The 132,188-nt window shown below is 47.7% G+C and overlaps 6 protein-coding genes and 2 long non-coding RNA genes across 23 annotated transcripts; 4 read left to right on the forward strand and 4 right to left on the reverse strand.

The window, feature by feature from the left end:
- The first annotated feature begins 2,900 nt into the window (after nucleotides 1–2,900).
- LOC144719242 (serine/threonine-protein kinase 17B-like) lies at nucleotides 2,901–34,679 on the forward strand. Of its 2 annotated transcripts, XM_078595108.1 has the most exons (8): nucleotides 2,901–3,133; nucleotides 4,287–4,592; nucleotides 12,569–12,781; nucleotides 29,057–29,201; nucleotides 30,181–30,307; nucleotides 30,445–30,493; nucleotides 30,870–31,049; nucleotides 32,051–34,679. In XM_078595108.1, exons 2-8 carry the CDS (start codon nucleotides 4,498–4,500, stop codon nucleotides 32,748–32,750), a joined length of 1,509 nt encoding a protein of 502 aa, XP_078451234.1. In that variant the 5' UTR covers nucleotides 2,901–3,133; nucleotides 4,287–4,497; the 3' UTR covers nucleotides 32,751–34,679. The 2 variants fall into 2 exon arrangements, with proteins under 2 accessions (XP_078451234.1, XP_078451235.1); XM_078595109.1 differs by lacking the exons at nucleotides 2,901–3,133; nucleotides 4,287–4,592 and adding an exon at nucleotides 4,631–6,862.
- Nucleotides 34,680–36,085: 1,406 nt separating this feature from the next.
- On the forward strand, nucleotides 36,086–43,661 carry BTD (biotinidase). 2 transcript variants are annotated; one of them, XM_078595106.1, is made up of 5 exons: nucleotides 36,086–36,620; nucleotides 38,392–38,541; nucleotides 39,690–39,911; nucleotides 41,465–42,411; nucleotides 42,992–43,661. In XM_078595106.1, exons 1-5 carry the CDS (start codon nucleotides 36,342–36,344, stop codon nucleotides 43,173–43,175), a joined length of 1,782 nt encoding a protein of 593 aa, XP_078451232.1. In that variant the 5' UTR covers nucleotides 36,086–36,341; the 3' UTR covers nucleotides 43,176–43,661. The 2 variants fall into 2 exon arrangements, with proteins under 2 accessions (XP_078451232.1, XP_078451233.1); XM_078595107.1 differs by having other exon boundaries at nucleotides 36,086–36,435.
- Nucleotides 43,546–72,064, reverse strand: PGAP1 (post-GPI attachment to proteins inositol deacylase 1). Its single transcript, XM_078595102.1, has 27 exons — nucleotides 71,787–72,064; nucleotides 63,993–64,146; nucleotides 62,804–62,982; nucleotides 62,174–62,348; nucleotides 61,521–61,681; nucleotides 60,557–60,609; nucleotides 60,084–60,150; nucleotides 59,456–59,561; nucleotides 58,827–58,882; nucleotides 58,411–58,488; nucleotides 58,105–58,154; nucleotides 57,274–57,319; nucleotides 56,937–57,017; nucleotides 56,479–56,554; nucleotides 55,608–55,681; nucleotides 55,162–55,213; nucleotides 54,987–55,047; nucleotides 54,179–54,287; nucleotides 52,819–52,857; nucleotides 52,556–52,649; nucleotides 49,493–49,583; nucleotides 48,562–48,759; nucleotides 47,996–48,131; nucleotides 47,267–47,317; nucleotides 46,235–46,626; nucleotides 45,675–45,779; nucleotides 43,546–44,990 (listed from the first exon to the last, which is right to left on the reverse strand). The coding sequence occupies exons 1-27, from the start codon at nucleotides 71,922–71,924 to the stop codon at nucleotides 44,852–44,854; spliced, it is 2,961 nt and encodes a 986-aa protein (XP_078451228.1). The 5' UTR covers nucleotides 71,925–72,064; the 3' UTR covers nucleotides 43,546–44,851.
- A 3,204-nt stretch (nucleotides 72,065–75,268) lies between these two features.
- Nucleotides 75,269–77,046, forward strand: LOC144723346 (uncharacterized). Its single transcript, XR_013586149.1, has 4 exons — nucleotides 75,269–75,374; nucleotides 75,503–75,529; nucleotides 76,307–76,329; nucleotides 76,688–77,046. It is a non-coding gene; the product is annotated as an uncharacterized LOC144723346 (long non-coding RNA).
- Nucleotides 77,047–80,321: 3,275 nt separating this feature from the next.
- Nucleotides 80,322–82,509, forward strand: LOC144723349 (uncharacterized). Its single transcript, XR_013586150.1, has 4 exons — nucleotides 80,322–80,514; nucleotides 80,664–80,690; nucleotides 81,899–81,921; nucleotides 82,270–82,509. It is a non-coding gene; the product is annotated as an uncharacterized LOC144723349 (long non-coding RNA).
- Nucleotides 82,510–83,749: 1,240 nt separating this feature from the next.
- On the reverse strand, nucleotides 83,750–99,196 carry LOC144723291 (ras-related protein Rab-5C-like). Of its 12 annotated transcripts, none has more exons than XM_078601976.1 (7): nucleotides 99,107–99,196; nucleotides 98,360–98,414; nucleotides 96,912–97,144; nucleotides 89,475–89,626; nucleotides 87,822–87,944; nucleotides 86,411–86,504; nucleotides 83,750–85,956 (listed from the first exon to the last, which is right to left on the reverse strand). In XM_078601976.1, the coding sequence occupies exons 3-7, from the start codon at nucleotides 97,117–97,119 to the stop codon at nucleotides 85,844–85,846; spliced, it is 690 nt and encodes a 229-aa protein (XP_078458102.1). In that variant the 5' UTR covers nucleotides 97,120–97,144; nucleotides 98,360–98,414; nucleotides 99,107–99,196; the 3' UTR covers nucleotides 83,750–85,843. The 12 variants fall into 12 exon arrangements, with proteins under 12 accessions (XP_078458102.1, XP_078458072.1, XP_078458124.1 ...); XM_078601946.1 differs by having other exon boundaries at nucleotides 99,020–99,134; XM_078601998.1 differs by lacking the exon at nucleotides 99,107–99,196 and adding an exon at nucleotides 98,702–98,792.
- Nucleotides 99,197–99,317: 121 nt separating this feature from the next.
- LOC144723339 (ras-related protein Rab-5C-like) lies at nucleotides 99,318–111,165 on the reverse strand. 2 transcript variants are annotated; one of them, XM_078602050.1, is made up of 6 exons: nucleotides 110,988–111,165; nucleotides 108,416–108,585; nucleotides 106,399–106,550; nucleotides 104,299–104,421; nucleotides 102,021–102,114; nucleotides 99,318–99,749 (listed from the first exon to the last, which is right to left on the reverse strand). In XM_078602050.1, the coding sequence occupies exons 2-6, from the start codon at nucleotides 108,525–108,527 to the stop codon at nucleotides 99,631–99,633; spliced, it is 600 nt and encodes a 199-aa protein (XP_078458176.1). In that variant the 5' UTR covers nucleotides 108,528–108,585; nucleotides 110,988–111,165; the 3' UTR covers nucleotides 99,318–99,630. The 2 variants fall into 2 exon arrangements, with proteins under 2 accessions (XP_078458176.1, XP_078458184.1); XM_078602058.1 differs by having other exon boundaries at nucleotides 108,416–108,580; nucleotides 110,988–111,064.
- A 3,285-nt stretch (nucleotides 111,166–114,450) lies between these two features.
- LOC144723324 (ras-related protein Rab-5A-like) lies at nucleotides 114,451–123,917 on the reverse strand. Of its 2 annotated transcripts, none has more exons than XM_078602030.1 (6): nucleotides 123,751–123,917; nucleotides 122,009–122,271; nucleotides 118,591–118,742; nucleotides 116,636–116,758; nucleotides 116,246–116,339; nucleotides 114,451–115,953 (listed from the first exon to the last, which is right to left on the reverse strand). In XM_078602030.1, exons 2-6 carry the CDS (start codon nucleotides 122,172–122,174, stop codon nucleotides 115,856–115,858), a joined length of 633 nt encoding a protein of 210 aa, XP_078458156.1. In that variant the 5' UTR covers nucleotides 122,175–122,271; nucleotides 123,751–123,917; the 3' UTR covers nucleotides 114,451–115,855. The 2 variants fall into 2 exon arrangements, with proteins under 2 accessions (XP_078458156.1, XP_078458163.1); XM_078602037.1 differs by having other exon boundaries at nucleotides 122,009–122,197; nucleotides 123,751–123,880.
- Between the last annotated feature and the right edge of the window lie 8,271 nt (nucleotides 123,918–132,188).

Below are 132,188 nucleotides of genomic sequence, written 5' to 3' on the forward strand. Positions count from 1 at the left end.
AATTGAAACGTAACATTTTAAATAACACATCACGAAGCCACTAAATAAATCGACTGTTACTGCACGATTGTTACAAGAAACCAGCGGGGATTGCCTTGTGAGGAGGAAATTGCTTTACGATCTCTTTTTGTACTGCTGCTATCAACAACAACAGCGGTGGTGTAGCACTTAGCGCCCTGCGCTACTGAACCCGGCGACCCAAGTTCGATTCCCGCTCACTTATGCTATCACTTGCGCTTGATGGCTTCTTTCCAAGCAGCACACAAGACTTGGATCCGCGTTATAAATGCACGCGAGGACACGTCACAGGATGTGCATTGTTCGCTTACCTCCGCCCTCCACCCCGACATGGTTGGTTTATAATGTAGAGATTCCAAATTCTAGCAATCCGAATGTAATGAAACATGTTGAATTAGCTCGCTCATTTACGAGTAGGATTTTAGCGAAATTCCGTATGTCGAGTTGCCGTATGTAACGAGTGATGACGGGACTTGACTGTTTTAGACTATTGTGGAACGTTACATAATGTGTATGTATATCTCGTGACACCATGCGTAAAGCATTGGGCTGTAGAAATTTATAGTTGCTGTATTTACAGCCGTTCACGGAGTGCAGCGAATGCCTTTATGCACGGATGTCAACAATGTAATATTAATACGTACACAGTGAAGCCTAAAGCGGGGCTGATATATAGCCCTTAGCAGCTGAACATCTGAACTGTACTATGTTTATAATGAGACCAACGATTGCATAGATATACCCTCATCGTTTGTCTAATTTGTAACTCAAACTACGAGGTGGTTGTTTGCATACGAAATGTCCAATTCATAAACACAACAAAAAGTTATGGTTTATGAGACGTACTAATGAATCCATGTCACATGACAGTTTTGAGAGCTGTGAACTCGCATATAGTATGCATGGTGACCACATAAATCGTTTGTCGTGGGCCCAATATTGTGTGCTATGATCAGTTCGCTCAGCAAATGCGCCAGATCTCGTAAAATATAACGAGCTAAGCAGATGTTGAGCCTGGATCGTACTTGGATAAGTGACCACCACGAATAACAAGGAGGTGCGTCTATGTTGTTGTGGATCTCCGTGGTGGGCAGTAGAAGGCACTGCGGCAAAATGAATCGTTATATTGTACTTATAAGCTTCCGTGCCTATACTCCCCGCTTTCGCCAACCAGCACTGAACCAGCATGTGGGGTGAATCCCCATCCAGCATTGAATTGACAAAAGGCAGTATGTATCCCAACGACTAACCAGCCTATTTCAGTCTTAATTCTCGCCTAAATTAAATAAACCTCTTTTCGGCGGTTGGGTCACATTTAAAAAACACACGCACACGGGAGAGTTAAGTGAAATGAATTACGCATCACATGCGCATGCCGTCAGATGGTGCTGCCCCAGGAATAGTAACACGTGTTATGATGAAATCATAGGGCGCTTATAATAACCCTCGCTGCTGTTTTCACTAATAGCAGCGTACAGCTCTCTAAAAGGACTTGCAGTTGTATAAATATCTACTACATGTCCAATAACATTTTTAATTCGTATTATTATTATTATCACGACGCTGCTCAAAAGTCACTATTATCTCCATCTCACTCGGACGCGGTATATCCAATTATGTAGCCGATTACGCTACCGAGTATTGGTTCGATTATTCGACGAATCGGATAATACGGGAAATATTTATAGGCGGGGTGTGTGCCGCTGAACGGGAGTTGATGGGTGGAGCTGAGTGGCAACTACCGGTGTCATCAGCCACGTCTTTCTGGGCGTGGCTTGTAGGGGGTTTCCCACCTTCGGGAGGCATCATATTGATGGCCATGGACGTTGTAAAGGGACCCAGATCTGCAGTCAATCACAAAAAAATACAAGTCTAGCCGGCTACCACCACGGGCGTCTTAGGCCTGTGATGTCGCATTTTGGAAGCAGGGTTGGTGGATCACAGACAGATCACAGTGTTCTGAGTTCACAGGAAGTGGGGCGGGCTTCTGTGGACTTTTTGTGCAGGCCTTTTGAGTTATCCCCTCGTATGCGTGGCGTTTTCTGCAGGTATTCTGGATGTATCCTCCTTGCAAAACAAAAGTCCGTTTGACCCCATATTCCAATGCAGAACCCGTTAAATTAATATATATATTTAAAAGTTATTTAACAGGGTCAGGTATTAATCTTGATTTGAAGCTTTTGTGACTGCAGGAATCCATACTCTTTGGTTCTTTCGGTAAAGTCACGTAGGTAAAAATTATTTTATTTTATACCTACGTGACTTTACCAACGAGTATAGGGTAAGGCATTATTTAACATTGGGAAATATTTGCGCACTTCACGTGGCAGTCGTTCTCGCTTCCATTTCTATTCGATTATTTTTATTTGTGCCAATGGCTGTTGTCATATCGATGACCAACATCAACGCTCGCAGACGAGACTCCTCAAGCAAGGCCCCTCTGTAGCCCCTGCCTAAAAAGTCCATCAACTTGACTGGAGGAGTCTCATTGTTTATAAATTTGAAGCTTTCGTGACTGCAAGGATTCATACTCTTAGGTTTTTTTCGGTAAATTCACGTAGGTTAAAAAATAATAAATTAAAAGAAATCAATTAAATCACGACGTTGTGTTGTGTTGCCTCCGAAACTTCGTGATTTAATAGATTTATTTCCATTATTTATTTATTTTACCTACATGACTTTACCGAAAAAACCGAAGAGTATGAGTCTCATTGTGTTGACGACCACCGCTCTCCAATGCTCTGCAGCTCGCGGAATGGCGCGTTCGGAAACCCCAACATCCTCTAACTCGGAGGGCGTGGCTAGAAAAGAGGGGCGTGGTTAGAAGGGAGGGGCGTGGTTAGGAGGGAGGGGCGTGGTTAGGAGGGAGGGGCAAACGCTAGGGTGCGTTCGGAAACTACAACCCATCCTAACCCCTCCGGGCAGTTTCAATCATCAGCTGATGGCTTTCCTCGCCCTGCCGCACTTCGGAGTCGTCACCTCGTCACCCACCACCACAGCTCGAGTGGCCGTGTTCTCCGCACTCCACACAACGGGACGAACCCCCCTCTGCTTGTGTCATCGAGCAGCAACAACAGCAGCAGCAGCAGCGACAGCATCGGCAAGCAACGAGGAGGTAGCAGCAGCAGGCGCCGGGTCGTGGTTTCGGGCGAGCGCGAGTTTTTTTTTTCTCCCCTTGCGAGACTTTTAAATTGTATTTATTTTATTTTATTTCCACCTACGTGACTTTACCGAAAGAACCATAGACTATTAAACAAATGTTTACTCTTAATTAAACACAACAAAATCCCCTTTTTCGTGCTACGAGTGCCGCTACACGAGACGAAAAATGTAACTCTCAGTGAAGTCCGTTTCGTGTTCAGAGGGCACCAACAGAGCCACTTCTGAGTTCCCGCGGTGAAGTTGTTCCTCTTTGTGGTCTTCACAGCTGTATTCAGACTGACAGTGCTGTCCTCTGGGGTACCTGTGTTGGCTGTCGTGGCGTTGCTTTTGTTCGGGAGTTGTGTGCATATCTCGCTTCCACGTTCACAACGCGGGCTTCACTGCTTCCAGGCGTGGACTTTGTGTACTTTGTGTGGACTTTGTGTACTTTGTGTGTACTCTGTGTACTCTGTGTAACTCCGTGCTTGTTTAAGGCTGAGTCGACCTGGGGGAGGATTCTAGAGAGAGCCTCGACTGTCGCTGCCTTCAGAGACCACCGCTATCCCAAAGACAAAGATGCCCCGGATAGCCTCAACAGAGTGTTGGGGCAAGTGCTGTTAGCGAGCAGCAGCAGCACTACCTATGAAGGGCCGGCACACGGCTCACGAGGGGGTGGGGGGTGGCCAGTACCACGCCCGACAGCCTTTGTCTCCCCAGTGGCGATGTTTACTACACATCGCACCGGGTACTCATTTGAGGCCGAGTCGACCTAGGGGGTGGGGGGGGGACCGGTTCAGATGATTCCGTGAGCGGTAATCGAACCCGTGTCTCTAACCCGCTCCACCACTACCGCTCCCCACACAGACCACACGTGACGCTAGGGAGTACCGAATTTTCATATAACCCGCGGGGTATACCACTTTTTACAAACAAAACAAGACCCTGCGGGGTATATGGAGGTGCGGGCTATCTGAAATTTGTTTTACACAAAACGCTATTGTTGCGGGGTATATGCATCTGGGGGTTGTATGTGGGCTAAATGCAAGAAAATTACGGTATTCGGGACTGCGGTGTTTTGGTCTGGGCCGTGACCTACCTCCGTCTCTCCCTCCCCTCTTCTCCCACAGACCACAGACCCAGCCCTTCTCTCCGGACTCTCCTATTCCCCTCCCCTCTTACCCTCCTGGGCTGCTCCACAATCTGCGGGACGTACACCCGAGTGAATCTCCGCCGCGGACCCGGCGTTTCTACGTGCGCGGGACTTGGCGGTGGGTGGTGGATTTGTGGAGGGGAGAAAGACGAAGACGACGAGGAGGTGGAGGGAGGCGAAGGTCGAAGATGAACCGCCTCGGCATGCTGCTCGACGTGCAGACACGCATCCGCAAGGAGCCCTTCGCCAGCTTCTACACCGTGGTGGGCAACGAGCTGGGCAGGTTGGTGTACTTGCAACGACATGGGTGACGAGTGGTGGTGGTGGTGACAGATGGGTGGTAATGGTGATGTTGATGATTCGTACGGTTGGCTACGTACGGCGCGAAAGAAGTTAAACGTATTTTATTGTCTGCGCTTGCCTACCACCACTGTCATCAACATAATTATCATTGTTGTTGTTAACGTTACGGCGACCACCACAACCGCTATCATCGTAATCGCTACTTTTACATGATCATAATCATCACTACCGCCACCACTTTATAATTACTACCATCATCATCTTCACTACCACCACTATTGTCATCACGATCATTAATTACTATGCTCATCAATAATCTCACCATCATCATAATGACTACCATTACTATACCACCATCATCATCACCACTATCCCCTCCGTCCTACTACTCATCTTCACTTTAGTCTGAACGTTCTATCAGTGTTCATGTGTTCGTACGCTATTGACAAGGTCGACACGCAGCTGCTTCGGATTTCCGTTACGTTATCCACTTTACTCGTTACCCAAAACATACTTGTTTGTTCAGTCTGCGGATGTGTGGGACTCAAATTATTGGGGTTGGTGGTTCAGCAACTCTCCAGGTGTTTGGTGTCACACCTGCAGTTGGAGACAGCCACTCACTCCACGCCTCTCCCTGCGTGTGTTTCTGTCCGACCCACTGTGTTGTCTCGATTACATGTCAAAATAAACTCACTGGAAAATAAACAGCCTGTCAGACACAGCTATCTATGTAATCGGGTGGCACGTAGCTACTACTGCCAACTTGGGAACTATGTCTCTTCCTCACGTGTACCCTCACTTCAATGACTCGTATTTCTGAGTGGAAAATTGAGCAGTCGCTTATTGGCAGCAGTGAGTCAAAAAGTTGTTTATTGCTGTCAGGAGTTCACAAGCTGCTACTGTAACAAAGCTTTAAATGTGCATGCAGGCTCCCATTTTGTAGTTTTCTTCTTGAGATCCAGTGGCAAACGTGCATCCCTGTTGCGGCTTGTATTTTTTCACTTCGACATTGCACTTGAGTACTTCTGCGAGTGTGCGTGTGCACACCCAAGCAACATTCTGCAAATCATTACAATCCAGTCACCGTGACACATTCCAACTTTGAATTTAGCTTAAACGTGATGCCTCACACAGCTAATGAAATCACTGTTTAAATGAGTTACCAATTACTAAAATTGAGACGTGCTCACGCATACATAGTAGTGAGTTGTTGCGAGGAAGCAGGAAAATTGTTTTGGTATCCATGCTGCGGGGACTCCCTTCCCCCTCCCTGTTCAAGTCTTCGCTCCGAACCATTTCTCCTCTCTTCTGCCTCTGACTGACCGACGTAATGTCAAGATGTTAACTCGATCTAGATATCACTCTCCCCGTTTGCTCGTTGGCATTTGAGTGATCGTACGTACATTTACATACAAGGGCGTTGCATTAATAATGTCCATGTGTGTTTCTTCAGAGGCCCATTTCTAATTGTCATGAAACCTATTATAGTGCATTCCCTCAAGAGTGAACTTTCTTCCATGTCTGCGAGTCGTTTGTTATAACGTGGTATATCGAACGTCGATCGTATTATCCATGTGTTACAGACAGACTGGACACCACTCGCAGTGACTGTAGAGACAGTCGTGTTTGTAAATGACCATTATCAGTAATTAAAAGGGATATTTGTGATACTGTGTGCTACTACAACTACTACGTTTTTTTTACTTTACGATTTAATACAAAACTTTGTATCTTCAGTCACTATCCTTGGTGTCACTTGTATGGAAAGTGGTGGCCTCTCCCATTTAGCAAGACCTGCAACCACAAGGAAACTGCCTGTGCCTGTAACCCCCACCATGTGGGAGGAACACTCGGATTAGGGCAAGGAAAGTTATTTTACCAGTTTACAACTTTTTACCAGTGAAAAGTGGCTGGGGACTGTTTGAGCAGGCCCCACTTGGGTCCCCTAAAAACCCATCCCCTATTCCTTAGCCCATTTCACGAGTTCATAAGAAGGTGCTGTGTTAAATGTATAGTCTGTGAGTGCCGTATGTACTGGTTGTATGGGTACATTTTTTACTGATTTTTTACTAATTTATTGAGAACTGCTTTTTGTGTTTAGTTGTCCTTACCCTGCATCTCCGATTAACACAGTTGGCTACATACGCTGCGAATGAAGTTCAACATACAAATATTTCGCCTTACTCGTTGGAGAGTATATGGATGAAATAAGAGAAATCGGCTAAAGAACCACAATCTCCTCCTCTCAGCGTGAGTAGTGGGTGGCACACATTTTGTTATTGGGGAAAGGGTGAGGTGACAGGCGAACCTGGTATTTTTGGGCCACAGCTCAGCTCCTGGAGCTGTCACGCTCGTGTGTAAAAATATGTGTTTCTTTATTTTCCTGGACAACATTTCTGGAAGCTAATGCACGTTCACTGACCCACAGGACTGCAGCGGAAAAGGTCATTGTTTAAAGAAAAAATAGGAATGGTAGGATTTGCTGAGATGGGGCAGTAGTGATGGCGATGCCATTTTCCATGTGGTGAGTGTTTGTTGGGGAGCATTGGTGCAATAGTGAGTGCACTGCACTACAAACCTATGACCTGAGTTGTTTCCCAACCATGACAAATATCGTGGGCAAGTGGTATATGAATTGGTCCTGGGCCACCCTTAGGTCAACTCGGCCTTAAATGGGTACCTGGTGCAATGCATAACAATCAAAATTGGAGAGACAAAGGTGACCGGGTCTGGTCCTGACCACACCACTCCTTTCTGTGCCAGCCTTTATAGATATTCTCTAACGGCCTGTGCCCCAACGGCAAGTGAAAATTGGCTGTTTGGATGGTTGCACACCGGACACAACTCAACATGATTCACGAACGGGTTGTAAATTTACCTTTTGTGCAGACTGGTTCCTACCCAGTGAAGTAATGGCACATGTCCCTCCCTGTATCTGATTTACAGGCTGTTGTGGGTGGCAAACGAAATTAAGTGGATATGGGCATGATTTAATGCTGTTATGTCAAAAGTGGTATGCTGATGCCATGCGTTGAGCTTGCCACATAGTTTTCATTGTTTCTCTGGCCATTTGTCTTCAGTGGTTGTGTGTTCTCGTCAAATTAAACTCCTGACTCTTGCTAAGTGGAGATGAAAATAAGATAATTTACTGGCTCTAAAGCAACATAACGATTCATTAACCTTTGCTATTCCCCAGTAGGTGTCCTTGCCTCATTTACAATGTGCATTACAGATGTGGTGGATGTACTCGAGTTATAGAACATAAAGTTGGAGGCAACTTTAAGCAGTTCCATGTGGCATCTCCCAGAGGACTATTAATCACCTCGTGACAGCAGCGCAGTTATGTTTGCACGGTGTACATTTATGCCGCAGGCACATAAACCCAGTAAATCTGCAGTTGAGAGTAATCATAGTAAATTTTACCCTAAATGTCAATATTCATCAAGTACAACTGGAGTTTAAAGAAGGCAGGAATTTAAATAAATATGGCATGTGCAAGGCATGTGCTCATCTGCGCAATTATTCCTGAAAGTTTGAAAACAACCTAAAACAAAGGTCTTATTTTTGTGAAAGCGTGTTTTTAGAGGGTCTTGGAGACATGAGGTCCCAGGATATTACTCGGGTGTTCCTGCTTCCACCGTGCATCCTGACCCCGACTCACCCCCCTCATCAATCTGTCCCCTGTGACCACGAGCAGCGCAGACAGCCGTGCTGTGCAGCAGCAGTGCCTGTGGAAGTGACGAAAGGGGGGATTGGTGTGCAGTGCCTCTAAATGAGTGCCCCCGCTCAGCATTCTGCTCATACCCTCCTGCTCACCCATATGCCCGTCTGGCCAGCTGGCCAGCCAGCCAGCCCGACAATTCCTGCGGCCCTTGAGCCCCCACAGCTCATGACAGGACGTTGAAAACAAAACTGCTCAAATTGGCGGCAGAGGAGGAGTGGTGGCGGCGGCGGCAGCGGTGAGATAATTGCAATAATTGTGCAGGCTCATTGGGCAAAGCAAATTAGAGAGATGCGTGCCTCTGCCCTCTGTGTTTGCGTGCCTCTGCCCTCTGTGTTTGCATGGATCCTGTTGGGGGTGGGGGGGGTTAGAGTGGACAAGTGCGGGAGTGTGGATATTATTGTCGAGGCGTGTGGCAGCCTGGAAGAGGAGTTGCAGAGCTGGAGGTGCTTTTTTAGTTTCGATGGGGCATGCACACAGGCACAGTCAAGTCGAGGACCTAAGGGAAGTGGGAAAGTAATGAAGCACACGGGCAATCGGTAACCTGTTGTGTGCAGATATCAAACCCAGGTTGCGTGACTGCATTTGTGGTGGTCCACCGTGTCACTCTGCTGATAAAAGTATCAATGGAGGCGATTGATGGTGCAAAGCCTGGCTCTGTTGACACTATGAAGGCTATGAACCTAGAGGGTAAATGTAGACTTTTCTAGTCCTTTAAAGTACATTCCAAGCTCAGGTCACTTAGAATACACACTTCAATGTACACTGCCAAAAGACAAATACAGTTAACCTACAGTTAGATTTATGCTATGTAAACTGATGTTTTGAAAGGCTCCTGGTGAATTTTATACGGAAATATTGTGTGTAGAGAATGCTGGACATTTTAACACAGTAGAAAATGTAGTCTTTATCGACCAAACACGTACGTTGGATTAGAATGTGCAAATTTGCAATCCTACACTGCTTTCTTATTGTGTTTAGGCAGTGAGTTGCTCTTTTTTGTGAAGTTACATCCAGATGCAAATTCGACGATCGCAAGTTTTCCAGGTGCATTATAAGTGTGTCAGAAATTATTTTAGAACTGGTGGTGTTGCGGATTTCTGGAATGTCTGCTGCCCATGATACCCACACAAATATGCAGTTAGTGCCTGTAAATTGTGTAATTAGCCATGCTCCTCGGCTGGCCCTCTCCCTCCTATAATCGCTTAATGATGCCACTCATCACATGATGTCATCCTGACATGTGCATGGCTGGGAATGGATTGTTCCGATCTCAGGTGCACGCTGAAACATTGCCTCCTAGCGCAAGTAATAATGATGAATAATAACAATTTATAGCCCTTTGTCAGTAAACTGTTAGATGAAAGCTGCCTCATGTCTGTGTCAGTTGTGGGGGTTGCTTGACCACACGGAGCGGTTTGGTGAAGTGATGGTGGAGTGGGGGGGGAGTTGCAGAACCAGTCAAGATGTCACTCACTGACCGGGAATATATAGCACACCACCGCACGACGCCTCGCATCAGTGGTTCCACGGAAATAAAACACGACAAATGACGCAACATGCCGATGGGTGAGTGGCATGTGACGGACATGCAATGCATACTGCCACGGACACCGTGCGTACCATTCACTGTACTCGTATACGCACACCATGTATTGTATGTGTAATGACAGGGTGACACCTGCTGGCCAGGAAAGGGAATCACGGGTACGAGCACGGTTAAATTAACAACCAATCAGAGAAGGAGAGGTATCTGGGGCAAAGGTAACAGGTGGGGTTAGCCGAGATACTCCAGGAACTTGCTCGAAGGCTCTACGAGAAGGGCGTGGCTGGAGGTGGGGCCTAGCCACGGGACCGAGTCACGCCTGGGGGGATATAAGGGGGAGCGGACTCGGGGCTTGGGGTTCGTGTGTGGGTACTTGGGTCCTGGCTGCGTCGCTGCTCGCCGACATCTCTCTGTCGTCCGGCCACGTGGAAGATCTCCTGCGGGGTTTCCATCGCCATCATTGTCACGCCGCCAGACAGCGGCGTAGCCGAGTGAGGGCGGTGGGACCACGCCGAGTGATTGGCTGTGTGTAGCCAATAGAGACGTTAATATCTAAGTGTTGTACTCAGAGTGAGAAGAATAAGTGTTGGCTTGTGTTGTGCCCAGTGTGGGAAGTAAAAAGAAGTACCCTCTACACGACATGTCACGGAAGTCGGTAATTACATTATGCACACCGTGGATTGCTTTTTAGTCTGCTTGTCCTAGACAGGCTCCCTTCAGATTCCTCCGCCAAGAGGCATTTAGCCCCAGCAAGCATGTACAGTGCAATAGAAACTGCCCGTTGTCTGAACACTTAACATATATTTGTCTGTGCACCATGAAAGTGTGGTTAAACAGTTTCAGAACAACGTATTTGGGTGCTGCGGTGGCGAGATGTTTACTACCTCGCCTGGTATGCAAGGAAGTCGCGGGTTCGATCCTGACCCTAATGCTTGTAAATTTGGAGTTTCCATGTTCCCCCTGTGGTCACTAGCAGAGCCAGTGGGGGGGGGGGGGGTGGCACATGCCCCCCCAATGATCCGATCGAAATCCTTAATTTCGATCGGATCATTGGGGTTTATTATTAATAAATTGGCATTTTGCGACCCCCATTGCCACTGTGTAGCATATTATTACGTGCCAGGGACTCTATGAGATGATAGGACATAGTCTGAGTCCATAATTGGCAATAAGTAACGGCAAAGCAGTTATAAGTGACTCACAGCATTGTGCCCAGTTGCGTATACAGTGCACAATTTCCCTGAAGCGAGCGCGATGCCGATCACACACGGTTCGAATTCGACCCTCGATCGATGGCTGCGCCATCGCCGCACACACGTTGGATAAAAAGCAAGGAACAAGTCCTTATTTACTAACAACTAACATTTTTCATTGCTGAAGGGGTTGCTCCCCCTACCTGAAAATCCTGGCTCCGCCATTGCCTGTGGTTGCGTGGATTTTTCTCCAGATCCTCCGGTTTTCCCCTCCACATTTAGAAACAAGCGTTTAGAGTATTTGGCTAATATTAATTTCCACATGATAAGCCACTTCGTTGAGCTATCATTTGTAACCAGATTGCTTCTGAAAAAACTTTCGCTTAGTGAGCCTTACCTGGTAAAATAAAAGTGTAGTTTAGTACTAACCCCTCTCCCCCCTTCGACTTTTCGTGAAACCTCGTGACTTTACGCCAATTGTAGGTGCACGTTCCATTGCATGGCTTGCCAAATGTTTTTTTTTTTTGGGTGAAAATGTTTCTGTCTCCATCATCGTAAATGGGACATTGCCTGGGTGAGGTGCTTCGGCTGTTTTTACCAGATGGCGAATGCAGCTCCTAACATTATTTGATACACTAGATAAACATTGATTCCTGGAGGATACAGTTTAACAAGTGCTGTAAAACGTGCAGTTGGACTCCTTTCTCCGATGCGCGAGCAGCATGCAGCGTTTGGCCATTTACATTTCTAAATGGTCCCCAAAGCAGAGCTCTGCTACATTTAGAACTTATAAGTCCGAACACATTATTAATGTGTTGCACATGTGTGGACATTGTCACTTTTGAAAAGCTAACAATGAGATTTCGCCTGTTGGCAAATTGTCCGTCGTGGCTGACTCAGGATTTTTTTTTGTTACCACCGCTTCCCTCTCCACCCCCAGCTGGGGGATAGGTCAATTGTGTCTCAGAAATTGTACTTGCGCATCGCCCTTCCTGTCTTAGTATGCGTAGGCTTCCTCTGAGCATTCGTGTTTCAAAACATAACAACAAAAAAAAGTCAATAAATGAATTGTCCAAACCTCACAAAGTACAACCCCCCTCAAGACGTCTCTTGAAGACTTGAGGCTTTTTCACAAAAATGACGCTGATTATTTATTATTATTATTTCACAATACGTTTATTGCCCCCTAGTATTTGAATTGGCAATCATTGAAAATGGATGCTATTTTAATTAAATGCATAATACATGTATTGAATAGTGTGTAACAATCAATATTTATTTATTTATTTATGTCATGAATCCACTTCACCCTTGCAGCCATTAGGGGTGTACTATTCACCACGGTGTTCAAATATGATGACCGAATCAAACCAAAACCATAAATTTCCACAATTCATCGAACCGCCAATAATTTGTTGCAGTTGTGAAGAAATCCCCCACTACTGCCCTGTGTGACCCCGGCATTGTGCGTGTGCGGTGTTTGCCCATCTCCCCAGGGGCAAATTCGCGGTGGTGCGGCGCTGCGTCGAAGTGGCCACGGGAATCGAGTTTGCCGCCAAGTTCCTCCGCAAGCGGCGCAAGGGGCAGGACTGCCGGGCCGACGTGACCCATGAGATGGCGATACTGGAGGCGGCGCGCAGCTGCCCACACATCATCGACCTGCACGATGCCTTCGAGACGCCCACTGAGATCATCCTCGTGCTCGAGTAGTGAGTCGCTCATCCGCTGACCGCCAGCTACCGAAGCCCGTGTCCAAGCGTGGGGGCATTTGCCCATATTTCAACAGGCGTCGGCCATGCCCGCTTTGCGCAAGTCTCACGGGACGTCCCAACTCTTGGGAGATCTTGGCATAGGTTCTCACATTTTTGTGGGAAATTAAGAGGTGTTCTTCAGGAATACTTTGTACAGTATTTGTTTCCTTCAAATAAGTTACATTCTTTGGGAAACTCTTTGGGTCTTTCGTTAAAGTCACGTAGATAGAAATATAATACAATTGAAAAAAATCACGACGTTTCGATTGCAACACGAGCAATCGTCTTCAGGTGAAAAAATACAGCAGGCGGACTGCTGAGGCAGGAAGAAATATAGCGACAGAGCTACTGCAGCCAAAGGTTATATAGGTTTGAGATGGGTACAACCCAAGGGTAAGTGGGCGGGGCTAGAGATGGAATTTGCAAGTAAATGTAAGATCGCAGAGCCAGATATACCTCGGCCATTGTGTTGCTAGAGATTAGCATGTCAATCTGTTAATGTAACCCCACGGCTACGGTGTTGAAGAAGCCATTGTATTGCTCGAGATTAGAGATTAGCATGTCAATGTGAGACGGTTCCTGCAGCAGCGGCTGTGTTAATGAGATACATTCAGCATATTAAACAAAAGAGCGCCACCGCCGCATCGAGGAAAAGGGAGCAGTAGCGATGTTAGTGAGACTTTTAGCCTGTTAATGTAAAGACATTTAACAAGGTAATGTAACTCGGAGAGTCAGATATAACTGGTAATATAGGCAGGTAGGATGGAAGCATCACAGCCAGTTTTGAATTTACCTGGTTAATAACGTCCTTCCAATGATTGCTCGGATTGTATCCATCTTCTCGGTTGAAATTGTGTCTGTTTATATATCTGGACTAGCATAAGTACCCGGCGTTGCCCGGGTGAAAAATATATTTCTTAATAACCTTAGATATATACACACCCTCACCACTCACCACTCACCCTCACCATTCACCCTCACCACTCTCCCTCACCACTCTCCCTCACCACTCATCCTCACCAATCACACCATCACCAATCACCACTCACCACTCACCACTCACCCTCAACACTCACCCTCACCACTCACCACTCACCCTCACCATTCACCCTCACCACTCTCCCTCACCACTCATCCTCACCAATCACACCCTCACCACTCTCTCTCACCACTCTCCCTCACCACTCTCCCTCACCACTCTCCCTCACCACTCATCCTCACCAATCACACCCTCACCAATCACCACTCACCACTCACCCTCAACACTCACCCTCACCACTCACCACTCACCCTCACCATTCACCCTGACCACTCTCCCTCACCACTCTCCCTCACCACTCTCCCTCACCACTCATCCTCACCAATCACACCCTCACCAATCACCACTCACCACTCACCCTCAACACTCACCCTCACCACTCACCACTCACCCTCACCATTCACCCTCACCACTCTCCCTCACCACTCTCCCTCACCACTCATCCTCACCAATGACACGCTCACCAATCACCACTCACCACTCACCCTCAACACTCACCCTCACCACTCACCACTCACCCTCACCATTCACCCTCACCACTCTCCCTCACCACTCATCCTCACCAATCACACCCTCACCACTCTCTCTCACCACTCTCCCTCACCACTCTCCCTCACCACTCTCCCTCACCACTCATCCTCACCAATCACACCCTCACCAATCACCACTCACCACTCACCCTCAACACTCACCCTCACCACTCACCACTCACCCTCACCATTCACCCTCACCACTCTCCCTCACCACTCATCCTCACCAATCACACCCTCACCACTCTCTCTCACCACTCTCCCTCACCACTCTCCCTCACCACTCTCCCTCACCACTCATCCTCACCAATCACACCCTCACCAATCACCACTCACCACTCACCCTCAACACTCACCCTCACCACTCACCCTCACCATTCACCCTGACCACTCTCCCTCACCACTCTCCCTCACCACTCTCCCTCACCACTCATCCTCACCAATCACACCCTCACCAATCACCACTCACCACTCACCCTCAACACTCACCCTCACCACTCACCCTCACCATTCACCCTCACCACTCTCCCTCACCACTCTCCCTCACCACTCATCCTCACCAATGACACGCTCACCAATCACCACTCACCACTCACCCTCAACACTCACCCTCACCACTCACCACTCACCCTCACCATTAACCCTCACCACTCTCCCTCACCACTCTCCCTCACGACTCATCCTCACCAATCACACCCTCACCACTCACCACTCACCCTCAACACTCACCCTCACCACTCACCCTCACCACTCACCCTCACCACTCAACCTCCCCTCACCACTCACAATCGCCACTCACAACCGCCCTCACCATTATATTTTTGGCCCAGTCAACGCCGGATATTTCCCATTCGTAGCCGTTTATATCAACTCTATAAGCAACTTATATTAAACAGGAAGCGCGATCCTAATGTTATTTACAACCTTCGATTAGTCCTTTGAGCGATTCAAAGAATCGATTCCTGGCATGTTGGGGGTTTACATTTTGAATGATAGAGTTTCATTTTCATTGTTATTTTATTTTTTTATTTTTTCAGGAGTTTTAATTACATTTTTGCCCCGGTCAACGCCGGATATTTCCCGTTCGTAGCAGTTTATATCGACTTTAAGCAACTTATAGTAAACGGGAATCGTCCAAATCTAAAGGAATCTACAACCTTCGATTCCTTTGCGCGATTCAGAGAATTGATTCTTGGCACGTCGGCTTTAAAAGTAATTACACAGTTGTTTTTTCATTGGTATGTAATGTTTGAAAGTTTTCATAAGATTTTAAATGTATTTTCCCCCGGGCAACGCTGGGTATATCGAGTTTATACCACAAATGCGTGCGCATATTTTTAACGGGAATTAAAAATGGCGTCCACCCGGCAGCGAATGCGTCGCTACCCGTTGCCAGGGGCAACCGCCGTCCAATGAAACTGCGTATGGTCCGGCGACACACAGACACACACACAGACAGACAGACAGATTTGCGATTTTATATATATAGATGGCTTCATGAACACATCTTTTTGTTGATAGCCAGTGGGTTTGCATAGTACCTTCGTCTTGGAGAAATCTATTTCATGTGTGCCCACAGCATTAAAACAATGATCAGCCACGGCAGAGGTGTTGGTCCTACCGTGTTTCAGAACCGCCTTGTGTTCGCGAACACGGTCTGAGACATGTCGCTTAGTTTCCCCAATGTAGCTACTGCCGCAGACACAGCTTAGTTTGTAGACGTCGGGGTATTGCATATCAGGGATCCTATCCTTCACAGATGGGATCAGATCACGAATTTTATGTATTGTGTTAAATCGAGCCTGGATCTTGTGTTTGCGAAAGATTTTGGAAATCTTTTTGGTGACCCCTACTATGTATGGCAAGGTGATGGTTTTGATTGGGTCCTCAGGTGGTTCTCTCCCAACGGTTGGGGTGACAGCTTTACGGATTGTGCAATCCGAATATCCATTCATCTTGAGGGCTTGGTGTACGCGCGCCAGTTCACTGGCTAGGTGGTGATGGTCGGAAATGCAACGAACCCTATGGTGTAGAGTTTTGATGAGGGTATTTTTCTGGGCTGGATGGTGGTGGGAGTCATCTAACCTATATAATTCATTTTTTATCTGTCTGTCCGTCCGTCCGTCTGTCTGCGTACGCTCCCTTGCGGGGGATGTAACTCTCGGACCGTGGGGTTCGGCGAGATTAAATTTTGCAGGTGGGCACGCCCCCGGCCCCGCGGTAAACTTAGGCATTTCCGATTTTTCGTCTCTAAACTTTAAATCGGACCGATTATCGATTTAGTGCGATTTATCTTTATTTATTTATTTAACGCTTTATTTATTTATTTACTCTTGTCGGCCGGCGCGGACCACGGCGGTTGCCCCTGGCAACGGATAGCAACGCATTCGCTGCGGGGTGGACGCCATTTTGAATTACCATTAAAAATATGCGCACGCATTAACACGCAATTCTGAGGTAAATTCATCAAAGTTTCACGTCCTCTTCACTCCCCCCCCCACCCCAATGTGTGCAATTACTATTATAGGGTCGGTAGATAATAAAATTATAGCGATTAGACAGTATTATTGTAGCGCAGGGGGGGGGGGGGGGGGTTAACGGCCCCAGCACCCAGCCTCAGCCGGGTGGGCAATCTAGGCGAGGCCGGAGGCTCTGCACGGTACTAGGCCTCGACACGCAACTCTGTCAGGCGTCGACTTTGTGGTATAAACTCGATATACCCAGCATTGCCCGGGGGAAAAATACATTTAAAATCTTCTGAAAACTTTAAAACATAACATCCCAATGAAAATACAACTGTGTAATTAAGACTCTAAACCCGACCGCGCCAAGAATCGATTCTCTGAATCGCGAAAAGGAATCGAAGGTTGTAGATTTATTAGAATCGCCTTATTTCCGTTTAATATTAGTTGGTTATAGAGTTGATATAAACTGCTACGAATGGGAAATATCCGGCGTTGACCGGGACTAAAATATAATTAAAAACTCCTGAAAACTTTAAAACATAACATAAGAATGAAAATAAAACTCTGTAATTAAAAATGGAAACCTCCTATGCGCCAGGAATCGATTCTTTGAATCGCGCAAAGGAATCATCGAAGGTTGTAGATTCCTTTAGGATCGCCCTTAACATGTGGTGAGGGGGAGAGTGGTGAGGGGGAGAGTGGTGGTGGTGTGGGAGAGTGGTGGTGGTGTGGGAGAGTGGTGGTGGTGTGGGAGAGTGGTGGTGGTGTGGGAGAGTGGTGGTGATGTGGGAGAGTGGTGGTGGTGTGGGAGAGTGGTGGTGGTGTGGGAGAGTGGTGGTGGTGTGGGAGAGTGGTGGTGGTGTGGGAGAGTGGTGGTGGTGTGGGAGAGTGGTGGTGGTGTGGGAGAGTGGTGGTGGTGTGGGAGAGTGGTGGTGGTGTGGGAGAGTGGTGGTGGTGTGGGAGAGTGGTGGTGGTGTGGGAGAGTGGTGGTGGTGTGGGTGAGTGGTGAGGGTGAGGTTGAGTGGTGAGGGTGAGTGGGGAGGGTGAGTGGCGGTTGTTAGTGGTGATTAGTGAGGGGTGAGTGGTGAGGGTTAGTGGTGAGCATGAGTGGTGAGGGTGGGTGTTGAGCGTGAGTGGTGAGGGTGAGTGGTGATTGTTGAGGGTGTGATTGGTGAGGATGAGTGGTGAGTAGTGAGGGTGAGTGGTGAGGGTGAGTGGTGAGGGTGAGTGGCGGTTGTGAGTGGTGATTAGTGAGGGGTGAGTGGTGAGGGTGAGCGTGAGTGGTTAGGGTGAGTGGTGAGGGTGAGCAGTGAGGGTGAGCAGTGAGGGTGAGTGGTGATTGGTGAGGGTGTGATTGGTGAGGATGAGTGGTGAGTGGTCAGGGTGAGTGTTGAGGGTGAGTGGTGAGCGGTGAGGGTGAGTGTTGAGGGTGAGTGGTGAGTGGTTAGGGTGAGTAGTGAGGGTGAGTGGTGAGCGTGAGTGGTGAGTTGTGAGCGTGACTGGTGAGGGAGAGTGGTGAGGGAGAGTGGTGAGGGAGAGTGGTGAGGGAGAGTGGTGAGGGAGAGTGGTGAGGGAGAGTGGTGAGGGAGAGTGGTGAGGGAGAGTGGTGAGGGTGAGTGGTGAGGGTGAGTGGTGATTGGTGAGGGTGAGTGGTGAGGGTGAGTGGGGAGGGTGAGTGGCGGTTGTTAGTGGTGATTATTGAGGGGTGAGTGGTGAGGGTGAGCGTGAGTGGTGAGGTTGAGTGGTGAGCAGTGAGGGTGAGTGGTGATTGGTGAGGGTGTGATTGGTGAGGATGAGTGGTGAGTGGTCAGGGTGAGTGGTGAGCGGTGAGGGTGAGTGTTGAGGGTGAGTGGTGAGCGGTGAGGGTGAGTGTTGAGGGTGAGTGGTGAGTAGTGAGGGTGAGTGGTGAGTAGTGAGGGTGAGTGGTGAGTGTGACTGGTGAGTGGTGAGGGTGAGTGGTGAGGGTGAGTGGTGAGGGAAAGTGGTGAGGGTGAATGGTGAGGGTGAGTGGTGAGGGTGAATGGTGAGGGTGAATGGTGAGGGTGAGGGTGAGTGGTGATTGGTGAGGGTGAGTGGTGAGGGTGAGTGGGGAGGGTGAGTGGCAGTTGTGAGTGGTGATTAGTGAGAGGTGAGTGGTGAGGGTGAGCGTGAGTGGTGAGGGTGAGGTTGAGTGGTGAGCGGTGAGGCTGAGCAGTGAGGGTGAGTGGTGATTGGTGAGGGTGCGATTGGTGAGGATGAGTGGTGAGGGTGAGTAGTGAGGGTGAGTGGTTGTTGTTAGGGTGAGTGGTGAGGGTGAGTGATGAGGGTGAGTGGTAAGAGTGAGTGGTGAGGGTGAGTGACGGTTGTGAGAGGTGATTAGTGAGTGGTGAGGGTAAGTGGTGAGGGTTAGTGGTGAGGGTGAGTGTTGAGCGTAAGTGGTGAGGGTGAGTGGTGATTGTTGAGGGTGTGATTGGTGAGGATGAGTGGTGAGTGGTCAGGGTGAGTGGTGAGGGTGAGTGGTGAGGGTGAGTGGTGAGAGGTGAGGGTGAGTGTTGAGGGTGAGTGGTGAGTAGTGAGGGTGAGTGGTGAGCGTGACTGGTGAGTGGTGAGGGAGAGTGGTGAGGGAGAGTGGTGAGGGAGAGTGGTGAGGGAGAGTGGTGAGGGTGAGTGGTGAGGGAGAGTGGCAAGTGGTGAGGGTGAGTGGTGATTGGTGAGGGTGTGATTGGTGAGGATTAGTGGTGAGTGGTGAGGGTGAGTAGTGAGGGTGAGTGCTGAGCGGTGAGGGTGAGTGGTTGTTGTGAGGGTGAGTGGTGAGTGGTGAGAGTGAGTGGTGAGGGTGAGTTGTGAGGGTGAGTGGTGATTGTTGAGGGTGTGATTGGTGAGGATGAGTGGTGAGTAGTGAGGGTGAGTGGTGACGGTGAGTGGTGAGGGTGAGTGTTGAGGGTGAGTGGTGAGTGGTGAGGGTGAGTGGCGGTTATGAGTGGTGATTAGTGAGGGGTGAGTGGTGAGGGTGAGCGTGAGTGGTGAGGGTTGTGGGGGTCGCTAGCCCCCGAGATCCCTCCCTCGGTAATGCCAACGGCCGGGCTAACATCATCAATCGCCCCCCCGCTGCTAAGCGAACCGCTGCTAGGTTCCTCACCCATGGTGTGGGAGCCGTCGCCCGAGGATTCCCCTCCACCGCGGGTCCGTGTAGCAGGCATGGTTAATTACGTACGCGCACACCCACACACAGCTCCACACGCGATACCAACTCTTGCGCCGCTCTGCGCCGCGCTGGCCGCTCACGTTACGATCGCGCACCTGGGGTACGCCGATTACGCACGCCGAGAGCTTACGCAAGTAACGAGCACACGTAAGCGGGGCACACGCCGACACAACGACTCAAGTTGCCGCCGCCGTGCGCGTGAGACAAACCGTACAACAATGCGCAGCCGATTACGCGCTCGAGCCGCGGGGTTGGGGGTCAGGGGCCCACCACCGCGCCTCACTTTACGCAAGTAACGAGCACACGCAAGCGGGGCACACGCCGACACAACGACTCAAGCCGCCGTCGCCGTGCGCGCGAGACAAACCGTACAACAATGCGCAGCCGATTACGCGCTCGAGCCGCGGGGTTGGGGGTCAGGGGCCCACCACCGCGCCGCACTTTACGCAAGTAACGAGCACACGCAAGCGGGGCACACGCCGACACAACGACTCAAGCCGCCGCCGCCGTGCGCGCGAGACAAACCGTACAACAATGCGCAGCCGATTACGTGCTCGAGCCGCGGGGTTGGGGGTCAGGGGCCCACCACCGCGCCGCACTTTACGCAAGTAACGAGCACACGCAAGCTCGCACAAAGCTAACAGCTTCACTGCGCACCGTGGTTTCGCACACGCGAGCGGGGCGCACGCCGACACGACGACTCGTCCCCTCCCGCACTCGCGCGTGCACGTCAACACAAGTATCGTACAAGGACGATTCTCCTCTCACACGGCTGCGTAGGCACGCCAACACACAAAAGTGCTCTCCCCGGGCGTTAACACACACACCTCCGTACCCGCACAATCGTACGGAGACCACGGCCTTTACGCATACAACGACCACACACCCGCGAATGCAGTGCACGCTAATACCACGTTCAAAAACACCCAACAACACGGTTTTGTTACTACGCTCGAGATTTTATTAGCCCTTGTTAACCCACCGAGCCACCCGTGTGTGTGTGCGGGCCAGCAAGGCGCTTCTAACCCACTCTCTGGTGGCGTGCAGCCCTATTCTATGCTGCGCTCTCTGTTAAACCGCTTTCCTACTCGTCCTTACCCCGAACTAACCCTCTCCTACGGATCCTACTCTCCGCTCTGAGGTGTTGCAAGGCGTGTAATACGATACCGTCTGTTGTTCTTGGTGACCTTGCGGCGCTCAGATCGTCCTGCAGACAATCTAGCGGCTCGCCCGATGACTCCCTCGTCGCTGACTCCGTGTCAGAACTCCAGAAGAAGAGAGTTCCCTACTGCCCCTGCGTTTTCTTTTAAACTATTCACATCAAAGGCTAGGCGCCCCCGTCCCGACCGCCTTGGTCTCTCGACCAATCCTGAGCCTAGGATTTCCCGCTCTTTTGCGATCCCGCCGGCCTTTGACCTTTCGACCAATCAGTCGCCCCGGGTCCTGATCCCAGCTATCTGCCCTGCTGACCCGTGTTTGTGTTTGTATGCGTTTCTAACTGCGGGGCTCTCTGAGCTCGCCGTGGTCGTGCGATCTCAAATCCGCCCACGGCGCCGCAGTGTTACTTGGCCTGGGAAGGGTCCTGTCCAATTCCCTGGCCCTGAGAAACCGTGGGGTAACCCCCCGAGGGGGCCCTCGGGTGAAAACTCAGGGTAGGTGACCCGACCACGAGGCCCTACGTGGGTGCGGGTGCGTGCTTATGTGGGGGGGGTGATGGGGGGCAGTGCGGTGGTGGAAGCCGGGCGGCTCCCTGGCTCGGCAGAGCGGCCCCGTCGCTGTGGCATCACAGGGTGAGCAGTGCGGGTGAGTGGTGATTGGTGAGGGTGTGATTGGTGAGGATGAGTGGTGAGTGGTCAGGGTGAGTGGTGAGGGTGAGTGGTTGTTGTGAGGGTGAGTGGTGAGGATGAGTGGTGAGGGTGAGTGGCGGTTGTGAGTGGTGATGGGTGAGTGGTGAGCGGTGAGGGGTGAGGGTAAGTGGTGAGGGTGAGTGCTGAGTGGTGAGGGTGAGTGGTGAGAGATTCGTTAGTTTTGAGGGTGAGTGGTGAGGTTGAGTGGTGAGGGTTAGTGGAGAGTGGTGAGTGGTGATTGGTCAGTGGTGATTGGTGAGGATGAATGGTGAGTAGTGAGGGTGAAGTTGAGTGGTGAGGGTGAGTGGTGGTTGTGACGGTGAGTGGTGAGGGTGAGTGGTGAGGGTGAGTGGTGAGGCTGAATGGTGAGGGTGAATGGTGAGAGTGAGAGGCGAGTGGTGAGGGAGAGTGGTGAGTGAGAGTGGTGAGGGTTAGTGGTGAGGGTTAGTGGTGAGAGTGAGTGGTGAGGGTAAGTGGTGATTGGTGAGGGTGAGTGGTGAGGGTGAGTGGTGAGGGTGAGTGGTGAGGGTGAGTGGTGAGGGTGAGTGGTGAGGGTGAGTGGTGAGGGAGATTGGTGAGGGAGGTTGGTGAGTGGTGAGTTGTGAGGGTGAATGGTGAATAGTGAGTGGGAGTGGTGAGTGGTGAGGATGAGTGGTAAGGGTGAGTTGTGAGTGGTGAATGGTGAGGGTGAATGATGAGTACAGTCAATATGCACTGCTGTTATCATACCAGGTACCACCACCACAATATGTACTCCTCTCATCATAGCAGATACCACCACAGCAGTATGCACTGCTGTAATGATAGCAGGTTCCACAACAATATGCACTGCTGTCATCATAACAGGTACCAACACAGCAGTATGCACTGCTGTAGTGATAGCAGGTACGACCTCAGTCGGTATACACTGCTGTAGCGATAGTAGATACTGCTATCGAGTTGGTAGATACCGCTATAGTAAATACTAAAACAGTCAGTATATACCGCTACAGTCAGTCAATACTGCTACAGTCAGTATATACTACTATACAGTCAGTACATACTACCACGGTGAGTAGCTACTAGAGTCAGTAGATACTATTATAGAGTGAGTAGATACTGCTATAGATTTTGTAGTTACTACTATAGTCAGTGGATACAACTATAGAGTCAGCAGATACTATACAGTTAGTCGTTACGAGTATATAGTCGGTAGATACTACTGTAGGCCCAGTAAATACTACTATGGTCAGTAGTTATTACAGTCACTAAATACTACTACACAGTCAGTAGCTACTACTGGCTCAGTTGATACTACTGTACAGTCAGTAGATACTACTACAGAGTCAATAGATACCACTTCCTCTGTTGTCTGTAAGGTGTTGTTAGTATATATACCTACGAGGGGTAAAGATATTTTTTGAGGGGGGGGGGAGACCGCAATTTTCGGAAACCTTTTGACATCAACTATTTACCTCACACTTTCTACAACTTTTTGGACTTGTGAAAGCCTCTTATATATTTGTTGGTGGAGAAATGTACAAACAGCCCACCGGGCTTTGGCAATACCTTAGTATCTGTGTATACATATGTAAGGTTTTTAAGAAATATATTTTTCACCCGGGCAAAGCCGGGTACTTCCGCTAGTGTTTTATATAGGCATCCACGTGGGTGGCTTTCCTGTAAACAGTGTCCCAATGAGCCATCTGGTCTTTCTTAGATTAAAACATCCAAGAATGGTAACTTGCCATGCTTTTCCACCTCCATGGTGAATTTGATGGCTGGGTGTATGGAATTGATGTGGTTGAAGAATTGGTTCAGAGCTGGCAGGCCATGTGGCCAGATGACGAACGTGTCATCTACGTATCTCTTCCATAAGGAAGGACGTATGATGGATGTCTGAATGGCATTTGTCTCAAATTTTCCCATGAAAACATTGGCTACCACTGGAGATAAGGGAGAACCCATTGGGGTACCTTCAACTTGTATTATTTTTCTATCTACGTGACTTTACCAAAAGTCCTAAAGAGTATGAATTCCTGCAGTCACGAAAGCTTTAAGTCAGTATTCTTTGGTATTTTACAGGCTTTCCGCAGGCTCACTGCATGCGGCACAGGCATATTTGGTGTGTGGTTCCAACCACTTTTTCTGAACTACTTAACAGTCTAAGTTTCATAGGAAATAAAATGAAATGTGTTCCGTAATGAAATCTGGGTGAATTTTGTAGGCATTTAATTGGCGTCTTCCAGACCGCTCGCAAAGGCCGAGTTGGATTACACCATATGCTCGGCTCCTTAAGAATATTGTATTGAGCGGGTAAAATAGTGGCACACAGATGGCAAGTGCAGTTGGCAGGCTCATGGCTGAAATGGTCTTAAGACGTGGAAGGATTTTTTCGTTGTCCTTTTATGATTTATCAAAGCCACGTGCTGAAAAGTGGCGTGCGCACTTCTGTTTCCTTGGCTTTGGGTCTGCCGCCTACTTCAAAAATGTTTTAAAATTAAACGAGCGCACATTATATATATGTACTGCCACGGCATAAAGTCGCAAAAAAGCCATTTCCTCCAATTTTACCATAATTCAATGGCAACTGAGAAAACTCATTATATTGGCTCATGGGCACATTAAATCTCACTGGGCATGAATCATTCGAGATATTGTGGCCTCTGAGGGATTGATGGCTGTAAATGTGGTATATATTTTTATGTCCTCATCCATCTTCTGGGAAAAGGGAGTTATTATAGTGTACCTGTGCGGAACCTTCACTCAGCTCATGTGGAAAATTTTGAAGTAATATAAAACGCAGCAACAAACACACAGGAGCTTCGAATGTCAGTTGGTGCTGTTGTTAGTGCTGTTTTTTCATTACTACTACCTTCTGGTGGAACGATGATTAGCAAAATACACTGAGCTACGATCCTTGCAACCAACATTTTGGCCATTCATATCCGTAACAAATAGTATCTGATAATTTACACTTATAAAGCACCTTTCACCCAGAGGTCGCAAGGCGCTGCAGAGAGCTAAAAGCAAGTAAATAAATAACTCGCGCAATTCTAAAACCTAATAAAAGCACGCAGGCTCATGATTTAACCACAGATACAAATACCAAATTTATCAAGAGAAAGGGCCTTTAAGAAAAAAAATGTCTTAAGGCGAGATTTAAATAATCCGAGGGACTCAGCAGATCGAATATTCGATGGAAGTGAATTCCACATCTTGGGGGCAACATGGGAAAAGGGCCCCCCGGGTCACCAATTGAACGGAGGTGCGACCTTGGCACACACGATAACCAACACTCGGACTACCGAAGATCTTGCGTTGGAATAAAATTAATATCTGGGTGCAGAGTGTCACAATCAGCAATAAAGGTGGTTAGGGGCATGCATGTTACTGGTCACTAAAATGCCTTATATGGGGTCTGCTGACCTCAAAAGGTGCTCTCTAAAAGCACTAGTCCCCGCTGGAATCTATTGGATTAAACGGATAATTTTGGTCATTATTCCGCACTCGTCCATCATCACCAAACATTTGCTGGCCAAAGTCCCAAAACGCTCGCATTCGAAAGCACGCAGCTTCGCCTATGTCTCTGCCAATCGTAACAATGGGTGTCGGCGGGAGCCGACGCTGTCTGCGTTGGCGGGGTCACCTTCTCTCTCGCTCGTGAGGCGAGGCTCGTAAAGCGATCGCTAACAGCAGCAGACCCCGGCGGTGGCCCTGCTCCAGGAAGGCTTCCACGGCTGCAGGACGACCTCTCGTTTTTCCTCATAACGCTGGCCTGTGTTGTTATCTTACTCGTCTTTATTATGAATATTATTATTAACTTAGCAGCGGACAGACGTGGATAAACGTTTTATTTGTGCACCTATCCGTAATTTTATTGGATCTTAAGAGTAACGCGTACACACGCACTGTGCGTGGGTGGGCACGACGCACAAAGATAACTAACTGGCTGCCTTCAGGAAGAATGCTATTTTATACAGTCAAGTGGAAAGTGATTTGGTGCTAAAATGGGCATTGAGGTGCTGCTCATCTTCCATTTCAGCCATGAGCCAGTGGTGTAAATTCAATGTTCCCATGGCAAGGGGGATACGCTACAAAGGATAAGCACTGTTACATTTCCCATAAAGTAGTACTCATATTGTCAACCCCAAAGGGATGATGAGCCGAGTCCATCACAATTAGGGTTTAAATTCACAGCCTTCCAATTGAGGCACCTGGCCATTTTACAGTACATATTTCTAATACACTATATACAGTGTATATTTGTGTATAACATGCATACATTGCAATATATTATGTTATTTTTGCAAGATTATTAAATTAAAATACTTGCACATGCTTTTCCTCTTTTTAGAATAATTTACATGCTATTTGACATTAAGAAAATAATGTATTTATGATAATCAAATAATCAATATTTTTATTTACTGCACGTGCACACAAGGATGTGTGCCACACAACTTAATGACTGCACACATTTAGAGTGCACATACTATTTTGCTATGTCTATATACTTTAATGTATCACTTTTTTGGGGTCTTTCTCAATTGATCTCAATTTTGTTGTCAGAATCATGGCACGGGATGAAGAATCCATGTGGAAATCTCAGAGCAGCGGTGCCCCATTTGTCAAAGAACGGTGTATGGAACGATCCTTCAATTGTCCTTTTTACCATTTACATACTCCACACACCCACAAAACACAGGGTGTGCTTTGAGATGTGTTTGTTGCATGGCAGAGCTGACATTTTGCCAAAGAGAATGCAAAACTACAATTAATATTCTTGACATTTGTGCAGTCATTGGTCACGTGGCTGAGACGATCAAACTGGCCACATTTAAAGCTCTGTTTAATCAGATTTGAACCCACAATGTCAGCGGTGGTGGCTCGGCACTCTGTCCTCTGGAGCGACCCTGGCCACCGCGTGTGCCCATCTATTTAGAGAATGCACTGTGAGGCGCATGCCCTGCTGTACTACGTGAATGTGAATGAAGAGCAATACCCTTCATGCTCCAGGTTGCCCGTAGGATGCATTTCAGTATTCGCGTAGATTTTCGTTCCTGATGCCCCGTCGGGTCATTCAAATAAACACGGGCAGGAGTGATAATCCTCAGCGCCGAATCACGCAATGGCAGGAATTCTGGTCATAGGCAAGTGTATATTGCGTGCCCTGTGCATTTATATATGTACGTTGAACTTCTTTCGCACTGTATGTAGCCAACCATGCTCATCGGAGATGCATGAATGTTCTCCGTATGTGTTTCTTACTATTTCTGATTAATTCAATTTGCTCAAGAGTTTCCAAGTTCATCAAACTGAGCTGCATGCCAAGGGGGTGATATAGTCCATAAATTTAGTAATAATTTTTAATTAACTTCAGTCAAGGTCTATATATCTTGAGTTTCTTAGGTTTATCTGAAAATGGCAATGTCAGACTGAGCAGTACGAGTCAAAGACCCAAAGCAGTGCTCAGTATAACATCTGAATGTTTAACTTTTCATACAATGACAAAAAAACTATTTTTTTGTTTAAATAAATTGAATAATTATTTAAATAATAAGGCTGTGACAATGGCGTTCAGAATTTTGTAATGCAAATATAATTTCCAGCATGCTCAAGCGGTCACTGCTGAGATGATCAGGGCTTGGGTGCCTTGAGTGGCTCAAAGGCGTTCTCCCAAAAGCCTCATGACCACTATGCTGAGAAGATGGTTGAGGGGAATTTTAAGAAGAGTCATTTAAAAAAAAAACATCTTGTGCCTTTGCAAACATTTTTCCAGAGACTTGACAACGGGACACAAACAGTGAGTAGGGCCACAGGTAGGGCTGGGCTCACAAGCGGCGTCTGGACCACGACGGCGACAATGGCAGGAAAAAATCCATTGAGTGCGAGAGAAAAGCTGGCGGCAGACTTCTGTCTGCTTTCTGTTCCAGTTTTTCATTTTTGTTTTCTTCTAGTCAGAGGCCACCTGCCCCCAGCTCAACTTGTTTTGCTTCCCTCTCCCACCCGCAGTGCCGTGTTTGTGCGATTGTCTTGGCTCTGTCTCCCTGTTTACCGAGTGCGTACAACCCTCCTATTGCCAGTGAGGAATTTTGACTGACCTTTGTGTAATCCAGCTGGTTTTGTTTTGTGTTCCTTTGTTACTTTTAATCCATGATTATTTTATGTTGTACAATAGAGTTCTTGAATTGTGCCTGTCCCATCCAAGGAGTGCTCATACCAATTATTAATAAGAATGCAAAATTACAAAAAATGTGGCAGTCTTACTGTTGGCGGTAGCCACGTGTCATTCTTGTGAAAGGATAAATGTTTTCGTGCTCTCTAAGCTCTAAATGAATAGCTGTAAATTTATGACATACTTTTGAAGTTTAACTCATGGTAACATAATACAAAGCAGCACTTCAGGTCCTAGCCAAGGAAAACCATACAATATATCCTCAACGTTTGCAGCAACATAAAAAAAAACTGCTCAAAAATATTTCCTCTTCCCACATTCTATTTACAAGTTCTGCATTGTTCTTGTTGGAACTGAGGGTCTAGAGTAAATCCTCGCTAAGCGGTGTACATTTTTTTTTATAATGGAATGCACAAAACCAAAACAATGTTCATCTGCAGATGAGGCTGCATTGTTCAGCGGAGGACCTTTAAGTGTACCCATGGGGACGTTTTATGTTCGTGGTAAATTTGGCCAAAATGTCAGCACATTCCCGCATAGCTCTGAGAATATTTTTTTACAAAAAGCACTACGCATATCCTGCTCTCTTTTACGATATTATTGATTTTGCAAATATGTCTGTAAAGTGCTCAGATTTGTTGTTGGATTGTTACTACGTGTTGTTGAGAGCTAAGTCTGACATTTCATGCAAATTCCTGGAAAAGCTCCCAGCCCATGGAGCGAAACGTCGGCCATCGAGCCCAAGAACCCGCAGGGACAAACTGATGACAACCACGGCAGTCGGTGGGGCCGTACAGCACAACTACGAAAACATTTCGCAGAAGTAATATCGCTGTAAGATTCATGAAATCGGCAAAGCCCAATAAGACATCTGATCCGAGGAGTGAACTGCTCATTAGAATCCTACATATTTAAGACACCGCCTCGTAGTCCATTGGGGGCGAGGGTCTCCGTGCCGAGCGTGATGTTTAAACAGCCTCCATGTGCGTGCTGTGCCCGCCACGGTTCCAGTGCGGTTGGGGGCGAGATCTTCAACCAGTGCGTGGCCGAGGGCGAGGACGCCTTCACGGAGGGCGACGTGCGGCGCCTCATGAGGCAGATCCTGGAGGGCGTAGCCTTCCTGCACCGCAACGACGTTGTACACCTCGATCTCAAGGTGCCCCCCCAGCCCCGTCCGGCCCCCCGTCCTACTCAGCCGCGGGCCCGCCTTGTCCACAAAGAGACGCTTGTCAGTAGGGGAATGACAGCGTCGAGGTTCCAAACGATTTCGAAAATTTCACCCGGGCTGGAAATGTATGCATACAAAGAATATATAATGAAAGATTTCAACATCTCATATTCACGTCGTCTACCATGAGGACATAGTTGGAAATTAGTAGACGTGATGACACATTTTGTTATTTGTAAAACTAGCCGGGCAGGACTGGCTCGAACGCACAGCTCATGATCTTAAGAGCAGGAGTTCAAATCTCTCTATTTATTATACTATAATTAGCCAAGAATGTCTGTGTGTCCCGCGCGTGACGTCACTCCACGTCGACCAGCCCCCCTCATTAATATCATGAACAGGTTACGTCCTCCACATGGACCCCCCTCCATTAATAATAATTAGCAGGTGACGTCACTCCACATGGGGGGGCGAGGTGCCTCATCCCCCCTCCTCAGCGTCAACTTACAACCCTCACTACAAAGGCAGAACCCTCGCGTCACGCGATCTCCGTAACGCTATTGAGACATAGAAGTAAAAAGGACGTCATGATGAACAAGGGATTATAACCTTTAAATGAAATGAGTCTGTGTCACCGCGGCCTTACGAATTGCACACGAATGGATGCAATACACCCGTCCTTGGACGGGCAAAAGGCTAGTTATCAAGAAAATGACAAGTCAACCGTGATTTTCCTGTAGAGTGGCTGGCATTCGCCATTGGCGATTTTTTTTTACCGCCGACTCAATTTCCACTAATAGAGACGAGCACCGCAGCATGCTCGTTAGTGGGATATACATTGGTAATTATTGTAACGATTATCTTCCCTTCCATTCAGTCGCACATTTTACTCGCACTCACCTCTGCATTTCCCCACCACGCCTCACTGATCGACATCTATGCCCAATGCCCCTCACTGTCGCGACAGCCTCAGAATATCCTGCTGACCAGCGCATCCCCACTGGGCGACATCAAGATCGTGGACTTCGGGCTGTCGCGGCGCGTGAACTCCGCGGAGGAGCTGCGCGAGATCATGGGAACTCCAGAATATGTTGGTACGGGCACGTGGGATCTCCCCCGCTTGCGTGCAGCATGCATGATGCGAGGCTTTTCCATGGTAGCTGACCAGATGTTCATGACAGGATTGGAGATGAATGGGTGCTAACTTATTCTCTTTCTCTCTGTATTTCAGCTCCCGAAGTGCTGAATTACGAGCCCATCAGCAAGGCTACGGATATGTGGTGAGCAGTGCTGCTGGCTTATTACTGACATTTCCATAACTGCTTATTTCAAACTTCTGGTGAATGACATAGCCATGACACAAGCACCTAGAAATGTGTGCAAGCACCAATCGAAATAGGTGCTTGCGAAGAGCCATGTCTTCGGGTCCTCCAGTTTTTCCCTCCACATTGAGAATTGACATGTGTTTAGATTATTGTCATTATTTTGCTGCTATGAATTTCCATGTGCAGCGTGGATGAGTACGGCAACACACCCTATAGAGAGACTCTCTCTCAAGGCTGCCTCTCGTGGAGTCCCCTTCTGTCAGCAGCGTGCGTGAGCAGGCCATTGCAGGGCTGCACATTCACGCGTCATGCGTGGTCCGCTCATTCACAGGAGTGTCGGCGTGCTGGCATACGTCATGCTGACGGGGGAGTCGCCCTTCCTGGGCGAGGACAAGCAGGAGACTTTCCTCAACGTCTCCCAGCTTAACGTGAGCTATGAGCCGGAGGTGTTTGAGGGCGTCTCTGTGCAGGCGGTCGCCTTCATCCAGCAGCTGCTCGTCAAGGCACCCCAGTGAGTGGCACGCATCATGGGGGGATGGGGGGGGGGCGGAGGGGTGGGGGGCAGTGGAGGGGGGGGGAGAACTGGGGAGGAGCTGTCACCTGAAACACCCCCCTAGCCCCAAGGTGGCAACACTCACTTTCACCGCAAAGCTGGTGGTAGGAAAAGGAATGCGTCGGTGTGCGTTTAATTTATCAGATTTTAATTTATTACACCAAATGCTATTTTAGGCCAGACGCTTGTTCCCCACAATTAAATTCCGGTCAGTGGTCGACTCGGCCCGTCTTCCCTCTACGGTTATCAAAACAAGAACCGCTTTGGGAGAATATAAAAGTGGTTGCTTCTGATTAGACTGGCCCCCATAATTGGAATGTAGTGTTTCCAAACACGAATTCTGGGCTCCAAATTGGGATGAGCACTGCTTCAAGCTTGTTATAAGCATGAAGTCAATTTGAAATACATTTTTATTTAGATGATAAAAAATATAGATAGGCAGACAATGTCTCCGTCATATATCTGTTTCTCAACATAAAGTATAATAGTATTTATTACACGAGCCATCAGCCCCAGGGCCTTCGAGGAGTGTACAATTGCAGTGTCTCACCAGGAGAGATATATATATATGCAGAAGACATTGTCTGCTTAACAATTTTTATATTTATATTCTCCACGACGACCCTAATGGTTATTTTGAATTATGAGATAGCATTTTTTAATCTGCGGTATATGTTTATGGGGTGGCGTGAAGAACCCGGTGAACCGAGTTAAATTCCCAGCCACAGCGAACATCCGTGGCAAGTGACAGCAGAACCGGTCTTGGCCCCCCACCCCTCTTTCACCAGGCTGACTGGCCTGGTGAAATATGCTCAAATAAACCCGACCACAGATACAGCGTGGGGGGGGGCGGCCCTTCACCAATAGTGCATTGGCAAAGGGCAGTAAATAATTATATTCATAAAGTACAATTACGCTGCTGGAGACACTCTTGACATTTTTTACTTTGGCGCTCACAGTCGACGAGCCACGGCGGATCACTGCCTGAGACACCCGTGGCTGAGTGCGCCGGCGCCGGTGGGGACCTGCCTCGACGGAACCCCGTCGCGGCCCCGCGAGGACGACTCGTCCTACCTCCTCGCTGAGCCCAAGGCCGACGAGGTGGAGGACAGCGCCATCGGCTTTGACGCCGACGAGGCTATCGGCAGCGGTGTGAGCGGCGGCAGCACACCGGAGCCCCACGAGGTGCGCGTCGCCCACCACCACGACAACGACCACCGCGACCCCGGTGTTGTCCCGTGCTGCGCCTCCCCCTCGGAGCAGGAGCAGGACTCTGCGTGCGACACGGCCGCGTCTGACGCGGAAGACGACTCGGAGCTGCCGTGCGCACACGGGGTCTTGCCCGGCTGGATGGAAAATCTGGTGGATGGCGCCGGGCGAATGGTGGAGCTTGAGCAAGCGCAGGAGCAGCGGGGACACGGGCGGGAATTGGCCTGCGTTGCGGCATCCTGGGATCCGGCGTTGTTGCCACGGCCGACGTCGCCGTCAGCTGCTGGAGAGTGCAGCGTGCTCGTGCCGCCGTTCCCGTTGGGCCAGTGCCGGCAGGCGGACGTGGAGTTTGCTAAAAAGGCGACAGATGCTGTGGCCGCCACAAACTGCTTTCAAGCCGAGGAGGCATACGCCATCATCCCGGAGATGCAGAAGAAGCTGGTGTGCTGATGGTGGCCCCGTGACTATTGGTCTGTAATTCAAACTGCAGGATCGTTTGGTAGATTCTCGCGTCCCAGCTGTGTTCCAGGTGTATGCGTTTCTGAGGCAATGACAGCAGTGCTTTAGGTTTTTATTTTACATTTTTTGGCTTTGGAGGCCCAAGACAAAGGAAATGTAAACACCCTAATAGACAGACGGGAATTTACCAGCAGCTTTTCCTCCTTGCATGCAATGCTTTTGTGTTTTTTTCCACTCCATTGTGTTCCCAGACATCTGGGAGCCGGCATAAAGTTGAGGCATGCAACACAGACAGGGCTTTGCCTGCACAATCAGCCCTCAGATTCCACGGTTTTTGGCACCTCTATACGAGGTGGGGGCTTGTCCAAATTGAGACCCCGACACAGCGCTTAGCATTGAGCATTCGGTGGAGGAGTGCAGTGCGAAAAGTCGCAACGCCAGTGCTCACTCGATCCCCACCGAGACGTTAACACTGGCTCCGACAAGTGAAGCGGAGGAATGTGCACCGTGTGAGGTTATAGAAATAATGGATGTTATTGAGGCTGCCCAGGGTGGGGGGTCGACGTTATAGCATTACAAAACCCCCTTCGTGTAAAATGGAACATTCTGCATCCAATTTACTACTTATGTATAAATCTACTTTTGAGTATTCTATTTTAATCGTAGAGGTGTTTCGTATTAATCCCCTGCCTCTCCTCCCACCTTGGATGTAGTCCTGTGAAATGTTAACATCCGTTGGCTTATGGCGCATACATTTGTATTTTGTGTTTTCGTGTGTGGGTGCTGGAGCTTGTGTGTGTGTGTGTGCGCGCGTGCGTGTGCATAAATAGAATGGTGTAAACTTTATTCCCAGAGATTGCTTATAGATGGTCAACTTTGTATATAGTTACATATGCACTATATAAACCAATGTTTTTATCCTGTGTTGTGTAATCACACTTATTTAAACACTGATGGTAAGGCTTCATTGTGTGCGCGTGTGTGTGTGTGCGTGCAGGTGAGTGTAAATGATGTCTTGCTGCTGATTAGTTGCGATGTATAAAGCTGGACTGAGGTCTGTTTCCATTTTTAGGCCATTATTGACATGCCGGTATAATCTCAGTGAAATAGAGACTTTCAAACCAGGTTCTTTGTCAATAGAAACACATGGGTCGAGGTGGGCAGGCCAGGTGTGTTATTTAATTTAGAGTAGGCAAATTTCAAATGATCAGTAAAAACAACGATACCTCTTTGAAATAACTCCTCCAAAATCAGAATAACTTATATTTAAAAAATGCTTTTTATAATTTTACTATGACTTGTATCGTCTTGAATAAAAACTGTTAACAGTCACATTTATATTTTCCCCAAAGAGAGCTGATGTTTAGTGAACTCGTACATTTATTTCGTGCAATGTTAGAGCATTTGATGCATAAAGACAGCATTCATTTTTTTTATATTCTGTGCCTTCGAATACAAATACAGTAATTTATTCCTTATAACAAATTCGTGGTTTATGAAGTGATTGCTCTGTAAAAACATGTCAATTTGAAAATCAGACAAATACTGACAAACTATTTTTGGTGCCTTATATTAAAAAAAAGAGTATGAATGTACTTGGCTGAACACCTTCCCAATCACATAAGAATCTGATTGTTGCGTGTGATGAAGCTTTTGTATTCTGCGATTGGCTGTTACAGAGGTGGCTGCAATGATTCAGCCGACCTGCGTTTTATCAATCCGTTATGATGTAACAGCCACATTTCACATCGCGAGCTCCAATGACCCCAAGAGTTTTAGGAAACCTGCCGCGAGTCACGGACCCAAATTCCACTGAGCTGTCCACTTCATTTATCAAGATTGTACGTTTATTTTGCTACGTCAGGATTATTTGTGTCGTTTCATGTTACTAATAAAAGCTTAAACTTCTCTTTTATGATATTCATCCCCTTGGATCCTGAATTTATTGTGAGCTTGATGATAATGTTGATGGCAAACAAGACTTCAGATGGGTTGCAATTATTTTATACCATATGGGGCATGTACTATTTACTGTAAAAATGAATTGTCAGAACATAAAATAAATCATCAGCTTACCGGTTTATATTATGCAGTAAGTTTGTATGTTAAACTTTTTTTCGCACCGTACGTAGCCAACCGTGCTAATCTGAGGTGCGGGAGAAGGAAAGAGTACAGGCCTTGTTAGATGGACAATAATTTTAATTGGATCACTGGTTCAAGATAGGTTTTAGAAAAAACTGGATAATACAGTACAGTATTTAAATGCCTAAAGCATTTAGCCATGGTTTGGGGTGGGGGGTCTTCATCCACTAGCGGATTGATAATGGCTGATGATTATTTTGAAAAATGTAAGCTAAAGATGAATTGTCCTGATGGGAAAAACAATTAAGACCCAGACTCTCAAATGTAATTTAATTTCAATGGATAAGTTATTGGGGTCATTTCTTGCCATTGCAAGTACCGTAGATGAATTGCTGTTCATGGTGACATTGACGGGTAGAATGGCAGCAATCCAGCATTCTTTACATTATAGCTCTTTTAATTCCAGTAATTATTGTCCAGGTCATCTGTATGGGACGGGAGCCAGTATGCACAAACCTGGCTGACATAGCGGAAAGATTTTTAGAGTAATGTTCTGGAAACTGGCTCCCAACTGATAATCCCCCTGCAGAACAAACAACAGGTGAACACTCACAAAGTCACATGGAGCTCTCGATGAAACAATTCAGGATGAATTACATCTGCAAGTGAGAATCAAGCCATATCGTGAACCAAGGTTATTGACATAGATGGAGAACAGCAAGGGACCAATGGCAAAAATAGCCTCGTGGAACCCCCTTTAGTAACAGGAGTGAAAGGGGAGATGTTGCCGCTGTGCCACGATGTCTGTGTTCTATTAATACGATTTGAACCTTGGAATGTTGTGAGGAGAGAGATATTTAAGAGTTATAGTGTGATCCACAGTTGACTGCTTGGGAAAGGTCCAGGAAAACGGTCCCACAAAGCATATTTTTTTATTCAAGAGCTGAGTTGAAGTAATCGATTGGTGTTAGTAATGGCAGCATCATTACCTAAACCACGATTGGTTGTAGTTCAAAATGTTATTGGCATCGATGAAGAAGAGTCGTTGATTTTTACCAACTTTTTTTGTACTCTACAGTATTCTTGAAAGAAGGGGGTTTGGAGGATATAGGTCTGAGGTCAGTGGGATCGTCGGTGAACTAATTATCATGACAAATAAAATACAACTATTTCTATTTGCCGCGCTTCGTCACCCAACACGCGGCGACGACGACGGAGCGTGACCTTTGGCCAGACAATGACCTTCAGACACCGACCCCCGTCGCCGTCAGGAACACGTGAAACACGCCGCTAATCACCCAGCGCTGCCATAAAGATCTCTCTCTCTCTAGAAATGAGGAATAAAAGCCGGTGGCGTTGAGTCTCCCGACGCAACGCCGTCCCCCGTGGCGGTCGAGTCCCTTGCAGCGTTAAACAAGGAGTCGCGTGGAAGAGTAGGCCAAATACAACTTAGAGCGAGCAGCTATCTTGAAGCCTCCCTCCCGTGGAGGCGCGCCGGTGATGTCTTCTGGGCAGTCCCACCGCGCACTCCTCCTCCTCGTGACCGCTGCGCTCCTCGCCTTGGGACGAGGAGCTGCTCCAGACGATGCGGCAGGTAGAGGAGACGATGGAGGAGGGCCCCGAGGTGGCCGTGGGTCGTGGTTTCGCGCGGCCGTGTCGGAATTCGTGAGCGTGGTCAGCCCCTCTCCCACGGAGCCACGGAGTCGCCGGGAGGCCCTCGTCCACATGGGGATGAACGTGGCCGCGATGGCCCGGCAGGCGAAGCTCGCACGGAACAAGGTGACGGTGCCCGGGGCACGGAGGTGGTCGGTGGTGGTGGTGGGAGACAAGCTGAACCGCTTCGCGAACCGACCACTTTTGTGTGCTTTGGAGAAACTAAGAATCGGTGGACAATGACAGGGACCGGCGGTAGCTCGTTCGCCACTCGTTGTTGCAGAGGTTCGGGGTTCGATTCGGACGGGCCGCCCGGTTTATTTTTTCGGGCGTATTAACCGTAACAAAATAGAAGATTTAGGCCATTGTGTTCCGGTGTCATCGTGCAACGATGCTTAATTGGGAAGCACGGCAATTTGTCGCCCTCTATTGAGAAAACTTGTCAGGACGCGCCTGTAAAATAGTTGAGAACACTGTAGCAAAAAAAACATTTTGTTCATGAGTAGTAAGTGTTATTTCCTAATTGCTTACGCCTCAGAAGTACAGAAAATGGCTATTATTCCCCACAAACTTTGCTTTTGTAACCAAGACAGTAATAGTTTGAAATTTTCCTATTTTCAATGAGAAAACGTGTGCATTTGTATCTTTCGTTCACATAAAGTCCTGGTCACAAAAGCAAAGTTTGTGGGGAATAATAGCCATTGTCTATACTTTTTAGGCATAAGCATTTTAAAAAATAACACTTAGTACCCAGGAACAAAAATTGTGTTACATAGTGGAATCAGTCAGGCTTTCGTTAATCTAGCATAGTAATAATAAATAGTGTTTTTAACCTTGTGAAAATGAAAAATAATTAAATAGATACTAATCGTCTTTTGCGCATTTTGTATTAGTATGGAGTTGTGGTTAGAGCGCTTGGCGAACAATCATAATACAGTAAAAAAAAGTCACAATATTGGGTGAGATATAACAGCCTATCATAACCATCATCTTCCAGAATTATTAAAATGAGTACTATTTTGTGAAAAGCCAACAGCGGTCACCCTGCAGATGGAGTGGCCCACGCCATGGGAATGTGAAATTTCCACCATGTGCTTGGCTACCAGCGGAGATGTCCTTGACCCATTTGCTTGTCTGAACAACGAGGAAACGTTGACTTGAGCCTACATTCCATATTTTCTATCTCATCACGATAAAAACAAAACATGTTACAAAAGAATATAACAAGATGCAATTCCTATTTTGTGGATATTTTTTTTTAACTCAACATCATCGAATAGCGCTAGACTTAGCGGTTAGGTTGACCCAAAGTAAGAGTTGGGGGTAGGTTAATATTTTCTTCAGTATAAAATACAATTATCATATTATGAAGCATTTTTCCTGTGTTGAGTTTTCAGCAAATTATGATTAAATAGTTTTTTTCCTTCTGTATACATTGAACATTCTTTATATATAAACCCTCAAAAATGCAAAAATGTGTTCAATTTCGTATTTTAAATGTTTGAGGGGAATGTAACTGATTTAAAACATTTCATCTAGAATACAAAAAAACGTAATACAACTTTCAAAACATTTTATCCAAAAGTAACATAAATCTGAGCAACATCAGTTAAATTGAAATTATAAAAAAACAATGTGCAGTATGTTTGAGCTTTTGCACTTGTGAAGCTCTGTAAAATGTCATAGCGTGGTTGACATGAGCTCTGGTGCAAGGAACGAAATTTATCCTCCTGTCCAATGCACCCTCCTCTTTGTAGCCCAGAGCTTTGGTCCCTCCGGCTCTTGCGCCCCGGATGCTATTGCACCGCCTGCACCCCTCGACAGCTACGCCACCGCCTCTGTGGCAGCCCAACCACCCGGCAGGAGTTGTTTGTCTGACATTCACTGCTCTCGACAGGGAGCCCAAATCATCGTCTTCCCAGAATATGGACTCTTCGGGTTTGGCTTCACGAGGGATTCCATCCTGCCTTACCTGGAGCACGTGCCGGACCCCGCTGCCATAATCTGGAACCCCTGCCTCGAACCGGACCGATTCCCCAACACCGAGGTGATCTTATTAACATCGTACATTGCTATTACTGTTTGGATTTATAGAGAATCCACATGTTGCCCCTGCTCTCAAAATGCTGTACAGAAAGAGTGGGCCATATTTATTTTTAAGAAAGAGGCAATCATAGGTAGAGAGAAAGATTTAAAAAAGGAATATCTTGAGCCTGGATTCAACAGAGAAAGGGAGTCGACAGCACTGATAGCTGAGATAAGGGAGTTCCAGACGACTGGGGCAGCAAAGGAGATGAGAGGGGGCAAGTCAATGGAGGATCTTGAAGATGTTGAGTGTGTGAAATTGATCTGAGACTGGAGTATTGGGGTGGTGTGGTGTCATTTATGGGTGTGGACGAGATGTATTTCTGCTTTGGCCACTTTTACCTTACAAGACCGTGCGTGCATGTAAACAGGAGCGTCTCGTGGCTCCAGGTTTGTTGGGTCACAAAATGCCAAACTCACGCGGGTGGTTTGAGTTCATCATCCGCTGGCAGTGACCTCATGAATTAATATGCTAGACGGACGCATGAAATGTATTCGGCTGCTCACGGGAACCTGAGTCTGCGCGTGGTTTAGCAATGGCTCATGCTGTTCTCATTCTCATTACATGCATTTTCATTAACCTGCATGTGTCATCTGCAGGTGAAAACCCAGAGACGGTTAAATTTATGATCAGCGATTGTTTTTCCATTGCTGGATGATGCCTCACCACGCCGTTGCTATCCCTCATGGTCCCATGCAGCTGCATCAATCTCACTCCTGCACATTAAATTATCTCATTACTCCATCTCCACGGTTGTTGTCCTATTCTTGGATCTTTCGGTAAAGTCACATAGATAGGTTCAAAGAAAATAACAAAAAACTACGACGTTTCGATTACAACACAAGCCATCGTCAAGGTTGTTGTCGTGTTGGATGCGTTTTCCCTAGCATTTTTGCACCTCTCTCGTCCATCATCCTGTCCAGTGTTATGTCCTTCCAAATCTCATTTACTTGTCTCAGTTCTCAAAACGACCTTCTCTACTGTGCGTGCATTTTTTAAAAAGGTGTCATACAAATGGTCTTCGCTACGACAATTCCACGTAGAGAAATGCGCTTGTGTCACACCTCTGTTGCGGTCTGGCGGTGCCGATGCACGTGCGGTGTGGCCAGGTCCTTCGCAACCTGAGCTGCATCGCTCGGGATGAGGGCCTCTACGTGGTGGCCAACATGGGCGACGTGCTGCCCTGCTCGCTGGACCACAACACGGGGTGCCCGCCGGACGGTCGCTTCCAGTTCAACACCAACGTGGCGTTCAGCAGCGAAGGCACCCTGGTGGCGCGATATCGCAAGAACAATCTGTACTTCGAGCAAGCCTTCGATTTTCCACCCACGGTCAGCGGGGCTGGGAGAGGGAGTGGTACAATCAGTCAGAATGCTACTGTCGCTTGGTTTAGAGACTATTTATAAGAGCGTACGCATTGCGTATAGCAGTTGTTTGTAGAGGGTATGCGTGTAGCATCGGTGTAAGGCACTACCACTAGAATATAAGGTACGCCTATCCATAATACAACATTTTTGTACCCTATATTCTGATAGTCGTCTGAACAGGTCTATAACAATAATGTAAACAAAAAAGCTGAGATGGATGTGATGTGCCAAAATAATTCTTGTAGCGATTTGTCGATGAAAGCTATAAACATTGTTTCATTTTAGCCAGAACAGTCCAGTCCTGTGTTCAATCGCAACACTGCATGTCAAAACACTTCTCTTTCTGATTATTTCCTGCTGCTGCTCAACTTTGCTCAATTGAAGAAACAAACTAACTCTTATCCATTACGTCAGTAGCACTGTTGTCAGATTAACATGTAGGCTTTCGCGACCGATGTTATCCATTAAATTTTTTGGATTAGATTGCGTAAATGTGTTGCTAAACCCACCACAGCCGATTAGGAAGGTTTGTCACGTAAGAAAAATGTGCAAATGAGTTACTAGTTCAGCACACCGGTGTGTTGGAGAGTAAGCCCACAACATTTACAATTCGAGTACGACGTTTCGCCAGTATTTACAACCAGCCTCATTAGGCAACAGCCAGAATTGTGGAGAAATCCTCGTTTCGGTCTTAAAGAGGGATAATAAATGTGATGTCGTCACTTGTGAGCCAATCAGGTGCAAAGCCCAGAGGGAGGGGGGTCAATGAAGTCATATAAATTACCAGAGGCGTAGCTAGGGGGGGGCAGGGGGGTACATATGTCTCCGGGCGCCAAGGTAAAGGGGCGCCAAAATGAGGCTTACAACGTTACATTATAACTTATTGCGGCGGGCGCGGCAGCCTGAAACTACTGCACAAATCTACATCTCAACCTAAACCTTCAATGGGACAAGATCGTCTCAGCGATCTTGCTCTTCTTAGCGTTGAAAGAGAAACATTGGAAAAAACTGATTTTGTTTACGTGATTGACCAGTTTGCGACAGTGAAATCAAGAAAAATGTATTTTTTGTAGACTATGTCAACGAGTCTACGACAGTGACTGAGTGAGCCATGTAATATAATTTCTATAAATTTGCTTCTTTAAATACAATGTTTCATTAAAATTAAAATTGTTATTCCTTATTCGATGTAATAGGAAAATGTGATTAAACGGGGGGGGGGGGGGGCGCCAATTTTATAGTTCGTCCCCGGGCGCAAAATATCCTCGCTACGCCTCTGGAAATTACAATGGATCTCTATTATTAGTTGGGTTATTACAGTTAATCCACATACATAATGTACTTTATGTATGTACATTACCGACTTTGTTGCTTACCCGCTTTGCACTTTTGGCCTCTCAGGGTGTGCACAACAGTTGTGATTAAAAAAACAACAACCCCATCACCATTTGCTAGTTCCTTCTCGCCACAGAAAGCGTGGGTACCCATCGCTCGAATTTGATGCCACCCCTATCCAGGTCGAGTACTCGATCTTCGACACGCCCTTCGCCGGGCGCATCGGCCTCATCACCTGCTTCGACATCCTCTTCTACGAGCCGGCCGTGGCGCTGGTGGAAAAGCATGGCGTCCGGCACATCGCCTTCCCCACGGCGTGGATTGACCAGCTGCCCCTGCTCACGTCCGTGCAGATACAGAGGGCCTTCGCTTATGGCCTCAACGTCACCCTAATGGCCTCCAACCAGCACCATCCAGAGAAGGGCATGGTGGGCAGCGGTGTGTACGGCCCCGACGTGACGGTGTACAGCTACGACGCGGAGAGCAAGGAGGGCCGTCTGCTCGTGGCCGATTTGCCCGTGCTCTCCGACGTCCTGACCGATGCCCAATCAGGCGTCCCATATGGCACGAGAGAAGACGACACTTTGGCGATGCGTGGTGGAGCTTTGCAAGGAAGCAAGGCGGATGAAGTTGCGTGCGAGATGAAGAATTCTGCATCAAGAAACGTCGTGGGTGAAAGACCGGACACGCTTAACGGCAAGCCCCCACAGGGTCGACAAAAAAAAGACCGGACCTGTGACAATGAGAGCGCACCAGTGCCACTCGCGGGAGCTGACAACCGCGGGGCGTTCGTAAAGCGGGAAGGGCAGTCTGGTGGCAGCCGCATGGCCGACGAGTTTTACGCGAGCATGATGTACGACAACTACACGTTCAAGGCACTGCAGGGGCCGGCGGGCGAGGTGCAGGTTTGCCATGGTGAGCTCTGCTGCTGGCTGACTTTTCGCTGCTCGGGCGATGCCCGGGAGCTGTACGCGCTCGGCGCCTTCGACGGCTTGCACACCGTCAACGGCCGGTACTACACGCAGGTGTGCGCACTGGTGAGGTGCTCGGGCGAGGAGCGGGCAAGCTGTGGCCAGCCCGTGACGCAGGCCAGCACGCTGGTGGACTTCACACTGCGCGGAAACTTCAGGTATGTTCTGGGGCCTCTTTCAAATTGGTGCCCCAAATACCAGTGCTTAATTTCCCACTTCATAGTTTCTGGGCAATTTTTTTAACTGGAGTCGGCACCTGATTAAATCCAGATGAAATTAAACCCTGCTTAATGTCCAAAAGAAGACTGGGAGTGAGAATACAAATCTCACGTTGTGGTAGGGTACGAAAAATATCAAATTATTTGGTGCATGATTAAAATTAAGGGTGTTTTGTAATCACTAAATTAAATAGCATTGTTACTTGCGTTCAGGCTTGCATTATAAAATATACCACAATAGAGGCTATCAAAAGGTCACATATAATGCACAATCTCAAACTTAAATGAGTACCTATTATGGTTTAATAAACATCAGCGTTGGGAACATGGTAATGGCCACACAACCCCACTATAGCCCTAACAGGTGCTCACGAGTGCACTTGCCCCGATAGTCTGTTAAAGTGTACACGGGGAATGTGTGTGTGCGCCTCGCGTGCTGTTCTGGCCTTAATAGGTGCTCGCTAACAGAACTTGCCCCAACAGTCTGTTAAGGCTATACAGGGAATCTTTGTCTTGTCAGCACGCAGCACGTATACCCCTGCATTCTGGGGAGCGAAATGCGGCTTGAGGCGCCAGACTCGTTCAGACGGGACGCTGGAGGAGAACGATTCCTGACGGCGACAGCCACAGAGCACGGACTCATCACGGCTGAGATGTACGGACGCGACTACGAGCGTGACTCAACGGGTGCGGAGCCTCACTGATGCACCAGAGCCGCCTCCAACAAGCACGCACGCGAGTATGCACGTCAATTACGGTTGCCATCTCATTATATCCCATTATATCAGAAGAGGGAGATCCACATTTAAATGCATTGTTTTGATCTTGTATTATTAAACTGACAAAAACCTGGACTTTTATTGTCCTCGGAAGAACAGGTGGTAACTCTATGCACAGGTCTAAAACATAAAACTTATATTTTTAAAAATCTCAGTTGTATCTGGTGTAATTAATCATATTTGCACATAAATTCAACCCTTAAATAATGTTCCAATCACTTCAACCACAGAATGTACGTCGCGTACATTACTTGTGCGCCTTTCACATCTGCGTAATCCAATCCAAAATGCAAAGTAACATTTTACAAAATATTTTAATGAATTTGTGTGTTCATACAAACGTGTCACACGTACTTGATTTTATGCACGAAATTTTTTACGTCTGCAAATAATTAAAATCAACTTATATCATCGGCATCCTCTTTCTCTCTTGTTCAGCAATCGTTTTTTTGCACTCGACCAAAACACCCATGACACGAGTCACGCCGGTGTTCAATGCTCAAGGGCAATCGCGCAGCAAACAGGACCGGCGCACACCTTTCATTGCACATAACAATCGCGCGCACGCACAGCATTTGGTAAACATGCAAACAGTGCTAGGACCACGGAAATGCTGAGCACTGGGACTATGACCAAAGATGCAGTCACGAACTACGCAAACAGAAATGGTCACGATGACATTCAATAACCACCAATAAAAGGAATACAGTGCAAAATAAAAAAAAAACATATCCGTAACATTAATTTATGTGGCTTAAATCTCTTGTTTGTTCTTGGGGCTAGATTCCACTGTGGTTCCTTCCGACTTATGTATATATATACACACACAGCATTGAGGTGGAGCTCATCTCTTGGTTACAGTCCTGAGCCAGTGGTTTAAATTTCCACGTTCCTATGATGGGAATGAGTATCCATAGGACAACCACTGTTGATGGGCTGAGTCAACCCCACCAATTGGGATATGATCTCGCAACCTTCTAATTGCAAGCTGTTCACTCTACCTCTAAATGCTACCTGGATGTCTAAGTGTACCATTACACATCCAAATACTGAAACTGAAAAAAATGGACACACACATATAGCTGCCTCCACACAGATAACTGTACAGAACATGAATGTGCAGCCTGAGCTCGTCAATTGAGTTGGCCCAGTGCTGAATACAAAATAATAATTGAAGAACGAACTTTTTGTGCTTTGCCAGCAGTGTCAAAGTCCACCGCCTATAGCAACTGTTGACAATCAGCCATCTACAGTATGTGTGTAAGAATGCATCGATTGTGATACAATAAAACATACTAATTTAATGCAATAGCATAACATTTTGTACTTTATAAAATACAGTTGTGCGTTTTATTTGTATATATCGTATGCAATTGGTTTGTGTAAACCCTTGCAGCTAGTAAATAACTCACTCTTGAATAAAATTATGGCACTGCATCTGAACACTTAAGATGCTTGGAGGGATGGACAGATATCGTTCGTTGGCTGTTTTGAAGTGAGGCCTCATGTTACCACAGGCTGTACGGAATTAAAGGTTCCCCACCCCTGACATACACACGCGCACACGTACACCTACACGCGGGTACACGACGCTGCCGGTGTCAGTAGAAGGAGCAGGCGGCAGTGAGGAGGAGCGATGCGGCGATGAAGCCTGGTAGGCGGTGCATGTGCGCCATAGCAAACGCTGCAGCACCGATCGCCAGGGGGTGATGCAGTCGTGCCACCACCCGCAGCATCTTGCTGAAATGACAAAGATAAATATCCCCCCCGTGTAGCTTAAACAGATTGTTGGGGCAAGTATTGTTGGTGAACACCTATTAAGGCCGACGCGGCACACGTAGGCTGGAGTGGCTAGCACCATGGCTCCCGCTTTTGTCTCTCAAGTGCCAGCTACTAATATGATGCTGAGTGGACCTAGGGGAGGCCCAGCACCGTCCAGACATCACTCACCACTGATGTTAGTCTTTGTGGAATCAAGCGAGATTTATAGGAAACAATAGTTCATTCTTAGTTCCAGGTAAATCGATGAAGGCTCAAATGACAGGAGGTGGTGGTGCTAGAGCAGGGTCAGAAATCTTTTCTTTCCTTACAGCTATATAGGACTTTTAATATCTTTGGTGGGCAACCACACGGTACACACCTCAGTCACTTCTGTCACCGCAGCAGGCCCCTGCAGTGACTGAAATGACCGAGCACGATCAAATCTGAAACCTTTTCTAATTTTCTAAAATTAGCAAATTGCAAAGTCTAAAATATTCCCCATTCGCTACCTGATGCGTGCAGCTAAGACGCTCGCAGTGACGGATTATATTGTCTGCATACCGTTTTGAAGTGAAGTGGAGTTGTGGGCTATATCTGGCCCGCAGGCTGTGGGTTCCCCCAGACCCGTGCACTAAGGGTTTTGCAGTTCGTTAATTTCCCCACCTCTCTCGGAATGCCGTTGCCCGGGATTCCATGAGCAGCACGAGCACAAGGCTGATGATGGCGGAAACGGTTCGGAATGGATCCGGCTGCAGCTTCCTGTCGACGCTGTTGGCACCAAAGAGGTCATCTCAGTCAATGGCATTGGTGCCACCTCCGATGAGCACGGTTGGTTACGTACGGCGCGATAGAAGATTAATATAGATAAACCCCATCTCGTCATCACGTTTCTTCACGTTTTCCAACTACGGTTGATTATTTTATTTGTACACTTGTTTGCAATTGTATTGATTTTTTTTGTTTAACTAGATCTGCTTTTATTGCCCAGATCTCCCTTGAAAAAGACTCGCAGTCTCAATAGGCTGACCTGGTTATAAAGATGATTAATTTAGCATTTCACAGTATCGGCTTTGACAAATGGCCATGCGTTTCATGTAAACAACCGTAGAACCAGGTAATAAGCAAAAACAAAAAATTATGCGTATTAATACACTGGAAAATGTTACGGTAATCAGTCCCTTTCTTGAGACAGCAAGTGGGCAAAGTGGTGGATGCTGACTCACCGTAACTGCTTCAACCAAAAGACGAGGGAGGGTGCGGTGAGCGCTAGCGCGCACACTACCAAGGACAGCGCCGTCATCTGCAGGTGGAGCCGGTCAGAAGCCACGCGCACCAGTCTCTCCGCCAGGGAGCTCCCTCTCGATAGCCCGTCCTCATTCCCGGCTTCGCCCGCACCGGCTGCGTTATCGTAACTCCTGGGGCGCTCACGACCGCCGGGGGAAGAAGCCTCGGCTTTGCTCTCGGTGCGATCTCCCGCCGATCCGGCACCCGGCCTTTTCCGCGGTCCATCGGCCGAGTTGCCAAAAGGCTTTTCTTCTTTCTCGCTCGATTCTGCACCCTGGTCCTGCTGATCGTCCTTGCTGGGGCGGGTCTCTCCGGCACACGACGCAGGCGTCTGAGGGTGGGAAATTGCACAGCAGCGGCCGTGATGGGAAAGACTCGCTCATGGGCGAGGTTTCAAAACAAGCGATTTGTGTTGATGAGTTCGATCAAGGATTCATTTCAGCTAGACCTATCAGGGCTGGTGAGCAGGAAAATATATCCGACACAACATCCAGTATACCTCTCGTTATCACTATGGCTACCAGTCACGTTGCTCCGCCAGTCTACCAGCAACCCAGACAATATTCAGTGGGAATTTAAGCCCCGAGTTCTAGCAAATAATATTATGATTGTTAAATGAACCAATATCGTTGGGAAATGTATACGCTATCAGCAATTGTTAAATTTAACAAACATTTGTAAACTCAATGCGAGCACATGTCAAGACACTGCATACATGGGGGCATGCACAGGAATGCGGTGCAATTTGAATACGAGGAATTTATGGTTGCTGCATTTGCCTGCTTATAATGGGACATGTCGGGAATCCAAGCCTTGTTCAAGACAAAATGTATCCCATAGTGAAACAGGATTTCAGCATTTATGCTACCGATTCAGTGAGAGCAATGTATCACAAGTGATGTATCACAAGTGATACATTGTAGAAAAAAAGGGCACACGTACACACACACACACAGGTACGGTATTCTTACCAGGTTGAGGGCAGAGCGCATGGCTGCCACTTTTGCGTGCAGTCTGATGACCTGCGAGAGGCCAACGCAACGCACACCAATGATTCACGAGTTTCAAAACGCATATGTATATATAAGACTGTCAAATGATTACGAGTTATCAGCAGCAATTAAATGTGCCCTGCAAGTAAACGTGTTCCCCAATTGCAACCAGCAAACTCTGAAATGCACGATGGAATCGCAGTGCCTTTACCACCTGCACTGGTAGGCAGTGCAGGTGGTAAAGGCACTGAGCAGTGGGGTGAAAACTTCTTTGAGCGTGGGGCCAATTTGGGCATCTCCGAGCTTCCCATGGGGCTGAGAGGGTCAAGTGGACATTTTGCCAGTGACGTCGTGTACTTGGAGATGACGTCACAGTGGCCTGTTCGCGGCCAACAGCCCGTCAAGTTGTTTTAGATGTGCTTCTGCGGCTGTCTGGAACGCTCTTTCTTCTGATATTAGAAAGTCACCGGGAGCCATGCATTTTTAAATCGAGATTGAAAACTAATTTCTTTAGAACTGCTTTTTGTGTTTGGTTTGCCGTCCTTCCCCCCGCACCTTCGATGAACATGGTTGGCTACGTATGGTGCAAAAGAAGTTCAACATACATACATACATACACTGCACAGCACCCCTCAGACCCAGGGTTCCGGGTTCCCACAGACAATTGCAACGACATCGCCGCACGTCTCCACAGGTGAGCAAGCCCACCTTGGCCAAGCACAGGAGGACGGTAACAGAAAGGGCGAGAGCTCCGCAGAACAACCACGCCACCCCGAGCACCATGGCCATCACGGGCACGCAGCGCGATGACAGCAGCCCCCCCGGAATCACGTCCGCGTTTGGCCTGCAGCAACAATAACCGTGATTACGGGGTGAGGGAGGTTGAGGGTGGAGCTTGAGCGAGCAGGGTGTGCGTGGGAGGGGCAAGAGGTCACGCATACCACAAAATGTTATGCGTCCCATCTGCGTGGCGCATTACAGTTGCAAATCTCAGGGTGGCGACATTGGTAAATGCACAACCCAGATATTGTATCTTTCCTGCTATTGCTGGTAGAAGGACCTCCACTAGAGAGAGCTCTACGAAGTCCTTCTAGAGGGTATTTTTGGCCTACGCTTCCACACTGGCCAGATATCTTAGAAAGAGAGTACCCAAACTTTACCCCACCACATACGACCAGCCGATGGACTGTGGCATACCCATTTACAACTGTTGGGTGGACATTGAAGATGGCGATGCGAAGCGTCGTCACCGTTACTCTTAAAGCAGCCCATACCGCTTCACCCTGACGAGCGCGGCGGCAGAGAGTCGCACGACGCATGAGCCCAGGAGGGCGGCGGCGCGCACAGCCGCGCCGGCGAGCAGGAACATGAAGAGCGGTAGGAGGTTGTGCCACATGGCGCGGCGCTCCAGCAGCACGGCGTCCGGCTCGGGGAGAAGCAGGGCGGCCCACGCGGCATGGAACCACTCCCAGCTGCACCGCACGTCGCCAACCACGCGGCATACGCCAGGACAATTTTATTTAAAACATTTTAAATAAATAAATGGAATCTTTATTTAGACTGGAGGAATCCGATGAGCTATGAAGGTCTTTTTAAAAGATGTCCAATAGGGGCAGGTCAACACCACCAACACGACAACACAACAGCAGCGATAAAAATACCGGATTCTTTGCTGAGAACATCCGTCGTGTTTACCATGCAGTTTAATTCGCACTGATTTGGTTTCATGTATGGCACTGTTTTATGGCGACATGTAAATAAGTATGGTGCAGTGGTGGTGCAGTGGTTTGTATACTGTCCTCTTAACCCAGTAACCCAAAGTTTGATTCCTGGCCATGGCTATCATCAGGGATAGATGCTCTCAAAATGCTGCATTGAGTGGTGTGTGTGAAGATAGATTATTGCCGATTTGTGCAAATTATATGGAAACATGGTAATGTGACATTTAGGCTGTGGGGAACAACTTTATGAATGCGACTTTAAAAAGTTACACGATACAAAAATGAATCACTAATCATGAAAATGCATCCAATTACTGAGGGAGGTGAATCATGACAAGCCTATAAATGACTAATATGTAACAGACTGCGACAGATTGGAGAGACCTTCATCCAGCAGTGTATAGATCATGGCACATGAGGACTAAGAAAGCATGATAATAATATATGAACTTTAAAACAGTAAAAGCCAAAAGATGTTATTTACCCCATAAACAACTTTAAGAGGTTGACGAAGGGCTGTATGTGGAAAGGCTTGGCGGCCACTTCAATGGCAGCTTGGAATGGGGGGCACGGCTCTGAGAAGACAAAGGGGCACAGGGGTTGACGCTTGCGCAACATGGGCAGGCTCAGGGGTCACGGCAGGTCACGAGGAGAGCAGCTCAGAGCCCTCGGTTGTAAACCACAGATTGAAACAAAAATTTATCACCAAATATGTCAACACATAGCGGCAAGTGCCAAGGTCGAAAGATTCTAAAAACACTTGGCATAGAAGCGCAACATTGCAACCTTTCATATGAACCTTATGACAGGACCCCGGGGTCCCAAATAAACGCAAGTCAAAATCGTAATAAATGTATTTATTGTTGGCGACTCCGTCGCACCGCGCACATAAACACCGTGACCCACCAGAAATCAATCCTCTCGTACTTGACCAAGCACCTGTCGTTGTCAAAATCGCCGTAGTCATAAACAAAACTTGGAAAGTTTGATTAGAGCATCGTGTAGAGCTCATCGAGAGGAATAGATTGGCGTATCGTTCGCCTTCAACAAGACATAAAATGACGTCGTAACGCAGTTCGTGCGAGAGCCGGGGGTTTTTGGGACCCCGGGTTCCTGCCATAAGGTTCATATGTCCTTAATGTGACTTCATGAAACAAAGTACATTAAGATATTTTTCTTAATTTATTAAATGAAATTAAGGACTTTGGAAGATTTCTCAGTACAGTATACGACATTTAGTGTGAATCTCTTATCACTGTTCAAAAGATTTCCCTGCAGTTGGCGATCCTTGATGAACACTTTGATCCGCTGAGGATATTTAAATCTAGACAGAGCCACGTACAACTGGCCATGGGAAAAAACGGGTTCATTGAGATAAATACCCAAATTTTAAAAATTCTGACCCTGCAACTTGTTGATCGTCATCGCATTATCGGAATTTGTCGTCGTTTCAGTACGAAAGTAAGAGTGACGTCACTTGGAGCTAGGTGGATTCTCGTGATGAAGACGATTTCGCCTCGGTTGCATTGCGATACAATCTCTGCGGTGATTAAGTTATTTTGTCATGATTTGACCATCAAACGCGTTCCATTGCAAAAGCCATTCTTCGGGTTAAGATGTCGCAGCAGCATTATTATAATGCCTGTATTCAGTGCCAATGTGTGTGGCGGCATTTCTGAAGGCGTTTGATCGTGAAGAAATTCTGGAGGGTAATTCAATGTGTCCGCACGCTCTTACGACACGATCGAGACAGAGCTGTAATAATTTTGGATATCTCCGGACAGCTTTGTGATGATGTCGGTGGCTCTGGCGAGCTCTCCATCTCTGCTGTCTTTCTCTTTGCAAACGGTGTTTCTTAGCTGCAGTATCTCTGTCCTCTTTGTTTGACGTATTTAGATCTTACGACACTTAACGTGCTCCAGCAGCTGGAACACTGCGAAAAAGGTTGCCTCACACTTTTTAGACACTGTATAGGAGCGGGGTGATCTGCAGAGGGGCCAAATCTAGCTAGTTTTGAGGCAAAAAGCATTCAAATTGGTAATTTTTTTGACCAGGGATTCTTCGGTATCTTACAGAATAGGCAAAGGCAATCTATGTGGCTGTATAATTTAAAAACGCCTAACTTCACTTTAACACTGTTTTCAAATCACCTGAAGCTGTTAACTGACAAATGTATTTTCACCGATGGATGCTTGATAGCGAAGAGTGAAGAAAGTAGAGTGCTGATACTGTCTGAAGTAACTTAGCAAATAACGAAGACCAAAGGAGAAGCATTAGAGTTATGAATAAATTGATAAAAGTACAATTGTATCTTGTCTAAATGTAATAGCAGGGAATATTGAAAAAAAGAATGTAATCAAACACTTCAATGCATTTCACCGTAGCACTGTATTAATGGCAGTGAATGTTGCACAAAAGGAAGTCATAAAACACCTCACAGCATTTGACCACAGCACTGCATTAACGGCAATGGTTGTTGCATGCAAACTATGTCATAAAACACCTGATGTAATGTCACAGTAGCAATGTATTTAACGGACGTTCAATTACTTGCAATTCACTGCTCTGCTACTTACTCATCTTCCGCTTTCGCTCGCTGGGGTTGGAAACAATTGGAATTCGATACAATGTCTGCAAAGTAGCAGAGAAATGTTTATTGTAGCATAATTTGGATGCGTAAAGTAGACTCACCTTTCGTTGGACGTGCCAAAGAAATTAATAAAGGCACCAAATGCACTGTGATGCGACGTATAATTATTTATTGCCTTCACTTTCTATAAAGATACGTAAAATCGAAAGCGAATTTGCTTAATTTTTTTTTATCATAGCCGCTCGCCCTTCTGCGTTAGTCAAAAAATCCAGGCACACATGAATAATAAGGGGGGGGGTGCATGTGGAGTGATGTCACGCGCGGGACACACACTGCCTTGTTTTGCTCGTTATATTAGTTGCTGCGTTGATTTATTAGCTTTGATTTCCATAAAGAAAGGTCAAAATGAAAGCTATTTTGCGTAAACAAATTTTCGTTTCCGCTCCACTGTCTTCATGCGGAGTGACGTCACCCGTTCATGATTATTAATGACGGGGGTCCATGTGGAGGACCCTTCCTGTTCATGATTATTAAAGAGGGGCGGGTCCATGTAGACCATGTAACATGTTCATGATTATTAATGAGGGGGGCTGGTTGACGTGGAGTTACGTCACGCGCGTTACACACTGACATTCTTGGGTAAATATAGTAGTCAATAATGCTGCAGCCAAAAAGTAGCTACATGCCTATCCCTAACCTCAACCCTTACCCTATCTGTACTCTTTTGCCATTCATGGTTTTGTTGCATCTATTAACACGTCCATTATCGATTCTCACGAGCTCCAAACCCAATTCTGCAGAAATATTATTCGTAGCAGCAGTTATTTTTTTCCTTCAGTTCCCTCATCTCTTCTGAGATTTTGGGCCCCAATTTATGACCCATCGAACTATGATTACAGCCATTCGACCAGAAATTATGTTACGTGTTCCCCCCACCACCTTTCATTTACACCTCACCTTTGCTCTGCTGATCTAAGAGCTGCTTGCCAAACACGAGCAGGATGTTCGCCACAAAGTATGCAGGGAAGCACTCGGCGTGGAAACGCACGAACTGCGGGCAAATTCACGAGGTGGAAACACACGAGGTGAAACATGTGATCAAAATTTACCTTTAAAAGCTTGTCAACACGGTTACAAACTGTGCTTATAGACATCGATGGAGATGTAAAGTTAAGATGTATTTCCTGAATGTAGTTTTTTATTTAATTATGGAGCCTTACCTGTCCCATCACTTCTAAAAATGACGTCTTGATGGTGACCTATAAAAGAAGGATAAAATAAATCACTCAAATGCTCCGTTGCCTTTTCATAACTGCATTAACATTTTTCTAAGTGCACATTTCTGTTGCTTCTCAATTGGTTGAATAATTTTGCCTTTTTCCCCAAATAATTTTCCAATCGTGCGATATCGCCATCATTTCACGAGACGACACATTTCATTTACAACTCTCGCAATTAGGAACGCACCACAAACTCGTACAGAAGTCACTTCAATCGGCATCTTTATCCAGACTCGGGGCATCCTTTGTGTATGCCATGACTAGGAATGATCATAGAATGTCATTCAAAATCCAATCAAGATGTCTTTCTCTGAGCAATAATCAGCCAAATTATGTTAATTATTTTTATCTTACAGACGGATATAGTCTGCCAGCAGGGGGTGATGTTGCTATGTGTATTCCCAATCGGTAAAATGTTATAATTTTAAACAATTAGTTGCACTGCATTTCTGTATTGCTCAGATAACAGTGAGAAACTTGCAAACCTGCACATCTCTTCTGCACTTGACCAGCAAGTGCCCAGTGGCATAGCTGTCGAATGCAGGCGGTGCCAATGCACTGTGGCCCACGGACCAGATGGGCCTAGGTACAAGAAGGGAAGGCGAGCACTGGCAGTTGACTGGTGGCCTTGACAGTGTTGGCTTTCGGTGTAGGCAATGTGAATATTTTCCCAGGGTGATGGCAAAATTGTTGGGACTCGAGAGTGGCGTCAGGACCAAATTCTTTGCTCCGGTGGCTGGGACTGCCGCATGTGTGCACGTGAACTTCCCACGTGACACTAAAACGCTTCAGCCTACATCACAGAAGCGGGTGCCGTGGTGCGGAGATGTTAACTACCTCGCCTGGTATACAGATTGTGGGTTCGATTCCGACCCTGATGCCTGTATATTTGGAGTTTGCATATCTCTCTCCCCATGGTCACGTGGATTTTTCTCTAGGTCCTCTGGTTTTTCCCCTTCACATTTAGAATCAACGTGCGTTTCGAGTATTTGGCTGCTATAAATGTCCACGTGATAAGCCACTTCGTTGAGCTATCATTTGCGGCCAGGTCGCTTCTGAAAAAAAGAGCTGTATTGCCCCAATGGGCCTTACATGATAAAAAAAAAGCTTAAAAAGAAATAAAAGCACACCGAGACATGAGGTGAGAGGGGACGATGATAGAACACGGGGGGTGGGGTGGCAGGGTGGTGGGGGCATTTCATTCCTTACACCTGGGCCCTACGCCAACCACACTACACAACTACGGTTTGTCCTCATGCCCGCGGCGGGTGTTCCGTAATGCGATGCACAGGGCACGCGCCTCGTAACGGCAATCAGCGTGGCCGTGCAGCTGGAGGCTGGGCATCGCCTCGTTTCCCAGTGGCCGGCCCGTGTGCAGCTTCACAGACAGCGCTGTCACATCCGACGCACTATAACGGACACACGTGCACGCACGCACACACACACACACCAGGCAACGGCACGAACGTAATTGGTGGAGGAGTTTGAGGATCAGACAATATGCCTCTGTGCTCGGTGGGATCTTCAGAGTGCTTTTATAAATGACAGCCCGTTTTGAATCCACTGCTGGATAAAGGTCTCCCAATGCAGTGTTAGTCATAGTCGTTGTTTGACCATGCTGGTCAGTTTGGGTTGCTGAAGAGGAGGGGATGACCTAAGCTGTCGATTCTTCTAACTTCACTTGCATTAGCATTTCACAGGTATCCTTACATATGAGGACATGTCGCCCTACATCTGTTTAACGTTTCTTTGACTTGCGACTTCCTATTAGCATGGTTGGCTATGTACGGAACAGAAGATGGTCAACATAGGTACAACTTCATTTATTATTGTGCTGTGATCAGTCAATAAAATCTGACCAAACCGACTTATGGTATGATAAATGTATTATGCTCAGATTTTATTTCTGTACGTGACTTTACTGGTCTTTTGCATTCTCATCCTGGTTAAACAAAATACACTCTCAACTGTACTATCTTGGACGCGAAGCCCTCTACAACCGATGCCAGTGGACAAATAACGTAGGTGTGCAAGCGGAACAAGAAATAAGTTTGAACCACCACGATGAGCTATAGCATTTGCAAAATTCATTTGCACAAAACACTCACTTCACAGTGGTGAAGGAGTCTTCCTTGAACCAGGGCACAGTCAACCGTACCAGATGGGATGCTGCGGAAACAAGAGACATGGTCACGTGACTGGTGACGCTCCAGTGTGGCCAGAGTTTACAAATCTGTCTATTGTCTCGGATGACTAGAACTAACTGCATCGATCAACTCTCACCTGATGTGATCTCACAGGTGGGCTTGATATAAACAGTGAATGCCTGGTACACCTGCAGAGACGACAGCATGTATTAGGTGAGAGTGTCTTGCTTCAAATGTTAGTAGAAACGCAATTAACACCATGAGGTGTAAATCCAAACAATTTATATTTTTTACAAATGTGGTTATGTTTCTGCAGATATTCAGCTGAAAAGTAGTTTAACCAATACATGACTTGGGCCCAAAGTTATATCTGACTGTATATTAAGCATATCCTTTGCAATAGTGGGACAATGTTTTGAGCAAGTTACTCATTTGGGATTGCAGCCACATCGCCCCCTGCCTGCGACAACTTAAGAGGAAGATCCCAAAAAAAGCCTTGAGAGGCTTTCTTGCAAAACAAAACAAACTTCATTACGAAAAAAATTGCCTTGTTTAAGATTCCTGAATAATATTTCCACTTGCCTGTACGAAATCTGTGAGGTTAACAATATGCAGAAGTCCAGCAGAAGGTATGGACAGTGAATTGGAGGTCAGTCCTTTTGAACAAAATGTAAAAACACAAAACATTACAACGACATTACAGCATAGTTATTCCTATAATTTCTTATCTATAAATGTAATTACTATCATTGTCAAACAATATTATAATTATAAAGGAATGTTGCATTTCCACCACTGGACACAGGCGTTGAGCACCGCCTGAATGCTCATTTAAACAGGAAATCACAACGACTATTTTTGATAATAATCACTATAATTTACTTTAAACAAGTTATGCAAACTCACACTTGAACTTTAAGCTAGAACAATGACGTGCAATCATCTTCCAGCGCAGGCCACGTTCAAAATCTGAAGGCTGGCTCTCTCTCTGGGCCACGTGGTAACTTGGTGAACTTGAGGTGACATTAGCGATAGTGACGCCCGTTAGCAAGAATGGTATCAAGTAGCCTGTTGACAGCAAACAGTACCCCCCCCGAGTTGTTTACCCAGTGTTTGGCGTACCGCAGCGGTCGGCAACCAGTGGCTTCGGAGCTGCACGTGGCTCTTTAAGGACTATTTCATGACATTATTTATTTAGGACCACCGTCATGTATTCACGTGAATTGCGGGTCTTAAAATATAACGTTTTTTTTAACCAAAACCCCCCCAAAAATCGCTCTTATTATTATTTTGGTTGCCGACCCCTGGCGTACCAGGCCAGTCAAACCCATACCACAGGCCATTTCCAGCCTCTTGGACCTTAATTTGCAAACATCTGTGATGAAAAATGCCATTTTTTGGTTCTCTATAACTGCGTGAAGTACTCATGACTGAGCGCTGTGTTGGTGTGTACCTAGTGAGAGAGCATTGGTTACAGGCAATGCGCTGCTCCGATTGTTCCAGGCGATGAGCTCACACGCCAGGCTGCCCTGTCAACAGAACAAGGCCAGAAACAAGCACACACATGGACGATGCAGGAGTTCTCCCACATGCTGCGAGTCCACGTATCAATGTGTGTACGTGTATGTGTGGAGCGGTAGTGCAGCGGTTAGCGTGCTGCGCTGTGAGCCCGGTGACCCGAGTTCGACTCCCGCTCATGGCCACCACTAGGTCGACTCAACCTGAAATGAGTACCTGGTGTAGTGTGTAAACATCGCCGCTGGGGAGACAAACGCGGTTGGGCATGGTGCTGGCCACCCAACCCCTTGTGTACCGTGCTGGCCTTCATAGGCACTGCTCACTAACAGCACTTGTTCCAAAAGTCTGTTAAGGCTACAAGGGAGATCTTTATTGTTGTGCGTGTGTACTTACATCCAGAGCAGTGCTGCGTGCAAGGATGGCCACATGCGTCAGTGCTGGAAGATCCTCCAGCTTCAGCAAAACAGTCTGCAGGTGAAACAAAGTGTTGTTGCCAGGTTCAAAATTTTCCCCTTTCTAGATCCCAATTAATGCGGCTTCGATGCCCGCTGTGATCGATAAATATCAGGCTGTTTCAAAGGAGTTGGCCTCATGTGGCCGTGGGGCGGTATTAAAGTAGCGTCCTATATCCCAGCCCACGGGCGTGAGGTTCCTCACCCTTACTTTGGGGTTTCTGCAAACATGCAAACGAGACAAAAATGCTTCCTGTGAAAATGTTTCTTGCCTTAAGTGAGGGCAGCAGCTCTGCCTCCCAGGACAGGTCCACACCCTCCGTGCTGCGAACGCAATGACAATGGCGATCAGTCCTGGCCAGCACGGCCTCACACCACCAGTGCCCCAAACACCAGCAGTATCCCCGGTACGCGATGTTCGTCAGTGTTGCCAACTCCTTAAATAGGAAAGTCTCCACAAACGAACCTCACCAAGGCACCGGACATCACTAGATAGACCTTCTGAAGTAATCCATTATGTCACGTGACAATGCATAAAGTATTACGCATTGTAAACAATACAGGATTCTGAATAGAGACCTGGAATCGCTTCTAAGTCTTCATATTTATTTGCGAGGAAAACCCAGCGATAAAACCGCGACGTTGGCGACACAGATGTTCAAAATTTGGGAAATTACTTTTATAAATATGTGGATCAGTGGTTTTGCTCTATTCGCAAAAACTTTATGTAATAACAATATATATATACTTAGCCATTGTCTATCATCGTCATTCATTTATCCACGGAAGCATCAATGATTCTCAAAACTTTTTCAGAAGAGTCCTGTACTTTGGGACGTTTGGCCAATTCCTTTTGAAAGGAGTTTATGGCAAGTGGGAGGAAACCGGGGTAAGAACATCCACACACGTAAGAGGAGATAGCATTCAATATTCTTTAGAGATGCTTTCAAGAACCCACTTGCTGCGCTGCCATCTCTTGGCCATCTCACAGCTCCGCAGGTCTGGGAGTTTCATAAATGTTAGTGGTTCAACAGCCCTCGCGTTCAAAGTAATGGATCACTTGTGTGCCACAATCTGTTCAGATTTCACTCCTTTCACCAATGTCTTACCAGGACGTCTCGTTGTGCACTGTGCATCCGAATAGCCAGCTGGTAGAGTCCTGCAGAAGGAAAAAAACATCGTTTTTGTATTATTCATGTAGCTAAGCATCTCCATCGGCCAAAGTCTATTCACTGCTGGATAAAGGCCTCCCCACGCCATCACCATTCGCTCGCAGTCCTGCGACCGTCCAATCCATCTCACTCCTGCACGTGAACCGATCTCATCGCCCCTTTTCACTCATACTCGTATCAGTGAAAGAAGTTCAACGTACATTTTTCCGTAAATGTTGTTTATAACAAAACCACAATACTTACCAAGTTGTGACTTCGACAGTAAAGATGGCTGTAAACATCTGACAGCCTGGGGAAAGCGAAATATGTTGTTTTATAGCCCTAAGAGGATGGAACACAGAGTGCATTAGCACAGACAAATGTGACCGACAAAACAACATACATCACTACTCTAGCCATATATTCAAGCAACATTAATTATGCATTATATACATTTTTGCCTTAAAGCCCATCGGTTAACAATAAAATGTGCTGTTTTATGCAGGTAAACGTGTCGTTTAAAAGAAGCATCATTAATGACTTACAGTGTCAGAGCACCTACTTGTGGAGCTAAGCTTTTAAAAGCCGACATGGCAAGCATCTTTGGCAGTGACAAAGGATGAGCTGCATATGTTTTAAAATTTGCAACATGATTCATTTCTGACTGCCCCTTGCATTACCTTGGTTTTTTGTAAAGTCCAGTGTGGCTCCTGCACAAAAACCCATGAGACCCTGGCTGAAAGGAAATAAAAAAACATATACAATTATATAAACGACGATCAATCATGCATAGGCATGGATCCTGTGATGCTTTCCAACGCGCGTTTGTCCAATATGGAAGTCAATGGGGTAGCTGTTTGGGCCAATGCATTTGCATATTTGCTAATAGTTATTTTTGCATGCTTTATATTCAACTTTTGGGAAACCCTTTGATAAATGTTTCTTATTTTCAAGTCCCTAATAGTACCACAACCTTACAGTAAAGTTGAATTCATGTTCGATCAATGTCACGAGTGGATTACGTGGACCAAGTGAGTGAATTATTATATTAATTGTACAGCCATGCAATTGTATGTATGTTGAACTTCTTTCGCACCGTACGTAGCCAACCTTGCTAATCGGAGGTGCGGGGGGAAGAACAAATTATTAGGTGCGGGGAAGGTCAATTAAAACTTACCTTCGTGGATTAAATTATCAAACATTTAAATCTCACTAGGGTAGGTTACTTCAAATAAATAAAAACGTGGATTTTCGAGTTCTTCCAGGACACCCTCCCCACTCAAATGTCAATCGTAAGCCGCTCACGCACCTTGAAAAGATGCCGCGGGCCGTCGCTCGTGGGAGAAGCCGAGTCCGGGGTGCTGCACAAAGTGATGCCTCAGTATGGCCAACCTCTTCTCAGCATCATCTGTAATCTGGAGAAGGTTGCCACGACAACGAGTGAGAACAACAACAATAACAAGGAGCACAACCGGTCCATTGGGTAAAAGCGCAGCTCGTAAATTCAGTGGCAGATGCAGAATTCAGGAGTCAACACACAAAGAACTAGCTGCTGCGAAGAAACATTCGGATAAGGTTCTGCGCTTAAGATAGAAAAAAGGAGTTTAACCAAGAGTATGGCGCTCCACCAAAGTTATCTTACTAATTTACGTAAACATTAATTCAAATGTACGTTTTATGTTATTTTATAACATGCAAAAGGAATGTCAACCGATTGGACTACAACACTTCTTGCCCATTGTTCTCTGCTTATGAGATGATAGCGAGTTTAACCAGGGATTACATTTGCAGGATAAATATCTGACTCCTTTATGCATGCATTCATCAAATTATATATGTATTTACTCACTGTATAACAAGCACAGGCAGTGTCAACCAAGCAGACCACAATGTGTCTTCCATTGTACGTGAGTCCACGTTTGACCAAAGGTACTTACTTGCCTGGTTTTGGAATCCACCATGTCAAAAAGAGCCCGTACTGTGGCCAGAATCAGCTCCTTACACCTGCGAAGACATTACTTTTACCTACAAAGCACTGGAAAGGTGTACCCCAAGTGTGCATAAAGAGGCTTATTTTAGCCACTTTAAATGTACGTCTGTGACGTCATCTTCTGGGGCCGTTCTTCCAGAAACTGCAGAGTTCCAAATAAATATTTCTGTCTCATTACAGGATGCCAATAGCACAGATGGAATATAAACAGGGTGTAAAAAAAAGCTATAGTGAAGGTCTTTTTTATCGACCAATATTGCCATTTATATTTTGCGAGTTTCCAAAAAAGCAAATAACAGAAAAGATCAGTTGCAATGTGGTCCCAAGGACAACTCAGATAACTCTGTGCCCACCACAAGTTGAATAATCCTGCAAACAGTAACCCCTGTTAATTATTGATGTGGCCAAAACCATACTTACCAAACGATGGCTTGGTGATCTGTGCTTATCCATGTCTTCGGTACCGCCATGGCCTAGGGGTACATGGGTGTAATTCAAATGCAGAACATGTTTATGAAAAACAAGCTCTTTAGATTTTAATAATAATCATAATTTGCAGCCCTTTGTCAATCAGCTGGTGAATGAATGCCTCCCCATGTCGTGTTGGTTATGGCAATTTTTTGTGTGGCTTTAAGAGAGGGCCCAGGAAAGGTTCAGTTATCACTCAGGTAGCCAGGTTCAGAGTGCAGTGCATGAACCACATCACCACAGCTCCACCCCTTTGATCTACTTATCGCTTTAGAAAACCCAACAAAACCTCAAATAACAAAACTTATCTCTTTGCACATGGTAGAGAATGCGGTGACATGGCCCAGCAGTAGGCTTGCGGTTGAAATCCGACAGGCTACTCTGGTTATTACTGCAGGTGTATTAACCATAAATGATGTACCATCCTCTTCAAGCGCACACTAAAGATCCCGTGACATTATTAGAAATGAGTGTGCCTGCATCATGGTCCACAATTGGAAAATTTGAAAAATTACCTGCAAATTACTCAATTAGGATAAGACATTGCTCTGAAACTACTACAGACTATGTATGTGAAACAGCACCTTCGTAATATTTTTATGCAATAATAATGGCACCAAAAACAAATGTAGTAAATTATTATTTTCAACGGTGCATTCATTTGTCGAATTAATAGCGATTTCTGCGCTCAAACATACAAGCGTTGAATTGTGTATGTGAACATCAATTATTTACAATGTATGCAACTTATATTAAGTTTGGTAACAGGCATACAGCTAATCTTTAATTTGGATGAATGGATGAAAAAACTTTGTACTGAGACAATTTTTTTAAAGAAAAACAACGAGATAAGTAAAATCGACTCAAATTAAATCATGATCCCAAACTATGATCATTCATCGCATTGCTCGTGTACCGTGACGGAGATGGTGTTGTGTTCGTCGGCCAGGCCGCTCAGGGAGGTGAGGCCGGCGCGGACCTGGGGGTCTCGGTGGGCACCCCCCACCGACAGCACCGCCACGTGGCCTAGGTTGTGGGCCCGCTCCGCCCAGCGTCTGTTCACCTGCTTGTGGAAGTCTGCGGGAAAGTGTGGCGATGGATCAAACACAGGGTGTCGGCTGAGCACGGAGAACATGGTGCGTGGAAGGTTTGTGATGACCATATGGCAAATCTCTTCATACACGAAACTCACAGGATGAAGCCCACAACTACAGCTCTCCAGTGTATTTGGACAATATCACTTGTTGTCTGACGTTCTGGGAGCTTTTCAAGATCTTCAGTTCCAGTTTCCAGACAGCAGGGATGGGGAACCTTTTCCTTAATGAGGACCATGCTAATCGCACCTCCGATTAGCATGGTTGGCTACGTACAGTGCAAAATAAGTTCAACATAAATACAGAAGTGACCAATTTGATTTGTAGAGTCGTTAAAAGTGGTAAGTCTCATGTGGCTAGAATTAAATGAAGACGCAGGCTGTAACCGGCCCGTAGGTATAGAGAGACCTTGCCTTTTTTATTATGATAGGCAGGGTGTTAATTGGTGTATGTGGGCACGTAGTAGCTGCAGCACCTGTGAGCAACGGGTCCAGCGAGAGCACAGGGGCGACGTGCGGCGTGGCCTGCGTGATGAGCACCGTCACGAGCGACGCATCGAACGCCGGGTCGGCCAGCACGGCGCGAGCCACCACACCGCCCATCGAGTGGCCCACCAGCACCACACTGCGTGGCCGGCCCTCCCCCTGGTGCTGGGGGCACGGCGCAGCGGTATAAAAATGAGCGTTTATGGCTTTGGTGATAAAAACGGGCATCCCTCGTTGTACGGAACAGATACGTTCCTGAAAAGTTGTCCATAAAGCAAAATTCCGTATTTCGAACCCAACTTTCCCAATGACTTCTATTATATAAAATTGGATGTGTGCTCCTACATGATAAAAATTGTCTCAAGATGTAATAAATTACACTAAAGAATGCAGCAAACATTTTTAAAGCACAAATTTTATGAAAAATCTAAAATTTTACAATTACATATTATTAACAATACTCAAAATAAGTCACAAGATAAATACGTATAGAACCAGAAACTGTGGTGAAATGTATGCGAACGACAAATGACAGACCATCCATTGTTCTATTTTACCCGCCAACAACCACAAGATCATAGCGAGAGATCACAAGATCAAGGCGATGACTCGTGGCTCACCTTGTAGAGGGAGAGAACGGCGTGGACGCAGCGCGTGGCAAAGTGCACCTGCCGCTCCAGTACGCCTCCGTACAGTGCCGCCAGCTCCTCGTTGTAGCTCACAGAGTACACATCCAGGTGAAAGCGCACGCCGCGCAGATCCTCCGCCTTCCGCAGCGCCACCGACGCCAGCGACCGCACTGCCAACAGAGCACAGCGTAAGTGCTCCAAAAAAAAATTCTCCTAATGGAATTTACCTGTTTGGCGAAATATCCTTGTTGGAGATATCTTGGGCAAAAATGTGCTGATGTCTCCATCACCATCGCTCGCTTTCAGATGCGCTTCTGCGGCCATCTGGAATGGTCTTCCTTCTGATATCAGGAAGCCACTGGACCTATGCACTTTGAAATCTAAATTGAAAACTAATTTCTTCAGAAACGCTTTTTATGTTTAGTTTGTTGTCCTTCCCACGCTCCGCCGCTTAGCACAGTTGGCTACGTGCGGTGTAAAATAAATTCAACGTACATACCAGCGACGATGGGTTTCAGCAGTTTTGTCAAGCTACAAATCTGGCCCGATAGGTTTACAAGAGTGGAACAAGAGGCACAGGGCACGTCTCCTACATTGGAAAAAATACAGGTGGCCTCAAGGGCCTCCTCGTCAAAAAAGTACTGCATAATGCTCTGGGCTATATTTGAATTAGGTTCAAAACATGGCAGAGCTGTTCCCAAAATTAAAAGGCAGTTAAACGTATCTCAGCTCAAGCAACCATTGAGCAGTGCTCATTTCCACTATGGACCCTGAAGTAGTCATGAAAATTTCATACAACTATGGTGATGGCCAGTCTCTCCCTAGGTTAGTAAAATTGTTCCCTAGAATACAAATGGCCAAGTTGACCCCTGGCTGGGAATTTAACCTGAAATCTTCTTATTGGGAGTTGAGTGCTCGGACCACAGCACCACCCAGCAATATTCCCAATGACAGCCCCAAAATGTAACAGACTGGAAGAATAACCACACTCATTGGAAAGTTACTTCAACATCATACTTCAAACCTTCAGCAGCCAAGGCCAAAGCTTGTTCCATATGAGACAGCAGCCACCACATGTTCAACAGAAGACAGTTACCCACACTGTCATCACATATAGGAGCACTACCGCTGTCCGACAGCGCTTGTAGAGGTGACGAGGGGATGAATGTGCAGCACCCACCCTGGCGGTGGCTGCCAGCGTTGCCGGGGAGGAAGAGCACGGGAATGCCATCGGGCCGCAGGCTCTGAAGGGCTTCAGCATACGGGCCCTCTCCGTACACAAAGAGATCGTACCCAGAGCGCCTGTGCGGCAGGGGAGGCCGCACAGCTGGCTTCTATACAAGGTGGATACAGCACACATCATGGCACAGCACACAACATTATCGTCTGTACTTATTTTCCATTTTTTATAAATTTAATTTTAATGCGAATGTACTATCGGTGTTAAATAATCAAAGTATACATTGAGATTTATTTCATAGGAGTGCAACACTTTGTGTTAAAGAACAGCCCACGGAAGCAGATATCAAAGAGCTACCTCTGAGATCACTTCAAGTGAACTTCTATTCCACAAAATAGGGGGCAGCACTTTCCCAACCAACTCTGCCACCGAGTAATATTTGTCTCATAATTGGACTTTAGCCACATTGAATAATACGGTAATCACATTTAACGTGGTATATATTATTGGTGACATTACCGTCACCAGTCTCCCCGAAAGAATGACTACGATTGTCTTCAGTGCCCATCTTTTCGACCCCGAACGGATGATGAATCCACAAAATTTCCGAAGCAGTACCATATGGCCGGTGAGCGCAGGGACACAATGATCAAAACAACAATGAATGTGAACATGCATACAATAGTGTACGCAAAAAGACTAATTTTTTATTTGGAAACGGGACACTTACATAAATTAACTGGACATTTAGAGGTATGCAATTCCGACACGGCTTGTACATATGCACTAGAGAGGGGGCTGCTTGTTAGAGGCAGCGGTGTGGCTGCCAGGAGGGAGCTGCGGAGAGAGAGAGAGAGAGCAAGAAGCTGTGAGAGCTGCGGAGGGAGAAGAGCAGCAGCGAGTACAGCCAAGGGAGGCTGTGTGAGAGAAACAGCAGCGGAGCTGCTGTTGTGGATCGGGCCGACATTGGAGTCAGCACCGTGGAGAAGCTACAGAGTAAAGACAGCCGTGTGGGTGTACAGCACGAACCGAATAATAAAGGACACTGAGCCAGACATCGTGGTCCAGTCGTTTATTACACTGGTGTCGGAAGTGCAACGGCATGTCGAAACAAGTGAGGAAGAAAGTTAATCCGGCGCCTGCATCGGTTTCTTCGTCCGACGACGACGAACTCCCCCCAACCACGGATCCTGTTGGGGTGGTGGAGGAGAGCCCGGCTGAGGCGACCACGGGAACGGGAGTGGAGGATGTTGGCACGGTGGCGGGTCCGTCGACATCATCAGACGCGGATCAACGATGGCAAGCGATGGCGGTACAACTGGAGGCACTTAAGGACGTCCTGGCGCATCTATGCCATCTCGTCGCGCCAGGGACGATGGATGATGCAAGTGGTGCTCCGCGGGCCGCCACGTTGCCTGTCCTGCCGCCGCCATTGCCCACGCGGCAAGAGGCCGCCATTTTGCGCGCTCCGTGGCGCCAAACCGCCATCTTGGCCACGCCGCGGGCCGACGCCATTTTGAATTTGCCATCACAACCGCCACCATTGGAAGACGGCGGGAAGAGGAGTCGGAGTCGCCACCTTACAACGGTTAAAGAATTTTCCGTCGGTGGGGACTGGAGCGCGTTCGCCTGCCGCTTTTTGGCGGCGGTACGCACAGCAAGATGGACCGATGCGGAGGCTTTGGAGGTGTTGCCGACTCTCCTGGACGACGAATCTGTCCGATTCTTCCGTTCCATAGCGACCGATAAGAAGGCAACTTTATGTGGTGTTTTTCAAGAAATGGCCGATGCTTATGAGCCACCAGATGATGCGCATCGGCGATTCGCTCAACGACAACGAGCACCAGAGGAGTCACCCGTGGCGTTCAGGGGTGCGGTGCTGGAGCTGGCCATGGCAGCTTATCCTGAGACGCCACAGGACCTGCTTGAGCCTCTCATATTAGGGAAAATGTTGGAGCTGTCTCGGGATCTAGGGATCCCCATGCCTGTGTGTGGGCATGAGAAGCTAACTTCCCGGATGGCTGCTAAGTGTCTCGATGCGCAATTCAACCTCCGTCGCTGGAAACAAGTGACGGCGTGGACGGGGGGGCCCGTCAAAGAAGGGGAGGCGCTGGGGTGGAACCCTGCGCAGGCCGTCTATGTTCCGGATGACCGGGGCCCTCAACAACTGACGGCCGCCTCCGCTCCATGGACGGGACGCGGCGGGCCGAGACCGCGCGCGGTGCTACCAGAACGGGGCCGTCAGGAGGCGAGGCCTGCGCTTCGGCGCAACGAGGCCGAATGTTTCCGCTGCGGGCGTAGGGGCCACTACGCCAGAGACTGCTGGGCCCGCTTCCCGGCTCCGCCGCAGCAGGAGGCCTCGGCACCGGTCAAGTCGGCTAAAGATCCTCCGAAACAGGCATGTCGGCACGCACCAGACACTCGGCAAGGCTTTCCACCTCACCCACCACCTGTGTTGCGCGATCCTATTGTTGTTGTTAAAGAAAGGCCATCGACGGGGCCTTTTCATTCAGTTACGCAGTGGCGCAAATTGGCACGGAGAGTTGTCGCGGCCGCTACGGGTTCGTCCACTGTACCGGGGTCCATACAAGGTGTGGACGTGCGCATTTTGGTTGACTCGGGGGCGTCTGCGACTATTATATCGGATGTCATTTTCCATCTGTTGGGCATTCCGTCGGGGGCTGTGCGTCCGGTTTATGGGTCGTGCGTCGCTGCGAACGGGGGTAGCATGGGTATCGTGGGTCAGGTGGATGCTAAGATATCTATTGGGGATGTGTCGGCCTCGGGTGTTGTGTTGATATCGAGATCTTTGGCGGTTCCTTGTTTGTTAGGCACCGATTTTTTGGCTAAGATGCCCATTTTGATCAAAATCAATGAGAATTGTATTGAACTGCCGGGGGGCCGTCAAATCTCGTTTCTGCCGTCGCCCTGGGGGCGACCTGCTTCGGCCGTACAAGTTCAGGCGCTGTCCGTCGCATCTGTGGACATCCCACCTGGTACACAGATGCTTATACCCTTGCGGTATCGGAAGCCCCTGCCTGATCGGCTAGGAGCAGTAGGGGTCTTGTTGTCACCGTCCGCCACGATAACAACCGGGTTGGCGTTAGTGGGGGCACAGACCATCGTCCGGCCGGATCAATTACCGTTTTTACAGGTGCTTAATGCGGGGGGAGAAAACGTCCGTGTCCCGGCCGGTACGGTTGTGGCACATGCCACTACGGCGTTTGCGACCCATGATTGTCCACATAGCCGGGGAGTTGTTGCTGGGGTTTCCGAGCCAAGGAGTTCGGATGATCGTTGGGTTGCTCATTTATGTGACGAAAATTCTTCCCTGTCCATGGAGCAACGTGGTGCGCTGCGTAAATTGTTGTTGACATATTCCGATGTGTTCAGCTCCGATGATTTGGATTTGGGCCGCACTTCCTTGCTTTACCATCACATTGAGACGGGCGATGCTGCCCCTATTCGATTAAATTCGCATCGGATGAGTCCTGCGGAGCGAGAACACGTACGGGGGGCAGTGGAAGACATGTTGGCTGCGGACATTATATCGCCATCTAACAGCCCATGGGGCGCTCCAGTCGTCTTGGTTAAGAAGGATGGCAAATTGCGATTTTGTGTTGATTTCCGCAAATTGAATAAGATATCGGTGGCAGATGCGTACCCCCTGCCGCGTATGGATGACTCCCTCGACGCATTGTCGGGGGCTAAGTTCTTTTCCACACTGGACCTCTCTTCGGGATTTTGGCAGCTTCCCCTTGACGAGTCCTCACGGGAGAAAACCGCATTCCGTACGCCGCAGGGGTTATTTCAATTCAACTGTCTCCCGATGGGATTGAATGCGGCCCCTGCTACATTTCAAAGATTGATGGAGCTCGTTTTGACGGGGTTGCAGTGGGAGACATGTCTTATATATTTGGACGATATCATTGTCTTCAGCCGCACATTTGATGAACATTTGACGCGGCTGGAGACAGTGTTCACGAGGATGCGTTCTGCCAAATTGAAATTCAAACCAAAGAAATGTCACCTACTGCAACGGTCCGTCCGCTATTTGGGGCACATTGTGAGCGCTGAGGGAGTGTCCACGGATCCGGAAAAGACGGCGTGCGTCCGGGATTGGCCGACTCCGGCCACCGTGGGGGATGTTCGGCGGTTTTTGGGATTTGCCTCGTATTACCGAAGATTCGTGCCGGGTTTTGCGACGATTGCGAGGCCTTTGCATCTCCTTACGGGTAAAGGACGGAAGTTTGTTTGGGGACAGCCGGAGGAGGCGGCCTTTTGGAGTCTGCGTGATCTATTGGCCACGGCCCCAACATTGGATTATCCCGATTTCGATCACCCATTCATTCTTGATACGGACGCGAGTGACACAGGTATTGGGGCGGTGTTATCACAGTCTAAAGGGGGTGTAGAGCGTGTCGTGGTGTATGGTAGCCGAGTCTTGTCTCCTGCGGAAACCCGCTACTGTGTCACTCGCAGAGAACTATTGGCGGTTGTTTTTTTCCTACGGCAATTTCGACCATACCTTTATGGTCGTTCTTTTATTGTGCGTACGGATCATGCGGCCTTGCAATATGCCCTTAAAATTGACCAGCCATCCGGACAGTTGGCACGTTGGTTGGACACGCTACAGGAATTTTCCTTCCAAATTCAACATCGGAAGGGAGTGCGCCATGCGAACGCTGACGCACTTTCTAGATTACCGCGGCGCGCCCCTTGTAAATGTGAGTCGGGGACGCATAGGTGTTCGCCGATTCCAAACCCCCCTCAGCCGCTCACGTTGGCCGTCGAGAAGTCGGATACTCCGATGGAACCGGGACCGGCTGACGGGGTTTTGAATCTGCCGCGGTCTGTCTGGATCCGGGAACAGATGATGGATGAGTCATTGGTGTCCTTGCGGAAGCGGTCTGCTAAGGACAATGGGAGTCCGAGTACGGCTGTGGGGCCGCAAACCGCTCTCCGAGATGGTCTGCTTATGTGGCGGGAGGGGTTCCAGGAACGTTGGCGCCTGGTGGTACCAACGTCCTTGCGGTTCGAGTTGATTAGAACCCTCCATTGTGACACTCTCTTACATTTAGGGGTGCAGAAGACCTTGTTGACGTTGCAACGTCATTATTTTTGGCACGGCATGGCGACAGATGTCGTAGGGCACGTGCGCGCGTGCCCTGCGTGTGCACAACGTAAGCCGCCGAAACATCCTTACGTGCCGCCTCTCCAGTCGATTCAGGTGTCTCGAGTCAATGAATTGGTGGCGCTGGACATATTGGGACCTTTTCCACCATCGGCGAGGGGTAATAAATATTTGCTGGTAGGGGTTGAGTACCTCTCCCGTTGGCCGATGGCCTGGCCGTTGCCCGATCAGTCGGCCGCGGCCATTACCGACGCCTTTTTGTTTGGGTATATTATGGATAAGGGGGCGCCTGAGAGACTCCTCACGGACCAGGGCAGGAATTTCTCTTCTAAATTATTGGCGGAAGTGTGCGCGGGCCTTGGGACTAAGAAAGTACGGACATCCCCATACCATCCGCAGACGGATGGTATGGTTGAACGGCTGAACAGGACATTGTCTGCCATGCTTTGCCACACCGTGAGTGAACAACAATCAGATTGGGATCTGCACATCCCCGGGGTGCTTTCGGCGTACAGGATGACGCCTCATGCGGCTACAGGATATTCGCCGTTTTACCTTATGTATGGTCGGGAAAACGTGCCGCCGGTGGATGTGCAATTGGGAACTGGGGTGAAGGGACCTCGTAAACCACTTCCTGAATACATTCAGGACACGGTTCGCCGAGTCACGGAGGCGCGGGAGAATGCCCGCGTGGCTACGGCCAAAGCCCAGGCCCGGAACGAGCGATATGCGCGACGGTCTGAGGGGGAGTGCCCTTGGAAGGTTGGGGACCTAGCCTGGCTTCATTGTCCACAGGTACGTCCGGGGACCTCGCCGAAATTGCACAAACCCTGGCATGGTCCCGTACGCCTCATTGCGGTTCCCAACCCAGTCAGCACGCGTCCAGATTGGGTCTCGTCGCTGGGTTGTGCATACGTCGCGCTTGAAACCATATGTTGCTCCCTTACATGATGCGTCATCCCCCAATGTTGCCTTGCCGGGGTCTGTTGCTGCTGACTCTCCCCTGCCTGCGTCCATTGATCTCGCTAGAGCGCCTGTCGTACCTGTTCCAGACAGGCCGGCCGTGACATTGCGGGGGACGAGGGGCCCTGCTCGGAGGACGCCTGCCAGGTCTGCGGGACCTTCGAGCCCTGCAGCCCTTCCGACCCAGCTGCGGGCACGGTCACAGGACAAGCCCAAGACTAACTCTTTAGGGACACGGGACGTCGGTGGACTTCCAGCTGCGACAGGGGGATTACCCCCTGTCATTCCTCGACTTTCATCGCGTTCCCGTTCTGCGAGTGGGCCGCCGACCGTCCGGGACGGGCCGGCGACCCGCACACGTTCCAAATCGCTTACGTTTCGTTGATTGTTGCTGTCTTGTTATTTTTTCTTACAGTTGTATTTATTGCATGCTTTTGTACGTTCGTTGATGTTAATTGCGTTGTTGTTGTTCTTGCTGTTACATTATATGCTTAGTGTCCTTTAGGGGGGGAAGCTCGGTTCGCCGCATTACGATTTGCTATTGGTCAGCCGAGGTCGGCTGGGATTTTTCTACGGGGGAGGGTGGTGTAATGCGGGCGTAAGCGACCTTCCGGAGGTGACGTCACGGGGGGTGGAGTCATGTGACGTGGGGGGAAGGTTCGGGGCCTTAAGCGGGTAAACCGGAAGGGGAAGGCAGTCGGGGTGTGAGCGGAAAAGAGTGAGGCCACGCGGGCAAGTGTGGAGAGGGGGGGGCGCCGACGGCCATCGGGAGCCAACCCTTGAAGATAAGAGGAAGCTGCGGAGTGGTGTGCAGCTGCGGAGGAGACAGCCAGGAGGGCTGCGTGTTAGAGGCAGCGGTGTGGCTGCCAGGAGGAGCTGCGGAGAGAGAGAGAGAGGGGGCTGCTTGTTAGAGGCAGCGGTGTGGCTGCCAGGAGGGAGCTGCGGAGAGAGAGAGAGAGCAAGAAGCTGTGAGAGCTGCGGAGGGAGAAGAGCAGCAGCGAGTACAGCCAAGGGGGGCTGTGTGAGAGAAACAGCAGCGGAGCTGCTGTTGTGGATCGGGCCGACATTGGAGTCAGCACCGTGGAGAAGCTACAGAGTAAAGACAGCCGTGTGGGTGTACAGCACGAACCGAATAATAAAGGACACTGAGCCAGACATCGTGGTCCAGTCGTTTATTACACATATATGATCGTGTTGTACTGCTGCCTTTGTCAATTCACCGCTTGACAAAGGACCTCCCAACGACTTGCAGGCCGTAGAGGTTATTTGACCACACTTCACCACGACGGTGAGTTTAAAACGTTGAAGTACAGAAGATATTTTTCCTACACTGCCCTCTACGTAGCCTCGCAGCAGCCCATGGCACCTGCTATGCACGGCCATGATGGCGACACGATGTCTGGGCTGTTTTTTTCCCAGTTGCATTTATTTGGTATAGCCCTGTGAGCCATTCGGCTCTTGAATCGGGTGCAACCGCAACAAACAAAAAAAACATGAACAAGAAAACATCTTAAAGTGACTATGCGCATACAGAAAAATCCAGGAAAAACTCAAAAGCTGCTTCTCGCTTTCGGGATCCGTCCCATTCCGGGTGATTCTGATCAAATGCGTACAGGACAGCAATAGAATCACTTGAATTCCTGCGGGAGAAGAGACACGAGACAAACAAGGAGAGGAGAGATCCATGTGTCACTCACCACGTCGATATACTCCGGGTACTGGAACATGTAGGTCATTGTGCATTCGTTCTCCTGGAATCCGAGCAGCACATCCCAAATGCCCAGAGCCAGCAGCAGCAGGAAGCTCGCCTGCAGTAGCACGGGACCCCACGACATCCCAACACAACAACACACCGTTAATATCTCAAATAACAACAACAACACCTGCCTACACGATCGTGTTACCGCCGCTGTTAAGGCGTCCAACTCGTGCGACGTTTTCCCCGACGGTTTTCCGGGTGCGAATCGATTCGGCGATTCTTGCACGTGGTGTTGTAATATTGCGCTAATCGATAATCGATTCCTGCAAAGTCACTCAGGTTACAGGAGGGGGGCAGTGGCGGGGGTGGCAGCTAAATTCGAAGGCCCTCATGTGGCCGAAACGTTGGACTGTGTGGTGGGCTGCAAAGCCATGTTTTGGCCCTGCACTATGGTTCTTTATTACACTATGTAACACGATTTTTGTTCCTGGGTAGTAAGTGTTCTTTTCTTATTGCTTATGCCTCAAAAGTATATAAAATGTCTATTATTCCCCACAAGCTTTGCTTTTGTGACCAGGACTTTACGTGAAGGAATGACACAAATGCACACGTTTTGTCATTGAAAATAGGTAAATTTCAAAATATCACTGCCCTGGTCATAAAAGCAGAATTTGTGGGGAATAATAGTAATTTTATGTACTTTTGAGGCATAGGCAATTGGAAAATAACACTACCCAGGAACATTTTTTTTTTCATAACACAGTGTTATCATTGCATCTGTGAAAAAGAGCTGTGTAGCTTCATCGGATTCCTCCGGTATAAATATTCCGTTTGTGATGTTTCTAAACTCCAGGAAAACATCATTGAGTCTCATGACACTTTTGTCAGGAGGGTCCTGCCAAGTGTTCGTAGTCGGAGTGCGACGTCGCTGCCCATTGTGTGTACCGTCATCCCATTTGAGTGATGTGCAGGTAATGTGTCAGCCACAGTACAGGTTTTGGGGGGTTAGATCGCGTATATTCATGCAATATTCTGATTAATATTACGCCATCTAACCCCAAAAACCGAAATTATGGATGATATTGGTCGCGAAAGCCTACGTGTTTAACTAATGTGGCAGCATTGGCAAATTTAGCCGATATCAGTGTCACACTCTTAGGTTTTTTTTCTTTTCTTTTTTTGGTAAAGTCACGTAGGTAAAAGTAAATAATAAAAATAATTGAAATAATAATAATAGAAATACAATTATAAATCACGACGTTTCGGAGGCAACACAAGTCTCCGTCATCAGGTGGGACCGTCACAGCTAGATTTATTGTATCCAGTGAGGCAAAATTCCAAGAGACGAGCTCTTAAATACAAGTTAAGGGCGGAGGGGGAGGGGCTTATCTGAATGTGGTAGCCAATGAATGGGACTGAGGTGGGGGGGCTAAAAGAGAACAATAGGTGTACAAGTCGTACGCGATGTTGGTTGACAATCCAAATACAAAAAGGAAAGTACTGTTAAACGCTGGGGATGTCAACACTCGGTAAAGTAGAATAGTACCTGTCAAATAAGATCTGACTTGTGCTCACGGACACGATCAGAGACATGACGTTTCGTTTCCCCAATGTAACAATCACCACAGCTGCAACTCAGTTTATAGACTCCAGGGTATTGCAAGTCAGGAATTACATCCTTCACAGATGGAATAGATCACGGATTTTATATACTGTACTGAATCGGACTTGGATCTTATGTTTGTTTAGAATTTTGGAGATATTTTTGCTCACGCCTGCTATGTGATAGTTTTGATCGGAGTTTCAAGTGGCTGTTTCTGTATGGTGGGAAAAACAATTTGGCGGATGGTGCTGTCAGAGTATCCGTTAATCCTGAGGGCCCGATGTACATGTCTTAATTCACTGGCCAGGTGGTGTTGGTCAGAAATGCCATGAGCTCTGTGGTATAGTGTTTTGATGAGAGAATTATTTTGAGACGGGTGGTGGTGGGAATCAGGTTTCAAGTAGGAATCTGTGTGGGTGGCTTTCCTGTAGACAGAATGTCCCAAGGATCCATTAGGTCTCCTCTCAAACAGAACATCTAAGAATGGTAGTTTACCATCTTTCTCCACTTCCATGGTGAATCTGATGGATGGGTGTTTGGAATTGATGTGGTCCTGGAAATGGTTCAATGCTGGGAGGCCATGTGGCCAAATGACGAAGGTGTCATCCACATACCTCTTCCACAGGGAAGGACGCAGGGTGGACGTCTGGATGGCGTCTGATTCAAACTTTTCCATGAACACATTGGCTATCACTGGTGACAAGGGGGAGCCCCTTAACTTGTATTTAAGAGCTCGTCTCTTGGAATTTTGCCTCACTGGATACAGTAAATCTAGCTGTGACGGTCCCACGTGATGACGGAGACTTGTGTTGCCTCCAAAATGTCGTGATTTATAATTTAATTTCTATTATTATTTGTATTATTATTATTATTATTTATTTTACCTACGTGACTTTACTGAAAATAAAACCTAAGAGTATGAATCCTTGCAGTCACGAAAGCTTCAAATCTAGAATATCAGTGTCACGTTTTTTCATTCTTAGCTTTTGGAGGAAACCTGAGAACACGTATAAAAACCTTTCTTGAACAGAGGGAGAACATACAAATTCGACACATATATCGACACTCTCTCTGCAGGACAGGGGGGAGGACATTTAAACTTCACAAAGAAAGGAGACACACGAGTCAGGAGTCGAACCCAGGAGTTTCTTGCTGTGAGTTGCAAGTGTCAACACTGCGCCAAAATGTCACCAAAATTTTAATTGAATTGAATGCAAAAATACAAACAATTGGTTTTTCGATTTAAAGCTTTCGTGACTGCAGGGATTCATCTTCTTGGTTCTTTCGGTAAAGTCACGTAGAATGGAAATAATAAAATAATAAAAATAAAACATAATAAAATAATTCTCACAAGAATTATGTTGTATTTTTATTATTTTATTATTTCCATTCTACGTGACTTTACCGAAAGAACCAAGAAGATAAACAATTGGTTGTTATTATCTATACCCAGAAAAGCCTCAATGATTCTCGTTGCTTTTTCAGAATGATCCTGCAAAGCTTTTTGCAGTAGGGGTGATGATTAATATGTAAACTATAGCTTATTATTTAAAATTGGCGGGCAATTTTAAAATTTGGACCGTGACAATATCCTATATCTACACGGGAAAGGATTACAAGAGGATCATACATTTGAGTGTTGAGCAATTCCATAAATGAGTTTTTGGCTCTCAAATGTAAAAAAACTAAAACTACTGTGAAAAGAGCTACAAAGAGCGTGAGTGGAGACTGCAAATGGAAGTAGATGATGATTAAATGTGAATCTGCTTTGAGATTAGAGTACAAATGGAATATGCTGTGGGGTGGGGGACAACTCAAATACAACCAAAACCTAGAGGTTATTACCTGTTATAAGTAAATGTATTTCCCCTCTCATCTGGCACCACTAGCTATAACCACGCCCCCAAAACGCGTCACCGCTGCCTATATAAGCGCCGCGTCGCCTTCCCACAATCCCTTTCGTTTGGTCGCTGTCGTCGCCAGGTTCGTGGAAAGTCTGTGGAGCGGCAATGCAATCCGCATCCATCCATCCTTAAATCCTTGTCAGAATGTCGCGAAAGTTTTAAATCCTGCTTCACAAACACTAATTCTCTCCTTGTTTGCTTTTGCAGGACCAACTTGGCAAGATGCGGGCCAAGGTAAACGTGGAACGCATTCGTGCGTCGCTCGTCTTAGACGGCGCCTACCCAGCAAGGCCACAGTGTGGCGACAGTCTTACATTTTTTTATTGTTGCAATCAATAATTGTATTGGTGTGGGTAAATTGTGCCGTATTGTTGTGGACAACTTTTAAACGTATTGGTAGCGGCGGCCGTATTTTAATTGCGCATAAATCCTGCTCGCGTCTTTACAACGCAGTGGAAGGTTAACGCTGGGCCGTAAAATAACGACTGCTGATTGGCTCTGGAACAGACCACGTGTGCGGAGCGGACTAATTGTCAGCCGTGTCTGGTCAACACGCGTGTCTGGGCAGGGAAGGCTTCATTGTTAACACGGACTTTTACGTCTTTTAATGGGATTGTCTTCAATTGTGTTTATGTGTACGGGAGCCTCCCAAAGTTGTGTTGTGGCCGATAACGTTTGAAGCGCCCAGACTTAAGGAATACAATACCTCTTAGACATGCGCGAGTTACAGTAGCAGAATAGGAGGATGGTACGCAGGGTAATGATTGTTACATGATAGGCTTTTAATGTGCGTAATGTTCGTTCAATAGTTGTGCGGATGCGTGTTGCATATGTATCGCTGTGTACGCCAGTCGCAGGTAAATTCTATGTACTGTATATCCCAATTGCAAAGTTCAATGTTGACGTTAACAATGCTGTCCCGTTAATGCCTGTTGACATAGGGCATTCACAAGTTTAATGACCGGTATACAAAACATGTTTATCCGTGTTAACAATATTTTCTCTTTGCAGTGGCGAAAGAAGCGCATGCGCAGGTGAGAATGGTTTTTCAAACTCCGCATTGCGTTGTAGACGAGTGGCTTTGGCCACCCTCAATATTTCAAGGACCCAAATATACAATAAAATTTAACCAGCTTGGATCCATAAATTATGACGCAAACGTTGAAAGAAATTCCTGATTAAAATGAAAGTGTGAGATTGAGCATTTGTGAAAAAACGCGGTTCGTGATTTATGTTATGTAAGATTTGCCCTCAGAAGTGGTAACGCAGTTTGACTGCATACGTTACAGTAACGTTTCTTGTGATCGAGAAAAACGAAAATTAGAATTGAGAGCGTGAATTAAACTGCTATGCTGTTGACACATTTTGGTCCTCGGCACCTGGTGACAACAGGCTGAAGCGTAAAAGGAGGAAGATGAGGCAGAGGTCCAAGTAACCTGCCAATGCTTCGCCACACGCTGTCCGACCACGGAGCCCAAGGCTTGGGGCGGCGCTGGGCGTGATGAGCCGAGGATGAGCCAAGCTGCCCGAGGTCTTCCCACTGCCAAGGGCTGCCCAAGCGCTCGCCGTGTGGGGCTGTCCATCGACCTCTGAGCATCAGTGATGGAGCACGTCCTCCATTCTGCTTGATGTTTCAGAGCAACAATTCCCAACACTCCCGGGCAACACTCCCCTGCCTCCCTTTGCCTTGGACTATCCATGTTATGACTCCTGTGTGATATATAGTTGCCAATAAAAGCTGGTCAACTGTTTTTCTGGATTCACTTTATCTTGTGATGGAAGCATTACACGAACAATGCACTGCAATTCCACAATTTAGTCGGTTACTGTTGGATAAGCTTTACAAACGTTTTCAAAAAAACATAAAAAATGGATTTAAAGATTACATTGTACAACCCACTCTCGACTGCATGATGTGTAGACCAGTGTACCTGTTTTCAAGAATGTCTCAACGATTCTTTGAAAGATTTTTTTACTGCAGTGACGAACCTAAATATTCCACTTTGGTCTTCAATAGTAAGGTTATTGCAGTCACGTGGTGCAACGTGTCCCCTGTATTTCAACTGATGGACCTTTAAATGTTTTTTATAGGTCGATGCCTGTGCCGGTTGGAAACATTTAGGCTGGCCTGCCTAGGATCCATCCTGGGTTTAACCAGGCTGGATTGTGTGAGGAGCTCACAAATCCTTGAAATATCTGGTCAAAGTCCCATCGTTGAGCTCCGGCAGGCAAGGCTGTGTTGGCTGGGTCATGTAACCTGCATGCCCAGCCACCGCATGCCTAAACAGCTTTTGTTTGGCCGGATCGAGGGGGCTAAACGGGCGCGGCACGGGCTAGAGAAGAGATGGAGTGATGTAGTACAGGAGGACGTGGAGCTGAGTGGACTTGCCGATGACTGGTACCAGCGGTGTCAAAATCGGTGGAGGAAGCTCGTGAAGGATGCTACTGGGCAGTTGGAGGCAGTCGCCCTCCAACAACGGAGGGCGGAGGAGCGACGCTCACAACGAGCGGAGCGCCGGGTGGCTAAAGCACAGCAAGTTGGTACAGTAGGGGTCACAGGTGGTGCATCAGCCAGTCATCTCGGTCAGCCGACCCGTGGCACCTGCCAGCGGGCGTTCGACACTTCACGTGGCCTCAAGGTGCACTTGGCCTGGCACAAGCGTCGTGGTGACGTCACCGCCACTTAGTGGCGAATGGCGGTTGCTAGTACATTTGCAAGGGCATTTAAAGATGGGCTAAGAAATCTGCATTTGGGTATAAAATATTGATGAAAAACACCCAAAACCGTTATTTATTTTTGGAACCGACTTTCCAAACCAATGTTAAACTGCAAATGCTTCGTTTCAAACGACATGCATAGTTTGACATGGAGGCTTTTGTCCATAAGCAGATTGAGAAAGGGTTGATGAAAAAGTTTTTTTAAATGTTACAAATTCATAAATTTCATCGGAGATTAGGGTAATTGAAAGTTATGCAGTTCTAATGGGGTACAATGGAGGGTAATATCCACAGTGCATTGGCTTTGCAACCTTTGAATGTTAAGGTCCGTTCACTTGGACTAATGCCAAAGAGCCAAGTACTGTATAAAAAAACAGGACATCCCTTCTGCCCCATCTCATCTGCTATTGGTGCTTACAACTCCCAGTCTAGTCCGATGCCAGCCAATGCACGTTGCACTTTTGCACAGTGTCTTTAAATGCAGCTGAATTTAGATTATATAAATCCAATCTTGGATTGCACCCAACGTGGGCATTGGTGGGATCAGTTACTCTTCAAATATTTAAACGTGAAGGCCAAACCATACCGTACTTGTCCATCTTCTGGGCAAGCGTGGCTACAGCCCAAGTAAAAAATCATTCCATCAGCAATTTACCGCCACCAGTACCAACATCACGACCAATACTACTGCAGCAGAGGCACGTCATTGATTGTATGAGCCCAATTACGACAGTGCCCAACACGAGCCTCAATAGCCATTTGCATTGCCAGTGGTTGGAATACTCTTGGTATTAAAATATAAACTCATCAATGGAAAATTATAGAGCCACTTGATTATACATATACAAACTCAACAATTGCAATAAACTTATCGATTAATCCTTGCAACCCAAACCCAGCAATCACATAGTATGCGGACATTGTATGTACGGTATTATACAGGGAGAGCATTTACACTATGAGATCTCTTTTACCAGTGGCAAAATATGATAGTAGGTTTTTACCCTTTTAACTGGTACAAAACTGACACCTTTATTCAAGGCATCATGTTTGCAATGACTGCTATTGGTGCAAACATGATGCCTTGAATAAAGGTGTCAGTTTTGTACCAGTTAAAAGGGTAAAAACCTACTATCATTATACAGGGACTCATCTTACGAACCAGACCGAAGGTTGTAATTTCAACCACCGCGCAATAGAAGGCGGTGGTGGCATCTACATCTGCAAAACGTGAACAGCCAGTGGCAGCTACAGGAGACTATAACTTTTAAGTCGTCCCCCGTGTTTAGTGTACATGCCGTACCAATGTGTTTGGAATCGACAGGACAAATCGACTTACGAACAGACCTCTGCAACCGAACTCGTTCGTAAGTAGGGGAGTCCTGCATGACCATCAGGGGGCGGGGTTTGTGCGGGTTACCAGGAGGAGACCCCGCCTACCATGGAGGGAGGGGGCGGGGTTTGTGCGGGTGACCAGGAGGAGACCCCGCCTACCATGGGGGGGGGGGGGGTTGTGCGGGTGACTAGGAGGAGACCCCGCCTACCATGGGGGGGAGGGGCGGGGTTTGTGCGGGTGATCAGGAGGAGACCCCGCCTACCATGGGGGGGGGGGTTGTGCGGGTGACTAGGAGGAGACCCCGCCTACCATGGGGGGGGGGGGGGTTGTGAGGGTGACTCGGAGGAGACCCCGCCTACCATGGGGGGGAGGGGCGGGGTTTGTGCGGGTGATCAGGAGGAGACCCCGCCTACCATGGGGGGGGGGGGGGGTTTGTGCGGGTGACTAGGAGGAGACCCCGCCTACCATGGGGGGGAGGGGCGGATTTGTGCGGGTGATAAGGAGGAGAGCTCGCCTACCATGGGGGGGGGGGGCGGGGTTTGTGCGGGTGACCAGGAGGAGACCCCGCCTACCATGGGGGGGGGGCGGGGTTTGTGCGGGTTACCAGGAGGAGACCCCGCCTACCATGGGGGGTGGGGGCGGGGCTTGTGCGGGTTACCAGGAGGAGACCCCGCCTACCATGGGGGGAGGGGGCGGGGCTTGTGCGGGTTACCAGGAGGAGACCCCGCCTACCATGGGGGGAGGGGGCGGGGTTTGCGCGGGTGACCAGGAGGAGACCCCGCCTACCATGGGGGGTGGGGGCGGGGCTTGTGCGGGTTACCAGGAGGAGACCCCGCCTATCATGGGGGGAGGGGGCGGGGTTTGTGCGGGTTACCAGGAGGAGACCCCGCCTATCATGGGGGGAGGGGGCGGGGTTTGTGCGGGTTACCAGGAGGAGACTCAGCCTACCATGGGGGGGATGGGGCGGGGTTTGTGCGGGTTACCAGGAGGAGACCCCGCCTATCATGGGGGGAGGGGGCGGGGTTTGTGCGGGTTACCAGGAGGAGACTCCGCCTACCATGGGGGGAGGGCGGGGTTTGTGCGCGCTCGTAACATCACCGTCGCCTCGGTCACGTGATCGCCACTTCCGCTACTCCCTCGTTGCGCATCGTGTTCGTCCCTCGAGGTGGGTGCCCGTTTCGCTCCCGTGTGCGGAGTCCAACTCAATCCACTTCCATCCGCCGCTATTAACGCGATTTAAAACCGCGAATTGTATACTGCCGACGTCTAATCCGTTCTCTCTTGTCGGCCGTGTCTTTTTTTGTGCGTGCGCAGGAGCGGCTTGACGGCATGAGGGCCAAGGTACCGTGTGGTGTCTGCGAGCGTCGTGTATCGTGGGTGCCATGCCCCTCGTGTCGCAGCAACACCGCCGCTGTTTCCCTTTTCACGTTATGGTTTTGTTAAACATCTGCTTATGAAACTATATCCACGCGAAGTGGGTTAATTCACGAATGCTCCGGTAATGCTCTCTTTAAAAAAAAAGCATTGATTTGGGGTGTGCCCGCATAAAGTGATGAGCTACACAATTTTAATGATTGTTCATGGGATTTAGTTGCAATAGTTATGCACCGTCTTGAGTAGCTGGTTTACATTTCGCTTTCGTAGGCGGCTTGCATTTTATTGGGTGGATTATGTGAACGGGCGACGTTTTTTTAAAATAAACATTTTATATTTGTATTATTTTATTATTTCCCTTCTACGTGACTTTACCGAAAGAACCAAGAAGATGAATCCCTGCAGTCACGAAAGCTTTTAATCGAAAGCTAAGCAGGTTTATTTTTTTGGAGCCTGGATTGTGTTGGCATGGATGGGCGACCATTGCGTGAAACTCGTGTTTTGTAGCCTTCTGCAAGGCCACGTTATGATGGGCAGCAGAGGGCATTGTCTCGCATGTGCCCACGGCAGGGGTTCGTTGACCATCCAGTATCCAGGATTAGCATGGCGTGGGGAGATGATCATCATCCAGCAGTGGATTTGTAAAGGGGCTGTACGTGTTTACATTACATGTGGGATATCACCTTTTATCTAGGGCACCTACATTTGCACGTTTTGGACCACATGAGTCTAATCGATCGTTGTTTTTCAAGCAGAAGTTACTTGTGTGTACCCTGTTAAACGAATGCGACTTAGCTTCCCTGTTATAGGGACTATATATACTCTTAGGTTTTTTCGGTAAAGTCACGTAGGTAAAAAAATAATAGAAATAAAATAATTATTAGTTTGTTATTATTAGTTTGTGTGGTATGGCTTATGGTGCAGGGTAAATTATTTTATTTTAATATTTATTTCTTTACCTACGTGACTTTAGCGAAAAAACCTTTTAAGAGTATGAATCCTTGCAGTCACGAAAGCTTCAAATCTAGAATGTTATAGGGACTGTTGTGTGCTTATGTTAACTCGGGCTGGTTTGGGGAGGGAAGATGGCTTTTACAGCTTTAAAGTTGAAAATAAACTTGATGTTTAAATGTCTGCCCAATTGTTAATCACGTGGCGTGTTGTCTCCCCAACAGTGGCGTAAGAAGCGTATGCGCAGGTGAGACCGTGACTGCATTGCACTTGCTACTATCACCCTATTGTGAACAACAAATGCAGTCTGCGAAAAATTCGTTTGTACAAATTAGTATATAATGCACACATGTAATATGTATATGAAAACAATAACTCATACGTTTGTACGGTGCTTTTGGAATATGCCCTTTAATAAAAATTCACACATGCCTGGGTTGGCTATGCTGTACAGTATTTTACATTGAAATGCTGTGTAGTTGTATGTTCATGACAACGTTTGAGGTGTTGCAGTGTTTGTATGGGGTATGGCTTATGTTGCTGGGTTAAATGTTCCTGTTATTCATCCGTGGCCTGCCCCACACGCTTGGTTTAGGCTGAAGCGAAAGAGGAGGAAGATGCGTCAGAGGTCCAAGTGAGCGGGCCTCTGCTGTCCGTGAGACGGGGCCATCTCCTGTCCCCTGCGGGCGTCGCTCATCTCAGCCCTGCCGCACGTTCCGCCACCAGGACACCAACCAGAAGCGGCCACTACACTCGACATCGTCTTTGGAGCCGTGCTATCCACATTTCGTTGTTTTTACCTTCTGTGTTAATAAATGCTGATCCTAAAACACAATGATGACTGAATTGTGGTTTTTCAAGTTTGGGTTTTGGAAATTAAACGGGCACCAATTGTACTATGGGTACTTAAACGTTACATATCTGCGCAAAGCCATCCATTACATATCTATTTTGGTACCCAGTTGGTCAGTTAATTGCACGTTCAAATTTTGAACATGCTCTTTGATGCTCAAATGTCCAATGGTGAAAAATGGACAAGCAGTAACCAAAGGTGAAAACTGGATAAACAAGCCACAGCATCTTAACTCCAATTGATGCACAGTTTAACCTGACATTCTGCAAATATCCCTTGGCCTTTGTGGTGTCCATTTTCTGGTAGAATAAAGAAATGCTTTTGTAAAAATATTCTATTGTTGACCACACGCTCAGCTTGAGTAATACTTGCATTTTAGAGAACCTTATTTAACCCAGATTGCCCTGCCAAGCCAGTAAATTGCCAACCATTTGGTACAATCTAGAAAAGTCGGATCACTAATAAAGTCAATGTTTATTCAAATGTGAACTACAAGTATTGATGGGTAAATGAGTGTTTAAAGAATACAGTATAGAGAATGTTGCTCCAAATATATATTTCATGCCAGTCACATTCAAACGTGCAGAATAACATTTTAACACATTTAGATTTGCATTTAATGCATAAATGAGTTGCATCATTTATTGACTACCCAAAAAGTCTACTTAATATAAAAAAAAAATGTTAGCCCTCGTTAGGTATAGTAGTATCTATAGAATACTGTAAAGTATAATGCATAAACAAATCGAATGTTCGACTAAATTCTGCAGTTTGAACTTCAAACAATGTTACATTGCTGTATTAAAACGGGTGAAATTCAGTACAGTATGGTAAATTTTCATTCCCAAAGGGTTGTAAATTAAAACTAAATTGTGGAGTAGAACGTGGTATCAAATTGTTATTGCTCCGGTAGCAATGTTCTTAAATTAAAACCCTGGGTAACGTTTACGTTCTCGCCAGTGAACCAATGACCTACCCAATCCAAAGTCTTGACATTCATTGTTATTGCACTTGTAAAACCAATAGGTTCACTCACCACTGGGTGGAGCTAAGTACAAGCAAACAAAAAGGGTATAACCCCAAAAAGCTCAAGGGGACCCACAATTCATGAAAAATTATGGGTGAACCGAATGTCGACGAGTTATATCCTTGTATTTTATCTCGTATTGCGCCATCTTTGTCTCGTAATAATAATTTATCCAGGAGAGCCTGAGTCCTAAGATTTATCAGATGTCCTGCATTCGCTTTTTATTTTAAGATATCGTCACCCAATCCGTGAGTGTTTTTATGTGTGGGGGGAAACCGAAGCACCCGAATAAAAACCAAGCACGCGAGTGGGCAACACTGATCTCCATACAGATGTAGTGACTCGGCGCTGATTGTTGTACAGCAGCTGCAACTGCAGGTGGTCACTTAGCGCACACCAGAGGTCGCAACCGGGTACCCGATACCCGTACCCTACCCGATACCCGGCTACCCGTACCCGACTGGGTACGGGTACCCATTTGCGACCCTGGTGCGGCCGGGTACGGGTAGGCCGTGAGTCCACTGGTGAGTAACCGTTTGTCACTCATTTGCCAACGTCTTGACTCTTCACAATTCCAGTTCCTAGAATCAACCCACCCGCGCCTGCAACATGGCTTCATCCCAGAGGTCGCAATCGGGTACCCTACCCGATACCCGGCCGGGTACGGGTAGCCGGGTATCGGGTAAGGTACGGGTACCCGTTTGCGACCCTGGTGCGGCCGGGTACGGGTAAGGAATCAAAACCCGTTTGCGACCTCTGGCGCACACGCCGTTGAACATATACACGGTGTGTGTGTCGGCAGGGCGGAGGAACTGGGTCAAGGGTCACGGTAGATCTCGTGGAGAGGCCCCTGGAACCCTGTGGCGGGTTCGAGAAGGGAGGCGTGGCTAGGGCGGAGCTAAGCCGCGCCAAGGGGAATAAAAGCAGCGGAGAGTGAGAGCCCTGGGCTGTCGGTTCTGGAAGTGGACTCGTCTCTTCGTCGCTGTTGTCGTCGCACGATCATTGCGCGACTGGACAGTCGTTGGCTGTCTCGGTCGACGCCGTCGGTGCAACGCGGACAGGGTCGTCTCTGGGCCGGGTTGTACGGCAGCGTGGTCGTGAGAGAGGGGGCCGAAGTTGGTGGCGTAAACACAATAAAAGAAAAGGACGGTGCCTCCTGCGACTACCTCGTCTCCGACTGAGTGTGTGCGCGATACACGCCACACACACACAAGCCTCGAGAAGAAGAAGAGACCTACGACATTACACAGATGGAGGTTAGACCACTTGTTGTACGGCCTTCTGCTGGCCAGGGTTTTGGCACCTCAACGCCTATCGGGAGTTTCACAACATTTGTGTGTGATCCATCAACCTTTGCCTCCACTGCTGGATTACAAACCTGTAAAGCCACCACCACCTGGAGTTTGGACATATCTCATTTCACTGCATCGGTCTCATCTATTTTTCTTCTGAGACGTATTTTTGTCAACAATTATCTAATTTCACTACATCTATAACTCCTGTCTATATCTCTTATGTCATCCCACGAACTTTAGAAATCTAAAGCGGGGGAGGGGAAACGTTCTGATTTCGGCCCCCAATGGATCAGCACCACCATTGCACAGCACTATACCCTTGTGGGCAATGCAGATTTAGCGTACGTTTTTAACTCCACTTGATAAGTCACAGAACTTTGGTAATGCCCAGCATGAACCTGGTGCTGGTATGTGCAAACTGCCAGTGTCAAGTCCTACCATTAGTCTATTTTACATGTCCATGTTGGCACAAATGCATTTTGTCTGAAAAAATGTTTTAAGCTGTGGTTAACAAAGACTTGATCTGTGTAATTAAGAACTTCACTGTTAATAAAAAAAAATATGTTCTGCTAGAATGGTATTATTTTAATGTTAATGTTTTCCAACCACTTTTTTTTATAAAGGCATCTGTGAGGAATTTCCTGTTCTACAGATAATTGTATTTATGCTTTCTATGTCAAGACGAAATGCGTCAACCCTTTGGAAACCGTAAATGATGATCCTGTATCAACATCCGGTTTTGTGAAGGGGTTACGGGTATTCTAAGGGCTGGGCCAACAAGAAAAACTGAACTCGTCCATCCAGATTCACCCACAGTGTTGGCCACATGAGTTTCGAGGCTGTACGAGCCGCAAAGCAACAACACCCCACAGAAATCGCGAGCTGTATAGCATTCTTACTAAACATTCTGACAGCGCATACCAGACGAGTCTTACAATGATAATGTATAAGTACAGCGTTCCACGTACAAAGCGGAACAGATAATGCTTCGTCTTCATACGCAACAGGCCTTCCTCGTGTTCTCCCCCTCTGGAGGGTGGTCGATGCAAATGGTCTCGGCTCGCGCTTTCACGACCGTCCCCTCGCTGTTCTCCGCCAGCTTCTTGGCTACGGGAGAACATAAATAATGCGAGCTCACAAGACACCAAGCATGTCAATTAAAAGTGAATTGCTCTCACACTGCTGCTCATCCTCATTCAAAATACAGACACTCATCTTATTGTCAAATCCAATGTCTCAGATTCACATCTTCACAAGCATTGCACTGCTGTCAACAGGTAAATGACACGGGTACATTGAGAGTTGGTCCACCTGGGACCGAGACGACAATTGGCGCCAACAATTGTGTTTGGTTGCAAGCCAGCCGAAGAGCAGGTCGCTGCAAGACCGACATCCTCCACAGAATCACCCTGTCTGCATCCATCACGCAGTCTTTACACAACACCTGGCCTCAACATCGTCTCAGCAGATCTACCGATTCCACAGACATTGAATGAAACAAACACAAACTAATACCATGACTCCATAGCCAGTTTGTGGCACGTCAGCTCCAAGTACTCACCTAAAGTAAGGAAGACCTCCTCTACGTTGTTTCCTGTCTTGGCTGACGTCTCAAAAAACATGAGTCTGTTCTCTTTCGCGTAAGTCTTGGCGTCCTGAGAGGGGCGACACGACGGGCAATGGATGAGGCAGCCAGGCGACCAGCAGAACAATAGGCAAAGAGAGCTCATCGGTTTCCTCCAGTCTAAAGATTCTGAATCTGCTATTGTGCCTCCACACTTGGCAAGACGAGAAGTTAGGGGGGGGGGGGGGCAATGCGCGTGATTTCACACCCCATCTACATTATAAAGGAGGATGAAGCACATTGACTTACTCCTTGGTTTTATTCGGTAAAGTCACGTAGGTAAAAATCATAATGAAAAAACAACTAAATTAAATCACGACGTTTCGGGAGCAACACAAGCGTCCGTCATCAGGTGGGGACAACACAGCGAATTCTAGATTTGAAGCTTTCGTGACTGCAAGGATTCATACTCTTAGGTTTTTTTTACGTGACTTTACCGAAAAAACCTAAGAGTATAAACACAGCGAAGACAGTTGCTGAAATAAAAACCAAGGAGTATGGATTCTTGCAGTCACGAAAACTTCAAATCTAGAACATATTGACTTAATTTAAACAATAAAAATATACATTATTAAAATGACATCTATTGTTAAAGCATACGGCATTATAAGACACATGAAAAGTGTACTATCGATACAAAAAAGTCAAGTATTTGTCCATTCACTGCCGGATTAAGGCCTCCCCACAACGTGTCAGTCAATGGGGGTTGTTTGACCATACTTCACCACGCTGGTTAGTGTGGGTTGGTGAAGGGCGGGCCCAAGACTGATTCAGGTATAATTCATCATAACACATTAAATAATGTACTATAGTTTACGTCGGTTGAAAACAGTATTTCCAAAAAAAAACGCTTGTGATCCGAGCCAAGGAATTGAGCCCACGCCCTTAACACGTCAATAGAGCTGTAATTGTGTCCATTCCCGCTGACTTTGGTTCATCCACATCGTGGGTATGGTCCTTATTTTCCCTATAAAATGTGCAGTGTCAACTTTGCCTCATTCCTGGCTATACCCCCACATTTATTCCCCACCCGCCCCCCATAAAGCTCCCTTTCCCCCGGTCATCTGTGCTGTTCACTACCTGCCCCTGTTCAAGTGTAGACTCAAGACTTTCCTTTGTTGCTCTGGCTATGACTGACTATATTACTTTGTAACTGTATAAGAAGTAAACATGCCCACTGTTTTGTGTACAGTGACTTTATTTGCGGTTGCATTTCGTCACTATGTAAATCCACATTGCATTGCATATCCCCATCCTTTTCTCCCATGCTTCCCCTCCCCCCCCCCCAATTATGTTGGAGAGTCAGTCAGTCCACGGCACCACCGCCTCCCCCACAAATAGAACCCACCTCACACGGCACTCGCCTCTGCAGATGCAGGTCGGTCTTGTTCCCGGTCAGAGCAATCACCACCGCCGTGTTCACCTGCTTCTTGAGCTCCGTCACCCACACCTTGGCCCTCGAGAAAGATTCCTGCAGCATCGGCAACATGCGTGGAACCATACTTCCACCGACCCTGCCCCTCCCCCCCGAATCCATTGCTGGATGAGGGCCTCCCTACGCCATGCTGGTCGTCAGAGGTTATTTGAACATACTTCACCACACTGGTCAGTGATGGCTGGTAAAGATAGGGAGCATAGATGTGGGAGCATCAAAGTACGGTGCAACAATGGATGTTGCTACATAGGCCTGCAAGCTATATTTACAAACTATGTATGGTGGTTACTCATTCAAGCACTATCCAAGCTCGAATTGGTCAAGTCCAAAGTATTCGCGAGCTGCGAGCATACATTTTCATAAAAATAAGCGTTTTTCATTCCAATACATAAACACAGCATGAGCCAAGAAGTTGAAGCATCATTATTGGTGCAGCAGTACGATGCCTATTAAGGAGGAGAGTTGGTTCAGAGAAGTGAGGCGTTGGAATGATACACGGTGGGGTATAAGGGAGGAGAGAGGGTGGTGTGAGAGGTGAAAAGGAGGGGGAGGGTGATAAAGTGATACGTGAGTTTGATAGTTCAAGTATGGATATTAAAATGGGTACAATATAAGTCTACCTTGACATCTATCCTCATCAAAATGGTATCATCTTTGAAGAACCACCCACCGGATGTATTGGACAACTCATTTTACACCATTCTCAGTGGCGTAATTGATCCTGGTGTAGTAATTGACCCCGGGGTAAGGAATAACGTTTTCCCGTACCTCTGATTAGCACGGTTGGCGATGCACGGTGCTAAAGAAGTTCAACAAACATACATACAATTGGGGCCTCCTCGTCCAATTTCCCCTTTCGTTGTAGCCCCGTGTCTGGGCCTCTCTGGCCCACCCGTGGGCTTCGGTAAAGTTGTACTGCCTGCATGCTCAATAACTACACCATTGGGCACTCTACCATCTGAATAATCTAAATTATTAATAATTAAATACATATTTTGTCATTCCACTCCTTTTTTTATCTCCTCCATAATTCATGAAAATGTAACTTTAACATTCCTCTTTCACATTAGTTTTTTAATGAGCACGATCTGATATCGCTGGTCCATGACGTTCACCATTTGTGTCAGCCTGCCACGTGCTCTCCTGCTGATGATCTTGTGCTGTCTCACCAAGTCTGGCCTCCAGAGGTTTTGCAGTATTCGCTGTGTTTGAATGCAACAATATTAATAGATTCGAGGGGGTTAAGCCCTGTTGGCACTGGCCACCCGTCGCCCATAATTATAATTAAACAGAATGGGTATCGATCTGATCTGCTATTGTCTTATTATGCATTCTTGTCTGTCCCTTGCCTCCTCTGTACATGAGGAAAGGCTGAAGAAAAAAAACTATTGCTGGTGTTCAACATTGCACCGAAATTGTCTTTGACTTCGAATTTAGATGGGAAGATTGAGCCTTTAAGCAGGGGCGGTTAACCCCCCCGCCCACCCAGGCAGGCTGTGACAACCATCACACAAGCGCCCGGCATCACCACGACGATAGCTATGCCCCCCAGAGGCGGACACTCACCTCGTCCGTGATGTCGTAGACAATGATGGCTGCCTGTGCACCGCGGTAGTACATGGGCGTCAGGCAGTGGTACTTCTCCTGCCCGGCTGTGTCCCAGATCTCGAACTTCACGAGGGCTGAGTCCAGACACACCGTCTGGCTCTGGAAGGCGGCTGCCATGCCGTGTACGAGAGGACACAACCACTGACAACGTTTGCATTTTTATATTTATAAACATAAAACAATTAATGGCATTTATAATATGGGGGAAAAGGCAATGGTATTGTGGTGCCACGACCGCAGAGCAACTCCGCAAGCGCAGCGACTCCCTCCCGGCCCCCGCACTTAACACATACCCGCACGCAGCGCACCCACGTAGTGTCCTGGCAGGGGTTGCCTGGCACATCGGGTTTTAATCCGAAGGGCCCCTAGGGGGAGAGTCCCACGGTTTCCCGGTGCCAGGAGATTGGCCGACCCCCACAGGACAGGTTACATTGCGGTGCCCCTAAATTGGCTTAAAATTGTACGGGCGCAAAAAGAAAAGGTTCCCTGGGCCAAACGCATTGAGTTACACAACATTGGGGGGAAGATGGAGGGTGGAATATTAGGCATAAAGAGCAGACCCTAAGACGCGAACTACTGGGCACGGGAGAACAATGGGTGGGCGGAGCGGCAGAGAGAGTATAAAGGTCGGAGCCCCGGGACGATTGGGGCAGTTGTCTAAAACCTCCGGGCCGTCACGACCCACTCCCTGTCAGCCGTCCTGCCTCTTCAAGCCACTCACAGCATCCATGTGATGCCAGCGAGTGCTCCTGCGAGACAGTGAATGGGCAAGTCTTCTCTCGTCCTTCTCTCTCCGACTCTCTCAGCGTCCGTGTGACGCCGCGAGTCTAGTTTCAAGATACGTGGTAGGACGTTTGAGTAACTGGGTTCATGGGCAGAGTTACGCTAGGCTCTCCTCGCGAAATATTCCTCCTCCGGGTAATGCGTATTGGCGCCATTAATACACTCTAGTTACAGAATATCGGTGTAGCGTGATTTCTGTGTGTGTGGGGCAGAACCTCGGCGTAGCGTCTGTGATCTGTGTGTGGCACGTCTGAGTGAAGAGACGGTGTGCCCGGCGTGAGCGCGAGCGCAGAACTGCAGCGTGGGGGTGGTGTGAGTGATTTGAGCGTGCGCGTGAGGCGCGTGTACTGCAGGATATACGGCCGCCGTCGTTTGCGCGTGCTTGCGCTCGCGTGCGTGTTTACACAGCGCGCTTTACGCAGCACTTACACAGTAGAAATAGCGTTAATGGTGAGGCGTGCCCCATAGTCCTATCCCCGCCATTCCTTTTACGCTAGCATTAACCTCTGTTTGCACAGCGAATTATGGCTTATCCACGGGGGGGGGGGGGGGGAGTGTGCATATTCATACCGCCAAGGATAACCTCGGCTGTAGTAAGTCAGCCGTTCAGATATGTCCCTCACAGAGGGCGTTGGCGCGGGGGGGCCGATCACCCGATTGGCGGGGGCCCGGCGAGAGGCGGCCGAAGAGGAGGAGGGGGAAGTGGAGGAGGTGGACGTCGATCCTCAGTGTCATTTAACTTTTAAGTGATAAATACGGTTATCTATGATGGTTAAAGTGTAGCCCATGAGAATGCTCGCTCGTGCCACTGCTGGGAGACGGGCCTCCCACCAGAGGGAGCTCTAGAGAGCCCCTCCAGAGGGTATTTTGGTTTATTGGATAAGGTGGGAGCACTCACATTTCACCCCATTAATGCGTGACCTGTCAGTCAACAAACCAGTTATCTCCTTGGTGATGAAACTGCAGGGTTTTGTATGGTAGATAGCAGAAAACATTGCAGAAGCATATTTTTTCGTACTGTGCTTTTATGCTCTCACGTCTGTGCTCCCCCCACACCAACCTACCCACACTGATCAGGGTGGTGAACAGTGGCGGCTCCTGCAAAATCTCTCAGGGGGGGCAAATGTCTGGATGATTTGTAATAATTCTCCGGAGACGGATTCGGAATCGGTCTTCTTTATTTTCACTTCACGGTACACTTGTTCCCACACGCTCCGTTGCTGGCAGACAACGGAGAGCGGCAGACTCCCACAACTCCCACCGCGCACGTGGCACCCGGAGCCCCGTTCGCGCGTGGCTCTCACCCCGTTCAGTTCCCCGTCTCCTCTCGATCATCCCTCTCTCCTCCCTCTTAATCCCTTCGTCACGTGGTCCCCCCAGCCAATCCTCCATGGGCAATCTCGACCGTTCTCGATGGTTCCCTGTCACTCCCGGGATCACGCCTCTTATCCGGATCCCCATTAGCTGGGGCCCCAATGGCTGGGCCAATCACCCCTGATGACATGCCGTGATCACGCCGGCCCCACTATAGCTGTTATTACAGAGTGATAAGGATAAGGTCCACCCATGCAATGGATAAATTAACAGCTTAAGCATGTAAAGGCAACTTCACTTCTTTAATATTAATGAAAAATAAAGTGACTCTTACAATACATCTTGTTTGTTTCTATACTCACTATTAAAACAAACCACTCAAGTTTCTTTTATTAAAGATTCCACTAGGTGGCGACAAATTATATTGTTGGATGAAACGTGCTTACGTATGATGACGTAAGCACGTATGATGACGTAAGCACGTTAGGGCGAGCCCTCCCGGAAGCCATAGAGAATGCATTGCAGCGCCCCCGTTCGAAAAAAAACATCTTTGAATGTAAGTCTATGGGACCACTCGGGGCGATTCTCAGCTGGAGGGAAATCGCCCAAAAAGAGGCGGTACTCCACAGAACGTAGCATGACGCTGATTGGACTATATCCAGAGGCACAGTGACGGCTAGCGTGACTCTGTGGTTGAATGACATTGGTGGTGCGTCGCCCAATCGCCCTAATGAAGAAACTGCCCCTGGTGGTGAAGTATGGTCAAAAAACCCTAACGACCCGCATGGTGTGGGTTGGCCCTAATCTAGCAGTGGATTGACAAAGTGCGATATATGTATGTTAGGCTTTTTGGGTGTGGGTAGTGGTGTAGTAGTTTACACACTGTGCTATGAACTGGGTGGCGAAAGATCGAATACTGGCTATGGCTGGCATCTGTGGCGAGTAATATCTGAACCAGTCGATTAGCATGGTTGGCTACCTACGGTGCAAAGAAGTTCAACATACATACATACAAACAATGGTGAAAGAATCCCCCATGACCGATAATGCATGCGAGTTATGCTTTCATCCAATTGTGTCTTGACAAAGAGCTGTAAATTACAATTAGTCTATTTATCTTAAACATTCTTACATATGTAGTGACTCTCGGACAACTTGCACTGTAGAGGTTTCTTTATTTATTATTTAGGGCGCTTCACGCAGATAACTTGGTCAGGGATGACACACTGATAGCTTGGACAGGGATAACGCACAGATAACTTGGGCCAGGGATGGCATGCAAGTAGCGACGATGCGAAGACAGCGACGGCCTGATGACAGCGACGGTCTGAAGACAGCGACGGTATGAAGACAGCGACGGCATGAAGACAGTCGACCCCGATCCCACGGCAGTCCCGAACCTCGACTCTCGCCTACTTTTATTCCCACTCCACCCCCGGCCACGCCCCCTTTCTCGAACTCTCTAGCCCGTTCCCGAACTTCCCAGATGGTTCCCCCCCTTCTCACAACTCGCTCTCTGTTAATGTCCACCCCTGTAATTACCCCTCGTGACCACTAGGCCACGTACTTTTCTTGCACCCGCACTGTCTCCACCCACGCACTGTCTCCACACCCGCACTGTCTATACACATACTTTAGTTTGGATGTGACAATTTTTTTGCCATCTCATTTCCAAACACTTTCACTTCATTACACACACGGTATAAACTCAGATACATCATGATATAAAAATGCATAGTCTAGTACAGTATTGCATTAGTGGTCATGTCTAACGGCAGTCCTTAACCAGAACTGCAAATTGAAGGTCCTATTTATTTAATCGCGAGGAGCAGTTGCACTGTGATTAGCGTTCTGGGCTATTAACCTAGTTTTATTCCAAGCCACAGCTAACATTAGTGGCAATTTATGTCTAAACCGGATTTTACTTCAATGACCTCTGTTGATATAACAGCTCTGCAAGCAGGTTCGCCAACATTCATACTGCATTCATAAACACGGGTGTACATGTATAGAAATACAAAGATCCCCCGTAAAGCCAAAGCACACTTTTGGTGCCAGTGCTATTATCTAGCAACATTTAGACTTAAAACATGCACCATTTTCGTTTACTCTATAAGAAAGAGAATGACGCAAAGGCGCGAGCAACCATAGACAAGCAGGAAGTCAGCAGCCGGATGGTGAGCCGGTACCAATAACTGCCAAGCTCTGCAGTCCTCTATATATTCATGTTTTCAGACATTAAGCGTTCGTACATATGGAAGGACACCCATGCGTACTAGTGGGGCAACACTCTATACTCGTACAGCTGGAAATATATGAATCAACTGTTTGAACTGCCATCTCCTAGCACGCCAGGGCATGGCAACCTTGATACCCACAGAAACGGAGTTTCTCGACATTTGTGTGATCTGCCAAACCTCACCTCCGCAGTATTACAGGCCTGTGCCACCACTGCCTTCGAGCACCACGACTGGGCGCCTTTGTCTCCCCAACTGATGTATAAGCACCGAACCAGTCACTCATCAAAGGCTAACTCAGCCTTGGGGAATATCCAGGATTAGTTCAGATAATCACAACTGATCTTAGCCTTGGGAGTCTGGTTTGGCTGGCACCTTCAAGTCCTGCTTAACATTATTCCTCTTTCAAGAAGCCACTTCTCCCCCCCACCCCCATTGTCATTGATGTAAAGCGCCTTCATATTTTATGATGAAAAGCTGTACTATACATGCTGTTATTCTTCTTCCTCTCCTTGTCATTGGCCGGAAACAAACTCGGGTTGCTGAATTCATCGTGCAGTGCAATAACTGTTATGGTATTGCTCAACATAAAATGTGGATTCGGTGGGATACAAAGACAAATATCCCCCATATAGCCTTGACAGACTGTTGAGGCAAGTGGGGTTAGCAAGCACCTATGAAGGCTAGCATTGCACACGAGGGGTGGGTAGCCAGCACCACACCCAACTGCCTTTGTCTCTACAGTGGCAATGTTTACACATTGCATCAGGTACTCATTTGAGGCCCAGTCGATTTAAATGAGGCCCAGGACCGATTCAGATAATCGTCACTGGTGTTGGCCATAAGCGGGAATAGAACTTGGGTTGCCGGTTTCCTAGCGCAATGCGCTAATCATTGCACTACCGCTCCCACAACACAATAACAACCGCCATTCGCCACTAAGTGGCAGTGACATCACCACGATGCTTGTGCCAGGCTATGTGCACCTTGAGGCCACGTGAAGTGTCGAACGCCCGCTGGCAGGAGGTCATGGGGCAGACCCAGATGGTGCCACGGGTCGACTGACTGAGATGATTGGCTGATGCACCACCTGTGCCCCTAGTGTGCCAACTTGCTGTGCGTTAGCCACCCGGCGCTCCGCTCGTTGTTGTGAGCGTCGCTTCTCCGCCCTCCGTTGTTGTTGGAGGGCGACTGCCTCCAACTGCCCAGTAGCGTCCTTCACAAGCCTCCTCCACAGAGGCCGATCTTGACGCCACTGGTACCAGTCATCGGCAAGTCCACTCAGCTCCACATCCTCCTGTACCACATCACTCCATCTCTTCACTAGCCCGTGCCGCGCCTGTTTAGCCCCTTCGATCCGGCCGAACAAAAGCTGTTTAGGCATGCGGTGACGTGGCATGCGGGCTACATGGCCTAGCTAACGCAGCCTTGCCTGCCGGAGGAGCTCACCGATGGGACTTTGTCCAGATCTTTCAAGAATTTGTGAGCTCCTCACACAATCCAGCCTGGTTAAACCCAGGATGGATCGTAGGCAGGCCAGCCTAAATGTTTCTAACTGGCGAAGATGTTCCATTAGGGGGGTCCACGTTTCGCAAGCGTAGAGAAGGGAGGGAATGACTGTGGCCGAGAAGACCTGAAGCTTTGTGCGGAACGACAGACCAGGTAGCTTCCTCACAGCGTTAAGCAACCGATGAAAAGATAATGCCGCTCGAATGATTCGGAGTGAGACCTCTGCTGTTAAACCAGAGCCGGTCATAAGCACACTGCCCAGATATGGGAATCTCTACACTCTCTCCACAACTGCGCCATCACCAATTGGGAGTTGTGGGGGTAGAGTGTCCAATGGTACAAAATACCCTGGCAGGTGCTTAGTTTTGGTGGGGCTGATGGTAAGGCCCCACCTCTTAGTGGTAAGCTCCAGGTTTAGCAGCAGCGCCTCCAATACATAACATGGTTGAGCAATAGGGAGCCATCCCTTGATCGCACCCGGGCATCGCTCAGCCTCCAATTATATCTGTACCAGATGGAAATGCCTCCGGTACAGCTATTGAAGGCCTCACGAACGACGTGGTCAAAATAGATGTTAAATAATGTGGGAGCAAGAGGACATCCCTGTCGCACCCCAAGGTGTACAGCGAATGGCTCCGACTCCCGGCCACGTAGTTTTACCTGGGCCCGCTCATGAAAGTCCTTAATGATCGTGAGCAGAGGGTCAGGGACTCTGAAAGCACGAAGAACAACCCAGAGCCCAGGCCTACTGATGGTATCATAGGCCTTGACCAGGTCAATAAAGCAGAGATGTAGGTCTTGTTGGAATTCTCTACACCTCTGCTGTAGCAGACGGACAGATAATATGGCATCCGTGCAGGACCGCCCTTTCCTGAAACCACATTGAGACTCCGCAAGCCTTTCCTCAGCGTGCCTAGCATGGCGATGTTGAATAATTATTGCTAGGACCTTTCCCGACACACTGAGGAGTGAGATGCCCCTGTAGTTGTTACAGTATGTGCGGTCCCCCTTCTTAAAGAGGGGGACCACCAGGGCATCCTTCCAGTCCTGTGGAACTCGTCCAGGCTGTTGTTATGATGTCATGTAGGGCAGTCTGTGCACAAACGCCACCCTCCCTCAGTATTTCGCTTGGGAGATCATCTCTGCCCGGTGCCTTTCCTGGTCTCAGACTCTGAATCGCCTTCAGTACTTCCTCAACAGATGGCACCTCAGCCAGTCACTCACAGGGGGTAACTTTTTCAAATATTTGGGGCACCGCAGCCTCCGCAGGGTCATCCCCACTTTGTCCCACGATGTTTCCCATATCGAGGGATTTCCCCTCCCCCAGGACTTCACAGAAATGCTCAGCAAATCTGCAAACCTGTTCCTGGGGGTCGGAGATTGGATCGCCATTTCCCCCCCCTAATGATGGTAATAGGTGTGGCGCTGCAGGTTACTTTTTTGATGGAGTTAAATAGGGATTTGTGATCGCGGGCCATTGAGGCAGACTCCATCTCCACAGCAACCCACAACACACAAACACATGCGCTGAATTCACACGGCCAGCACTCACCACCAATGGTGCTCTGGAGATTGTCGGTGAACTGGTCCAGGACGTAGCGCACCACCAGGCTCGACTTGCCCACCTGCTCGCGCCCCAGCAGAACCAGCTTGAACTGCAGGGCCCTTCTGGTCGAGGCTGGTTGGGGGGTCAGCTGGCGACCCCGAAGGCTCGAGGACATCTGGTGCCTCAACGAGACGTTGGTCCTCTTCTGGCCCATGGCTTCAGCGAGTGGGAGCTTCTACCTGCAACAAACGCGTTAAAGTCTCCTTACATAATTAGTCAAGAATGAGCAAGAGAGGGTTAATGCTGAATTTAATTATTAAAGCGATAGCTGAAATAGAGAAATAACTACGTGTTTGTGACCTAGTTCACAGTGTAGCTGGCCATATAAGCATTTAAATTGTGAAATAAAATCAATCTGGCGAAGAGTGGCATTATAATACATAATGTAGGTTTTTTGGGTTAGATCGCATCAATAAAAATGTGTCGTTAAACCCGCCACCACCTGACACACCCAATTAGTAAGGTTTGTCACGTAAACAGAATATGCCAATTCCTTATTAGTACAGCACAGCGGTGTGTTGGATAGCAAATCCACAACGTTTACAATCTGAGTACGACTTTTCGCCAGTAATTACAAACGAAGTGGGAGGAGGGGAGGGAGTAATGAATGCATGAAAATGACTATGGGTTATCCATTGCCGTTTTGGTTATGGAAATGGTAATAAACGTACATTATGCATGTACATTGTTCTTGCACCTCCTGTCGTTTACGTGCACTAAAATCACAGCGCCTGTTATTGTCTGTTCACAGGTAATCCCCATTGACGTATGGTGACCTGTATAGGCATTCATTTAAACAATACTGTGAAACGTCGTACTCGTAAACGTTGTGGATTCGCTCTCCAACACACCGTTGTGCTGTACTAGTACCGAATTGGCATGTTCTGTTTACGTGACAAACCCCTTGCTACACGATCTAACCCAAAAAAACCTGTATTTTGGATGATATTTGTCGCGAAAGCCTTCGTGTTAAACTGACATTATAATAGTGGGGTCATTCCACACAAGGATGCCATCAAACAGACTTTTGACAGCTCTGCGATGAATTTGAACCGTATGTTCGGTAGGGAGTCCGATGTTTTCACTTCACGTGTTGGGAGAGTGTTCATTTCTTAAAGAAGCTCCCAGCATGTGTCGCGAAACATCGGACATCATTTTTAACATCGCACGGTACATCAAGAGAGAGCTGCGATGCAGCACAACGGCGACATCCTATGCAGTTGACATTTAACAGACTTTCACCAAAAGCAATGACGATAGTTAAAGGCTACAAATGCAAAGGATGCCTACTGAAAATGTGTGGACTGAATGTGGATTTAAGGTTGCTAGACTGAAGATTTTGGAGTAAATTGGAAAGAAAATACTGCAACGAACGCAATACCAACTTCTCGTACGGGACAGCATTAGACGGAGGTTGTGGCCAATGGACCAAGCGGCCTCCGTTCACAGCTGCAAGGGAGAGGAGAAAAAGGAGAATTGCACACTTTTCAACATTTCCCTGGAAACGAAAATGTTTCCCAATTACACAGAAACACAACGTCTACATGACATGACCGCACGGTAAGCCAAACTGTCAATGTAAAATTCCCAAACATTGGCACACCTTAAAATAGCCCAAAGCAGTTTGTACAGCAGGTCGCGTACAGTCACAACACCATTACACAATTCACTTGGCCCTGGACACCATCCATGGCCAATTAATTACTTGAGCAGAAATTAAACGCCCAAACAATAACATGGAGACGATGTCTTTTTTGACGCACGAAAGCTGCTGGTTTGTCGCCGTACCGTGAACTTCTTTCGAAACGAAGTTACTGAAATATGTTGTTTCAAAACTTATATTTAAAACAGACAGGAACTGAGAACTTCCTTGTTTGAGTGCCTGCCCATCGCAGCCTTGCACGGCATTAATAAACCGGTGCCACGGCACGGCAGAGGGTGACTCGCACGCTCCAGCGCACACGAGCAGCTGGGTGAAGAAAGGGCACCGGCTCCTGCCCAGCCAACACGGGGTCCACGGCGAGCAAAAGAGAGAGGCAAAAAACACAGCTCACGTGGGAAGGGTCTTCGAGGAGTGTTGATCGAGAAGAGAAACACGAGTGGAAAATAATAATACACGAGCATGCACAACATATACACACCGCTGGCTCTGTTGGGCTGGTCCCTGTGTGGTTTCCGAGAATGGCTTCCTTATACCGAATAGCGAGCGGCGTTGCACTTTGAGCGGTGAGGTCACAGTGTATTGTAAAAGCACAAATAGGACTTATGCACATTGCGCATCACAGGCACACCCACGCGAGACGGCTTGACGTGGGCAAGACCGACGGTTACACAACAGCGAGAGCACAGTCCTTTTAATGTTTCATGCAATTTATTATTTTTTTTACTCGCCACGGTCAGTCAACGCAACAATTGATACCCGCACACGTAAGCCACATACACACTGTACAACGTCGCTCACAAAAAGTTTACAGATTCATACGCGTTGCATTGCAGATGCTCTCCTAAAATTGTTTTGAAAGCAATATTTATCAAAACATTTTTTAAAATGTAATGTTGATTTAGAAAATCCACAGTCCGTCAATTGTAATGTTGGCCATACCTAAATTTGTTTTAAAAAAATGTGCACGTTTGTGTTGTTTGATGCTCTCTACGTGAATTAGGGTCAACAGCAAGAACTACTCTCTGGTTCGGCTGCCGATTCCACCGTTTGCTCTAAACGGATAGCGTTGTTCGACTGGAGTCTCTGCGAGTCTTCTTGAGAGCGCCTGGGCAGTTTGCTGGCTGTGGGTGCGAGAGGAAGAAAACACCATCAAATGTACAGGGTGGTGCAGATGTCTTGTGACCCTTAATTAATTCTCTAAAACTTCTGAAAAAAATTTAAGTACGGTTTATTCAAAACATAAATGAATATGCCAAGGAAAATAATGTTAGGGTCAATTAATTGGGGGGTCACAAAATATCTGGATCACCCTCTGCACATACCTATGTCACTTTGTTTTACATTACATAGTCCATGGGCCAGAGAAGACTTTGGTATCATCTTTTAGCACAATATTAGCGGGACATAATTAATTAGATGGCAAATGTGAGCGAATTCGTTGATAACCCACTTATTTCAATGCACTTTTATTGGCCACATAAAGACATTGGGACCGCTAAAATGAAGCCAGTTCGGGAGGTACCCCACAAGTTAAATATCTGGGCTGGGCTCATGGACTAACATGCTTGAAGTAAAATAATTATTACAATAAAGAATAAATAAAAAATAAGTTTAAAAAAAATCCAAATTGTAGTTATGAGATGAATAATATAAAAAGCTAAAGGTGCAACCCTCCAATTCTTTGCTCTTGTCATTACTCGTAGAAAAGCCTCTACAAATCAATAACTGCCCCCTACTGGCAGACTTATGCCCTATACTGGCAAACACGCATGGATCTTGTATTGGTTATGAAAACCCCCGTTAAACGTTCGACTCCATGTCCTTTTTCAAGCTAAGGTGCTAAAGTCATCTATTGCCCAGATCAACAGCCGCCCCTGGGGGTGGTCTACCCCTGCATACTCCTGGATGGGCAGAGGCAGGGGAATTTATGAAACTTTCTCAATCTTTGAATGGATAAGGCAACATGCGGATTGCATGTCTAGCATGCTGACCATTAAGCCGTGGTAGCATCACAATGAGTTCAATATTTTTATTTAGTTATTATTAATGTAAAACAGGGCTTGCTCTTCAAATTACAATATCATACTCTTATATAAGCGCACACAACTTTATCTATCTGTGATGAACGCTGCACTTTCCGTCGTTTTCATGCAGGGGGTGCTGCAAACCTACGCGCCCATATAATTGTATAATGTCGTCAGGTCATGCACAGCCCCAAACCCTGCACGAACTCTCTCCAGAAGTCGTGGCTAGCAGACCTTGACATTAGCATTAAAGCTCATGAACATATCGCCTTTGCGCAAGAGATAGAATGTACAACCCATTGTCAGTCCACTGCTGGATAAGCCCCACCCCCCCATGCTACGTTGGTCGTGGGGACAGTTTAAGTGTCCTCACCCATGCTTGTCAGTGTGGGTTGGTGAAAGGGTGGGGCGGGGGGGGGGAAGTGAGGGAGGGGGGGGCGAGGGGTGGAGTGGGGGGCAGGACCGGTTCACGTAATTTAGAGTTTCCATATATGGAAGCACCAGAGAGTTCTGAATGGGAAATTCATCTTGTTGACGTTAATCTGTTAGCACAATTCGAATATATATAGAAGCAACAGAAATAAAACACAAGGGAAATCAACCGGTGTAGAGAATGACGTGTGAAATGGGTTAATAACTACCCTGCTTTCTTCATACAGTTTATCTCTTCGTCAATAGCTGTCCGAGGTATGCATTACAGTGTGACAAAAGAAGACGTTCATAATCCGTTTACATGATACTCTGCTATTTACATGTGGACCAGAAACAAGGACACTAACAAAGAAAGAGGAACACAACTTTTTTTTTTAAGTCAAAGAAACATGAGAGATTATTGTAATTATGCTGATAAACATTGGGCGGGACACATGGGTTATGCAAGTTAATGACATAATACTAACTATATTCTTTGGGTCACGTTTCGGTCGCAACACAAGCACCTGGTGACGATTGCTTGTGTTGCGATCGAAACGTCGTGATATTGTTATTTTTTTTTCTATCTACGTGGCTTTACTGAAAGACCCAAAGAATATGAATTCCTGCAGTCACGAAAGCTTTAAGTCAAGATATAATATTAACTCTTAAGAAAAGTAAGTGGGCTTGGGCAGGACGTGTCATCAGAGGAGATGATGGCTGGTGGTCGAGACTAACAACAGAGTAGCAGCCGAAAGAGGGAACGAGAGGAATCTATTTCGGTGATGGGCCGATTAAATCAGCTCATGTGCAGGCACTAGATGGATTGTTACATCGCAAGAACGTAAGATAAAGTGATGTATTGGGGAATAATTAATGCAGCAGTGGATAAATCACGGACGCTGCTATTGCTGCTGCAGATGATGATGATGATGAATAGGCAGTGGCAGCACTGACCCAGGGCTTGGAAAACATCCTGCACGTTCATGGCAGTGAGGGCCGAAGTCTCCATGAAGAGGAGTCCCAGGTCCTCTGCGTACTGCTTGCCAGCCTGCATTGCGCACGCACGCAGAACCATTGGGTACAATTTGGTGCGGGACGTCTGGTCACTTTGAGGTTTAATGTACACAGCCCTTTGTCCATCCACTGCTGGAAAGCCTCCTTATTGCCTTGTGCCGGCAGTCAAATGCCGTGTCGGCAGTCAACTGACAAAGGGCTGCACCTGTAAATGTGCGTGTCATATTGCAATGGAGGATGTCAAGTCCAAGAACGTGCTCATGTAATAGGTCATACAGTGTGTACCACCCTCACGCATATATATATATCATAATAATAACTTACATTCCTTTGTCAAGTCACTGCTGGATGAAAGTCTCCCTGCGTCATGAGTCATGGGGGTTGTGTGACCATAATTTACCACGCTGGTAAATGTGGGTAGATGAAAGAGGGGCCCAGGACTGGTTTAGACATCATTCGCCACTGACGTCAGTGGTGGCTGGGAATCAAATTTATGTAGCCTCACCACTCTGCTACCGTTCCACCCTGGAGTTTTAATCTTGTTCACATTTATTTTCGATTCATGGGGACACACACAATGCTGGAGAGGAGGACGACGTGTGGAGACACTTGTGCAGTACCGAAGCAATCGAGGGAAATTGAGTGTTCAGGCGGTGCAAATGCACCATGACTCACGAGCCAGAGGGGCCCAGGCGTCAGGCTACGAAGAAGTGGGGGGGTATTGGACAAGGGGCCCCATGTCGTTCCTTGCCCCACAGCCGATGCTAACAACGCTACGCCACTGTGCATGGGCTTGATTAAAACAGTGTATTACTTGTAGGAACCTCCTGGTTACACCAACCCACAGGGGATTATTCTGTCCGTCCGTCGTGCATCCAAACATGGGAGGGGTGGGGCTGGGTGGAGAGGGGAGGGTGGGGAGGGGCTGGGTGGGGAGGGTGGGGAGGGGCTGGGTGGGGAGAGTGGGGCTGGGTGCGGGTGGGAGGGGTGGGGAGGGGCTGGTCACCCCGTGGTGCCCTTATCGACGTTTAACCTACTCACGCCAGCTTGTGCCCGCCCTCACAGTCGGCCATATTTGCGGAATACACCACGCCGCCGTTGACCCTGGCCATTGACCGAGCAACCCAACGTTCCTACCAGCTTCCTCCGCAGGAATGTGTTAAGAGCTGTGCCAGGTGTGGTTATGAAAGTATAATATTACATTTATTATAATTGACGAGGATATCTGACAGCAAATGTCCTCTTTTTTACGTCCATTAATAATTTGGGGGATGTGTGGCAAACACATTTTTCCTTTTCAAATGACATGATTTGCAATCCTTTAGAAGAAGGAGGCAGAACTAGAGCAAAATAAATATTTTAAACTAAACTTTTCGAGAAGCGACCTGGCCACAAATGATAGTTCAACGAAGTGCTTATCATGTGAAAAATTATAGCAGCCAAATACTCTAAACAAATGTTTCTAAATGTGGAGGCAAAAGCCGAAGGACCCAGACAAAAATGCACACGAGGAGAACATACAGACTCCAAATATACAGGCGTCAGGGTCGGGATTGAACCCACGACCCTCTTCATACCAGGCGAGGGAGTTAACATCTCGCCACCATGGCGCCCAATATTAGTGGGCGGGTGGCCAACACCATGCCTGGCCGCCTCTTTCTCTCCAGTACAGATCTTTACAGATTGCACCAGGTATTCATTTAAGTCTGAGTCGACATAGGGGAGGCCCAGGCCAAGTTACAATACTGTATTTAACACTGTTATTGGTCGTGTGCAGAAATCGAACATGGGGTTTCCGGTTTGTTGTACAGAGCGCTAATCACTGCTTCTCTCTCGTACAAACACACAACCACAAGCATTACGTGCACCATCACGGCCATCCACTCCCAGTAAAGTCAGGTTGTTATAAATGCTTTCCAACTAAGGTTGAAAGTATTAATACATTAGCTCTGTCAATATGTATGAAACCCGGCCAAATCAATAGAAGGGGTGTCAAAACATGGAGGCACAAATATGAAAATAAACTTTGCCCTGATAGCTACCCATCAGATTCCGTACTGCTACTAAAATATTTCCAGGGACAAACACATTTTCAAAAGCTTTATATAATCCATGTTCATGCATGGTTTGTCTTCCTTGTTTTGCAACCTTTCTGAGTTCAATATCCATCGACAAGTCCGCAGGCTACCGCACCGTGCTGAAGCCGCTGTCATCTCACCTCGGTTTCCAGGTCCCTCTTAGCTTCCAGGTCTGCCTTGTTACCAGCGAGCGCAATCACAATGCGTGGAGGTCCCCTCCTCTGCAGCTCTTTCACCCACTCCTGAGCTCTTACAAACGTATCCTGCATACCCAGATAAACGGTGGAGCGGCGGCAGAGTGGTTGGCAGATTTCACCGGCGTTTTGTCGATTTCTGGCTAACGACTAACATCAGTAGGCAGACCCAGACTGCCCTATGGCCAGTCCGGGCAAATGCCCAGTGAGCCGGTCCATTCCAAGGGCCGGTGGGCTGGTCTGTGTTGGGGAAATTGCAAATATGCTCAGAGTAAAAGAAATGCATAATATATTGTTTTTGTTAAAATATTTTATAACCTCTAATGTGTACACTTCATTGCTTATGTATTGCTCGCAGTGTGCATTAAGTCCCATATTCGGCAGCCCCAAAGATTCTTCCTCAAGGGGTCCCATTTGTTTTGTGGACCCAGCCAAAATGGGCCAATGAGATCGCACCGCGAAATAAAATGAATATGTCACATCACAAATCTAGCTCCTATGCACATTGTCGCACAGCCTATAAATAAATAAATAAAGATTGCCCATAGCCCGAATTTGGGCCGGTGTGTTTACAAATGCCTGGGACAATTTTTGTTTTTATCTGAACTCATTTTGCCTCTGAACCCCTTTAGCAACCCACACTCGCCAGCATGGTGAAGTATGGTTCAAATAACCTTCACTCCTGACATGGTGTGGAAATGCATTGCATTGACAAGCAGCTGCAAGTTAAGGGTTCTAATAACACTGCAAAAAAAACAGACACCCATCATAATTATTATAATCATCGTCATCATTGTCATCTCATATAGAACAGTTCCATTAGGTTACCAGCAACTCATTTGAAATGAGTTAACGTATTATACAGCTTTTGAAAAATTGTCAATTTGATCAACATCGTTATGACACTGGTACAAAGTATCGTATTCTTACAAATACGACCATGGCATTGCTCAGCAGATTGGGCACACCTCACAAGAATATCTTGCTTGGATCTTAACAATAATACCCAAACACATGCCAACTAGGGATAAAAAGGGCGCTTAAACCCTCCACTTAAAGAACAACACCTGTAGCTATTTAAACTTCTGCTCTTTTTAACAAAGAAGGAAAGGTGTGCCTTATGAGCAACGCATTAGCTGTTGCACTTGGAAATAATTGAGGCAGTGGAGGTGAAATGTCATGAATTCAAAAACGATGGGATTATATAACGGAAGGCAGCGATAAATAGGTGTGGTGGCACTCAACGGCACTCGTCCTGACAACTTATTGACCTTAAACTTGTTCACACGTGCACCACACTGGTCGGGTTTGATCCACCGTCAAGCAACCAGAAGTGGCTCCTTGTCAACGAAACTCTCTTGGAAATCTATCCTCACGGGGGCATCCCATCGTCACTTCATTTTCTACGTAATTTTACCCTAACTTTACCCTCATTTTTCTATAGGGCATCATGCCATGAGATGAAGCATTTATCTCCATCCCTCACAGGGCAGTACAACTTATCTGTGTGAAGAGAATAGTCGACGGAAGCAGACATCTGAGATCCATTCGATTTCAATTTTGAATGTTGATGTGCAATTTTATTGAGGGACTCTGTTGTCTTGGGTGTGGTCTGGGACTGTACTTGCTGTTGTTTTGCTACTTGCCCAAGCTTAGGAATTGGTGTACAGTACTTATGCATTGTGAACTTGTATACTTTATCTATCTTATGTAATTATGTTTGGTGCTTTGCTTTCCTTTCCTACACTTTGGACTCCGCTCGTTTTTGTTGTTGTAACTTTCTGACCCCATGCCCCTATTGGACATCTGTGAAAAAGAGCTTCATTAGCTTTTCGGATTTCTCCAGGAAAAATGAAGATTCTGATTCTGACCTCTGGTTCACACAGTTGGCGGGTGGGGGGGGGAAGCCCTTTCCAACTCTCTTCCAGGGACAGTAATGTTTGTCACGTGACAGCGAAGCTGATAGTTTTCTCAGAGCTCTAACTCCTGAGCCACCCAGCCACCTCGCCTTCCTCCAGCCAATCAGCAGCAGCAGTTCTTGCTCACCTTCCTGGTGATGTCGTAGACGACAATGGCAGCCTGTGCCCCGCGGTAGTACATGGGCGCCAGGCTGTGGTAGCGCTCCTGCCCGGCAGTGTCCCATATCTCAAACTTCACCGCCGTGTCGTCCAAGTGCACCACATGACTTGTGTAGGCCGCTAGACCGATCAACAGACAGAAGTTTATCATTATAATCATCGATCATCATCGCTGAATGTTGATACAGCACCTCCCACGCGGTACATCTCAAGTTGTCCTGCGGCAGGGGACCCCTAGCGACAGCTGTCCCATGCATTGAGGCAGAAGTTGAATGTAGCACCGGACAGAAAGTGGGCATTGGAGTGCTGGTAGGAGGTGATGTGTGCTGTGTGTTATCCAAATTACGCCATTTGAAAGTACAGTAATGTAAAACATTCGGAAAATGTTATACCATGTTGGAGGCACACATGGCATACATTTTAATTATTTAACGTAATGGGATTGTTTAAGTCCACCGTGAAGTGAACGGTGCATAATGTTGCTGTTAATACGCCAACAATATTAACATGGGTGGCTGCTGGGCACAAACCACAAATCTCTGCAGCAAGGGGCAATTCTGCTCCGACTGGGCTATGATCATCATCACTATCAGTCCCTTAGTTGTTGAGATCATGAGGGCGTCAGTGATTAGTTGACAATAAGCCGTCTCTACATCGTGTGGTCTTTTGCGAGCTTCACAATGTTTGTCCCTTGATCTCGCAGAAGTTAGAGGTCGGAGTAGAGCATGCACAGGTAGGGTCGCCACCTCTAAGGGACAGAAAACGGGACACATCATGGGAGGAAGAATATCTCACCGTAATAGGGGAGAACTACAACTGACAAAAATCAGGAATCTTAAGATAGGATGTCCTGGGAAAATCAGAAAAGGTAGCAACCATCTGCACACGTCATACTACGTGACTCAATTTTATTCCTTAAATGGTGTCAGTTTTGTTGGCAGATAAAAGGGTAAAAGACCAATTATCATATTTTGCTATTGGCAAAGGAGGTTCCAATGGGGTCACAATGACATATAAAGTGAACAATGCAGAACAATGATGAACGGGATGGTAATGTATTGTATCGTGTATACAATCATTACCTGTTAGTCTGGTTTGCTTTGCCAACCTTCTCATATATTGGGCAATGAACTATCATGTCTACGCAGAATTTTAAATCAACAGCTAAATAACAATTTTCTCCTTACATGAGCTACAGTTCTTTTTGAAAAAAAAATAAGTCGTTATGTAAAATGGTGGTTTAAAAACGGAGTAGGATAAATATTTGTACAGCCACTGGCCTTGCTGTACTACCGTTAATATGACATGGATCAACCACGTCGACATTGACCAAGACAATGGAACAGTAAAACTGGCAGATGGAAAGAGGGACACGTGGATCAGAGAACACATGCAAGGTAGATGCATTGTATCAACTGTTAAGACACGTAGTTGAGCTTTGACAGGGGATGATGACCGGTGGTCGATAAAAATGGCATTTGCAGCCATTTAGGGAACGCATCCGAGACGACGTCCATTGCGAAGATGGAGGGACGACGTCACATCGTGTGCAGGAACTAGATGAATCGTCGCATCGCGAGACTGTGAGAGATGGTGACGGCACAGGGAGGCCTTTAGGGGCGCCACAGTGGCGAGATATTAACTCCCTCGCCTGATGTGCAGGAGGTGGTGGGTTTGATCCCGACCCTGACGCCTGTATATTTTGAGTTTGCATGTTCTCCCTGTGGTCGTGTGGATTTCTTTTTCCGGGACCTCGCATTTTTAGAAACATGCGTTCAGAGCATTTGACTGCTATGAAATGTCTACGTGTTAAGCCACTTCGTTGAGCTAGCATTTGTGGCCAGGTCGCTTCTGAAAAATAACTACAAAGCTCAGTGGGCCTTACCTGGTGAAATAAAAAATAGTTATCCATCAATGGATAGGTAATAGCCGATGACGACAACGAGGGACTTCTATCCTGAGGCCCACATTTGACATGTGCTTGCCTCCCACAGTGGGCTCCTCGAAGGGCTGGAAGGTGTTGGTGGCGAGACGGTGCAGCAGGCTGGTCTTCCCCACGTTCTGCTCTCCCAGCAGCACGAGCTTGGCGTGCTCCATCGCTCCCCTCCTCGCCCTCCCTCCTCTTCGTTGTCCCTTCTCCCGTCTGCGTGCTGACCTTCAGGAGGCATTCACTCATGTCATCAGTATTTGGCTGCTACACATTTCCACGTGAGAATCCACTTTTTTGTAGAAAACTTACATTAGGCTTCACATCCCTCCAGTCAGACAAGTCATTGTATTGATTGGCGCGCACCTCCGATTGGCACGGTTGGCTACGTACGGTGCGAAAGAAGTTTAACATACTGTACATACATTCGTCATAACCAGGTGAGAGCCAAATTGAGACAGGCTACCATTCAATAGGCAACACAGCAAACATTACGTGGGTGGAACGATGCGTCGCTTAATGTCAATTATTAAGCTGGCAATGTACACGTAACAGCCTTATGCCAATCCACACACCGTGTGGGTCATGCGTCGTGGTGGGTAATATGACCATACTTCACCAAGTTGGTCAGTGTGGGTTTGAAGATGGGGAGTGTAAAAGTTGACCCCTACAGCAAAACATTGGATGTTGATGCACTGTCCTCTGTTGCCCACCACGTCCCTCCGGCAGCAGCCGAAATCAACCGGTTAGTGTCGTGTCGGTGGTTACCCATTTGTCTTATTTCACCAGGTAAGGCCCACTTAGCTATATAGCTCTAGTCCAGAAGTGGCCTGGCCACAAACGATAGCTCAACAAAGTGGCCTATCACGTGGACATTTACGGCAATCAAATACTCTAAACGCATGTTTTGAAATGTTGAGGGAAAAACCTGGAGGAAAATCCACGCGACTACGGCGAGAGAGAGACATGCAACCTTCAAATATACAGCAGGCGTCAGTCGGGATTGAACCCCCGATCTCCTGTATACCAGGCGAGGTAGTTAACATCTCGTCACCGGAGCGCGGTGATGATGATGGTAGGTGGTCGAATCTAATGACGGAATGTCAGAAAGTCTGTGAACACCGTACGTTAATTACAAAGGGTGAGGTGGGAGGACTCCAGTACTGTAGTTTAATGACAGGTAAAGCAAGTTCAATGTTCAGGCAGCTTAAAAGCAGCTTCCCACATTTATGACCCACGATGCTCGGTATATGTAATTTGCATGACGGTAAATCGCTTATGATGAACATGTGGGGGAATTCAGCATGCTTCCATGCCAGCTCCGGCACCACACGCCAACTCGAATTATAAAGTATGAACCAACAGTCACGAACATAAACATAGAGGTCGTGTGCCCCAATTCCTTACTACACTCAAAAGCACGTTTAAATAAGTATTTAATTTATAAGTAAACACACGAATCATTGTATTCGCATGCAGTATTTGGGAACTGTATTTTTCGCTTACGCAAATATATACACCGTTACAAAATCTCTCTGCAAACCAATACCTTATAATGGACAGGTAATTTTTTTTTTAAGAACGTGACCTTTAATGGGAAACTGGGTTCTTCAGTTAAGAACAAAGTAACACAACTACCCTAGTCATGTGGCATAGAGCATCGCATCAGTTCCCTTTGAATGTTAACATCCGCAAGTGCTATAGCAAGGACGACGTCGTCATTAAATTGGTAAAGTCACGTAGGTATAAAATAAAACAGTCTGCCTCAGCAGCAGACCATGCTTTCCCACCTGATGATGGACGCTTGTGTTGCGCCCAAAACGTCGTGATCTATTTAATTTTCTACCTACGTGACTTTACCGAAAGAACCAAAGAGTATGGATTCCTGCAGTCACGAAAGCTTCAAATCAGGATTGTCACTAAATTGTTTTACAATGAGAAGACTTCAACAGCCCCGTATCATACCGTGTCAACTCATACGGGTTAGTGGTTACCCTGTATTCCTGTAGATGGAAATTTAATCGGCAGGTCCATACGGCGTACAGCCGTTTCAATACGGTTAACAAAAATGCGCGTCCATTTGTTTGCGTTTCTCCCTTGAGATGGGACTTTGTAGGACGAACGTAGAGACTTATATGGGCACGAGGTGACCAATAAGGTCTGAATTGGTCTGTAATAAGATAGAGCACTGACAAGGGGTTGACAGGTGTGTCGTATGATAACACCACCACGCCAGGCGCAATGGAGATGTTGTTTCCATTTCGGAGGGCAGCATTATAATCACACACACCCGTGACACCTACAATCTGCCTGCGTTCACATTCCTGTAGGGTACAGTGTGGGTTACAACTCAGCCGCGCGGCCAGAGCCAGTGGCCTGGAGGCGTTTAGAAAACAAAAGTCAACACGAGCGTCTGAAACAAGCACAAAAACAAGTCCTGCTTTGACACACATCGCTTCACTCGTCACGACCGCCACCTGGTCTACGACTATACGACATACACGCGCAGTTAAAACAAGTTTGATCTGAACAAAGACATTCAATTGTATTCGTTGTAAAATTGTTCGACGCGAGATTTTAAAAAAGAGACGACCTCCCAAATCGACTACAAGCTTGACCAGAAGACTCACCGCCGCGTGTTAGTTCTCCATCGGTAAGCGTCGCTGCGTGACACCTGGCAGATCCCACGCAGTGACCGCCCTCTCTCCCCTCTGCCCCGGTGGCGGTGACAGCTCCACCCGGCACCTCCTCCCAGCCACCCGCAACCAACCGAGCAGCGCACGTCTCACCTGGCCACCAAATCTGATCTCCCCCCCCACCACACAAACCCTCTGTGAAACCACCGATCTTGCGGTAAACACGGCCGACAAAAAAAGACTCGCTTCACGTGCATCTCGGTGTTTTTTTATTTCTTCTCCACAACAAAGTTACCGGACAACACAAATGTGCATGGGTGGGAGTGGTGGCGAAGTGGTTAGCATACTGCGATGTGAAACCCGGCATTGAGTTGTTGGATTCCTGGACGTGAATAATTATGTCTATCCATTGTCGATCCACTGCTGGAAGATGCCCCCCCTCCCCACCGCCCATCCCTCTTCGTTCAGTGCCGCTACCGTCCATCTCGCTCCTACACATGAACTGATCCCATCGCCCCTACTGCCGAGGTGGTCGTCCTCATTACGTTCACACATTTGGCTGCCATTCCGTTATCAGTCTCGGCCAGCGACCATTATCCCGTCTAGAGATATGTCCGGCCAAAGCCCAAATCATTTTCTTGTTACTGTGGATGCCTCACACTTGTGTTTGTTCCAGATTAGTGTTCCCCTTTTCTCAGCGTAAATCCAAGCATGCATCACATTCTCCTTTGTACACTTGGACGTGGTTAACATTGTGCGATATTCATCAGTCATGCATCCCACCACTTCCTTCAACCTGTGCTGACCAAAGTGGTGACATCAAATCCCATGACCAACACGGCTGAGGCCTTCGATCAACACTAAATTGAGAAAGGGACGTGAATAATTACCACCAAACCACAGCCACACTCGTTCCTCACAACCAACCCCGAACGCGCGTTTCACAGCCCCTTTAAACCCTCCATCTCCGCCCTCCTTCCGAATCCACGTGTCTAGCACGCCACGTGCATGTGACGTCAGTGCTCTTTAATCCCTTGACCCCCCGTCTCGTGTATTCCCGTGCGTGCGATGTTGAGTGCGGAGATTGTGTCTGTGTGGTGCGAGTGTGTGAGGGTGGCTGGGACATCCCCTCCACCGCGATGCATGCATTTAATGCTCAAACATATATATGGGCAAATGTTACATGCAAGGTTGAAATTGAGTGTTTGGTTAAGCTTTCCTGGATAAACCGTAGCCTATGAGATATGTAAGCCACGGTGTTCGCATTGATTTTGGTGCTCCCGTGATGGTTGTAATATTTGCACTCAACCATCTAAATGCATGGTTGCTGCGAATAGGAAAATGCCCTGAAATTTGGAAGGCAAGATGTTTGTATTAGTTTAACTATAGTTTTCTATGTACACAGCCAACATGTTAGTCTCAGCCTATATGAACAATCATTACTACAAGACATGATCGATCCACGATTGAAGGCTCCTCTAAGAATCAACCATGTCGAACTTGAGACAGAATTGACATTAACAATGCACAAATGACACAAGCAAATCTACATAAAAGATATTGACTTTTGTAGCTTTCCCTTCATGTATACCGTCGGAAATGCACATCGTATATGGTTTGTATATATATATACTTACCTGCAGTTGCGGACACAGGCCCATAGGGGGTGCCACCCTGAGCTGGGGAAAGTCAGAGAGAGCCGGACCATTGAGGGGCCGGGTTTTCCCCACCCCAGACCCCAGGTGAGGGGTTGGGGGGTTCTTCCAGAGCCCCCTGGAAGGTTCCAGAGAAGGGGCGGTACCGGGGGCAGGGAGCCCACGAGAGGAGTATAAAAGGGGCACCTCTGGGACAAGCTCGGGGCAGTGTTCCGAAGACGAAGAGAGAAGACCAGCCTAGCTAGGACCCTGGGACCCGACGTCCTTGTCAGGGCCAGGCCGAGCTCGGACCAGTGGTCAGGACCCGTACCTTGGCTGGGTCGGGTCAGTTATCCTCCCCTAGGGCACAGTTAGCCGGAGGGCTGAGAGCCAGGGTTACTAAATGTGAGGGCACGCTAGCCCGGAGGCTGTACCTCTAGATATAGTGGGAGTTAAGGGGAGTTCTATTATAGTTATAAATAAACCGTCTTGCCTCTAAAGATAACGTCTCCAGTCTCGGTGGAACCCACTACACATGTACATATATGTGTTGTAGTAAATGCAATCAAAATCGATATATTCAGTAATCTTTATTACTATTTTTTCGTATAATACAGTAACCGAATTTGACAAGGCAGAAGTGAAAAGTATGACAATGAAATCACCGAATATCCCCTTACTATACCCCATTAAGTTGTGATCTGCAGCAATTATTAATCAGCTCTGCTTTAACATCTAAATGATCGTTTAGTAGTACTGCACACCAACACATGTGGAAATTTAATTGGCAATACAGCACTTTTTTGGAAGCGTTTGGAAACCACCATCCTTACCAAAGTTCCTCCATATACGAAAATGCACAAGTGTTGGTTATTTTGTAATCAAATGAAAACAAGGACGCAAATATGCTTTACGTACACGACAAACTCCCCCTACTGGGAAAAATGTTATTGCACTCGGAAGATGTTGCTGCTGGGTTTGTGAAATGTCATAATCATGGCTGCATATGCTGTTGATTTCAAGGGTTTGCAGCTGATTTTTAAGAATGCTGCAAGATCTGCAAAACAGTATCTCAAATTAAGCCAAAGCTGCCCTGCAAACGGTATCTTTAAAACATACAAAACATTGCTTTATTCCTTAATTTTTTGTTCAGTTGTAACCAGCTCTTAATGATCACAATTAATTGATCACATTTAAGGTGTCCTGCCAGATGCGAGGTGACCTGGATACATAAACCTTCTCGGATAGCAATCAACCCTAGACATCTACCGAATCCAGGCTTGTAGCAGATTACAACTTTCGCAAAGAAAAAATACCCACAAGTATTAAATAAGCATTTTCTCAGATCACTTAATCAGTTATCCACTGAATACAATTCTCTGCACACTCATTCAGGACCGGGATTCTTCAAACCCTGGATAAACAGCATGTAATGTGCAAGGTTAGATCCCAAAGGCAACTAAGATATTATGCAGAATCATAGTTTGAATAGGGATAAAACATTTTAAATGCTATATGTCATTTACAATAATGCACCAATTTCCAATCACAGGGATTTCAATACAAATTTTGGACATAAGAGCTCATGCATATATGCGAGATGCCACAATTAGTTCACTGAACACATCAAAATATCCTCGGTGAACACATTTTCATAAAACCTCAACCCAACTGTAGTAAACTAAAGCCTATGTATTCAGTAAAGCAGGAGAAAAACATGAATGCTAAAAAACACTCTCAGCTCTACAGCCTATCTGGGAACAATAAGAAGAGGCAACACTGTGTTGATTAAAATTAACAAATGACAACCTTGCAGTATGGGATTCCAAAGAATGTCAGTTGTCTTTTTAATGATGTACATAATTTGAGCCAAGTAACATTTCTCAACACAAAGTGTCAAAAGCGCAAAATGTTAACAGCACATCGTCATTTCCATAAATTGAAAAATGTACACGTCTAATAAACGCGGCAGCTGATCTGTTTTTACCCCCAAGTGTATATTGCCTTATCAAAAGCATCACAAATTTCTCAACATTTGGGTCCTGTTCTTCACCACAAGCACAGGTGTGCACATTACCCTGCAGGCCTTAATCACACAACCATGTCATACTATCCTATTTACACATTACCCAAGACTTCCACGAGAAAAAGAGACTTATGAATGCAAACAGAAAATAAGGGAAAAAAACCTCACCATTAAATGTTATACCAAAAACAAAAGAAAATACATCTGTCAATGACAACAGCCCTGTTCAATATTTTATGTGCTTAATCTGCTTAAAAGAAATACGTAGCAAAAATATAAATGGTTAATAATGGTTAGTGTGCACATGCATTCTTAGCAGGGTTAGAATGAGTGGGCTGGCATGGGTACCAATGGGCTAGCCTATGTTAAAGCATCACATAAACAGGTGTGATCCGATGTCAAACCTGGCATGCAGTTTCGTTTATCAACGCCAATGGAGGAGTATACAAGGTTAGCACTGACAGCTAAAGCAATGTGTATATCACAATGCAAGAAAGTTAGCAAGACGAGTGATAATACAGATTATACAGTAATGTTATAACAGAAAAAAGCTATTTAACACCAAGCACTTCTCGATCCATGTAATGTGGTGAAAATGTTTCATAGTAAGGTTCTTAGTGCCTTTTAAACTATGCTAATTAGCAGCATACACATATAGGTCTATTTGGGCAAATTAAAACTGTTGTTAAAATTAACATTTGAATATTTTGCAGCTACAGATCATGCTGCATTTGGCCTTTAACAAAGTATGCAGATATTTCCCTATGTTGGACATACACCATCAGCACACAAAAACATCATAAAGCCAATTACATCTTCACTGCTGTCAATAATAAAAACACTTGACAATATTTATGGACCAAGAAAAGATATTATTGTCAAGTTGATGAATACCATAACTTTCAATGCTTTAAACCCAAGAAGGCCGGCGATGATTCTAATGTGAACTAAGTGCCATATTTAAACAGGAGTTTCATTAAGAGCCAGGCCGGCCTAAAACCGTTTTGAATATAACACTACATTTTCTGTCACGCGTTCCTAATTATACTCCACAGAAAGAATACAACAGAAAACAAACGTTACCACACTGGAGAGGGGCTTGCGAAAAACAGTGTGTGCAAAATGTTAAGGAAGTGTTTACAACCGAAGGAACAGCCAGCCATAAATGTACAGCAAATACAAATCCAGGAGAGACCCATCAGTTAATTGCAGCAGCTACTGCTTGTTTGAGGTGTGGGTTCGATAGATATAGTGTTCCTGCCGGCTGGATTCTGCTGCTCATTCTTTGGAAGCTTCTTGGCTAAAATGCATGAAAAGGGGAAAACAGCAACCAGAAGAAACATTTTACAAGGCAATTAGATTATTAGTGACAGGAGATAATTCTAGATAGAAACAAACAGTATAGGTTGTGGCAAGCATTTTTTAAAATGGGGAAGACTACGAGATATTTGAAACTTTGATACAACCAAGATACAAACCAGAACATTTAGTCTACATGGATTTATGATTCAAAATTGGTAAAGAAATAATTAAAATGGTGAGAGAGCAGCAAATTATTCATATGAACAAACGGGAGGGGTGGTGGTGCTCACCGATAGCAAGGAACACTTCATTCACATTCATGGCCGTCTTGGCTGATGTCTCCATGAACAACAGTCCATTTTCCTCTGCATAGCCCTGGGCCTCCTGCAAACAGAAATGAACATCCATTCATACAAAATAGTTAAAGTATTTCTGATGAAATGCCACAAATGTAACTGAACCAGTGGCATCAAGTCCAAGCTTTTCCATTGCAGCCCTCACCTCCCCAGACCCACATCTACTGAGGTTCTTCACTCCATATTGGTGAATTGTTTAGCACCATTACTTCTTACTGCAGTGCCGCAAGTGGAGACGTGTTTTGTTAACTTCTTTGATTTAAATATATGTAAGGTACATTTACAACATGTGGTGTCCTGCTTGTGTCAGATGCATCACTTCACCTCAAACTCCACCATCCTTTGGCTGGCAAGGTCAGCTTTGTTTCCTGAAAGAGCGATCACAATGGTGGGGTTCGCCTGTCGCTGCAGCTCCTTTACCCAGGTCTTGGCTCTGGCGAATGAGTCCTACAAATCCATAGTCATTGGGACAGCGGCTTGATAAGAACTTTGTTGAGAAAGCAAAAATTAAGTAACGTCCTTCCTTAACTAGGTAAAGTCATAAATGGCTGTGATGCTTCCATCCTACCTGCTTATGTTAGCAGTTATTTCCGAGTCTGAGTTACATTACCTTGTCAAATGTCTTTACATTAATAGGCTACATGTCTCACTAACAAAGCTTCTGCTCCTTTTTCCTCGATGTGGCGGTGGCGCTCGTTGTATAATAGGCTGAATGTGTCTCATTAACACAGCCGCTGCTGCGGGAGCCGTCTCACATTGACATGCTAATCTCTAATCTCGAGCAATACAATGGCTTCTTCAGCACCGTAACCGTGTGGTTACATTAACAGATTGACATGCTAATCTCTAGCAACACAACGGCCGAGGTATACCTAGCTCTGCGATCTTACATTTCCTTGCAAATTCCATCTCTAGCCCTGCCCACTTACCCTTGGGTTATACCCATCTTAAACCTATATAACCTTTGACTGCAAAAGCTCTACTCTTTGGTTCTTTCGGTAAAGTCACGTAGGTAGAAATAAAATAAATCACGACGTTTCGATGGGAACACAAGCAATCTTCATCAGGTGGAACCACAGCAAGAAAATGTTGAAGTAGGCGAGAGAGCTGCTGTGGCAAGAGGTTATATAGGTAAGAAAGGGGGGAGGCAAGGGGGGAGAGAGAGAGGGGGGGGAGGAGGGGGCTACTTGAGCGCTAGGGGAAGAGGATGTGAGGCTGGGGGGGGAAGTGGACGGGGCTGGAAGCGGGAAGCTGAGTGTGGGACACGGGGGGGGGGGAATAAAAATGTACTAGTAAACGGCAGGTACAATGGTAACAACCGCAACCAGTTAAGGCATTACCCTGGTTAATAACACCCTTATTGTTCAATTTGTATCCATCTTCTTGGTTGAAGTTATGTCTATGTTTATATGTCTGGATGGATTCATGAACAAACCTTTGATAGTAGCCCGAAGGTTTGCAGAGTACCTTGGTCTCGGAAAAAAACAATATCATGCGAGCCTACAGCGTTATAACAATGGGCAGCTAAGGCAGAGGTATTGATTCTACCGTGTTTCAGATCTGCCTTGTGTTCGCGTGCAGTAGCTCTCTCGCGATATGTCTGCCTGCTGTATTTTTCACCTGAAGACGATTGCTGGTATTGCGATCGAAACGTCGTGATTTTATTATTATTTATTTTAATTTTTCTATCTACGTAACTTTACCGAAAGACCCAAAGAGTATCAAGTGGATAGTTTAGCATTTAAGGGTATTTCCTAACGAGAAAGATCAGTTTAAGTGCACATTTTGAGTCCAGTACCTATTTTTTTTTTACCATGAGAACTACATTTATAGCAGGGCTAGTGGTAATTAGGTTCCTCAGCGGTTGAAGCTTTGAGTTGGCACGACCGAGATTCTAAGTCCGAATCTGGGTAGCCACGTACGATTAAAATGGGTTCTCAAATCTAGTATGGTTTCTACCGGGTCACAATAATTGCACAAAAAAACCCGTCTTTTAATTTGTTTATCTTTTTCCACTAAACGTGGTAAAATTTGAGCTTTGAAAATGAAGACAAATGGTTTGATGGAAATCAATGTAGGTATCTCTGTAGAAGGGCACATGAGAATATGTAGTGCTCTCTCAAGCGGATAAAAAAGGTAATGTACAACTGGAATAAAACTGGGGGAGAGGTGAATTCCTGATGTGCATACAGCAGAAGCAGCAATTGAGTGTACGTGGGGGGGAGAGGTGAATTCCTGATGTGCATACAGCAGAAGCAGCAATTGAGTGTACGTGGGACCTGGTTGGTGATGTCGTAGACAACGATGGCGGCCTGTGCCCCACGGTAGTACATGGGCGCCAGGCTGTGGTAGCGCTCCTGCCCGGCCGTGTCCCAGATCTCAAACTTCACAGTCGTATCATCGAGGGACACAGTCTGCGTCAGGAATGCCGCTGCGGTCAAAGAGAGAATAGAGTCTTACCAGCAGCTAAACATTTTATGGCCATCATGCAAAACCAAAACAAAGCTCAAGCATCACCAGTGTAAATATTACAATCACTTAAAACATATTTTTTTGTAAATATTAATTATAATGTTTGTAAATATTTATGGAAACCTTACATAATCATTATCATCAGATGAGGTCTATGTACTTTGGATGGACTCCGCAGGCAATTGCTATCTCAGTCTTGTGATACAACAACATAATGTTGTTCTAAGACACAAGCAATTTAATTGCTCCATCTGCCCGGTGCCACCTACCCGGGTGTGTTCCCACCTGCCATCATTACAACCCTACCTCTAACCCTAGAGGTGTGTCCTGTCCAAGACCACTTAACTCTTCTTTGTGTACTTTTCAGCTTGGAATCCTGGAGTGCTTTTGGAATTTTTTTTATTGGAAAGAAACATATCAATGTGGCTATAGAATAGTTTTAATCACTATATATGCATCACAAACGTGGAAATGCATTAAGAAAATGCTAAAAAGTAGAAAATGCACAAAACCTCATATTTCGCAATCATTTCAAACACCACCTTTGCTGTTGAAAAAGTACAGGTTTGTCAATTAAATGGTTTACATTGGTGCACGTGTAGAGGTGTTATTCCGCACTCCCCATATTGTCAGCGGGTAGCATCACTATTGGGGCAACAGGGGGCGGAAGAGTGACTACGCCAATGTTAAAGGACTATGACAAAAGGGGCCAACGGCAGAGGTCGCAAACGGGTTTTGATTCCTTACCCATACCCATACCCGGCCGCACCAGGGTCGCAAACGGGTACCCGTACCCGGCCGTACCCGTACCCGGCCGGGTAGGGTACGGGTATCGGGTACCTGATTGCGACCTCTGGGATGAAGTCATGTTGCAGGCGCGGGTGGGTTGATTCTAGGAACTTGAATTGTGAGAAGAGACAAGACGTTGGGAAATGAGTGACAAACAGTTACTCATCAGTGACTCACGGTCTACCCGTACCCGGCAGCACCAGGGTCGCAAACGGGTACCCGTACCCGGTCGGGTACGGGTAGCGGGTAGGGTACGGGTATCGGGTACCCGGTTGCGACCTCTGGCCAACGGTGATCCCTGGGATAACGGATCCTGGGACACAATCCCCAAACCCCGGGAGAGGGGACTGGGGGATGATGTCACCCTTCCAGGACCTGGTGGAAGGTTCTGGAAGGAAGGCGTGGCCGGGGCGGAGCAAGCCCCGGACCTGTATATAAGTCGGACCTCTGAACGATCGAGTCAGTCACTTCCAAGCTGAAGAGCTGGGCTGAGGATAGGACCCTGGACCCCAAGCTCCGCCGTCTTTCTAAGGGTCGGAGCTGAGTGAGGCCAGTGGTCAGGACCCGAAGACCCTGGCACGGTCAGGTCAGCATAGCCTGGCACGGTCAGGTCAGCATAGCCTCCCCTAGGGTCCCTAGCCGTAGGACTGGGAATTAGCGTGGTCCCAGTATTAGGGCCCGTGTAGTCCAGAGGCTATACCTCCCCAGGTATCGGGTGAAAGGGGCCACTACCCCTTTGTGTTAGGGACCCTGTAAGAAGTAGTGTTAAATAAATATCGTGTTGCCTCAACTGGTGTCTTCTCTGGTTTCTGACCCACTACACACGCACCACAAGAGGGTATAGCAATCAATGTATGTACTGTATGTATGTAGAACTTCTTTCACACCGAATGTAGCCAAACATGCTAATCGGAGGTGATAGATACAGGAAATTAAAGGGAAAGTACTGAAGATGACAATAAAACAGACATATCATATTTATAAAATTGTAACAATTTATGCCTCAGTGACATGTGGCTTTGAGGTCAATTGATAGGTTAATTACTGTTAAATTCAACAATTATTTAATACATTTAAATTGGTGACATATATTTGGTCATGATAAAAATAAAAGGTATTGTACCTGTGCCTTGCATTAATTTATCATCACAGAATTTTCCACATTACAACTGAAGACTGAATTGTAAGCCAGGGACACTAAATCAAACCACAAATAGCCTGAGGCAAATTAATGCACACCTTAACATGTGTATTGCGCGACTTTCGCAACACGTCGTGTAGAGGGTACTTATTTTATTACTCACACTGAGCACAACACAGGCCAACACTTATTATTCTTCCTCACACTGAGTACAACACTCGATATTAACGTCTCTACTGGCTACACACAGCCGATCACTCGGCGTGGTACCCTCGCCCTTACTCGGCCACGCCGCTGTCTGGCGGCGCGACGATGACGGCGATGGAAACCAGGCAGATCTTCCATGTGGCCGGATGACGGAGAGAGATGTCGGTGAACAGCGACACAGCCAGGACCCAGGACCCCACACACGAGCCCCAAACTCCGGGTCCGCTCCCCCTTATATGCACCCAGGCATGGCTAGGCCCCACCCTCTCGTGGAACCTTCGAGCAGGTTCCCAGAGTATCTCGGCTAACCCCACCTGTTACCTTTACCCCAGATACACCTCCTTCCCCGATTGGTTGTTACTTCTGTGCCCGTACCCGTGAATCCCTTCCCAGGCCAGCAGGTGTCACCCTCACCTCATTAAAAAAAGATAGCCGTCCCAGCTAATACTAACGAAATTACAGGTAAGAACACCCCTGTACAACACTAAAGTACAGTCTCTTGGCGTTCTCTGGTCTGACACTGGTGAGACTAGGCCCTAAAGAAGGCTATATCTGGTGTAGGCCAATCAATTTCAAATACATTGCAAATAATATTATCAGAGCATGTTTGTTTGCATGTTCACCACAAGTCCGTGTGGTTAATGCAGACTTGATTCCTTGCAAAAGGTTGCTATTCGGTCTTATTTTTTCATACTTTGATACTGGCAGAAAGGTCCCATTTTGATAATTATTTCATTATAGTGATGGAATTTTTATTTTGGAAAATTATTTTGACCAATAAACCAGATACACATATCTGTATTTAGAATAAAATTATGTTTCTTTAGGTCATCCAAGTGCCAGCTGAGCACATACTGGCAGAAAGGTCCCATTTTGATAATTTTTTCATTATAGTGATGGAATTTTTATTTTGGAAAATTATATTGACCAATAAACCAGATACACATATCTGTATTTAGAATAAAATTATGTTTCTTTAGGTCATCCAAGTGCCAGCTGAGCACATTATTAGATGTGAACGGCAGGCAAGCGTTATACAATAATAACCCTCACCCAGTGAACAGAAATGTGGTGCCCGCATGTCTCACCACCGATGGTGCTCTCCTGGAACTCGTGGAACTGTCCCTTGACAAAGCGCAACACCAGGCTGGACTTCCCCACGGCAGACTCGCCTAGCAGCACCAGCTTGAACTGGCACATCTTGTTGGTGGCCGACTGGCAATTGGGCCGGCTGGCCGACCCACGGTTTGCCATGGTGTTGCTGCTGCTGTGTGGCACTGCAGGGAGGGTGCGCCCAGATTTAGCCGAGGCCTCGGTGGCAGAGATGGTATGGGAAGGGGTTGATTCAATACTGCACACGGACAAAGCAAACATAAGTAATAAGAATCGACTGTCATCTTAAACCAGTGTACCAGAGATACAACTTCTCATCAACATAACTTTTTTCCATCACAGCAATAGGAAGTACATTTCAAGGACTAGAAAACAGGAACCAAAACTAATTATTTAAAAGTAAGCACATGTAAAACCCCAGGAGAAGCAAAAACGAATTCGATAATGCTGTACAGGAGGGTACTGTCTCAAGCCACACTGTTAAACATTACTTAATCAGTAGCGTTAATCTGCTCACGACACATTGGAAAATTAAACGACCTAAATTGTTTCAACACTGAAGCACAAGTAGTGTTGAAGCAAATACCATTATATGTAATAATCTATGGGTGGCATTTAACTTGTACAAAAGCAGTAACTTACCAAGATGAATTACTGGTAGTTTTTACGTAAAAATGTAAGTGATGATGTCACCATGATAATGTTACATCATCGTACTTTGTTCAGGACGACTTTTTGCAAAGTATATAAGGATCCAAGCCACCTCTTGTAATCCTGACTCGTTTCCATTACAGCTTACAATTATACTCTGAAAATAATGACCACATCTGGCACTGCGTCCGCAGCGTAGTGTTCATTTAACAATTAGAAGTATTTTTCATTCGTAAAGGGCGGCACCGTATAGCCGGGTGACATCATCATTATCATCATCCGGCTCCAATTGACTGTGTGCACAGACCTCAACATTAAACAAACAGTAACAGGGACCTCCTGCAGGAATAAAACCAAGGAGAAAAGCTTGACACCCATGAGGCACTTATAAACAGCAGTACATTACACATGTATCTCGCAACATTGTTGCTACTGAAGGAGGGGAACAGGCGCCAGCCACAACCTTCCCGACTTCTATATCTCAGACACGGGAGACAGGATAAACGCGTGAGAGCGTTCGTCGTGTCGCCTGAGATTGACGAGTGCCGTCGTAAAATCACGAGGAGGTGGTTAATGGGACACGACGTGCTTCTCTGTTGTGCGCCTAAATGGTGGCAGCGTTTACACGAGAGCCGTCGACTTCTCACGCCGACGACAGCAGCAGCGAGGTCACCTTCTGGCCGCGTCGTCCACCTCGTTGATGTGAACGAGCACGTCGACGAGGTCAATTACGACCCATGCCGACCACCCCGGGGGGGCCCCGTGGGGTCCAAGGCCTCCTGCCAAGTGACGTCACCCGGGAATGCGCAGCTCGGGCTGAAGCAGCCCAGGCCGCAGCCACAACAAAGCAGACAGGGAACAGCTACCCCCCCCCCCCCAACATCGCAACCACCCCCCTATCGATAACACAAAGTTGTTACAATCGCAACCAACCCAATCGCAACCAACCCAATCGCAACCAACCAAAGCAGGGCCACACAATGCCAGCCCCACCGCGCCGCCATCTTCTTGGTTCCCCAACGCTGCCGCCGCCGCCTCAGCCTCGGGACTCTCTCGCGCCGCGTACCAGCAGGTGTCAGGCTCGGGGTGGGGGTTCACTTGGAGATGCACCGCTGCTGTTGTTGAGCTGTTGTTGTTGTTGTTGTGGCTGCTGTTGTTGTTTTCGGATACGCGGCTGATCGCGCCTCTCGCCGCCGATGAAGTGAGGTCGGGCTTTGGGAACCGGATCCGGGGCGAGGCAACGCAGAACCGGTTCTCCGTAAGGATCCGGTTCGGGTGGCGGTTGCCACGGGGAACGTAAAAACCACGGGAGCCCCGGGGTCCATCCCCTTGGTAACAGTCCCCGCCCCCTACCAACGGTTGCCGTGGCAACCAGATCTGAGCCGGGGGGGGGGGCGGAGAAGTGGATGCTGGTGCAATTTTGGACTGAAAACTTTCGTGACTACAGGAATTCGTATTCTTTGGTTCTTTCGGTAAAGTCACGTAGATAGAAAAATAATAATAATAAAGTGATTACAAATAAAAGAAAAATAAAAGCAAAAGAAAACTAATTAATGTCGACTGTAGCCTGGTTCTTAAACAAACGGAATAACCAGGCTACAGTCTACATTATAGATTGCCAGTACACTCACTCCGATTAAGAACCAGGATAGTCTACATTAGTGTTTTTTATATTTTTTAAAATAAATTTTATTCATTTTATTTTTTATTTACGTGACTTTACCAAAAGAACAAAGGAATATGGATGCTGGTTACCAAGGAAACCAGGGTCCAAACACTGAACCGGGTCAGAGAATTATAAAATCCTCGATTAACTTGACATGCCCGGTTATTTTGGAAAATAATTATATTGACCAATAAACCAGATACACATCTGTCTTTAAAATAAAATCGTTTTATTTAGGTCATACAAGTGCCAGTTGTGCACATTATTAAATGTGAACGGCAGGCGTTAAAAAATAACCCTCACCCAGTAAACAGAAATGTAGTGCCCACATGTTTCACAATGGTACCCTCCTAAAACGGTGACACCCCCCCCGCCCCATAGCATAGGAGTGGGGCCTCTGGTTACTTTGGGGGAAAATATCGATGGAGGTGGATTCTCAATCAGTCAGCCTAAAAGGTAACGTCGTGAAATAAGGTGGATTACCGGGTGAGGCTCGGGACGATGGTTGCCCCCCCCCCTCTTCCACAGACCAAAATCGGGACATTTCTCAGTCTCAGTCCATCAAGACCGTGCTAAATACAGGACTGTAATATAGTTCAAACACCAGCTACAAATAAATTCCTGGCACCCGAAAACCGATGCCAATTGTCGTTAAAGTTGCCACCTACCCGAAAACAGAAGAGGTGGCAGCTCTGTCCATGAAGCGATTAGTGTAAGTCTAGGCAACACTGGTTAGATGGGATCGAGATGCTCCAGACCAGTCTCTTTATGGATATACTAGCGGGAAGTACCCGGCGTTGCTCGGGTCTTAATTTTTTTTCAAAACTATTCTTAAAAATCTAACAGCAGTGCATCCTGTGGTGGTACCTGCTATGATTACAGCAGTGCATCCTGACTGTGGTGGTACCTGCTATTATTACAGCAGTGCATACCGACTGGTGGTACCTGCTATCACTCCAGTAGTACATGCTGACTATCAGTATTTAGCGACTCTATCGCACAAAGTACTTGCCTGACAGTGGCGTGCTGAGGCCTAGTCCCGTGCAGAGCCTCCGGCATCGCCTAGATTGTCCAGCTGGCCGAGGTGGCACCTTGGCAGGCTGGGGCGCTACCACTGACCCCCCCTCCAGCCACGATTTCCCCGGCCGCTCTGCTATAATATCTATGGCCTATGGTGGTAGCATCTCGTGACTGTATAATAGTAATAACTACACACATCGGGGTGGGGGGGACATCGGTAAATAATTCACATCAGCGTTGTTTTTTATAGCATTAACGTGAAAATGTCTCTCACTCCCACGGAAGGCATGCAACTTGGCATAGCCCCCCCCCCCCCCACCAAAGGCGCGTGAGTTGGTATGGTCATGCATGTGAAGAGGAGTAGAGGAGAGTGGTGGCGTCGTGTGCGCTGTCCGGTGCGATGACATCACGGGACGTGGGGTCGCACGCGCTGGGCAGTGCACGTGACATCACGCCTCCTAGGGTATTTAAGGGAGACCCCGTGACGTAAGCGGGGTCACTGTAGGAACGGGGATAGTAAACAGGGTGAAGAGGGAACCAGGGATAGTGAGAGGGATCGAATAGGGAGTCTGGGGGAGAAGCCGGTGGTAGCCGTAGAGGTGCTTCTCCCTCCGGTCGGTGGAGTCGGCAGACTCCACGATCCGACACGAGAGAGAGAGACCGGAGCTAGCCAGCTGGGACCCGGACTCAGAGTAGGACCCCTAGCCCCTGGGAGTTGTGTACCCTGTGTAGTATTGATAAGGGTTAATAAACCCTGGCGGAAGCCCCTAACTCACCTCCGTCTCCAAGTACGTCCGTCGGAACTACTCAACACATGTGTAGGGGTTATTACGGGGAGAAAAGGTGGACGGGAAACACAAGGGTGGCTGCACCCACACACACGGGTGTCTACACCCACGTCCGCATCCGTTAACCACTGGGGGCCATGGGGGCTCTGTGATCCCCCATAACCCCGCCCCTCGGAGGGGATCCCTATAAAAGGCGGGGAGCCAGAGAGCTTGTGGCCAGTTTTATAAGAAGCTTACCAGTGAAGTCTGAAGACCGGCAGATTAGGCCCTCGGACTCCCCTGTCTCGCTGTCCTTGTCAGGGCCGAGCTGGGTAAGCCAGTGGCGCGGCCCAAGAGCGTCCGGACCTCTGCTCTTGTAAGGGCAAGGCCGGCTTAGCTGGGTGCCGGGATCCGTGCTTACCAGGGCCGGATCAGACAGCCTCCCGTAGCACTATTAGAGGAGGACTGGGAACAGGTCAGGGGAATTAGTGCTAGGGGTGGTTTCCCATCTAGTACGGGTGAAGGGGCCGTTACCCCTTCAACTATTGTAACTGTCCTTGAGTTAATAAAAGAGTGTGCCTCGACTCCGTCGTCAGTCTCCCTGGAACTCACTACATCTGGCGTCAAAAGTGGTCTAAAGCATGGATACGAGACGAACGACTCGTGCCCAAGACCCCGGAGAGGACGACAACGAGGGAGAGGCGGTGCAAGATGTCGCCGCCGACGTACCTGGCCAACCGCTGCCGGCTCCACCACCTGCGGGGCAGTCGGAGAGGGTCGGGACGTCGGCTGATGAGTTGGCGTTAGCCCACTCCCGACTGGCGGAGCTCCTATATGCAGCGGCCGCCATGCTGGAGCAGATAACTCGCCTGGGGCCGGGGGGAGCGGCGCAGCGGGAAGACGGACAGCGCCCACCAGAAACTCTCGCCTTTGCGATGGGCCGGAGGCTTGAACTTCCCGCCACGGGTACAGTAGGAGCCGAGGGAGGGGCCCCAGCTCGTCACGTGGGCGGCGGGGCCCAAACAGCGTGCGCCACGTCATCGGCTGGGGCGGGTCGCAGTGGCTACCTATCAGCGGTCGCCAGGTCATCACCAGCGGACGACAGCACCGACCAAGCTGGAACCAGCGCGTCACTGACGGCGCGACCTCCATTAGGGTCCGCCATTGCTCCCCATACTGTCCGTGGACACGGTACGAGTGCTGGGAGATCATCGGAGACGGAGCCGACATTTCAGCAACGCCTGCCAGCCCTGCAGGTGTTCGTATCGAGCGGCGGCGATTGGGGTGGGTTTCAGCGCCGTTTCCTTGCCCACCAAGAAATGGCTGGGTGGACGGACAACGAGGCGCTGTGTGCTCTTCCGGCGATGCTGGATAGCGACGCCCTTGGCACCCTCACCGCTGCACCCAGGTCGGCACGCTCCATGCTTCAGTCGGCGTTGCAGGTGCTGGTCACGGTTTATGGGCCGCCTTCCGATTGTCGCCAGCTTTTCTACGAGCGGCAGAAGGGTGACAAGGAGTCACCACTCGCGTACCGCACGGCCCTGCTGGCGTTGGCGAAGGCGGCCTTCCTGCGCATGGACGAGGAGGGGGTCGATGCGATGGTGGCCGAGAAAATTTTGCTATTGGCCAACGACTTGAACTTCGCCATCCTGGCACAGGATGATGCGGACATGTCGTCATTACGAGCTGCAAGGAACATTCATGCCAATCTGATTTCCCAGCGGAGAAAGGCTAACAAGGCAGCTGCGGGACACACCGTGGCGGCAACCACCTCCGAATCTGAGGGGGGCTCCGCTGCGGGCCGTTCTGCGGGATGGCGGTCTGGCGGGCGACCGGCTCGGGACGTACCGAGCCACCGAGAGCAGCCCAAGTCTTCTGGAGCACTCGTCGTGTGCCGGGCTCCTCGACAGCGCGGAGCAAGAACTGCGGCTGACGGCCCTCTTCAAAAGCCTCCACAACATCCTCCGGCAAGTCGTGGCACCCCACATGTTCGGCCTGCACGCACACCCACTTCCCTCTCACATGCCCCGACACACGATTTTCGGGGTTCGGGTGCTGGTGCGTCGGGTCGCGGCTTGATGGAGAAGGCGCTCCAACCGGGCCAATGGTCCGAATTGGCTCACCGTGTTGTGGCTGCATCGACGGGGTCGTCCGTTGTCACGGGGCACATTGATGGGGTGGAGGTATGGGTATTGATCGATACGGGAGCATCGGCGACTATCATTTCTGATTTGATTTATAATATCCTGCCCGTTCAGAGTCGCCCGTTGCTCCCCGTCGACATACCGTGTTACGCTGCAAACGGGGGCTCGTTAGGTATCATCGGCCAAATTCGAGCGCAAATTTCTATCGGGGATATGAAATTATCTGGCCCGGTGTTGGTCTCCTCCTCTCTGGCAATTCCGTGCCTGTTGGGGACAGACTTTTTGGCCAAATTGCCTGTCAAAATTTTTATTGACCAGGGATGCATCGAGCTTCCATCGGGCCGACGTATAACATTCCTGCCTTCCACCCCTGCCTTGCGTACTGCCTGTGCAACGGTATAGGCGCTCGTTGCTCGAACGGTGCGCGTACCCCCGGGGGCACAGATGCTTGTGCCCCTGCGGTTGCGTCGACCGTTCGCTAAAGGGGTCTCAGACCAGGGCATTATGCTGGGGCCGTCTAGGGCCAGGGTGAATGGGCCAGATTTGGTGACGGCCCAGACTATTGTTAAAGGGGATGAGGACCCGTTTATCGCGGTCCTCAATGTCGGGACACGGACGGCTGTGGTTTCCCAGGGAACTGTGTTCGCACATGCGATTCCGGTACCTGCGGAAACGCCGATCATTGGCCAGGTGGCCACTGCTTCTCAGCCGCGACTGCAGTCAGACATTGACGAGGGTTGGCTGGAGGCGCTTTGTGCTGAGACACCTGACCTATCCGACTCACAACGTGCTAAATTGCGTACCCTTTTGCGAGAATTTTCCGACATCTTTAGTAAGCACAAATACGATATCGGATGTACAAAATTGCTGCGCCACCATATTGACACCGGTGACAACGCTCCTATCCGCCAAAATCCTTTTCGGTTAAGTCCCGCCGAAAAGGATCATGTCAAATCGGCTGTAGATGACATGTTGGCTTCTGACATTATTTCTCCCTCGACCAGCCCTTGGGGTGCACCCATAGTATTGGTTAAAAAGCACGATGGGTCCCTAAGGTTCTGCGTTGATTTTCGGTGGTTGAATAAGATCTCGGTGGCCGATGCTTACCCGCTTCCTCGAATGGACGAATCTCTGGATGCCCTAGCAGGATCACGATTCTTCTCCACCTTGGATTTGCTGTCAGGGTTTTGGCAACTTCCCTTGGATGACGAATCGAAGCCCAAAATGGCTTTTCGAACACCGCACGGCCTCTTCCAATTCAATCGGTTGCCTATGGGGCTCCACTCCGCTCCCGCAACGTTCCAGCGCCTGATGGAATTGGTTCTCGCTGGCTTGCAATGGGAGGTATGTTTGATTTACCTAGACGACGTGATCGTATTTAGTAAGACGTTCGAGGAACATCTTGATAGGCTTCGGGCCGTCTTTCTCAAAATGCGCGCAGCTAATTTGAAATTCAAACCACAAAAGTGCCATTTGCTACGCGAATCTGTAAGATATTTGGGTCACATCGTCGGACGGTCAGGTATCTCAACCGATCCCGCCAAAACGCGTTGTGTCAGCTCCTGGCCGACTCCCGCCTCGGTGGGGGAGGTTAGGAGCTTCATCGGTTTTGCCTCATATTACCGGCGGTTTGTCGCGGAGTTCGCTTCCATCGCTAAGCCGCTACATGCCTTAACGGCAAAGGGGGTGAAATTTCATTGGGGGCCGGAAGAGGAGGCCGCCTTTAATTCTCTTCGTGATGCCTTGGTGGGGGCCCCGCCGTTGAGTTACCCCGATTTTTCTCTACCTTTCGTGCTCGACACAGACAACACGGGGATTGGGGGCGTGCTTTCCCAAGTTGTGGGTGGCGTGGAGCGCGTTGTGGCTTACGGTAGTAGAGTATTGTCTACTGCCGAGCAGCGATACTGCGTCACCTGCCGTGAACTGTTGGCTATTGTTTTCTTTATTCAACAGTACCGGCCATATCTGTACGGCCGGCATTTCACCGTCCGTACAGATCATGTGGCATTGCAGTATGCCCTGCGTATTCACCAGCCATCGGGGCAGTTGTCCCGATGGCTGGAGATCATTCAGGATTTCGATTTCGAAACAACATATCGCAAGGGGATTCGCCACACCAATGCCGATGCCCTGTTGCGCCTGCCGGTCGCTTCGGATTGCACTTGTTTCTTGGGCTCGGGGCGTTGCAAATCGGCGAGCGACGGCCAGGATTGGGTCCTTGCGGCTGCCGTTGAGGCTCCTTCGGACGTTGGCCCTATTGATATGGGAGGGAAGGATTCCCTACTGGGCTTGTCAGGTGCGGAGTGGGGGCGCCTCCAAATGGAGGATACTTCCCTCCTGGCGCTACGGCATCGCGCGGAAGGATCTGGTCAGGGGAAGTCGGGCGTTGACTCATGGGGGTTGTGCCAGGGCCTCCTCATGCATTGGGATGGAACAATCCGCCGCCACAGGCTGGTGGTGCCTTCCGCGTTGAGGGTAGGGCTGTATGGGCTGCTCATGAGCGGCTCCTGCACCTGGGCACCCTCAAAACCCTTGCCATGCTCCAGCTTAATTTCTTTTGGCCGGGCATGGCAAGGGATGTGGACGATCTGTTGCAGTCTTGTACCCAGTGTGCTCAACGGAAGCCGCCAGCAAGGGGAGCCAGCCCACCGCTCCAGTCTATTTCGGTCACCCGGGTTAATGAGCTTGTCGCTCTTGATATTTTGGGGCCGTTTCCTTCCACGCCTAGGGGTAATAAGTACCTACTGGTTGGCGTGGAATATTTCACGCGATGGCCTATGGCTTGGCCCCTCGCCAACCAGTCGGCAGCAGCCGTTGCGGAGGCTTTTGTCCAGGGCTATGTCCTCGACAAGGGCGGTCCGGAACGGTTGTTGACCGATCAGGGAAAGAATTTCACTAGTGCCCTTTTACACGAGGTGTGTGAGCTTCTTGGTACGAAGAAGATTCGTACTTCCCCTTACCACCCACAAACAGATGGAATGGTAGAACGCCTGCATAGGACTCTTACGTCCATGCTGTCCCACCAGGTATCTGAGTCCCAAACCGATTGGGACCTTCAGATCCCGGGAGTTTTGGCAGCTTACAGGATGGCTCCTCACGCAGCGACCGGATTCTCGCCATTTTTTTTAAATGTATGGCCGCGAAGTTGACTCGCCTGTCGCGACCCAGCTGAGAATTGCCACACCACACGCTAAATCCAAGTTGGCGGACCATGTTAAATTTAACATCCTCCAGTTGGCTGAGGCACGGGAGGCGGCTATGCAAAACTCTGACTCTCGCCAGAAGGCGAATGAAAGGTTGCGATCGCACCGGTCGCACACGCACGAATGGCACACGGGCGACAGAGCGTGGCTACACTGCCCCCAGGTGCCATTGGCTACCTCGTCTAAGTTGTTGCGACCATGGAGGGGCCCCGTGGAAATTGTGCAGGTTATGCGGCCTCAATGTGTTCGCATTAAATGGGGGAAGCGTCGGTGGTTCGTACACCCTTCACGGTTGAAGCCATTCTTTGCGCCACATGCTTCCTCTCATGACTATGGCCGAACATGTGGGGGGGTCCACCGACTCCTGGAGGACGGGGGTCGCCGCCAGCCTCTGATCCACTGCTAACTGTTCCGTCTTCAGGGGCCCAAGGACTGACGCCCTCTCGGCCGCCAGCCTCCCCAGAGGGGGTCGGCGCTGGCTCTTCCAGGAAGCCGGAGGACCGTGCACCTGCAATTTCAACACCTGCCACCGACCCTATCGGGTCAGGCCCTTGTGACGGGCCCGTAGCACGGACACGCACCAAGACGCGCCGGTTGTTGCGAGTTGCTTTCCGCGCGTGTTCCGCTGCTGGAAGGCTCGCTCACCTTTTTTTATTTTTTTTGTTGGGTGGGGGTGGGGAACCACACTCTGTACATATGTTGCA

Source organism: Lampetra planeri, chromosome 1, assembly GCF_965212315.1.
Source record: "Lampetra planeri chromosome 1, kcLamPlan1.2.h2, whole genome shotgun sequence".
NCBI classification, from domain to species: domain Eukaryota; kingdom Metazoa; phylum Chordata; class Hyperoartia; order Petromyzontiformes; family Petromyzontidae; genus Lampetra; species Lampetra planeri.

Coding starts and splice junctions, on each gene's coding strand:
- LOC144719242 (XM_078595108.1), top strand. CDS start 4,498: ATGAACCGCCTCGGCATGCTGCTCGACGTGCAGACACGCATCCGCAAG. Junction 29,202..30,180: donor TTGTACACCTCGATCTCAAG/GTGCCCCCCCAG, acceptor CTGTCGCGACAG/CCTCAGAATATCCTGCTGAC. Junction 31,050..32,050: donor CTGCTCGTCAAGGCACCCCA/GTGAGTGGCACG, acceptor TGGCGCTCACAG/TCGACGAGCCACGGCGGATC.
- BTD (XM_078595106.1), top strand. CDS start 36,342: ATGTCTTCTGGGCAGTCCCACCGCGCACTCCTCCTCCTCGTGACCGCT. Junction 38,542..39,689: donor ACCGATTCCCCAACACCGAG/GTGATCTTATTA, acceptor CGGTGTGGCCAG/GTCCTTCGCAACCTGAGCTG. Junction 39,912..41,464: donor CCTTCGATTTTCCACCCACG/GTCAGCGGGGCT, acceptor ACCCCTATCCAG/GTCGAGTACTCGATCTTCGA.
- PGAP1 (XM_078595102.1), bottom strand. CDS start 71,924: ATGTCGTGGGGTCCCGTGCTACTGCAGGCGAGCTTCCTGCTGCTGCTG. Junction 60,151..60,556: donor GATCACCAAGCCATCGTTTG/GTAAGTATGGTT, acceptor ATGTCTTCGCAG/GTGTAAGGAGCTGATTCTGG. Junction 56,555..56,936: donor CACGCAGCACTGCTCTGGAT/GTAAGTACACAC, acceptor TTCTGTTGACAG/GGCAGCCTGGCGTGTGAGCT.
- LOC144723291 (XM_078601976.1), bottom strand. CDS start 97,119: ATGGGCCAGAAGAGGACCAACGTCTCGTTGAGGCACCAGATGTCCTCG. Junction 87,945..89,474: donor TCTACGACATCACGGACGAG/GTGAGTGTCCGC, acceptor CCGATGCTGCAG/GAATCTTTCTCGAGGGCCAA. Junction 85,957..86,410: donor GGAGGTCTTCCTTACTTTAG/GTGAGTACTTGG, acceptor GTTCTCCCGTAG/CCAAGAAGCTGGCGGAGAAC.
- LOC144723339 (XM_078602050.1), bottom strand. CDS start 108,527: ATGGAGCACGCCAAGCTCGTGCTGCTGGGAGAGCAGAACGTGGGGAAG. Junction 106,551..108,415: donor CGAGGAGCCCACTGTGGGAG/GCAAGCACATGT, acceptor TGATCGGTCTAG/CGGCCTACACAAGTCATGTG. Junction 104,422..106,398: donor TCTACGACATCACCAGGAAG/GTGAGCAAGAAC, acceptor CTGGGTATGCAG/GATACGTTTGTAAGAGCTCA.
- LOC144723324 (XM_078602030.1), bottom strand. CDS start 122,174: ATGGCAAACCGTGGGTCGGCCAGCCGGCCCAATTGCCAGTCGGCCACC. Junction 118,743..122,008: donor CCAGGAGAGCACCATCGGTG/GTGAGACATGCG, acceptor CTTTGACCGCAG/CGGCATTCCTGACGCAGACT. Junction 116,340..116,635: donor AAAGGATGGTGGAGTTTGAG/GTGAAGTGATGC, acceptor TTCTGTTTGCAG/GAGGCCCAGGGCTATGCAGA.